Genomic DNA, 121,896 nt, shown 5'->3' with positions numbered 1-121,896 from the left:
TGGCACACATCTGTTCTGTAATATTGAATACATTCCTTCAGATTAAGTTTATATATTGGAAGGTGTTTTTTTAGTACTATGCCATGTCTTTGAAAGGCATACCCATTAAAATATATTTCTTAAAGCAAAAACATTCACAGCTGAAAAATGCACTGAACATAATAGAAAATCAATGTAAGTACATTTCATTAACCCTTCACTTTCAACCATAACCTTAAGGAAACAGTTACACTTTATGGAGAACTAGTGTGCAGTCTTCATTCTCCTTGAACAGATTTGACATCATTGGATCATCTTTGGCCTGTACATTCTTCAAATAATAGTTTACTATCTTGCCATCAAGTTTGTACTGATGTGGAATGCTTTCATATGGCTTAAGATCTAGGTCCAGGACAGAAACTGAAAAGGTGAATCTGGATTTGGATGCCAGAACGACAGGCCTTTGAGCAGAGCTGAAAAAGACGACCAATGGAATGTTGCAAGACAATTTGTTTAAAGTAAACAGACCACTTATGCTCTTAGTGGAAATTCAAAGCCCAGTGCCTATCTAAGGCTTTATCACAAATAACTCTGCTTTACATGTAAAGATCACATGCAGTATATTGCCAGTGTCTCCGTATTTATTAGGCATTGTAGACCAGAAAACTGGGACTTCAGCTGATGTAGCTTTTAAAAGCAGCCATGGTTCATTCTTAACTCAGGTATAGTTTTTCCAGTCCAAAATGATGTGGGAACAGGAATGAATAAACCATTTATTTACACATGCCAATCCTTTTCCTGTTAGTTTCCACACCAATCTAAACCAAACCTCCCTAAATTGCTCTACCACTAGCACTGCTAAATGAAATAATCTCAACTGGCGGTTTTGGCAATAAGAGCTATTTGTATAAATGAAAAGTTTGTCAGAAGTACTGCACTGAACTTCTACAGCTAGAAACAACCATCACCTGCACAGACATAACGGTAGGTAGGTAGTGTTAATGCCATTTCACAAATATCCTTTTTATATACTAAACTGAAGTAACAGCCTCTTCTTCCTCTGTATGAAACTTACTTTGTTCAACTTATTGTCCTGGCCTGAGTGATTAAAATTGCCTTCTGCCTATCAGAACTAGCATTCAGGTGTTATGAATACATCTTAAAACAATGATATTAGAAAATAACTCCCTGAAGTGACCGACGAAATCTAAGTAAAAGGTTTGGATGGGAGAATTTTCTATCTTATTTTCTCAAGTATTATAGGTTAGAGAAGAGAGATTACCTTCTTCAGAGTTTATCCTCCAAACAGCACTAATCCACATGGAAAATTAGCTTCTAACTGAGGAGATGACTAGGGTTGTGTTGACAAAAAAGTCAACATGCATACTAAGTTACTAAAGCTGTGTGGTTGCAACAAAAATTGCACCTCTTGATGTTTTGACAGAATGAGAGCAAGATACTTGACACTTCAGGTCAGTCACTTTAAAAGGTTAAGTTGGCTCTGTCTATTTTCAAGAGCAGCTTTCCTGCATACCTCAAATCAGAGGACAAACACAGGATGAACACAGCCACTACCAAATATGTCTTCCATCCAATACTCTATCACCCTAATGATAAGAAATTGAATAAATCCTAATATCCAGAAAGGAATCAAAAGATATGCAGTGATAAAGAATGAGAACATAACTCTTTTGCCATGGTGACTGAGGTAATTCATTTTTGTTTATCCTTAAAGGCATATCAACATTAGGACTTTGAAACAGATTTCAGCCTCCAAATTAAGAGTGTGTCATAGTAGTTAGCTCAAATTATAACTTGAGAGTTGCCCATATTAAAATCTCTATCTGGAGCTAGGTAGCCTGTCAGAAAAGGTAGGTTGAAGCTCAAGTGATGCTGATACTTGAGCTAGTAATGCAGTGGGAATGCAACAGTTCAAGTTACAACAAACTCATCAGCAGTTAATCTAATCACAATCCAACTCCAGTATTGTTTTGCTGTGTGGTTGCTCTCACTTGACTGCTAGAGTGCGGTAACTCAAGCTAACAATTGCAGTGAATACAAGCCCTAAATCAGGGATTCTCAAACTGGGGGTCGGGATCCCTCAGGGGGTAACAAGGTTATTACATGGGGGGGGGAGGGGTCGTGAGCTGTCACCCTCCACCCCAAACCCTGCTTCACCTCCAGCATTTATAATAGTGTTAAATATAAAAAAAGTGTTTTTAATTTATAAGGGGGGGTCGTACTCAGAGACTTGCTGTGTGAAAGGGGTCACCAGTACAAAAGTTTGAGAGCCACTGCCCTATGTAGCTTCAGTGTTTAAAAAATAAATAATAAAAAAAAAAAGGTTGAGCCTCCTATTCTAAATATTTTAATCAGAACTTCATGATTAGTATTCCCACTGTCAACATGGGCAACCCAACTGTGAAACACCCTGAAGATTATTTGACTCAAATCAACTATAGACATTTTTTTTTTTTAATCTTGGCTGTCTGAGTGAACTGTCTTTCAGAATCCCTTACCATTCATCCTGTAGACAAGGTGAAAGGGAAATCATGATGGAGCAGTCCTTAGCTGTCATTGCTACTCTGTACTGCTGAACCTATACATAAGGTAAAAACAGAATGACTTATCTCCATAATAAGAGCATTTGTACAAATATTTCTCGACTCAGTCACAGATTCAAAGCCAAAGTACATTATCTAAGCATGCACAATGAAAATGTAAAGTAATAATCACTTCAGGTGTTGAGGCGATTATACCGAGGTCATTACTCCTCAGACTTTATGTATTCACTAACATTTTTTCTGTGTCACATGTTACAAATGGTTAACGTCACACAGACCACTTTGCATGAGTACATATTTATTCTATGATACTAGGTCAACTAATGTGAAATAGCTATTCATTTAAATGTACCCTGTGATTTAGAAATGAGTAAGGAATTTGTGAATAGTTAGCTCCTTTGTTTAGTTAAAAAGTGGTAGTATGAGCTGATTTTCAAAGGGGATGAGCACTTCAATGGGAATTTTAACTGTTCAGCAGCTCACCGGATTTTCTCTCTCATTGATCGTTACAGTATACACATGCTTGGCAGGATTAGATTATTGGTAGTCATTTTCACTGTAAACACACATACTGATGAAAAATATTTCCATTGACAGTAATTGAAATTTACAGATAAGTAAAGGAAGAAAAATGCTGATTGATTTACTTTCATTATGTTGACAATTTCTTTTAATGGTTATAAATCTAAACTTTTTGAAGGGTGTTTTCTGTTATTAAGTGTCTGACCTCCCCAAAATTTCCCACAACTCTGAAAGCTTAAATAGATTAAAAATGCTTTAAATCAATTATCCATCAAAATTATAAAAAATAGAAATCAAATTCTGCCAAGCTTAATTATATATTAGATACTTTATGGAAGCTGACAGAATAAAGTAAGCTTTAGCACCCACGCTGAAGAAAGGTACCTTTGTAAATGCAAATGCTTCTGTTCCATCATCTTCAGTTGAAAGATCTAGAAGTTTCTCATAAAATGCTTCATTGTAAGGTCCATCTATCTGTGATGTACTTCTAATAAGTACAAAAAACAGGAAGAAGTTTTACTGATCCAGTTCCAATCTTTCCTGGCCCAAACCTTTCAAAAAGATGTTTTCATCAGGTGAGGGTAAACCTTTACTAAAAGTAAAACAGCATTATGATGGGGAAGAATTGCAATGTTGTAAAAATGGAGAAACAGCAGATCTTTCTCCACAGTTTGCAGAGGCTCCCAGCAACAGCATTTTTACTAGAAGACTTGTTGCATGAAATATAAGTGCACGAGTTGGCTAATATGCAATATCAAGCTGGGAACAAGATTTTAGTTTAGTGCTAATGCACAGCAGCTAGAAAGGATATATACAGATAAAGAATACAAATGGAATGCTTAATCTACGCACATCAGAAAATATGTAAGATTTAATTTATGTTGCCTGCCTTTTTCAGAAAGCCAAAGTATAGTGTTATATTGCCAACTATTTATTAGCAGGACTCAATATTAAGGTTGCTCACCATACATGTAATATTTCAGTTATATATCAAAATGTTGATTTCCATATATCAGAAGCTGCTCAGAGAGTAAACAGTACCTTTTGCAAATGAAGCTCTATTACCCTCTTGTGGATAGTGTCTAAATTACACAAGGAAGTTACATTTTAAGGAATACAAAGGACAATACAAAATGAAAGAGGGCCTCGCCTTAGAGTGATGATCTATTACAAAAACAAACTGGACTTGGTTTTCCATCGGAAGTAAGTCCAGTTTAACTCTCAGTGCTTAGTATTTCCTCAACAACAGATACCAGAAGGCATTTACTGCACTTGTTCAATACAAGTTGCTATATAGGTCACCATTTTATGATGGCAATCTGGTAAACTCACACAACTACTGATCTTGGATTTCTACAGCCTAAACTAACATAGTATTTCATCACTCTCTATTTCAGAGAGGGTCTTACTAGAATAATTTCACATCAGAGCTACACTCCATAAACTTCCTCATCTATTTCACTGCAAGCAGCAGCGATGCAAACACAGAAGGTTCTCACTTATAAAAGCACTACACTGAGCAACTGAACAGTTAGTTAGATATTAGAATTTCACATTGTTATGAGCACGTCTTTATGTACCTCCTGCAAACTGGATGGGAACAGGGGAATTAAGAATTTACTTGGTTATTTTATTTCTTCACTGGTTTCCAATATGTAATGGACCATTTCTCTTCCATTAGACTGATGGACAGCAGAACCTATCACTACCTATAAGGACTTAAATATGTTCTGTCTGGGTCCTTGTTTTCTTCTTTTTCCACTAACACATTACCCATATTTGCAGGAAAACATAAAACTGAGCCTTAAATTAACTGAAGTAATTAACTTGTAAATATCTGTCCTCTTGGACCGTTGCTATTACTACTGGAATACAGAAATGCATAAGTCACACATTACCAGTTATTTCTATTCCATCAGAAATCAATTTGTAACCAACATATCAATGTCTCACTCCCAGAAGACTAAACACTGAGAAACTGCCCATCAAGTGAGGGAGAAAACACGATAATAGGGTATCCACAACCTTAAAATATGCCTTGGCTCTTTCAAAGGAGGAGGAGTGACACTTGTTTCAGTATAGTCGAGGCAGAATTTGAGGAAACATTTTTCTATATCAGATTATGAACTGGGGACAAGTTTCAATAGTGACATAAAAAGTGCGTTAGACATGAGATTGTCTAATATTTCCTATCATGTCAACTTTCTTGGCTGAACAATACCGAGGGACTCATTACTGTAAGGCTGCAAGCTTGCTCATCTTGACAACCACTAGAAAGAATTTAACATAGGAATTGCCACATTATATAAGATTCCACCTTGTCTAGCATTCTGTATCTGACAGTGGCCAGCGCCAGATGCATCAGAGGAAGGTTTAAGAAAACCCAATAGTAGGCAGACGTGGAATAAACTAACTCCCATACACACATCCTAGTGATCTCATCTTAAATACTAATAGTTAGAATTTGGCTTAAAATCTTAATGCATTATGTTTCAAATCCCTGCCAAAACTTTAAAAATAACTACTTTGGATACTCTTATTCATTCAAGTGTCAAATCCCTCTTTGACATGCACTAAATTCCTGTGATGAATTCCACAGCCTAATTTCACATCCTGTGAAGAAATAAATTCCTTTTATCACATGATTTACTACCAAAAAGAGAGCTCAGGTAAACAAAGGGGAAGTGGGAGAGGTAATCAATTTTAATCATGTTTTGCATTTGTATTTTTTAGTTCTTTTCCTAAAAAGGGGGAGGAAAAAAAATAAATAAAAAGGTGATTCTCATGGGATGGTAAGCATTAAAACATGTTGATTTCCAACTAAATATAGCCTTTCCATTAAATGTGCATTTCTTGTTTACTATTCGTGATTTTGTATCAATCTCGATGAAAATTCAAATTCAATTAAAAAATGAACAAAAGCATTTTAAATTTTTGTATTAAATAAAACTACCTTAAAGTGCTAGACATAAAAGAAAAAAATCAAAACATATTTTGCATTTAAAATGAGCTGATTTTTTAAACAAAAATAAGTAGCATCTGTAGTTAGTGAACTGAACTGTTTCCGGTCACCATGTCCTTCAAGATTTTAGAACTAGTACATCTCATCTGTTCACAGCTACTTTTTATTCATAGATTCAAAGAGGGAAAACAAGCTTTCCTGCTTTTTCAATTCCCAGGGCCTTGGTTATCTCTCCTAGAAGAAATCTAGATGGGAATATATTCACATCAACCAGAAAATTGCCCCCAAATTAGATTGTGCACAAATTTATCTGCTGTGTTACAAGAAAGGTGAAGTTAGAAGTTCCATATCTAGACACTAAAATGAAAAGCATGAAGATCAAGGCAACATAATGGGTCTCTAGATACCAAAGATGATTCAGGAACAGCAGGATTCAAAATAGATTTTGTACAGTGCTGTATTGTGTCTACACACCTGGCCAGCCTGCAAAAATTAGGCTGCATCTCTTTGTTTCAACAGCAGAGTGAGGCACAATAAAGTAATCTGTCCCATGGTATCAAGGAACCCACAAATCTGAATGATGGCAACAAGGTTAGAACAACAGACAAGGAATCAGGAGACCTGGGTTCTATTTGAGCAAGTTACTTTAACATCTGTCCTTCAGTTTCACCTTCTGGGGATACTACTTCCATACCTCCATTTGACAAGTTAAATACATTAAGGTTTGAGACACTTCACGTATTACTTTGTTACAGCCATGGTATAGCGAAAGATTATGAAAATAGGAGTGAGGAGGGTGAAGTTTAAGAGGAAATCCATCTACATTGGTAAATCTGCACTGTGATTTGCAGTTACTTGAGAGAGAAGCAAAAGAGCAATTTTGCTTCAATCCCAAGCCAAGGAGATGTGATTTCCAGCTTTTGAGGAAACAAAGCAAGTTTAATAGGCCCCCAAACAAGCTGCCCTTGGGAAGGTTCCTCTTCAGAGCTATGTAACTAGTAGTACTGCACTACTCAGGAAGCAGAAGTTAGAAGCATAGGCCAGTGGGGAGAGACCATGGGCAAGAAGTGGAACAAAGACCTTCATATGCAAGGAACTGCTGAGCCTACACACTACACAGGAAAAAAAACAGTGCAAGAAGGCAGAGAGTGCAGACCCAAGCTCCTAAATATTGACAGTGGCTGATGACGCCATCACCATCTGAAGTGCGGTGTCCAATTTTTTTGCCTTTTAGAGAGACAGCTGAGACCAAAAAGGTCCATGAAAATGGTATGGTGGGGCTTGCATAGAGGTGCATAAAGATCACAGTGAAAACTTTCAGTACCGCCTTAATACCCGGTCCCATATCAGAATAAGGGGATGAGTGGTGAAATTAAAGGGCAGTGTGATTAGAAAAAAAGGAAGTACTGTTATGTCAGATGTAAATACTAAGGCTGAAGCTTTTTACAAATAGAGCTGAACATTTTAATGGTCATTAACATTTGCAACTTTACAAGGCCAGACATAAAGCTAATAATACATTTCACTGGTATTTTTCAGCCTTCCCCTATAGCTTTATGTATGGGTCACCTCCAGAGGCATAATGCTATACTATGAACCAATGGTCTCATCCATTCCGCCAAGTTTTATGATACCCTGAATTTGTATCGAAACCAGAAGACAAATACAGATAGAAACTTTCCAGAGTCTGCAGTGCAAATTATCACGTTATACCTTCCTGAGCTCAATACAGAAGACAGCCTGGAAATCTTACCTCTCCTCAGGAAACTCTTCTAAGTATTGTTCAACTCTATTGTACAAAGGATAAAGTCCCTCAATATCCAGCATGTCCAGCATCTGAGCCTGAAGGGTTTTATAAAGGAGACAGCCCCTTGGTAAGCCAGAGCTCTCCATTTTATTTTTACCTAGAAAAAAAGTATTTTCAAATTACGTAATTTGAAAAAAAAAATAACTGTTTCTACATAATAGACCCAACTATTCCCCAGCTTGATCAGCTGAAGGAAAAGCTACAGACTAATTCTTAGGTTTAAAATAGTAAAATCGTAAGAGATGGGCATTCAACATTTCACATTTTGAACTACTATATTATGTATAACACTAGAGTTTGACTGTGCAGTGAATCTTATGGGATGGAATCAGATTTTCTTCCTTTCATGACAAAACACTCGGGGGGGGGGGGGAGGGCAAAACAGAAAAAAAATTTCCCTCACACATTTCCATGCTCTGTCTTACATTACTGGAAATATTCAAAGACACAAGGGGCAGTTCAGCGCCTCATCTCCCCTTTGTGCTTTTGAAAATATCCCCCAGATGAGTCAGACTGATTTACAAGGAAATCTAGATCACATCAAGTCATGTAGCATTTCAGATCTTGAGTAACTATTATACATTGTAGAAAACTACTGACTTTAAAAACAAAACAAAACCAAAAACCTGTTTTTTCAAGAAATTCAACTCAGGAGATCAACTTAAAGAAAAATCTCAAAACAGTAATATGGGTATGTAATGCAGCATCTGAAATGTTAGGATCAAGCACACCCACTAAATACCAATTACTGCTTAGAAATGGTTCCATGATCACATAGCAGTACACTATAGGAGCTGTGTCCCAACCAGCAGCAATGTCTTGAAGACCAATTGCACTTTTGCAAGACTAGAGTAGTGAGGAAGTAATATGCTCTGCCCCACCCTCCAACTCCCAATCCTCAATTCCATTTCTCACACATATACACCCTTTTTCCTTTTAAATACCCACCTCATGCGGAAAAAAACAAACAAAAATTAATCCAAACTAAACTAAGTTAAAATAGCAGCTAGCCTGCATCTCAAACTAAGGCAAGAAACTCTACAGTGTTTTTAGACACAGTATTGTAATCAGCTGGAGCACATTTTTTCTTTCATTTTTCTCCATTACTGCTTTTACATGCTTGCACTGATGAGTGGAGTTTCTTCATCAGTAGATGCAATACTAAAAAGTATTAATTCAAATTTAAATTCAGTGAAAATCAATTATCTAGAGTGAATGTAAAAGAATTTTAGAGGAGTGGGTTTCAGCCCATTAACTTTCTTGTGTTTAAACAGGCAAAGCTCCCACTCTTGTTGCTTCAACTCTCACCCTACGTAGCACACAGTAAATAAAATGCAGTGATCTGAATCAGTGTATTATGTACCCTGAATTGTATTACAATATATTTAATTACTGTGAAATAATTCTTACCATTTCTTACCAGCTCCTTACTGAAAGCACTTGCTTCACAGTAGCTCCTTCCTCGTGAAATGGGAACCGTCTTCATGTTACCTGCCCTGCAGGCATCAGTACTACTAAGTAGAGTCATTGTTATTACATGGATTAATTCTTTAATAATCGTCCTTGTACAATGTGGTCCATTGACCATCCCATTTGCAGGAAAGAAGAATGGTTTTAAGTGACGAGCAAGTTCATTCCAGTCAGAGAGAGAGTCCTGATCATCCTTACAGCCATAAATTAGTTCACCATTCTGTAATTGAGCAAAGAAATACTTATGCATTTCAGAAAGTCCAAATATGAATATTTAATTATAAAGAACGCTGAACAAACTCATTAAGTGTAAGATTTAACAGTTGAAGAGGCATGTTTCAGTGGATACAAGCAGAGAGTCTGATCATGTAACAAAGATGGTTACAATGTATGTTTCTCAGAAGAAATAATTAAAATTATTGAGCAACTGCATCAATTAGACACTTGTTTATCTGTCACAAATGCAATACTGCATGCTGGGGTAAGTTGTCTAGTAGGTTCTTAGCTGCTAGCCAAGGCACAGGTGCTGAACAGACTAGAAGGAAAAGTGACTTGGTGCATAAAGTTTAAGAATAGGAAAGTTTAAAATTGTTCAAAATTGAAATATAAAATTGGTTTATAAGTTGCACAGAACACTCCTCCCATCCCCGTAAGTTTAACCATAAGCCACAAGACTTTTTTCATAGACACTGACAAAAAAAACCCCACTATATTGACTTAAATAGACTTTGGACAGGCCCAGAACAATTTAGGTACAGTGGCACTGAAGGGTTTGGTTTCCCCTCGTTACCACCACTTTTAAAAATCAAATTACCAATGCTTCAACACAGCTGAAATAATACAACTGCAGTTGTATCTTATATTGGAGGGCTACTTTGTTTTATGTTGGAAATAGCTCAGAGAGCTTGTTTTCTAGAATTAACACATATGCATGTGATATCTCCATAGTCTACAGAGTAGTGTTCATGTACTGCTATATGTTTTTGCTGCATCAGTTGTGGGCAATGAAGTAACATTTTACTTCCTCTACGGAGAAGAAATGTCTCTATACTCTTAAGTAAACGATGTACAACATATTCCATACAAGTTATGAAACTATGTGCAAAAATATACCCTTCAAGGAGCACTCAAAATTGCAACATTTTGAAAAATACCTTATATTAAAAGAAAAACCCAATAATTTATGCAGTAGTTATGGTATTACTTGTGGATGCTGTAATACAGTCCCATCAGCCTCATTATGTCTTAAAGACTTTTCCAACAAAAATTAAGTGAGGTATTGATTTACCTTCCATAAAATCAAATCTACATACATCTTTCCATATTGCAATTAGAAAGTTTGAACAGAGAAAATCCTCAACTAGATATCTAGTGGGGTTTTGAATATTCAGATGTTAAGTTAAATGGACCCAATAATTTACAAGGCAGTATAAAAAACATGCAAGCAATTTCAGTCAGTCTTACCTTAAATATTTTTAAATTGTTCTGTGCCTCCTGTAATAAGCTTTTCAAGGCAAAGTGCATTCTCTGTTTATTTCTAGAGAAAAATACATATGTAATATTTTAACAAACACACTGTTCTCATTATATTACCGTTACAGTAGCACTAGGACCCCAAAAAGCCAACCATATCCGTTCATCACCCAAGCTGAATATATTCCCTACGCATATCGTTACTCAAGATGAAGCCAATACAAAGAAAGAGATACCATAAAAGAGCAAACAAATCTCAGTAGTATCCAAGTTCTTGCGAGGTCTGATGTTTTGCCATCTGGACCACATACAATAATTAACGGCTACTGAATTAAATTCTAGAGGTTTAAAAACAAAGATGCAGGAAAAGCACAAATACTGTTGCTATAAATCACAAAACATTTGTCAGCACTTGCTCTCCTTAACCTAAGACAAAATTCAGCCTAATTTAAGACAATTAGCTATACAGACACACACAGTCAGCAAATCACTGGAATTAAAGTAAATATTTTCTTACCCTGAGAAGAGATCTAGGGGACAGTATTTGCTCAATCGCTTCCATTTTCCATTTGCTACCTGTTGACACAAATCACTATGAATATTCACTGTGAATGCTCTCAGTTAATACAATAGTAGGTTTATGAAATACACATTAGTTTTGTCTTAAGGAGCTTCCGAATATTTAAACCCTTTGGGCATACTATTTCTGGCCAGTAGAGGGCTACCTTCTCTTCATATTTAAACTCCACAGCAATTCAGTTAAATTCCATAACAGCATTAAAAGGGGGAATCTCACATATTAGGAGTAAGGCCCATTCTAGGCGCAAACTCTAATATTTAAATAAGGTATTAGTACATGATGTACAGATTAATGGCCAAGTGAATGATTTCAGTGTTTGTTGTTACACACTGTGGCTGATGTAATCTTTTATTGGAACAATTTCAGTTGGTCAGAGAGAGAAGCTTTAAAGCTAACAGAGCTCTTTGGACACCCATGGACATTAAATGACTTCCTGGACCATGTTTAATGAAAAGTACTTGAAACTTAATTTGACATGGCAGTTTACCACACTGACAACTAAAACTGTCAAAGCTGAGCAAAGATTACTATTACCCTTGTTTGTTTCCAAATTCCCACAAAGTTTCTATATCTCCAGCTATATACTCATATTCCCTCTCATGCTCACATCCAGCAACTCAGTGACACTTAAATACGTACCTCTTTAAACATCAAGGAAATAAGCAACACATGTACATGTTTCAACAGGAAAGCAGGATTTTAATAGCATGTTTATAATAAAAGTAAGCACACTGCCAGTAAGAGGAAAAGCAGGCTGAATATTTAAAGATTTACCTTTAGGTGCTGATGCATGCAATAACGACACACCTTGTGCTTTATCTCCTGCGAAACATGGCTAGAGAAAGGAATGAACCCACATTTCGGCTGCAAAAAAAAAAAAAAAAAAAAAAAAACATTTAAAATGCATTTTAATAGATTTATTTACGTCTTTTTTAAAAAAATCTGTTCCTTTCCTCCTCTCATATATCTCATAACGAATCAAAGGACTTTAAAGAGATAGAGAGCAAGCAATATCTATTAACAAGGTTAATAGGTCATGCTCATATTTCCCTTGCATAGGTGCCGACTCCGGAGCTGGAGCTACAGGCGCTAACTTTTCAATGTGCCAGGGGTGCTCACTGCTCAACCCCACTCCACCCTTTCCCCCAAGTCTGCCTTGCCCTCGCCCCTTCCCCCCCAGAGCCTGCTGCACGTGGTGAAACAGCTGACTGTGGTGGGCGTGAGGCACGGGGATGGAGAGGGAGGCGCTGATCGGTGGGGCTGCCGGTGGGCGGGAGGCGCTGGGAGCGGGAGCTGATGGCAGGGCTGCTGACATATTACTGTGGCTCTTTGGCAATGTAAACTGGTAAATTCTGGCTCCTTCTCAGGCTCAAGTTGGCCACCCCTGAGCTAGCATTTGCAAAAGGCAAAGATTATTGCTCTACCTAGTATCTGCACAATTTTTCAAATTAAATAAATAGTTACCATATACTTTTATTTTTATTTTTAAAAGAACGCAGAAGGAACAACTGTTTTTTCCCCATATTTAACAAATTCACCTTGATCTCCACACAAAGGATTGGCCGGTGTTCCACAAAATGATAGGTCTGCAGCCTGGTGAGGTTAGGAAGGCACATAGCATAGCCACTAAGAGTGTCCAAGTCTTTATCACAGCGAGACTCTGGAAAAAGAAAAATAGGGAAAAGTAACGGTTTGTGTACATGTTTATTTTACACTGCAGAAAAGGGGGACCATCAAGAAAGGTAAATGTAGGACACAGCCATTGTTTACCACTGATTTTAAAGTAAAGTCAAAGACACAGCACTAGCTGTCCTCCCAGTCTAACTCAAGGCATCATGGTATAAATCACCCTGAATAAAGCCTCAGTTGGAAGTGGGCTAGGAAGAGACAGGGACTATTTTCTTATGAGATTCATGAGGACATGTAAGCGGATAGGCCTTATTTCAGCGTGGGATGGTAACTCAGATGCAATCCTACTCTTGCTCCTAGCATATGACCAAGTGAACATATCACCAGCTTCAGTGCAGTGTCTCTTATGGTTTGTATATACAAGAAAAGGTGCACCAGTTTAACTGGATTGATTTGGACCAGATTTAGTTAAACTGGTGCAAAATCCTCATGTAGATGCACTTAAACCGGTTTAACTCTTGCTTAAATCACTTGAGCTTGCACTGAATTAAACTAAACCAATAAAAGCAAGGATTAAACCAGTTTAAGTATGTCTACATAGCAGGTTTGCACCAGTTTATCTAGGATGATTTCAAATCAATTTAGTTAAAGTGGGCAACTTTACGAATGTAGTCCAAGCCTCATGCTGGTAGGGCTCAGAGAAAGAGTGATGGGGGAAGAAAGGAAGAGGAGACGGACAACTGGGAGGAAGAAATACAGAAGACAAAGAAAACTTATCCTCTCCTAGAATCACATCTGTCATTGACAAGTAGTACTGTGTCCAGAAAACCCAGCTTGGGCATTAGAAATGGCAGCAGTGATCACGTAAGGCCAAATGAAATGACCAAAACCAAGAAAGAAATAGAGCACACCCTTTACTTGTAAATATCAAGTCTGGTGGCACCTTAAAGACTAACAGATTTATTTGGGCATAAGCTTTCGTGGGTAAAAACCTCACTTCTTCAGATGCATGGAGTGAAAGTTACAGATGCAGGCATTATATACTGACACATGGAGAGCAGGGAGTTACTTCGCAAGTGGAGAACCAGTGTTGACAGGGCCAATTCAATCAGGGTGGATGTAATCCACTCCCAATAATAGATGAGGAGGTGTCAATTCCAGGAGAGGAAAAGCTGCTTCTGTAATGAGCCAGCCACTCCCAGTCCCTGTTCAAGCCCAAATTAATGGTGTTAAATTTGCAAATGAATTTTAGTTCTGCTGTTTCTCTTTGAAGTCTGTTTCTGAAGTTTTTTTGTTCAATGATAGTGACTTTTAAATCTGTAATGGAATGACCAGGGAGATTGAAGTGTTCACTTACTGGCTTTTGTATGTTACCATTCCTGATGTCCGATTTGTGGAGTAAGTACATAAGCCAGTAAGTGAACACTTCAATCTCCCTGGTCATTCTATTACAGATTTAAAAGTCACTATCATTGAACAAAAAAACTTCAGAAACAGACTTCAAAGAGAAACAGCAGAACTAAAATTCATTTGCAAATTTAACACCATTAATCTGGGCTTGAACAGGGACTGGGAGTGGCTGGCTCATTACAGAAGCAGCTTTTCCTCTCCTGGAATTGACACCTCCTCATCTATTATTGGGAGTGGACTACATCCACCCTGATTGAATTGGCCCTGTCAACACTGGTTCTCCACTTGCGAAGTAACTCCCTGCTCTCCATGTGTCAGTATATAATGCCTGCATCTGTAACTTTCACTCCATGCATCTGAAGAAGTGAGGTTTTTACCCACGAAAGCTTATGCCCAAATAAATCTGTTAGTCTTTAAGGTGCCACCAGACTCCTTGATGTTTTTGTAGATACAGACTAACACGGCTACCCCCTGATACTTGTAAATGATGTTCTCTCCTGCTCACATCTGTCATTTCACACTCCCCCCACCTTTTTTTTTTTTTAAATCAGTGGCAGAAGAGGGTTGGTCCCGTTTTGATACAATCTACACTTCTACAGACACTGTCTCAGAAAGAACATTCCTCTCCAGAAGGACACAGATTTTTTTCTTCTTCCAGATTTCAACAGTTTACTATCAGATAGTGCAAAGGTTCTCAAACTGGAGAACGGACCCCTCTGGGTGGGCAAGGAACGTATTCTAGGAGGGCAAAAGAAGCTTTAGGATTACAAAAAAACCCCCAAAACAACAACAACAAAACTTACAGTGCACATTTTATCAACAGCAATGAATAATTAGCAAAGCTGATTCCTCCAGACATATCAGGTCCTTAGATGGCACTGTGCATTTGACTCCAGATGTCACTGTACATTTTGACAGATTAATCCATTTGCTATGACGCGGTGCACATTTAATTGTAAGCATGGACCATAATCACAATTTTGGTTTTGCTCTGATTGCAATGGATCATCGGCTCATTAGTGCCACAGGAAAAAACCTTAAAGTTACAACGAAGAAGCTGAAACGGATTCAAGTGAAGCACTGCTACTGCATATAGAATCACAGTACTTGAAGGGACCTTGAGAGGTCATCTAATCCAGTCCCCTGCACTCATGGCAGGACTAAGTATTATCTAGACCATCCCTGACAGGTGTTTATCTAACCGGCTCTTAAAAATCTCCAATGATGGAGATTCCAAAACCTCCCTAGGCAATTTATGCCAGTGCTTAATCACCCTGACAGTTAGGAAGTTTTTCCTAATGTCCAACCTAAACCTCCTTTGCTGCAATTTAAGCCTATTGCTTCTCGTCGTATCCTCAGAGGTTAAGAACAATTCTTCTCCCTCCTCCTTGTAACAACCTTTTATGTACTTGAAAACTGTTATGTCCCCTCTCAGTCCTCTCTTTCCATACTAAACAAACCCAATTTTTTAAATCTTCCCTCATAGGTCATGTTTTCTAGATCTTTAATCATTTTTGTTGCTCTTTTCTGGACTTGCTCCAATTTGTCTACATCTTTCCAGAAATGTGTCACCCAGAACTGGGCACAATACTCCAGTTGAGGCCTAATCAGCGCGGAGTAGAGCAGAAGAATTACTTCTCATGTCTTGCTTACAACACTCCTGTTAATACATCCCAGAACAATGTTTGCTTTTTTTGCAACAGTGTTACACGGTTGACTCATATTTAGTTTGTGGTCCACTATGATCCCCAGATCCCTTTCTGCAGTACTCCTTCCTAGGCAGTCATTTCCCCTTTTGTATGTGTGCAACTGATTGTTCCTTACTAAATGGAGTACTTTTCATTTGTCCTTATTGAATTTCATCTTATTTACTTCAGACCATTTCTCCAGTTTGTCCAGATCATAATAAGTGTACTCTCTCTACCATTACCTAAATCACTGATGATGATATTGAACAGAACCAGATGCAGAACTGATCGGACCCCACTCGTTATGCCCTTCCAGCATGACTGTGAACCACTGATAACTACTCTCTGGGAACAGTTTTCTAACCAGTTTTTCACCAGCCTTATAGTAGCTCCATCTAGGTTGCATTTCCCTAGTTTGTTTGTGAGAGTCATGCGAGACAGTTATCAAAAACTTTACTAAAGTCAAGATATACCATGTCTACCGCTTCCCCCCATCCACAAGTCTTGTTACCCTGTCAAAGAAAGCTATCAGGTTGGTTTGACAATTTGTTTTTGACACATCCATGCTGTTACTTATCACCTTATAATCTTCTAGATGTTTGCAAATTGATTGCTTAATTATTTGCTCCATTATCTTTCCAGGTACAGAAGTTAAGCTGACTGAAATTCCCTGGGTTGTCCTTATTTCCCTTTTTATAGATAGGCACTATATTTGCCATTTTCTTGTCTTCTGGAATCTCTCCCATCTTCCATGACTTTTCAAAGATAATCGCTAATGGCTCAGATATCTCCTCAGTCAGCTCCTTGAGTATTGTAGGATGCATTTCATCAGGCCCTGGTGACTTGAAGACATCTAACTTGTCTAAGTAATTTTTAACTTATTCTTTTCCTATTTTAGCCTCTGATCCTACCTCATTTTCACTGACATTCACTATGTTAGACGGCCAATCACCACCAACCTGCTTGGTGAAAACCGAAACAAAGAAGTCATTAAGCACCTCTGCCATTTCCACCTTTTCTGTTATTATTCCCCCCCCCCCCCCGCTGAGTAATGGGCCTACCCTGTCCTTGGTCTTCCTCTTGCTTCTAATGAATCTGTAGAATGTTTTCTTGTTACCCTTTATGTCTCTAACTAGTTTGATCTTGTTTTGTGCCTTGGCCTTTCTAATTTTGTCCCCACATACTTGTGTTATTTGTTTATATTCATCCTTTGTAATTTGACCTAGTTTCCACTTTTTGTAGGACTCTCTTTTGATTTTTAGATCATTGAAGATCTCCTGGTTAAGCAAGGGTGGTCTCTTGCCATACTTCCTAACTTTCCTACGCAGTGTTGGATAGTTTGGTATATGTACTTGGGGGGGGGAGGGGGGTAGCATAAACTACTACAGACACAAGGAAGGGGGGGCTGCGATCAAGTAAGTTTGTGCTGGTCTGTAGTATGGTTTCTCAATGTCATTGGTAACCACAATGTGTTGACACAAACTATATGACAAATGTGATAGGCTATAACCATATTTATAATATAAATTTGTTAGTCTCTAAGGTGCCACAAGTACTCCTGTTATTTTTGCGGATACAGACTAACACGGCTGCTACTCTGAAACCTGTCATATTTATAATAGACAGTTTCAAATACAATTACAAGGAATAGCATAGACAGGGCATATTCTTCCAGTGTTTAATAATTATCTCTTTGGTGCTCACCAAATGCAGCATCCCTACTAGTGTATAGTGATCAATATAAAGACAGGGCTTGAACAGCTGAATTTTCTTGAGCGCTAGGCATAATTTCTAAATTTTCTTGAGAAGCATATTCTGCCACACTTCTCCTAATTACTGAAGAATCTAACAGCATGACATATTGTAACAGAACAGTTACAGAAATTAACAAGAAAGGACACTTTCGGAGGGAGCACTACTGAAGAAAGAGGGGACTAGACACTTATCCCAACATTCATAACAGAATACAACTGCACTCTTGGGAGCATCCAACTTACTCAGTTTTATTTCTAAAAGTCATCACAAATTACATGGAAACAAAAACCTAATCCTTCATAAATTGCCTAATATTATTTCCATGCAGTCAGTATATTCATTCCTCATCACCAGCCTTTTCAAACACAGGAGGCGTTTCTGAAGTGAAGCCACACACAACTGTTTTCCAAAATGAAAATGGTCACATCTTAATAAACCACGACATAGTTCCTGTTTCAGAAACAGTGTCCACTTCCTGTTTGAAGACTGTTCTTGGAGTCATGACACCAGGCCCAGAGCGTCGCTTACTTACACAAAGTGTAATGGAATTTTAACTAATCATCTCTTCCCATCCCACCCCAGACACACACTCGTCAGTCCCTAGGACTCTGACCCATTACATCTTTCAGAGCTGGATTCTTAGTGGAGAAGGGAAAACACTGCAGTTATGGGACAATTATACTGACAGCAGGCGTTCCAGAAAAAGAAAAATGGAGAAAGAGGGAAATTAGACAGAATTTTACCACACCAGAAGAGCTTCCTAAATTCAGAAAACGAGGTTCAGTGTATAAGCAGTAGCTAGGACCCAAGAGACAATGATGATTTCTTTGTTACATGTTTACATGAAATCCAGCTTCTTCCTAACTTGTCTCTGAGGATATAGATAAGAAAATTGCTTTAGAGGGCTGGATCAATAAATATTCATCAAGTCAGGGATACAAAAAACAAAAACAGAAACAAAAAAACAGGGCTGTTCCAAAACCACTAAAATTACAGGGGCTGATGAAATGCTGATTCTTCCACCAAACCTAACTCCATGTCGAGTACTAAGTATAAAATTGCCATGTAGTTCCTTAGGCTTTTTTATACTGGAAGGATAAATCAAAATTGGTCAGTTCAAAATTAAGTCACTATCAATGGGATATCCCCCATCATTTTACTACCAACTTTTGCAGTTTCACAGGATGTAGACCAGGGGTCTCAAACTCGCGGCCCAGGGGCCGCATGCGGCCCGCGGGGTTATTTTCTGCGGCCCGCGGGCTCCTCGCGGCCCCCCCGCCTTCCCCCAGCGTTTACCTAGAGCGGCTCCGGCCCGACGCGCCCTGGGGGCAGGGCAGGCTCCCTGCCTGCCCTGCCTCCGCGCCGCTCCGGGAAGCCGAAGGAACCTGGGGAAGGAGGGGCGCGGGGGGGTGTGTGGCTGTTGCTTCAGGCACCGCCCCCAGCAGCTCCCATTGGCCGCGAATGGGGAACCGCGGCCAATGGGAGCTGCTGGGGGCGGTGCCTGAAGCAACAGCCACACAGACCCCTGCGCCCCTCCTTCCCCATGTTCTGTCGGCTTCCCGGGGTGGGGCAGGCAACCTGCCCTGCCCCCAGTGCGCGTCGGGCCGGATCCCACCCCCCAAACCCTTCCTGCAGCCAAAACCCCTGCCCTGAGCCCCCTGCTGCACCCCGACCCCCTGCCGCACCCCGTACCCCTCCTGCACCACAACCCAGTGCCCTGAGCCCCCTACTGCACCTCTCCTGCACCCTGACCCCCTGCTGCACCCCGCACCCCCTGCACCCCAACCCACTGCCCTGAGCCCCCAGCTGCACCCCCCTGCACCCTGACCCCCTGCCCTGAGCCCCCTGCTGCACCCCGACCCCCGCCCTGAGCCCCCTGCTGCACCCTGCACCCCTTCTGCACCCCAACCCAATGCCCTGAGCCCCCTGCAGCCTGACCCCCTGCCCTGAACCCTGCACCCCTCCTACACCCCACAGCCCAACTCCCTGGCCTGAGAACCCTGCCACACCCCTGGGGGCAGAGTTGGGGTGGGGATTTCAGGGAAGGGGTTGGAATGGGGGCAGGGAAGGGGTGGGAAGAGGCGGGGCCTCATGGAAGGGGTGGAGTGGGGGTGGAGCCAAGGGCGGCGGGGGGGGAGGTGTCAGTAAATGCGGCCCTCGGGCCAATGTACTAGTCCTCATGTGGCCCTCGTGGTCATTTGAGTTTGAGACCACTGATGTAGACCTAGTGGCAGCACTTAGACAGGGCAAAGGTATTTTACCACTTGTCTACTGAATTTTACTCCTGGGGGAATTCTGCACCACTGCATATGTGCAGAATTTATGTCCTCTGCAGATTTCTTTGCTTCCCCACAGAAAAATGACTTTCTGACAGGGAAGGAAAGGGAAGCCACAAGAGCGGTCATGCGACTCTCCCCAGCAGTATGTTCCGGGTGCCTAGGGCAGCCGGCAGAAAGATTAATCATTATGGGGCATGGGGCAAGGTTGGGGAAGACCCGTTCCCAACCCTGTGCCGGGATCAGCTGCTAGCCCTGGCTGGGCAGGGGAGGACAGGACTTCTTCCCCTGCACAGCATCAGGGCTGGTTCAGACCCACCCCCAGATTTCTCCCAGAGCAGCAAACTGCCAACTCCCACCCCCCCGGACCCATCACTCCCCAGCTGGGGGGGAGGGGGCAATCCCTGTACAAGGAGCTGCTCCTCCATCCACCCAACCCTCGTGCATCCAGACCTCTTCATACGTCGACCCTCCCGCCGATCCTCACCCCCCACACTCAGAACACCCCCCTCCCCAATGAGCCCCACTCCCCCTGCACCTGGATCACCCCGACAAGATACTCGCACCCAGATCCCACCCCATCAAGCCCCAATCAGCCGCATCTGGATCCCAATACCAGAGCCCACTCCCCCAGCATCTGGACACCCTCCCGCCAAGCTCTATATTTCCCCTCACCCAGTCCCCCACTGCACACCAACCCCTTCTGCAGAGTCCCACTACCATTGCACCCAGAACCCCCAATAAGCCCTTGTGCATCCAGATTCCCCCCAGCACCCAGATCCCCCACTGACCTGCCCCCACCCAGATTGCCCCCCACAGAACCCTCTCAACCCACACCTGGATCGCCCCACACTAAGCCCCTCCACACTTGGATCCTGCCTTGCTGAGCCTGCCTGCCCACACCTGATGCACCTGGCATGGAGCGGGGGTGTTTCTGGGGCAGGTCCAGTCCTTGCACTGTGTCACGGTTGGGTGCAGCCTCACCACTGAGTCCGTGTCCAGGGTGGGGGGAGCTGCACAGTGATCTCCCACCTCTGTGCAGCCAGTGGCCTGTGCTCCCCAATGCCATGCTGGAGCCTCCACGTTTAATTTTTTTGGCACAGAATTTTTAATTTTTTGGTGCAGAATGCCCTCAGGAGTAACTGATTAGATGTTATAGTAGTTAAAACTAGGGCTGTCAAGTGATTAAAAAAAATAATTGTGATTAATTGTACTGTTAAACAATAATAGAGTACAATTTATTTAAATATTTTTGGATGTTTTCTACATTTTCAAATATATTGATTTCAATTGCAACACAGAATACAAAGTGTACAGTGCTCACTTTATATTTATTTTTTATTACAATATTTGAACCAGATGGATAAAAATGAATGATTTAAAAAAAAAATTAAAAAATAAAAAAAAAAGATTTTTTTCATGAAATGCTTTTTGAGGAAAAAACCTATCTAAAGATAGTTTTAATTAAGATACATTATAGCTCAAAGATATCTCGTCATGGAATAGGGATTATAAATTCTAATTCTATATTATGAGACAATATATTCATGTAATATTTAAGAAAAGTTTTGTAAATGAGTTTCAATAGTTCATGGATTAGGGACCCAATCTTATGGAGTTCCAGGGGCTTCTCTATAGGTTAATCTTTCTATCTACCCAATGGGACTCAGTGCTCGGTCTAGAAGATACCATCAGAGACTCTTAGTTTTGCAGTTCTCAAACTGTGGATTAGTGTCTCCAGAGATAACATGCATGTTAACAGCAAAAATGTTTTAAAATAAATAAATAATGTATAGAGGTGAGAAATAACAGATCTCAACCCTATTGTCCCTCTGCAAATTTGTGTACACACAGTCAGTCCCTTACCTCTCTTTAAAAGTGCAAAGTTTCAAAAAGTTCAATGAATAGAAGATTGTTGGGGGCGGAATAGATCTGGACAAGGAGAAGAAGTCTGGAGATAAATGTGAGAACGGAGGGACAGGCAGTAGATATAAAAGTGAAACTGTTTGAGCAGCATATTCCAGAAGTCTTGAGGTCTTTCTGAGTGTAGCCTTCATTGATTTGAGACCTATCATACTATTCTCTCACTAGAAGGAAAAACCTGTAATGGCAGCAGACCGTAAAAGAGACCCAGTTTGGGTCTCATCTATCTCTGAGTTGTGAAGAATATGTATTAAGATTATAACAACAAACAAGAATGCACTTTTATGTATAAATCCAGGATTAAATAGAGTCTTCCTGACTAGTGATTTAAATCATGATTTAAATCAAATCCACCCTGATTTGCACTGTAAAAAACAAAAGAAATAGTATTTCAATTCACCTAATACAAGTACTGTAGTGCAAGCTCTTTATAACGAAAGTTGAACTTACAAATGTAGAATTATGTACAAAAAATAACTGCATTCAAAAATAAAACAATGTAAAACTTTAGAACCAACAAGTCCACTCAGTCCTAATTCAGCCAATCGCTCAGACAAACAATATTGGTTACAATTTGCAGGAGACAATGCTGCCCATGTCTTGTTTACGTCACCTGAAAGTGAGAACAGGCGTTCACATGGCACTGTTGTAGCCGGAATCGCAATATATTTACGTGCCAGATGTGCTAAAGATTCATATGTCCCTTCATGCTTCAACCACCATTCCAGAAGACATGCGTCCATGCTGATAATGGGTTCTGCTCGATAACGATCCAAAGCAGAGTAGAACGACGCATGTTCATTTTCATCATCAGGAGTCAGATGCCATCAGCAGAAGACTGATTTTCTTTTTTGGTGGTTTGGGTCCTGTAGTTTCCACGTCGGAGTGTTGCTCTTTTAAGACTTCTGAAAGCATGCTCCACCCCTCATCCCTCTCCGATTTTTGGAAGGCACTTCAGATTCTTAAACCTTGGGTCGAGTGCTGTATCTATCCTTAGAAATCTCACATTGGTACCTTCTTTGCGTTTTGTCAAATCTGCTGTGAAAGTGTTCTTAAAACGAATATGTGCTGGGTCATCATCCAAGACTGCTATAACATGAAATATATGGCAGAATGTGGGTAAAACAGAGCAGGAGACATACAATTCTCCCCCAAGGAGTTCAGACACAAATTTAAACAAACACATTTTTTTAAACAAGCATCATCAGTATGGAAGCATGGCCTCTAGAATGGTGGCCAAAGCATGAAGGGGCATATGAATGTTTAGCATATCTGGCATGTAAATACCTCACAACACCAGCTACAAAAGTGCCATGTGAATACTTGTTCTCACTTTCAGGTGACATTGTAAATAAGAAGTAGTCAGCAGTATCTCCCGTAAATGTAAACAAACTTGTTTGTCTTAGCAATTGACGGAACAAGAAGTAGGACTGAGTGGACGTATAAGCTCTAAAGTTTTACATTGTTTTGAGTGCAGTTCTGTAACAAACAAACAAAAATCTACATTTGTAAGTTACACTTTCATGATAAAGAGATTGCACTACAGTACTTGTATGAGATGAATTGAAAAATACTATTTCTTTTGTTTATCATTTTTACAGTAAAAATAAAAAATAAAATAAAAATAAATTAATGGAGATATCCTATCTCCTAGAACTGGAAGGGACCTTGAAAGGTCATCGAGTCCAGCCCCCTGCCTTCACTAGCAGGACCAAGTACTGATTTTGCCCCAGATCCCTAAGTGGCCCCCTCAAGGATTGAACTCACAACCCTGGGTTTAGCAGGCCAATGCTCAAACCACTGAGCTATCCTTCCCCCCAGTATAAATAGTTGTAATAAAAAATAATATAAAGTGAGCACTGTACACTTTGTATTCTGTGTTGTAATAGAAATCAATATATTTGAAAATTTGAAACATCCAAAAATCTTTAATAAATTTCAGTTGGTATTCTCTTGTTTAACAGTGCGATTAATCGTGATAAAAAAATTTAATCGCAGTTAATTTTTTTAAGTTAATCATGTGAGTTAACTGCGATTAATCGACAGCCCTAGTTAAAACATCTCTTCACAAGTGCTGCCAGCATTACTAAGATTAGTGGAGAAGGATTTGTAGTAAACTTGGAAAGAAAGCAAACAGAAAAATCTAGACCAGTTATACCAAAGGATATTCCTAGCAAGAAACTTTTACTGCTTGGAATTTAACATGCCTGCCAATAGATTAATACCATTACTAACAAATTTATCTTACTACTCAGTGATTATACAGATCTCTGTTTCAGAAGTACTGTCTTCATACTCCAGTCAAGTACATATTGTTTGTGCCGGAATAATATAATAGAATCATAGGACTGGAAGGGACCTCGAGAGGTCATCTAGTCCAGTCCCCTGAACTCATGGCAGGACTAAATATTATCTAGATCAGGGGTGGGCAAACTTTTTGGCCCGAGGGCCACATCTGGGTGGGGAGATTGTATGCAGGACCATGAATGTAGGGTTGGGGCAGGAGGATGGGATGTGGGAGGGGGTGTGGTGTGCAGGAAGGGGCTCAGGGCAAGAGGTTGGGATGCAGGAGGGCTGCGGGGTGCAGGAGGGGGCTCACAGCAGGGGGCTGGGGTGTGGAATGCGGGAGGGGGCTCAGGGCAGGGGTGCAGGCTCTGGCCCAGCGCTGCTTGCCTCGAGCGGCTCCGGGGTGGCAGCAGTGCGCAGCGGGGCTAAGGCAGGCTCCCTGCCTGCCCTGCCCCCACTCCCGGAAGTGGCCAGCATGTTTGGCAGTGGCCCCTGGGGGTGGAGTGGGGTGGGGCAGGCAGCTCTGCTACACGCTGCCCTTGCCTGTGGAAAATCACCCCCAAAGCTCCCATTGGCTGCAGTTCCCTATTCCTACTACGGGGGGCAGCGCCTGCAGGCGAGGGCAGCGCATGGAGCTCTCTGCCCTCCCCCAAGCCCTCAGCAGGGGCCACAGGGACGTGGTGCCGGTCGCTTCCAGGAGCGGAGCGGGGCCAGGGCAGGCAATCCCGCGGGCCAGATTGAAAGCCCTGACAGGCCGTATCCAGCCCGTGGGCTGTAGTTTGCCTTTCCCTGATCTAGACCATCCCTGACAGGTGTTTGCCTAACCTGCTCTTAAAAATCTCCAATATTAGAGATTCCACAATCTCCCTAAGCAATTTATTCCAGTGCTTAACCACCCTGACAGTTAGGAAGCTTTTCCTAATTGCCCAACCATGCTAATGCTTTATCCGTGTAAAAGACTGAACTATTACTTACTCTGCAGAGTAAATGTGATGGAGATGTTGTAAACAGCATGGATCCCACTGTGTGTACAAGAGTCTCCTGTGTGCAAGATCTAAATCTTTTCATTGGGACAGAATCTCCTTGTGTTCCTATGCGAGGACACAAAGGAGGCAGCCACTGACACCCTCTGTCATTCCCTTGCAATCCGCAATTGGGAGGACTCTGAAAAATGCGGAGAGAGGGCAAGTTGTGGAATCCACACTAACTACAGTCAAACCACCACAGTCCCTGTAGGGCAGTGGGTCTCAAAACTTTTGTACTGGTGACCCCTTTCACATAGCAAGCCTCTATGTGAAATATATATTTAACACCATTATAAATGCTGGAGGCAAAGCAGGGTTTGGGGTAGAGGCTGACAGCTCGCGACACCCCATGTAATAACCTCGTGACCCCCTGAGGGGTCCCAACCCCCAGTTTGAAAACCCCTGCTGTAGGGTAACTATTCGTTCTTTCAGTATGGATCCCACTGTAGGTGACGGGAAAGCAGTCTTCTCACTGGATGGTGGGAATGAGGAGTTTCAGCTTCATTAGTCAAATAATGAATGAAGCACTGATCTCCCAAATGTGGCGTCTGATCTAGTTGCTAAGTCAAGAGCATGATATTAGATTAAGGTCACTGGGTGGCTCCACTTTGCTGCCTTGCGGATCTCAGGTACTGTACACTCCTGAAGCAGGCTGAAGATGCTGTCTGTGCTCTGTCGGAGACAGTCACAACATTCAGAGGGAGATATTCCCTAGCTATCTGATAAAATGGAAATACGTGTGATCCGTTTAGAGAATCTGTGACTAGATGGCCTTGGTCAGATTATGGCTACAAAGAGGTGAGGAGACAAACTAAAAGGCTTGATCTTGTCAGTGTAATAGAGTAAGGCTCTGGAGGCATGCAGTGTATGTCGTTTCTTTTCCCCCCGTGGAGATTTGGGAAGAAGGCAGAGGAAGATTGACTGGGTCAGGTGGAATTCTGCAACCACCTTATAGTGGAACTTGAAATGTGATCACAGCATAACGGTCTCTCTATGAAAGAATTTATAGGGAGCTCCAACCATGAGGGCGTGGAGTTCACTGACCTACCTTGCTAAGGTGACAGTAACCAGAAAGAACATTGCACAGGTACGATGGGTACTGTCAAGTAAGAGAACTGAGAAGAATGAGCACAACTCGCCAATATTGCTGTGAGGTGGATCTTGGAAGCTGACCACTAGATCCACATGCTTCAAGGGCAGCAAGTAGTCAAGGATCCTCAGTATCAGTGCCTCTTCTGGACATTGATTGTGTTGCACTGGCCGTACGAAAAACCTTTTCTATTTTGAGGAACAGGTCTTCCTTGTGGATGGCTTTTTGCTCTGGGAGACTGCTCCTAACAAATTAATGAAATTCTTAGCAGTAGTGCTCAACCAACCACGATCCAATCTTTCAGTTGCAATGACTGCAGGTCTAGGTGCAGTATCTGACCACAATCCTGGAATATGATGTTCAGACAGGCTGGGAAATAGTTGAGAGGCCAAATCTGCAATAGGTCTGACAGACGTAACTATCCTCAACCAGTAAAAAGGATTACTGTGGCCTTGGATGTCACCTTGGGGTCCGGGGGGAAATCTATGGAATGACATATAAAAAGAGGCCTGAGTACACTGTAGCAGGAATGCCTCTGGCAACAAACCCAGGCTCATGCCTCCTCTGAAGCAAATCCTGGGTATTTGGTGGAGAAAAGGTCTATTGTGGGAATCCCCCGTTGACAGAATATTGGCCATATGATGGACTTCTGCAGTGACCACCAGTGGTTGGGTTACTAAATGCCTGCTGAAGTAGTATGCCAGGCTGTTGCTGACTCCCAGAAGGCGCAGAGCCTATAGGGTTATTCTATGTTGATGACACCACATCAATAGCTTGATTGCTTCCTGGCAGAGGGGTGATGAACCAACTCCTCCCTGCTTATCTATGTAGCTCATTGCAGATGTATTGTCTGTCAATATCTTCACCATGGAGTTCCATAGGATGGGTAGGAGTGCTACACAAGCCAGTATCACGGGCCTGAGCTCCAGGAAGTTTATGTGGAGATTCAAGATGTCCTGGGATCAGGTGCCTTGCATCTGCAAGTGGTTCAGATGGGGTCCCCACCCAGTTCCTAATGCATCCATGAAGAATGTCACTGTCAGAGAGATTACAGAGAATCAAATTTCCTTTCAGGCATTCCTGAAGTATAACCACCAACTAGGTTCTTGCTTGAGCTGAGACTGTGACCCTCTTCTTCAGCTGAGGTCCTGACACCACATGAAGTTATAGGAGCCACAGGTGAAGCTGGACAAATGGCATCACGTATATACACCAACATGTAGCCTAGTAGTCCTGGGATAAGTAAGTACCATCTTAACTGGACTTGCCTTTGGGTAATCTATTATCAACTGGACTGGAACACGTCCTCGGGGAGACAGACTTTTGCCAGTTGAGAGCTGATCATAGCCCCTGTGAACTATATCATCTGTAATGGGTTGAGATATTTTCTCTTAGTTCACAAGGAAGCTTAGCTGGGTGAACAATGAGAGCACACACTCTAGGGCTGTTGCAGTCTCCTTCTGGGACTTGCCTCTGATCAGCCAATCATCTAAATACGGACAGACATGGATGCCCTGTCTCTGAATGTGCTGCTACCACCGTTAGACATTTCATGAAGACTCTTGGTGCTGTAAGGAGTCTGAATGGCAGTGTACTGGTATTGGTTAGACCCAATGTGAATCTGCTGTACTTCCTGTGATCAGGAAGCATGGGTACATGGAAGCATGGATCTGCAAGTTGAGAACCATGAACCAGTCTTTAGCCTGAAGAGATGGAAAGATTGAGGCAAACGTTACCATCCACAACTTGAGATGGCACATATACTTGTTGAGTCCCCTCAGCTCTAGGAGAGGATGAAGCTCTCCCCGCTCCCTTTCTTTTTGGGATAAACAAAGTATGGGGAATAGAGGTAGGTATGTCCTGGTGATGATGAGAAGGAACAGATTTCTTGTGAGGGCAGCACTGAGATTATGGCACTCTCAGTACCAGGGTTTGAAGCTCGAATACTCAGTCTGCCAGGGGCAGCTGAGGTTGTGCCACCCCATACAGGAGCATCCGACCATCAGAAATCAATTCAGATGGGTTGAGTTCCTTTTGTTGTAGTTTCGTACAGCTAGTAGAGAATGCTGAATCATTTCACTGTAACTAAAGAATAGCAGGTCAGATACTTATTAGGTTCTGTCTTGCTGCCATAGGCAGAAGGAGTGATCAAATGGAGGGTCAAGGGAGAATGCTTTTGAATGCGAATGAGGAGGCAGAAGGGACATGCGCTGTCCTGATGGATATAACCATCCAAAATACTATGATCTCACATGCATGTTGCACACGTGCACCTATAGTAGGATTCACACGGACATCACGCTTCCAAAACAAGCAGTAAATTCCTACAGAAGCCCTCTCCAAAGCAGCAGAAACTTCCTGAAGTCCAGGCTGAGAGTCCACAGAAAACAACCGCAGCAAAAAGGTGGCCTTAACCTCTGAGGATAGGACAAGAAGCAATGGGCTTTAATTGCAGCAAGGGAGGTTTAGGTTGGACATTAGGAAAAACTTCTTAACTGTCAGGGTGGTTAAGCACTGGAATAAATTGCCTAGGCAGGTTGTCGAATCTCCATCATTAGAGATTTTTAAGAGCAGGTTAGACAAACACCTGTCAGGAATGGTCTAGATGAGTGGTCACCAACCGGTCGATCATGATCGACTGGGCAATCCTAGAGGATTGCCCAGTCGATTGTGATCTCTAGCGGTGTAGTGTGGCTGCCGCTGAGGCAGACTCCCTGCCAACCCCGGCCCCACGCCCGCTCACGGAAGCGGCCAGGGATCTTCCTCTGCGTGCTGCTCCTGCTTGCAAGCACCGCCCCCACAGCTCCCATTGGCCGGGAGAGCTGTAGGGGCAATGCTTGCAGAGAGGGGCAGCGCGCAGAGCCATGGGCCCACCACCACCTCCCCCAGGGGCTGCAGGGGCGCATTGGACCCTTCCAGGAGCGGTGTGGGGCCAGGGTAGGCAGGGACCCTGCCTTAGCCTCACTGCGCCCACCGCCGACCGGGAGCCGCCAGAAGTAAGTGCTGCGCAGTGGGAGGCCGCACCCTAACCCTTATCCCTGTGCCCCCTCCTGGAGCCAGTACTCCATATCCCCTCCTGCACCCCAAACCCCACCCTGAGCCCCCTCCCAGACTAGCACCCCAAACCCCCTCCTGCACCCCAACACTCTGCTCCAGCCCTGACCCCCCCAGAGCCCGAACCCCAACCCTGTGCCCCAGGCTCAGCCCAGAGCCCCCTCCCACACTGCAAATCCCTCGGCCCCAGCCCAGAGCCCGCACCCCCTCCCAAACCCCTGCCCCAGCCCAGTGAAAGTGAGTGAGGGTAGGGGAGAGCGAGCAATGGAGAGAGGGGGGAATGGAGTGAGCCGGGCAGGGCTTTGGGGAAGGGGAAGGGCCTCGGGGAAGGGGCGGGGTAGATCCTGGGTTGCCCTTAGATTCAAAAAGTGATCTTGGGCGTAAAAAGGTTGGAGACCCGGGGGGGGGCCAAGTGGGGCAATTTGCCCCAGGCCCCGGGCCCCACAGGGGCCCCACGAGAGTTTTTCGAGGGCCCTGGAGCGGGGTTCTTCACTCGCTCCGGGGGCCCCAGAAAACTCTCGCGGGGCACGAGCCCCCCGAGCTTCTTCTGCTCCGGGTCTTCGGCGGCAGTTCGGCGGCGGGGGGGTCCTTCTGGCTCGGGACCCGCCACCGAACTGCCCTGAAGACCCGCGGCGGGGGGTCCTTCCGGCACGGGACCCGCCGCCGAACTGCCCTGAAGACCCGCGGCGGGGGGTCCTTCCGGCCCGGGACCCACCGCCGAAGTGCCAGGTCTTCGGCGGCAATTCAACGGCGGGGGCCCCCTGCCGCCGAAGACCCCAGGCCCCCTGAATCCTCTGGGCGGCCCTGTGGAGACCACTGGTCTAGATAATACTTAGTCCTGCCATAAGTGCAGGGGACTGGACTAGACGACCTCTTGAGGTCCCTTCCAGTCCTATGATTCTTCCAACTGAAAGCACAGCCACTGAAATACAGCTTTCAACAAAAACTACAAAAATCCTTTGCTTTAAGGAGGGGGAAGGATGACAAAGGAGTAAATTCTACAAACATTAGCTTAATTACTTTAATCTAATGAACAAACACTAAATTGTTTGAAGGTTTGTTGCAAGCAGATCAAAAAGAAAATACTGGTGGAATAACAAGGAAAAATACACAATCAGAAGAAAACTGAAGAAGACTTGAGTACATTAAAATACATCAGAACACTGAAAAGGCAATATCGCTAGCTTCAAGTCAAGTAGATGTTGCATACTCAGCTGGGATGGGCGAGAGTCAAAAGCAAGCCTTGTATATCTAGGGAAACCTACTGCCTTTCTGACTGGCTTTAATATGAAGGACGTGTGAGTAGAAACCTCATGCCAGATGGGGGACACTGACCCATAAATCTCAAGCATCAGTGATTCCCACCTAAATTAGGTGGTCTTTTTAGAAAGATATACTGTATGAAAAACTTCTAAAGCCATTGAGGTTTGATTGGAAATATTTCCCTGTTAAAAACAAAACTGCTTTCCCAACTTGAACTTAATCTCATCAAGCTGTCATACAACCATAGCATGTGGTAGTGTCTTATAACTAAGACTCAGGACTTGTCTTCACTACCAGAGAGATCGACACTGCTGCAATCGATGCAGATGGTGTCAATACAACGGGTCTAGTGAAAACCCGCTAAATCGACAGCGGATCGCTCTCTGGTCGACTCTGGTACTCCAGCTCCCCAAGAAGAGTAAGGTAAGTCAACCGGAGAGCATCTCCTGTCAACGCAGCACAGTGAAAACACTGGGATAAGTCAACCTAAACTACGTCAACTCCAGCTACGTTATTCATGTAGCTGGAGTAGCGTAATTTAGGTCAACTTACCCCAGTAGTCCACAAGCCCACAGTATCAGTCAGTGCAAGGATAGGAACTCTGAAGAAAATTCTGAGAGCTCTGAGTGTGTGGGCACCCCCCTTAGTAATGAGAGGATTAGATCCCATCATCCTGGCTAAATTCCAGTTCTAGTAACTAATGCAGCCTACCATCATTTCTCCTGTAATTTCAGTTAAATTATTCATTTCCCAGGCTAATTAATACTAGTGCCAGTAATACTACACAATGTTAAACTGTGCTCTGTATTCCACCCCCAGTGATGGATCTATTTCAGCAACACAGTAGAGAGAGTCCTGTACTTAATCTGTAAAGCAATTCCAGTTCTTCTGGATTGAAGGCACCATAAAGTATAATGTCTTATCTTACATAGACTTTAGTATCATATCATTCCCCAGGGGACTGCACTAGTCAAAACCCAAGAGCCTAAGAGGAATCAGTAAGAAGTGGGATATTTTTTGAATTTTCCCCTGTAGGGATTAGAATATGACATGAGAAGTAGATTTTCCTAGAAAACTCATCATAAGTGTCATACTATTTCATTGTGGAAACAAGGAAGCTGAACAACACTTATGATTCAGTTTTCATGCAGACTACAGATAAAGGGTTCAAAACTCAAGCTTCTTAGTAAATGAATGCCAAGTTATGGGTGACAATAGATACAAGTCAACTTCCACATTCTGGTTCATTTTACATAAAATACTTTTTCACTACTAAAGCAGAAACAAAACTACATATGATATTATCAATGTCTAGCCTCAAACGAAAGTATTGAAAACAAACATCTACTTGCAATTTTTGAAACTAACCAACTCCAAGGCACAGTTACCTTTAAATGTCCACATTTTTTTAAATTCCATTACAAAAATGGAAAACGGGTTTTCTGTTCCCATTACTATTTGTAAAGGTCTTTTCAGCAAAGAAAAAAACCTGTCTACACAAAGTGCTTACAAATGCACATGTTAAACAAACAAACAATTTCTCCCTTGTGTTTTTTTCATGGATAGTAATTTAGTTACAATAGATACAACATTTCCAAACAGTCTGATTTTCAAGTTGACTGTGTCCCTTTAAGTACTAGGCAACAGCAATGATTAAATGATATTTAACTTATCAAAAAACTTTTCCTTCTCAGATTTTAGAAATAAAATTTTTCTCATGCAATTTAACTGAACATTTTATAGTTGAATGCAAGAATCTTAATTATAGCAATGGGATCCTTACCTGGCCTCTCAGACTGGATCTTTAAACAAAGCTGTTTTACAAAGTCCAAAGGTAGCTGAACAACTTCCTAAAACACAAAATTTTAATATTTTAACAGACAGGTTCCTTTAAAAGGAAATATCTTAAAATAAAATTTTACATGGAAATACACAAAAATACATAAAATTTTGGATGGGTGTCAACGAAGTGGGTCAAAACGTTACATAAGTTCACTGCAGTTCAGTTGATAACAAGCCATTTGTTTGGTTGAGAGTTTTGTTTGTACTGTTTTATAGGATTGAATAACAAGTTTCATCTTACCCTGAGTGTCTGAGGAGACCAGATAAGCAATACCATATCCTGGCATGAGATATAGAAAAAGCCCTTCGCCAGTTTGTCAGTTTTGTGCCACTACAGGAACATTATGCATTTTCTGAAAGTAACAAATCAGTTTGTCTTTGTACTTATAAACTTATACTTATAAACTGGCAAAGTTCTTGTATTTAAGGATTTAGCACAGCAACCAAATAGAGACCAGGAACTTCTAGATTGTAGTGTAACTAGATCTGATCTCCTCACTCATGGAAGCAACTCAGTTATCAAAGAACTGAAATAAGGAGGCAGTGGATTACAAGTCTAAAAATATTAGGCTCTCCCAGGCTAAATTCATCAGCCAGAAAAAGAGCAAAAAGAAGCCAGACATTTTGAAGATTAACCATCCTTCTGTAGAAAAAGAGGGCAGGGCTGGGTGAAGAAGAGACCCCCTTCCTCCAACATGCCACACTGGGAAACAGGCTGGGCAGCCCATGCTTAAAAAACAAGTTTGAAGTAAAAAACGATAGATTACGATAGATTAGACGATAGATTAAGTAATGATGTATCACGGGTCGGGCAGAGTTCCATTCACAATTGCATTATCTCAATTATAATAAAAGAAAATTGCATCTCTGACCTTGTGCTAATAAGTATTAGAGGGGTACTCTAATTCTCTTGCATGAATGGCTACAATCTGGAGTTTGTGCATCATCTCATAATATAATAGTATTCTCTTATTTTACTGAAATGGTTGTGTTAAAACCATTTGCACAGTCCACTTGAATTGTAATTCCACATAAAGTTTCAAATACAACATTTTCCCTAATTTGGCAGTTTAGATTTAGGGTTTACTACATTTTTGTCTCCTCTTCCACAACCAGAGAGACTGGGCTATATTAAAGGTAGACTTGAGGAGTGGGCAGAGTTTAATACTGTATTTTGGAATGTATTTATGTTACTAGTGTTCAGAAGTCAGCCCCCATTGTGGAGTTGATTTAGCTATATGTGGTATGAGAGACGCCAACAGTTTTTAGTCCCTGTTGTGTCCTAGCTGTGTTAAATGTTTTAGCTTTTTGTTTTGTTGTTCAATAGATATATTCCAAATCTGTCTTTTTTAATTAAAGGCAAGATTTTACTACAGTATAAAAAGTAAAACTAGTGCCCTATTTATACTGCAAGATCACAGCTTTTATTTTACAAAAATGAGCAGCTTACTCACAAGACAGAGCCAAGAAAACAGGTAGTTCTAGTTCCTTCTATATTTATCTAAGGCATAAAGCTGCCAGTGGAACAATAATGATGTTTAAAGCCAATTTTTTCTAAATTTATATCCATATAAACATAGATAAAGTTGACAATGCCAATCTTTAGAGGCAATAACCCTTCTCTCCCACCCGCGCCGCTCCCCATGTCCTCCTTACATAGAAATGATACCCAAGTGACTTAACTGAAGAATCAGGTCTTAAGTAATTTTATCATATCCTTTTCCATCTTGGTATTTTTATGGTTCCAGTCACTGTAGTATCTAAACACCTTGCAAAAGGTAATACATTTATCCTCATTATATCCTAGTAAAGTAGAAAGTATCATCCGCATTTTACAGACCGTGAACTGAGGTGCAGCAAGATTAAGTGAATTGCTCAAGAACACTTAGTCTATAGCCAATTTACGAATTATCCCATATCTCCTGAATCTCAGTCAAGTATCTTAACCACAAAACTATCCTACCTCGCCTAAACTTTCCCCCCTACCATTAATACTCTTACACTGGAATTTATTCTAAGCAATTTCAGGGTTTTGTTTTGTTTTTTTAAATCAACTTACCAGAAAATGTTTTTACCTTCCTCTGCCCTCAAATATAGAATTTCCTGACAACAAAAGTTGTGTCAAGGTCCAGAAAGGATATTATTTACCTATGTAACAGTAACAGAACTCATAACCCTAGCAGGATAGAAATGGAAGCTTTCTCCCTTCAGAATTGAACATACAGCTTTCACTTATAGCTCCAGAAGGTCATGAGAGACATTAAAATTGTGTCATTGTGTCTAGAAAGGCTATTTAATATTTTTTAGAGATTTTAAATTGGTCCTTCTAAGCTTTGCATTTTCAGGCTCATGGTAACTAAGACTTTATATGCAGAACAAAAAAAGTGGTCCCAATAAAATAGTTAAGATGCAACCATTAAAATGTTTGTGAAATAGTTTCCCTGTAATCTATATGACATTACATACAACAAAGCTACATTAAAATAATGTTATTTAGGTTGCAACGTGAAACACTCCAAAGTTAGGAAATGCCAGAATTAATGTTGCCTTAAGTTGTCTCCTTTTTACATATGCACTATGATAGTCTTTAATTACATGATGTTATGGTTCAGGGCGAGCTGTGCCTTTGACCCTATGAGATTCCGAGATCCAATCCAGACTAGTGAGGGGTTGTGTCACCACCTGCCCTGCAACCCTGGGTGCCTCACAATGCTTTGCTGCTGTAGCTCCCACCTGTGCCGCTCACAAACAGCCTTCCAGCCTGCAGGTAACACCCTGAGTGTCTGTGTATAGCTGCCGCCTGCCAGCCACACATTAGCTTCCACCAACCTTGGTTACTACTTTCAGGGTGACCCCCAACATGCTCCCAGTCCCGGATTTTCCCCAAAAAGTGTGTTCTGCACTGTCCAGCCCTCTCCTGGGCAGTTCAGTTATTAGAGGTCCATAGCCCCTGTAAGGGGTCAATGTACAACAGTTTGCTACTTCAGCTAAAACAGTTCAGTTTAAACACAACACTGGATTAGTTTTGATTAAAGAATAAAATAAGTTTAACTACAAAGACAGATTTTAAGTGAGTACAAATATAAATAATTGACGTCAGAAATGGTTACAAGAGAAAAGAAGATAAAACTAGTAACTAAAGAAACTAGACTTGGTTCAAGGTAAAATTCTTGCCACAGGTTCCCAGCAACACTGCTGACCAAATTTTTTAAGTCAGGATCAGCCCCCAAAGGACTATTTCCTTTGTCTTCTCAGGTGAAAGAGTGAGAGAGCATTCCTGGGGTGTTTTTACCCCTCTTGTTTATAGTCCAGTCACCCTCTGAAATGCATTTTCCTGAGAGTCACCCCTAGCTAAAGTTCCTTCCAGCAGTGAGGATAGAGACATGGGCTCTTTAGGTGAAAGAGGTTCCAAGCTGCTGTTTGTTAAAATGCAAAGCCATCTGTTTCTGGCCTCCTTTGCTGACAAAGAATGGCCACTTGAAAGTGATTGCCAATCAACTTTCCTGACACCTGGCTAGAGGTGTTGCCTTGTCCTTTGTCTTTGAGACACTGGTCTGCCTCCTCCCCAGATTTGTCTGATAAACACATTTCAGTCATAACTTCAGCTTATGTTCATAACTTTACATGTAATGTTGCTATGTTAATTTCACCATGATATTATTGACCAGTGAGTTACTAGTTTTCAAATGATATATAACACAGCATATTTTGTACAAGATTATTACAATCGTGTTTAGGATGTGAACACGGGTGTACTCAGTCACCAATCCCTCACTCAATCACCCTACGGGTACCCTTTCCAAGGGACAGGCCTGTACTTCTCTTACAGTGGAATCCCTCTAATTCACCCCACTTTTAGACTACGTTGCAAGCTCACAGCACCCCTCCTCACCAGCCATGTCCTCAGCAGGCCCAGTTGGGTCATGGCCACCGTGGTAGACTTCCCTTCAGCATTTGTGATCAGGACGAAAATGCAGTAACCAGTTTGGTTAAATAAATGGTAGTTTGTTTTGAGCAAAGAGGGAAACAATTAAATAAAAATGCCTATACATGTTATCTTACCAAAACCTATATCTTTCCTTGCAAGTTTAAGTAGGCCCCTCATGCCTCAGGCATTTGGACTGCCAGTGAGGCAGACTGCATCCCTGCCTCTCAGTTTGGCCCAAAGGCAGTGCCCCCCACTTCACAAACAGATGTTTTATGAGCATCAACAATTGAATTCGAGTCACAGTTTGGCTTCCTAGTAATGTGTAAAACCTCCCAGGACTGAGTTAACTCTTTGCCTCCAGTGTAGCAGAGAGTATCATAGTAATCATACAGAAAGAGATACAGACTATTAGTTCAAGATACAGCTGTGTCCCACATTTTTCACATATGATCATATACTATTTTTTCAACAGGACCCCTGTCTCATTTCAGTGAGCTGGATGTGCCACAGTCCCAGTAATTCATGACACAGTATAAAAAACAGTGAAAACAGGTAGCACCAGGTTGAGTCTGGTACCATAAAAACTCATGGATGTAACTTCTATGCCATAAAAACCTATTGAAACAGAATGGGACTTCACTTTTAATGTAATTATGGACATGAAGCTGTAGAGTATTCTAAACTCAAGCTCATGTGCTTGAGGATGGTCAATTAATGCTATCCTTTCACAACTGAAATGGAAGATTTACATAGGTAAAAATATTTAATTCAACAACCAACATTCCAGAATGAGAGGTTTAATTTTCTTCACAAATCTCTCCTGTGTGTCTTACTCATGTCTGAGGTCTTAAGAAGCCACCTTGATGTGGCCCACCAGGAAACAAGAGCCCTCATTGCCCTGCAATCCAGGGCAACCGCTGTAACCAGATCTCTTCTCTCTCCCACTAAATCTGTGGCAAAACGGTACATAGCCACCTCAGATGGCTGAGGCTTCCACATATGAACCAAGTTAGAGGCATGAAAGCTTCACTCCCACCCCCACCAATACTCCAAACTGATCATCTTCAATGGCTCAATCCATGGGGCAAAATCTAATGATCTGATCACAATGTAGTGCAGAACATGAGCTCTGGTCAAAGCTGTGCATCTCATATGGACAACACGCACAAAAAGGTCTGCATACCTTGCTTCAAGCAAAATCACTTTACCTATAGAATGTTTCTAAAAAGACTAACGGATAAGCACTTAAACTATGTAAGTTAAAGGATAAAGTGATTACCCCATAATGAACATATTTCTCCCCAAAAAACTGTTTCATGACGTGTTTTCCGAAGTCTACTATGTTTTGCAGGTGGCGTAAGATTTCCTCTGGTGCCTGAAAAAGAAAGAATAGTACATGGTCATAAGTACTTTGTGAATGTATGCAGTAATAATAGTAATATACAGCACTTGAAATATCCACTTGTCTTGGAAAATTTCCAAAAATTGGGGGCAAGTGCCATCAACTTCTGGAGATCCCAAAGCTGTCACTGAAATTAAAGTAAGTTTCTAGCCCTTACGGTTGCAAATAGAAGTTTCCGAACATGGAGCAAGTGTAAATCCATGCAGTAATGCCTTAAGTCTGCAGACAAACTGCACAAATGCCTGTGCCGCTGCTCATAGCTTTGGTAAAAACTGCATATTGACATACACAGTACTATGATCAATTTCACTGCTCCTATCTGAAACCTTATGGGTAGCAGTAAAACTTTCAAGAATCAGATCAATTTCCCTCTACTTATGTTTAGGAAATTTCTGAGCAAAAGCAGTAAAGGCAGATAATGAGAGGATTGAAAAAAAGGAGACAGGGAAAGAGTAGATTAGCCAAGACCCCTCTCTACTGTCACTGCCACCCTTGCAGCAGCCAGGAGGATCTATGTGGGTTAAACAGGGAGATTATATTCCTTCCTACCCGCAGACAGAGAGGTTGAGAGTGAGAGCAGCCTTTAATTTTACCTGACTTTTACCTAGTTGTTGCCCTAGACAATGTACCCCCTTATTGTCGTTTAGTCTTCTGTGGGTTTTAAACCCTATGTATAAGAGGGTGGGCATAAACTGATGAGGAACTATCTGAGTGGCTGTGAGTAAGGACGGGGGAGAAAAGGGGATTTTTACACTGACGTGGAAGAGAGAGGAGTGAAAAATCTGAGGGACAACAGCAAATAGAAGGTAGAGAACACATGGTAAGGAACATAAGAGAAAAGGATAAAAGGGACTATACCACCAGACAGAGAAGAAAACAGATACAGAAATGTATTACATCTGAAACATATTAACTATGTTACGATTACATTTATTACATAAACAGTGCACAGCTGTGTATTTTTTTTTTTTTTAAACTGAAGTGTGCATGACTGTTAGGGCTGTAGTGATACAGGTATTTTTCAGTTAGGTCTGGTAAACTTAGTTATCAGGCCAATAAGTGGGGTAAGTTATTTAACTGATTAATCAGATACTGTAGCTGGTGCATTTCTTTAATGCAATGTGAAGTGTGAATTAACATTTCATCTATAATATGTTTAATTTTATAATCTCAAAACTGTCTGAGGATCCTAATTTTGGGAGAGCTTTCAGCACTTCTGAAGCAAAAACTAAAAGGCTTTTACCTATGTACAGTTCTACAGATGACACAAACTTTACGATTTAATGCTGCTTACCTAGTTAGTTTAGTTTTTCCACAATGAAACTTCTTAACCAATAAATAACTTATATGGACTACACAAATACGAGGCCTCATCTACACTACCTGTTGCCAACAACACAAATACACTACAAAGCTGCTTTTGGCAGCAAAATAAAACCACCTCGACAAGAGGCATAGAGCTTTTCACAGCAAAGTTAAAGCATCAGTGTAGACACTGTCATTCGTTATGTCGCCATAACTGGCCGCCCCCAGTGTCCCACAATCCCCACTGCAACCACTCTGCTCACTGTTTTGAACTCAGCTGCCCTGCACCTAGCTATGCAGTCATGTACCCCTCCCCTTTCAAAACTCCTGGAAGCTTTGACATTCCTCAGCATGGAGAGCTCACAGAGCTGCTGAGGATGCTGCTCCTGGTATCCGTGGAGGCTGTGGGAGAACTCTAAGGGAATCACAGAACCATTAATGTGGAAACCTGCTCTCCCCAGCACTAGGAACACAGCAGCAGGCAGAGTGGGCTGCTGCTGCGGGGGCGGAGGGGGGGGGAACTGCTGTGCTGTAGCAGAGTTGGGGGCTGATGTGGACAGGGGGAGTACAGTGTTCCCTCTAATTTTTCCCACCCATGTGCATGCGGAATGAATTTTGCACATAACAAAATTAATGTGGTGGAGGTAGGGCTGAAGATTTGGAGTGCGGGAGGGAGCTCAGGGCTGGGGGTGCGGGCTCTGGGGTGGAGCCAGGGATGAGGGGCTCAGGGTTGGGGCAGAGGGTTGGGGTGCAGGGGGTGAGTGCTCCAGCTGGGGGTGCAGGCTCTGGGGTGGGGCTGGGGATGAGGGATTTGGGGTGCAGGAGGGTGCTCTGGGGCTACAGCGGGGAGAGAGAACTCTCCCCAGCGCTCTCTCCCAGCAGCAGCACCTGGGCTGGCGGGGAAAGGTGCTTCTCCCTGCCGCAGGAGCTCTGGGGCTGCAGAATAGGCGCCCCTCCCCCGGCCCCAGCAGGATAGGCGTCTCTCTGGGGCTGGGCCCGATCCGGCCGCAGCAGGTCTGGGCTGCAGGCTTAGTTGGGGGCCGGGGAAGGGGCACCCCTCCTCTGGCCGTGGCAGATCCCCGCCCAGACGGGTTCCCTGTGCATCTGTGCAGCGCTAAATAGGCTGCTGCACAGCTTACAGGGAACTTTGGGGGGGGGGGGGGAGATGACCCCTTCCCCTGCCTCAGAATTGGTTGCTCAGGCTGCTGTCTCAACTTTGAGAGACAGCATACTGACACACACTCCCCCAACACACACTGTTTCTGTCTCCCCCACACACACAGTGCCTGTCACACACACTCCCCCCTCCCACACACACACACACACACACACACACACTTCCCCACCCACTTCAGTTGAAAAGCGGCTGGCGATCTAGTAGGATGCCCATAGAACGATAGGCTTGAGAAACCTGCATTGTGTGACACTGTACCTGCCCCAAGAGGCATTGCAAACCCTTCCCAAAACACCCTGTGGCCAGTGGCACAGTGGGGTAGCTACCCACAGTGTACTGCTCTGTGTCAATTCTAGAGCTGCTAATGTGGATGTGCTCTGCCGACACAAGGAGCATAATGTGAACATCAGAGGTTTAATTAAAGTGCTTTAATTAAAGCGGCATAACTTTCGTCGACAAAACTCTGTAGTGTAGACACTGCCTGAGTTTACTTATCTGTATTAGCACAGTCTGATTTCCAGTAACCAAAAAGGATTACCAATATGAAAAAAGATTATATAATAGACTATTACATAACCAGTAGGAAGAGAAAGAAGCAAAAGTGTTCAGGTGGCATTTTTGTCATTCTAGAAAAATTAAGATTTGTCTTATTTAATTAACTCAAGTATCATTACCCCTTTGCATTTTCTTTTTTCCAACTGTGAGGTTGGCTCTCCCTTAGGTTCTTTTGTGGAGGCTCAAGTGAGCTTGGGGAAAGTTTAAGGAAAGGAATATTCTCGGTTTTGCTTGAAAATGTACCAAAACTAGAAGCCAATATTGAATATTCAGTACTAAACAATGACCTCTCAATAGATAATTGAGTTGTTGTTTGTTCATGAGTCAAGAAACAAGAACAACAAAAGTTGGTCAGAAGGCAACAAATCTCAGCAGGATACCTCCCCACCTGTGTAAGAATACCCTTTGTTACAGCACCCTCTTTTTAAAATATTTTGCATTAGGAGAGGCCACATTTCTGTGCTTAGAGGTTTATGACAGATGATACCTACAAAGCAATCCTCCATTGCAGACAAATGACCTAGAAAGGCCTTTTCTGTCTCTTAACTTCCATGGCTGTCAAATTACTGGGCTTCTAAAATCATGGTTTCTCAGCTGGGTACACAGCTTTGGTCTTCAAGTTGATAAACAACTCCTCCAGGGTCAAACATTAAGTCTTCAGTTCTGTTCCAAGAAAAACTAGTCATTTCTAAATATGAATAGGATGTCATAACATGAAAATTATATAATATCTTATTTAAAATACAAAAAGGATTTTCAAACCACAGTCTGACAATCACAGTGCCTGCCAGCCAAAATATGGAATGCTGAAACCAGCTAAAATCAGCTCCACTTCAGAACTCAAATTCCATAACATGCTACAGCAGTGTTTGCACAGATGATGCACACGATCACTCCTGCTGCCATATTATTCACTGAAATACCAAAGCACATTTCAGATAACTGGTACATACTCTGTTCATCAGTATGCAATTTACTAGTAACAATTATAAAAGGGGGGGGGGGGAAGAGAACAAGTCTATAAACTGATGGGACAACTCTGAATTGAAGTTTTGCAGATGCCCTTGTTACCTGTCAGCTCTGTGTATCCAGCCTGTCTGACTCACGAAAGATTCCCCCCCCCCCCCGCCCCCACCTCTGCTTGAACCAAAACCAATCAGAAGAAAGACTTACAGAAAGCAATGAAAAGGCTGTGGGAGACGCACCTCAACCCCTCCGGACAAGGGTGACAGGATTAAGGCAACTCCCCTAGCCTCATCTGCATCAAAGATGGGACAGGGAGGCATCTCCTTTAGCATACAGAATGGAGAACAGAGATTCCAAGGCAAGAACCGCACTGAAATCTGGGACCAGAAAAGCAGGGAAGCACTGCAGGATGGGGGATCTCTGCTCCAGATGTTTAACTACTGAGCTGGGTGTGTGCAGGCATGATCAGACCAATTCTAGTAATAAATCCTTTATTGGTGTCCAAAATACTGAAGCTGCCTAACTGCATTGTGAGCTCCCTGGAAAGAACACCGCCTACAGCCAGGAATGAGCAGTTCCTATTGTCTAGCCCAGTGGTCCCCAATGTGGTGCCTGCGGGCGCCATGGGGCCCGCCGGGGCATTTATGTGCACCCGCCTAGTGCCCAGCACTAGGGAGAGAAGCTGCGGCCCCGTGCCCACCGGGGACAGAGAACTCCGGGACTGCAGGCGCTGGTGTTCTCGGTCCCAGGCAGGCGCGGCGCCGCGGCTTAAGCCGGAGAGAACTTGGGGGGGGGGGGGGGAGAAAGAGAGCCCAGGGCTGGGGTAGGGGGCAGCCAAAACTTTTTTTGCTTGGGGCGGCAAAAAACCTAGAGCCGGCCCTGCCCTGGCAGGCGCGGGGCCTGCCTAGTGCCCAGCAGGGGACAGAGTACTCCAGGACTGCGGGCATCGGCGTTCTCTGTCCTCGCGGCTTTTCTCCGGCTTCTCTCTGGACTCATATAGTATTTAAAGGGTGACTTTTGAAAACCGGTCACCAGACCTCCACGAGGCCCGAGCACGGAAGACGTCGAAGTACACCCCACTGGCCGAGACCCTGAGAGCCCAGGGCTACGAGGTCCAGATACACGCCCTGATCGTGGGAGCCCTGGGCTCCTGGGACCCCCACAACGAGCCGGTTCTGAGAGCGTGCGGAGTTGGTCGATCCTACGCCCGGCTCATGAGACAGCTCATGGTGTCCGACACCATCAGGTGGTCCAGAGACATTTATACGGAACACATCACAGGACACATTCATTCCATGGGTGGCGTACCCGAGCCACTTATCCACTGACAATTTAAAAACTCTTGCACCCCAATCTGGGTCTATGCAGGTTATGCGATATGTATGTATCTTTACATCCTTGCAAACGATACCTGTAACCCCCCCATAACCCAAGCCTGACCCCAGATGTACAGTACCTTGCCTCTTAACTCGTGTATATTTCATTTTAAACATTCACTTTAATAAAATTTTTAAATCTGTTCTTATCATTAAATATGATGTTTTTCGTATTATTTAATGTACAAATACAAAATAAGCCTTGAAAAATTGTTGGCGCCCGCCACACTCTTCTGAAAACATGAATGTGTTACTGGTCACAAAAAGGTTGGGGACCACTGGTCTAGCCTGAACAAAAAAACTTTGGTATACTCCCTTGAGCCATGATTTTACCCATAAACAAATCTAGTATTCTCCCTTGAACCATTGTTGTTTCCCTACAAAAACCCCTACCAGGCTCAAGTAAGGGTTCTGATCCCTGGATCCAAAATCTGCATCAGTTCCATTGGGACTTCATCTTCTCCTGACTGATCGTGCTGGGGGCTCTGCCCGTCTCCAGCACTCCGGACCCTCAGCTACCACCACCAGCTGGGAACTCCGACCGGTTCAAGCTTCACGGAGTGGTGAGAAACCCAACTCTCTCTCTCTCTATTTTTTTTTTTCTACTCTAAGTATAGCTTTCTAACCCTAACTTGTGTGATCAGATATAGTTTTCTAAACCTGACTTTTATAATCAAATTTAAGCTAGATTTTATATTTTAATTGTTTTGTTTGGCTCTCCTTGTATGGTTATTACCAGGCAATAAATAACTTTTATGGTTAAGATGATTGCTTCCTTCCCTCTCTCTCTTTTGTGTTTTTGGTTTCCTCATTTGCTATGCAGCAACGCTCCCCTTACCTAAGCTAAAGATCCCTGTAGCAACCAAAAATCTTGTGGGGTTTGCTCATCAAGTGGGTTACTACCAGTACAATGGTAACGTGAAAGTGCGGCTCGACCCAGCCTGTTGAGTCCAGGGTCATATAAGGGGTCAGCTTGGGAGTGCTGACTGACCCGGTTCACTCAGACAGGTGTGTGAGTGTGAGAGAGAGTTAGTTTCTGGGGTGGGAGGAACGCAGCCCTGGGGGACCTAGGTCCTGCAAGATAGCTCCGCTGGGAGAGAACCTGCAGAAGGAAGTAGTAGAGCTCAGTATGAAAATGCAAGTGACACAAGCAGCACATTGATAGAATTACAGAACCCTTTGGGGTTTGTTCATCAAGTGGGTTACTACCCAGTACAATTGTAACATGAAACTGTGGCTCGACCCAGCCTGCTGAGTCCAGGGGCATAGGAGGGTGTCAGCGTGAAAGTGCGGCTCAAAGAGTAACCTTAGTAAATGAGTGTACCCCAAAGTAATGGGCAAAACTGGTAACACCCTTCAAAAAACTGAAGCCTGTGATGATTACTCAGACTAGGCCCTCAGGAGTAACTGCTACAATAGAATGACATCCAGGTCATGATTATGAACTGGGACATTAAAACTTGACAATATACATGGATATTACTGTGATGGAAGCTATACAAGAGTCTGGATAATAAAGACAGAATACTAGAACTCCATTCCCCTTTGCTTTCGCTATATAGAAAAACAGTATTTGTAGAAGTGTTATCCACTGTATGAAATGTAAATATATACATCTAGGAACAAAGGATGTAGGCCATATTTAGAGGATGAGGTACTCTATCCTGGAAAGCAGTGACTGAAAAAACCACAGGGGTCATAGTGGATAATCCGCTAAACATGGGTTCCCAGTGTGATGCTGTGACCAAAAGGTCTAATCACTATATGATCCTTGGATGTTGTGGAATATGTTAAGTAATGTGTTCAGTTAGTATTATTTTATGTACAGGATTTGTAGGGGAAATAAAATCTGTGGGTGGACATGATAATAATGTAACATCTGAAGACTTTGTTAAAGGCCTTGTGGCTTGTAAGTCGTCCAAATTCCAGTAGTTGGGGGAGGACCATTGGAAGGCAGAGTTGAGATTTGCTGGCTAGTGGTGGGCTATGCTGGGACCTGGCTGCAGTTGCCAGGAACGGACTGTCAAGGCACCAGATATTAATTCACTGGGGACTATAAATGCCACCTTCCCAGGGCCTAGACCAGTGTTTTCAACCACTGTTCCGCGGCACACTAGTGTGCCGCGAGATGTTGCCTGGTGTGCCGTGGGAAAAAAATATTAAACCATGCTTGAATGTCGGAACTGGTTACTAAAATTTTTGAATCCCACCACTGATGTTAAGGACTATAAATAGCTCCGGTGTCACTGTTACACTAACAGGAGGAGGACAGGAGGAGACATCGCAGTAGATCGCCGATGAGCAGAAGAGCGCCAATGGATCTGGATTTGGAGGAAACATGAGCAGAAGAGCGCTGACTGATGGATCTGGATGGAGACATGCGCAGAAGAGTGCTGAGTGTGACGGACAGCGGCTATCTGGAGGAGACAAGCGCAGTAAGTACTGAGTGACAGTGAGATACTGCAGTGATGGACAAGTTTTTGAAAAGGAAAGAACTGGACTGTGAACAAAATTTGGAGCCAGATGAGAGCCCAAGTATGAGTGGGGATCAAAAGAAAGCAAAGATGGTTAGCTCAAGCAAATTCTCTGGCACAAGGCAATATAGCGAAAGCTATATTTCATTTGGATTTACTTTCACCGGAGATGCAAACAAACCAACTCCACTGTGCGTGGTGTGTGGTGAAAAGCTAGCTAACAGTGCTATGGTCCCAAGCAAACTTAAACGCCATCTCCAAACGAAACACCCTTCGCTTCAAAACAAGAATGCGGACTATTTTGTTCGCCTGCGTGAAAACACGGAGAAACAGGCAACTTTCATGAGAAAAACCACAAAGGTAAATGAAAGAGCTCTTAAAGCTAGCTATCAAGTTGCTGAACTTATAGCCAAGTCAAAAAAGTCGCACACTGTGGCAGAGACATTAATACTTCCCGCCTGCAAAGCTATTGTAGAGGAGATGCTCGGACCTGAAGCAGCTAAGGAAATAGCCAAAGTCCCTCTCTCAGACAACACAATTTCCAGACGTATTAATGACATGTCTGCAGACATCGAAAGTGTGGTTTTGGAAAAGATCCGTATCAGTGAGAAATTTGCATTGCAACTTGACGAGTCTACTGATATCAGTGGACATGCTCAACTCTTGGCCAATGTGCGTTTTGTTGATGGTGATGCAATTAGAGAAAACTTCTTTTTTTGCAAGGCATTGCCAGAAAAAACAACAGGAGAAGAAATTTTTCGGGTCACATCAGAATACCTTGAACAAGGAGGACTTAAGTGGGAAAACTGCACAAGTGTCTGCACCGATGGAGCTGCAGCCATGGTCGGGCGCACCAAAGGCTTTGTAAGCAGAGTGAAGGAAAGAAATCCAGATGTGATTGTTACGCATTGTTTTTTACACCGTGAGGCCCTCGTAGCCAAGACTTTACCAGCAGACCTAGTTCATGTGTTGGATGATGTTGTGCGCATGGTAAACTTTGTAAAGTCACGACCCGTGAAAAGTCGCATATTTGCAGCTTTGTGTGAGGAGATGGGAGCGAAGCATAAAACCTTGCTGTTTCATACGGAGGTCCGGTGGTTGTCGCGTGGCAAGGTCTTGGTTCGTGTGTATGAGCTGCGGGAGGAACTTAAAGTATTTCTGACAAATGAGAGGTCAGATTACGCAAAGCTGCTTGCAAGTGATGAGTGGTGTGCAAGGCTGGCATACCTGGCAGATATATTTCATCATCTGAATGAACTGAACACACGAATGCAAGGCCGAAATGAAAACCTGCTTACAAGTACAGATAAAATAAATGGATTCCGTTCAAAGGTGCAACTCTGGCATCAACACGTGGAAAGTGGCAATCTTGAAATGTTCACACTCACCAAGCAATGGCAAGGTGTTCACACTGCTGCACTGTGTGAGATAATAGTTAAACATTTAAAAACTCTCGAGGAGAAGTTGTCATTTTATTTCTCTTCAGTCTCCACTGAATGCCTTGACTGGGTTAGGGACCCTTATAGCTCAGCATCAGTTGGTGGAAAGGACATGACTTTACAGGAGCAGGAGGAACTAACTGAACTGAGACAAAATCGTGGTTTCAAGCTAAGATTTGCTGATCTACCTTTGGACAGTTTTTGGTTGGATACTGCCAAGGAGTTCCCCCTTCTGGCAAACAAAGCTATTTTGACATTGCTCCCATTTTCCACTACATATCTGTGTGAGATGAGCTTTTCAAGCATGATTGCTATAAAAACTAAATACAGAGAGAGACTGAGAGCTGTTGACGAAAAGCTACGTGTGTGTCTTTCTTCGATTCCAGCCAGAATATCAGCTTTGTGTTCAGCCAAACAGGCCCAGGTTGCGCACTGAATAAAGTATTTTATAATTTTTCATATTTCTGTTTACTTACTATTTCATAATAAAGTAATTATAAAATACTTTCTTTGTGTTTATTTGATTCCTATTCAAGAGAATTACTTTATATATAGTCAATATAGGCACAGAGTTAAATTTTTTAACATTTTCTAATGGTGGTGTGCCTCGTGATTTTTTTCATGAAACAAGTGTGCCTTTGCCCAAAAAAAGGTTGAAAAACACTGGCCTAGACTATAGATGAACAGTAACTTAGTTAATTTGTGGGTTTACTTGTAATTAATGGAATTTGCTAATCAAGTCTGGAGTGAAGCTTTGATGACTGGGTATTCCTGCAGTGGCCTTAGAAGAGCACCTACCATCGTTTTAGTGAGTACTCTGATCCTGAGGGCAGGGAATAAAGGAGCAGTGAGGGATGACACACAGGTAAAATTTCCAAGTGCAAAGCATGGTGATGACAACAGTTACCGAGCCTGGAGAGTGTAAGAAGCCCAAGGTTATAACAGATGAATATAGAGGGGAATCTTGAGTGAGGTGGTTATATTACCTCTGGATTTGGCACTAGTGCAGGGGTGGGCAAACTTTTTGGCCTGAGAGCCACATTAGGTTTCAGAAATTGTATGAAGGGCCAGTTAGGGGAGGGGTGTGTGCCCCCCGCCATTTCCCCCCCTGCTTCTCGCCCCAACGGCCCCCCTGGGACTCCTGTTCCATCCAACCCACCCTGTTCCCTGACAGCCCCCCAGGGACCCCTGCCCCATCCACCACCCCACTCCCTGTCCCCTGACCGCCCCCGGAACCTCTGCCCCTGACTGCCCCCCCATGCCCCATCCAACCCCCCCCTTCCTGACTGGCCCCCTGGAACCCCTGTCCCCATTCAACCCCGCTGTTCCCCACCCTCTGAGTGACCTGCCCCCATCCACACCCCCCCCGAACTCCCCTGCCCTCTATCCAAACACACACACACACACACACGCCCGCTCCCTGCCCCCTTACCGCGCAGCATGGAGCACCGGTGGCTGGCGGCGCTACAGCCAAGCTGCACAGCACAGAGCACCGGGTCAGGCCGGGCTCTGCAGCTGCGCTGCCCCAGGAGCTCGCAGCCCGCTGCCCAGAGCATTGCGCCGGTGGCAGGGCACGCTGAGGCTGCAGGGGAGGGAGAACACCAGGGAAGGGGCCGGGGGCTAACCTCCCGGGGCAGGAGCTCAGGGGCCGGGCAGGAGGGGCCCGCGGACCGTAGTTTGCCCACCTCTGCACTAGTGTGATCAGAACTGGACACAGTATTCCAGTAGTTATGTCCACAATACATGAGGAATGTTGATAAATTGAGAAGGGTTTAGATAAGAACCACAAGAATGACTGATGAACTGGAAAACATGCCTTATAGTGATGGAGCTCCTTGAGTCTGTTTAGTTTAACAAAGAGAAAGTTAAGGAGTGACTTGATCACAGTCTGTAAGTACCTACATTGGAATCCAAAGTTTGATAGTAGGCTCTTCAACCTACCAGAGTTAGAACAAGACCCAATGCCTGGAAGACAAACTCAGATGATAAATAAAGCACAAATTTTCAACAGGGAGAGTAATTAACCATTGAAACAACTTGCCAAGAATTATGGTGGATTCTCCATTACTGGCCTTTTTAAATTAAGATTTGGATTTTTTTTCTGAAAGATATTCTCTAGTTTATCCACAGCTATTGGACAAGCAGGAATTAATTCAGGGAAGTCCTATGGTCTGTGTTATACAAGAAATTAGACTACATGAACACAATCGTTCCCACCCCTACTCACAGGCCTTGTAATCTATGAATCGATGAACTTGCACAGTAATTTAAAAGTAATGGTGACCAAGTTGTTTCCTAGTCTTTTGTGATTTTCCACGCTGTCATCTTGGCTCATAGTAACCTGAAGTCATAGAATACTAAGGGAGTGGTTTTACTATTTCAAAAAACTCCAAGCTAATATGCAAGTTTTTCAACAAGGGGCAGTGGAGTAAATTTTACTTTTAACTGATGGTTGTTAGGATTGCTGAACTGGACATCATAGAACTGGAAATTGAAGTTACAAACATGCCAAACTATAAACAACTCCAACAGATTCTATGTGAGGGGTTTACTTTCTCAAACTACAGAGAGTAGGTTTCAACTTACATTTTACTAAGCTTGACAAAATCTCAAGCACATTCAGATGCCTGAAGAATTTTTGCAATGGGTTTGAGTCAATGAACTACCCATGACAAAGTTATTTCCGATGTCCACTAGTTTAAGAATTAATCATTCTACTAACTTTATGAAAAAAACCTTCCCTTACAAGAACAGATATGGAGAAGGATATAATGCAATTCATTTAGTATAAGCAGTAGTCTTAAATAAGAGTGAGATGAGTTAAGAAGTAGGACTATTCGGGGTGTGCAGAGGAGAAGGGGTGAGGTAAAAGCAGTGTATGGTCTCCATGTGAATTTTAAAGCAGCAAATAAACTTTCTGCCAACACTGCAGGTTTGAATATAAAGAACCAATGAAAGGAAGCTGCTGACAAGAGTATTGTCTGACTAACCAAAAACAAACAATGGAAAAAGGATAGAAAATGAAAGACAAAGTTAGTTTTCCATTTAAGTAATTAGTAGGACAACATCAGCAATTTTAAGAGGAGACCTTTTTATGTTTTTTCTTTAAATGTAATATTTGTAAGGTTGAGTGCTGAATGCCTCCAACAGGAGGGTCACTCAATATAAAGATTAAAAACATGAGCTTCTTCTTGGCTATTTGGCCAGTCTTCACATAATCCAATAGGTTTTTTTTGTTGGTTTGTTTTAATATCTGCATATTACCATCAGCTGCAAGGCTATTTGTATTATGCAAATTATCCCCTTACAGATTAGAAACAAAGCAGTGTACTGAGTGTTGTGTGATAAATTGGGACAGCATCCTTCTTCTACGCTTAGCCAAACAGTCGGTCATAGCGATCATTTGCCATTTGGTACGTTCCTGTTCAACCGCGAAAGCTTGACAGCCTGAAAGTCCAACATCGGAACAGACTTGATGAACCAGTGTAATAGGGAATCTGCCTCTGGGCCGCCGCCATCCCTCGGTTGGTAGGATTTTATCCCGAACATTACAAGCCACCCGGAGAATGGCGTTCGCTGGAACGTCTTGTAGCATCCTTGCAACATGTCCAAAAAGCTTAAGGTGCCGCCTGCGGACAATGGCCCCAGTAGTCTGTAAACCCAAACAACCATAAACATCCACATTACATATGAAGTCATTCCACTTTATGCCCAATATACAACGTTGACATTTTGTGTGGAAAACCTCCAGTTTTGTCCAGTATGCGTGGCGTAGTGTCCATGTTTCGCACCTGTACAACAGTATGGGAAGGGTACAGCTCGAATAAATCCTGAACTTGGTTGTCATACTGAGATGATGTTGATTCCATATCCATTGTAAATGGCCCATGGCAGATGTTGCAATGCCAATCCGATGGAGAACCTCCATGTGAGAATTGGAGAAGCTGGTAAGTATAGAACCCAGATAGCAAAAGCTGGAAACTGATTCGACGGTTTTGTTGTTCAAAGTGATTGGAGTGACAGGTGGACCTGGGTCCTAGATTTTGCAGTTTTGTCTTTGACCATGAAACATGGAGACCATTCTTCGCTAACTCCCCCTCCATATGCTGGAGTGCCTCATGAAACGTGTCGGGGCTCTGTACTAAAAGAACAATGTCATCAGCGTAGTCAAGGGCTGTGAGTGAGAGATCACTAATCTCAATGCCTATGGACCTGACGGAATGCTGCATTATGAAATCCATTGCCCGACAAAAAAGCGTGCAGGGACCAAAACGCAACCCTGCTTAACACCAGATCCTGATTTAAAAGGCACTGACATCCGGTTCCCCTGACAAACACGGGCAGTGGTTCCATTATGCAGCTCTCTAATCAAGTCCAGCAGAGGGGTAGGGACACCTACGCCCTTTAAGACCTTCCATAACGTGTCACGGTCTATTGTATCAAATGCAGCCTTAAGATCAACATACACTACATGGAGGGGCTTCCTGAACTCGCGATGTATCTCCGACAACAAGCAAAGGGCCAAAATGGCGTCTAATGTGGACCTGTTCCTCGTAGAGCCTGACTGTTGGGGACGACACTTTCCATGTAGCAAAGGCTCCAGGTGTGCCAGCAAAACATGCACAAACACCTTCCCTGGAACGGAAAGCAAGGTGATCTGCCTGTAGCTCATACATTCACTGCACAGTCCCTTGCCCTTGTAGAATGAGATCACAATACCGTCCTTCCAGGCAGTAGGCAGGGTTCCAGTTCTGGCCATCTTTCGTCTGGGGTGGTGAAGTGATTCTGCTACAGGATCAATAGCACATTTTAGCAGCTCTGAGGGGATGCCATCAGCAGTGGCTGCGCGTCCGTTTTACAGTTTAGAGATGGCATACTTCACTTCATTCAATGTTGGTGCACCAGTACAAATGTCTGGATCCAGAACCATCTCATCCCCCATCCCCACCCCCAAGAGATTGAGACGCCATCCTAGAAGTGCTTAAGACAAACACCATGGTAAACCAAAAAGAAGAGGACTGTCACTAGGTAGCTCCGTTGAGACTGCAAGACCTGATGTTTTTCTCTGAATAATGCAGACAGCATACAACCACAACATAATGGCTGAAAAGTATACCAAGGTCAACTAAACTATCCCATTATACTTCTCCAAGGAGTGGGGAAGGAACAAACTAGCCTCTTTGAATCAGGGAAGTGAAATAAATTTTACCTTTTAAAGTATTCTGTACCTAAAATCAGATGAAACAACTGCAAACATATTGATAATCAAGTGGAATTTAGTGAAGGGTACTTGTATGAAAAACAGAGCAGGAAAATCAGTTTAACTTTGGATGGCTTAGCTAGAAGACAGTAATATACAAAATTGATCCTACAACAAAAGATGTAGGCTCCTTTATAAGACCAATGGGGACAAAGACTTAGCTCTGTCCAGTAATTAGAAACAGAACATTTATTCACAGGGGCCACAAGTGAACATGATGCACAGCTTCATGCTCACTTCAGTCATTAGAAAATTCTGAAAGTCAAATTTTTGCACAACTTTCCACTACATTCTATAGAAAAAATAGCTTTTGGAGTTTCCAGTATTAAGCAGGCCAGGTCCCAATCACTGTAGCAGATAATTTTGCTCTGTTTCTTTTAACATAAGAGTATATTGTTTTCAGAGCTAGCCAAATATCAGAGGTTATCGAGCTACTAGACACATATAATAGTGACCTATGTCAGTGTCAGTTGTTGCCTATTATTTATTATATCATTAGCATGGCACATCTTAAGTAGGGCCTCTGATACTTAGGAAGCAATATAGTTAAGGAATGTGGAAAACTGGTAAACTTCTGATGTATTTTTATGAAAGAATATGCATGACTCAGTTTCCCCTCTCACCTTGTATTGTTACTTGCCAAGGATTCATGGGGTTGGACTTCTTTATCTTCCAGCAGGGGAGATGTGACAGATGAGAGACCTCAGAAGCATGGAAACTTTCAAAGACTATTATACTGAGATGTGCCAGTCGCTATGGGTACATAAGATAATCATAGATTTTTTGTATCAAGGCATGTTTTTGTTCCTGGCTCGCTATGTGTTTCCCCTGTGGAATCTGGAATCACTTGGAGGTAACTAATGCAAATCCCTACATAGGTGAACAATTCTGTAGACATACTACCCCCTGGGGGAAACTGCATATACTGATTTTAACTGGGCTCAGGAGGACCAGTAAACAAATAAGTAGGAACTGTATAAAGGGTCAGCCTGAGCTGACTCAGAGTGACTAACTCTGGAACAAGGAACAGAGACCTACACCTCTACCACGATATAACGCTGTCCTCGGGAGCCAAAAAAATCTTACCGCGTTATAGGTGAAACCGCGTTATATCGAACTTGCTTTGATCCACCGGAGTGCGCAGCCCTGCCCCCCCGGAGCGCAGCTTTACCACGTTATATCCGAATTCGTGTTATATCGGGTCGCGTTATATCGGTGTAGAGGTGTACCAGTATCCCATGCAGATGCTGGGTAATACCTGGTACGCTTAGCATGCATGTCACAGTTCAGGGCAACTGCACATGTAATTCCCCCTCTACAGTCCACCAAAAGGCACACATTTTAGGTTCCTCAGGACTCATCTCTCTTGGGCAGAGATCTGCATCTGTCTCTCTCCTGACCAGGGATTTTTCCAGAATGCACAGTTCCCTGTCTGCATTGTGATAGTCTCCTCAAGCCACACTGCCTAAACAGGCCAAGCAGCTGTGCTTTGCTTTCTTTGCAAAAAGCCATGAACAGCTGTAACTGCCAGCAGCTACAAGTTATATCACAGCGCTTTGTAAGCAAGGACATTTATTCTTAAGCCACTCCCCAGCTCCAACAAGGGGTTTTTCTGTGGTTACAAGTTCGTAACAGCTTTAACCCAGAACACCCCCAATAATGGGTTAGTCTTTCCTTTATACAGCCTGGGCCTTTGATCATGCGACCCTAAGAGCAAGTAACCACCAGACAATGGCTCTCTCCTCAGGGCATTCCTTCAAAAGGCTGGGTTTTTGCATAACCAGAGGTGGGGAATTTGCACCTAGAGATTCCCAGAGCAAACCACTTGACACTGTCTGTCCCAAAAGTCCATTCTTGTCTGGTACATTGTTCAGTACAGTCCTCTGAAGTTCATAACACTTCCCGGGATTCACATCCCATCTCCCCCGTAGAGAGATTACATACAATCCCAGCCCACAATAATGCATAACCTTTACATTTAATACAATGGATTTCAAAGACACTTAAACTTAATTCAATAAGGTTTCCCCCCCCCCGCCCCAAGGATATTGCAGGATACTGCCATGTGTCACAGCATGTACACCATTTATTATTTTATGTTTTCTCTGTAATGCTTTTGTACTAAATAAATATATTTTGCTTTGTGAAGGCTGACTGACTACTGGTAAACACAGCCATAGCCCCTGAGAGAGCGCAGAACTGCAGGCACTAGACTAAAGTCACCCCTGCTGTGATAATCACAATGAATTGCAAGAAAATTGCAACCTAAATCCCCAGCCTGGAGGGAGAGGGACATGAGTTCCTGCCTTGAAGAGGTGAGAGCTAGAGGCCTGAGACCTGAATAAGGGTGCCCTCAAGGAGGCCAAGAAGGGGTCAGAGGTACAGTTATCCCAGAATTGTGACAAAGAGATCCATCCACTGTCTGCAGTACATAAAGTGTACATTTAGGATTTGGTTTGTTTTTTAAAGCAATTCATTAAAAAAATTATTTGTTGCTTACATGTTTATCTATTGCTAAAGCTTATTCTTTAGCTCAACTCTTTTGTTGCTGTGTAGACAGAGCTCAACTGCATTTGCTGGAACCAGGCCAGATGAATAACAAAATTATTGTACTTGTAATGCAATCAGGGCTTAGTGTGATGTATAAAACTGAAGGTAGTTATGATTTCAAGTGAGGAGTGAACAGCAAGAGTGGCTGAACTAAATAATAAAGATTCTGATTTTATGAATTAGAAGGAAGGTGAAGAAAACTGACATGAACAGCACTGTCTACAAAGGAAGTTTTTTGACAATTTTTTCATAAGATGTCAGCAGGTCTTTAGTGATGATAGGGGAAAAAACCCAAGGCCTAACATAATATCTAGTGTAATCTTGCAAGGGGCATTCTCTTTGCAGAATCAAAGTATTTCTAACCTTGAGAACAAAGTATCTGAGATATCTGAGCAATAGCCTCCAATGACTCAAGAAGCATTAATGAGAGAAGAATTCTAAAATAAAGAATAGGAACAGAACTGCTGATCAAGAAAGGCAATTACAATTATTTTATGCTGTGGTAGCATCCAGAGGCCCTAGTCATGTTTGGTACCCCAATGTGAAAGAGGCTGTATATAAACACATAAAAGGACTCAGGGCTTGTCTTCACTACCCGCCTGAATCGGCGGGTAGAAATCGATCTCTCGGGGATCGAATTATCGCGTCTCGTCGGGACGCGACAATCGATCTCCGAATCGACGCGCGTACTCCACCAGCGCAGGTAGGAGTAAGCGCCGTCGACGGGGGAGCCGCGGCGGTCGATTTGCCGCCGTCCTCACAGCGGGGTAAGTCGGCTCGGATGCATAGCTGAATTTGCATATCTTAAATCAATCCCCCCACCCAGTGTAGACCTAGCCTCAGTCCTTGCCTTGAAAAGCTTATAATCCATCTTCTCATTAGTTTCCTTAAGTGAGAGCAGACTTAGTGCTTGTTTACAAGAACACTTAGGTCATGACTAGCCGGGAAGTAAATGTACCCCACTAGCCCACTGCACAGTAAGTATCTGTGTGGACCTTGCTGCCACACACTAAAAATCCTATACTGAGCATTTATCTACCCAGTTTCAAAGCATGGTAGATCAAAGCCCATTAAAAAGTATTAATGTGCAGCAGTAGGGTCCACATGTATACAGTGCGTGGCAGGATAGTGCCAGATAACTAAGTGTTCCTGTAGAAAAGCCCTAAAAGAATGAGCTCTTGCAGATACTGTAAGGCATGTCAGATTATTATTTGGTTTTATAGCTGATGTAGTGGGTTACCACTAAATTGTTCAACTTTAGGCCAGGGTAGAAGCTATTTATAATTGACTGATAGCACCACCCCACTTTCTTAGGGCTTTTTAAAGTATCTTATACTGAAAAAACCCTTAACAGTTCCTTGTCAGAATGTCTACTACTGAATCTGTACTGCCAAGAGCAGCACCAAATTAACAAATCAGCACAATGCTTTTCCCAGTGGGCTCCAAAACTTTATTGCATAGGCCCTAGAACGGACTCCATTATAAAAGTGGGCATTAATATGGATAGAAGTGGAGAGTTTCTTAACACAATGGGTGAACAGTATCAAGTCAGAAGAGTGTGTTGTGTCTTACCTTATTGCGGTTTGGGGAAAACTTCAGAAAACGCAGCACCACACAACGCTAAAGGGAGAGAGTGGGGTGGGGGGAAATTGTTACATTAGCACTAAAAACAGTATGCTAGTTTATGCAGTTTAATTTCTAAAAACAAAATTATTAAAAAATTCATTTAAACATGAAAGAAAGGCAAGGTAGGAGATCTTGTGGTTAAAGCACTGAATCGAGATTCAGGCTGAGTACTACTCCCAGCTTTGACAGATTTCCTCTTGTTCTGTGTTCTTGGACACGGCACTCACTCTGTGCTTCCACTCACCATCTGTAAATTAAGGATAATACTTCCATACCTCACAGGACTGTTCTGATAAATTGCTCAGATATTATGGCACTGACCACCATAGAAAAAAACAAAATGAAATTCAAAGTATTTTCTCCATGAATTTTGGCTCCACATGACTTAGCATGGTTCTGCTAGAGACCTAGTTGCCTGAAAAATCAATACATGATTTCAAGATATTCAGAAGATGTCTATTCACAACACTCACCAAATAGCTGCAATGTTGAAATTCCACCTGGTAATAACACTAAATTTATGAAAGTGAGCAGGTATAAAGGAAAAAAGAGCCACAGCTTGACAACTAAAAAGTCATATGTGACATATTGGGCAAAATACTGTAGATTTCCAATAGGGCCCCTCCTCCGAAACCACATATGTTTCCTACAAGTCAAGATTTTTAAGACACAGAGTAAAGTTACTTCAGCATAATATTTTTTTCAATTCTATACAGGAAACCAACACTGAAGTTCACAAGTTAATCACAGGTAAACTGTATGAAAGTAATAAACACACTTATCCCGGATGACCACTTTCATTTTTAAGAGTCCAAGATGAAACAAACAACTGTTGGCCTAATTTAGATTTAGTAAGAAACTGAGTTGTAAATAGCTGATTAAAGGTCTAGTAAAACACCACTTTCCATGGAGAAGGGAATTCACCTGAGGAATCCTTGCACTCTCAAAAGTCAGTCCTGCCCCAAAGAGCTTACAGTCTAAGTAGCCAATCTGCAAATACTTACTTAGCTGCATTTACTTTTCTTATGTGTTAAGTCCAAGAATGACAGACTTCAAGGGAACTAGGGCATCCTAAAAGACAGCTTTTATTACACAAAACTGGGGGGGCCACAGTAGGGGAAAAAATGAAGCGTTTGTTTTCTGTGTTAAACACTTAGCTGCCTAACTTTTAGAAAAGTTCCAAACATATTATAGGAGACAAAAAAGGAACTACATGTGTCATTTGCTCCTATTGATTAAAGTGTGTTGAAAGCAGAAAAGATGCCCTTAACGCAAATTGGGGAAGACTCTGATTTTGCATCTTTCTGTTATGTTAACTGCAAGTATGTGGAGAAAGTCTCTGGCTATGTTGCAAATAATTTTGTTTATTGTGCTTGTATGTGCCCAATTCAAAGGTGACACCATGGCAAGACAGAACTGAATCCGGGCATTGAAAGCTTTAACCGCATATTGCTGAATGGGAAAGAGCAATAACTATTTTTAATGAATAGTGTGAAAAGGAAGAGCACCAGGAGGGAGGCAAGATAGATGGGGATGGCAATGTCAAAACATTAACAAGTGAGGTCTGGGTACCAACATTATAATTAAACCGAAAACACCCCTTCTGAATTCTAATTTAACTGACCCTGAAAGGGTTCCGATGCTTTGGACTGAAAATTACATTATAAAAAAAATGTTGTAGATAAATCTAGTATTAAAACAAATTAACTTCCGTTTGACTACTGTACTGACAAAAATTGCTGGATGGCATTTATTCATTTCTATAGTTCTATTACTTTTCTTGATAGCGTAAATGTTGGGTTTGAGTTCAACATTCATGAACTTGCATACTGCTTATTTTGAAGTATTACAAGAGTGCTTTCCATGTACACTTTTCAACTGAAATAAGTATTTTCCTCCATGTTTTTAAACATTCAGATAAGTGACATGCTGACCGTTTCCCCATAGCAACTTTAATTCAAATCTTACATACTTCTAAGGCATCCATCTCAGGTAAGCAGATACGATAAAAAGGGTTGAACACTAAATAACAAATTTGGAAAGATATCCTGATTTAAAAAAAAAAAAAAATCCTCTTAGCAAGTTTGAAGTAAGACGGTGCCACATCCCTTTAATGTAACTGAGCTTTGAGAGATGACAATCTGAGGTCACTGTACTTACATTGCAACATCTACTCAACTGTTTAAAACTCAGGTTTTGCAACTTCCATTCTTACAAATAACAGAAATGCAGTTCTGGTAAAGTGGCAAACTTTAAAACAAATAACCCCTTAAAATTAATTTCCAATTTAGTTTTGATAACTCATTATCTCATGATAAATAGCTACAAGTTTTCTTACGTTCCTTCTATGCAGTCTCAGCAATGAGACACATTACCAAAGAAAACGGTGAACATGAAACAATGGGTGTTACCATACACACTGTAACGAGAGTGATCAGTTAAGGTGAGCTATTACCAGCAAGAGAGGGGGGGGGGGGGGACTTTTTGTAGTGTTAATCAAAATGGCCCATTTCCAGCAGTTGACAAGAAGGTGTAAGGAACTGTAGGGGGAAAAATAAACATGGGGAAACTATTTATATATATCTTCCTGCTGTATTTTCCACTGCATGCATCCGATGAAGTGGGTTTTAGCCCACAAAAGCTTATGCTCAAATAAATTTGTTAGTCTCTAAGGTGCCACAAGTACTCACGTTCTTTTTGCGGATACAGACTAACACGCCTGCTACTCTGAAACCTGTCATTACCAAAGAAGTAAAGGTTTAGACTTTGGTAAGTATTCATTAACTCACATGAATTCCCCTCTACTATTAAGTTACTTTCATCCTAATGCCATCTTAACATGGCATTAACATTCTAATTATTTGATCAAATTTGTTCCCTCCTGTTATTTACTTAATATATTTCATTAAAGAAGGCAACTTCCAAGACTCATGGACTTTAAGGTCAGAATGGACCATTATGATCTTCTAGTCTGACCTCCTGCACAACGCAGGCCACAGAATCTCACCCACCCACTCCTGTAACAAACCCCTGACTTATGTCTGAGCTATTCAAGTCCTCAGCTTGTGGTTTAAAGACTTCAAGGTGCAGAGAATCCTCCAGCAAGTGACCCATGCCCCACGCTGCAGAGGAAGGCCAAAAAAAAAAAAACCTCCAGGCCTCTTCCATTCTGCCCTGGAGGAAAATTCCTTCCCGACCCCAAATATGGCAATCAGCTAAACCCTGAGCATGTGGGCAAGAATCACCAGCCAGATACCCAGGAAAGAATTCTCTGTAGTAACTCAGATCCCACCCCATTGAACATCCCATCACAGGCCATTGGACATATTTACCGTTAATAGTCAAAGATCAATTAATTGCCAAAATTAGGCTATCCCATCATAGCATCCCCTCCATAAACTTATCAAGCTTAGTCTTGAAGCCAGATATGTCTTTTGCCTCCACTGCTCCCCTTGGAAGGCTATTCCAGAACTTCACTCCTCTGATGGTTAGAAACCTTCATCTAATTTCAAGTCTAAACTTCCTGATGACCAGTTTATATCCATTTGTTCTTGTGTACACATTGGTACTGAGCTTAAATAATTCCTCTCCCTCCCTGGTATTTATCCCTCTGATATATTTATAGAGAGCAATCATATCTCCCCTCAGCCTTCTTTTGATTAGGCTAAACAAGCCAAGCTCTTTGAGTCTCCTTTCATAAGACCAGGACTGCACACAATATTCCAGATGAGGTTTCACCAGTGCCTTGTATAACGGTACTAACACCTCCTTATCTCTACTGGAAATACCTTGCCTGATGCATCCCAAGACCGCATTAGCTTTTTTCACGGCCATATCACGTTGGCAGCTCATAGTCATCCTGTGATCAACCAATACTCCGAGGTCCTTCTCCTCCTCTGTTAACTTTCAAGTGATGTGTCCCCAGTTTATAACAGATTCTTGTTATTAATCCCTAAATGCATGACCTTGCACTTTTCACTATTAAATTTCATCCTATTACTCCAGTTTACAAGGTCATCCAGATATTCCTGTAGAATCTCCCGGTCCCTCTCTCTATTGGCAATACCTCCCAGCTTTGTGTCATCCGCAAACTTTATTAGCACACTCCCACTTTTTGTGCCAAGGTCAGTAATAAAAAGATTAAATAAGATTGGCCCCAAAACCAAACCCTGAGGAACTCCACTAGTAACCTCCTTCCAGCCTGACAGTTCACCTTTCAGTATGACCCGTTGTAGTCTCCCCTTTAACCAGTTCCTTATCCATCTTTCAGTTTTCATATTGATCTCCATCTTTTCCAATTTAAATAATAATTCCCCATGTGGAACCATATCAAATGCCTTACTGAAATTGAGGTAAATTAGATCCACTGCATTTCCTTTGTCTAAAAAAATCTGTTACCTTCTCAAAGGAGGAGATCAGGTTGGTTTGGTACGATCTACCTTTTGTAAAACCAGATAGTACACAGATGCAAAAATGTTTACAGCAAAGGAAAAATGTGCTGGTTTTTGAAGGATTAGATGTAGAGCACAAAGGAAAACTTGTGCTGATTAGGTGTACAAACAATGTCATCTATTTGATGAAATCTCTTATGTGATGATGACACCACACTGGTACGTGGCACCCATTCTTGTAACTGATTTGAATGTTCAACCAGGAGGATATTGAAAATGAAATCTCTGAGACAGTGTACTTACCTGGATACAACAGAACTAGTCTTAAACTAAGTAGCAAACAGATTTTGAAAGTGGGAGTGATTATTCTTCAGGACTTCATAGCACAAAGCCAACAAGACTAATCTTTTCTAAAACCTCTTCTCTGCATTCATCTTACAAAGGAAATGGTACTTAAAAGGTAACACCCTTCTATGCATGCACATAAGAGAAAGTGACCTTTCATGAAAGGACCAAGGACTCAGTTTACTAAAATGTCCAGGTCAGACAGAGAAAAATGTGGGCCAGGAAATAAAGTGGACCAGAATAAGATAAATGCAGTGAGAAAGGTAAATGCAGTGTGCTATACATTAACATGTCTCAGGTCTCCCCTTCAAGCATCAGGAGGAAGCAAAACAATTTGGGGCTTCTCCACACAGAGAAGTTGTACCATATTAATTAAAACTACACAAGTATTTTTGCCTTATGTGTATGTGCAGTATGTAGCACAATAGGGCCTCAAACCTAATTAGGTCTTCTATGCTGTAATATAATACAAATAAAAAATACCTACTCTTTCAGCCAGTCTGAAATTATTTGTCTCTGGATACTGTGTGCTCTTACATTCAGAGATTACTCACTCTCATTAGGTGAAGTAGGTGGATTGAAGAATAGCTTTGCCTTTCGCTTGCACTATCCAGAGCGGATGTTGAAAGGAAAGACTAATAGTGTACCAAGTAAGATGTTACAAAAGAATCTATGCAGTGAAAGTGAGCTATGGACTGACACAGAGGAGAAACATAAGACAAGACAGACTAAAGCGGCTTTAAAGGGTTGTTTTGTTTGTTTAGGCCAGGTCTAGACTACAGAATTAGGTCGACCTAACTCTGTAAGTGTCTACACTACAGGCTTGCTCTACCGATGTAAGTCCCCCACTACACCGACCTAATAACTCCACCTCCATGAGAGGCATAGCACTTAGGTAGATGTAGTTATAGCTACACAGTGTCTGTGCAGACACTGCATTACTTACATCGCCTGTCAGCAGGGCTCCATGTGGAGCCCACAGCCTGGGCTGTCAGCACCTGGCAGCGGGGCTCATAGCTACGGGGGAGGGATAGCTCAGTGGTTTGAACATTGGCCTGCTAAGCCCAGGGTTGTGAGTTCAATCCTTGCAGGGGCCACTTAGGGATCTGGAGCAAAAAAATCAGTACTTGGTCCTGTTAGTGAAGGCAGGGGGCTGGACTCAATGACTTTTCGGTCCCTTCCAGTTCTAAGAGATAGGACAGCTCAGGCTGTCAGCCCCTACACTGCCCCACTTAAGTTGGCGCAAGCACTCCTGGTGAGTATGCACACCACCAGCAGAAGGAGAGTACTGTGTACATGAAAAAACACAGTAATTACTGCAGTGGCTATACATTGACCTAACATAGGTCGACTTAATTGTGCAGTGTAGACAAGGCCTTACTCTCTGATGTGCAGAGAGAGATTACACAGGCAGAGAACACCATATAACTAAAACAATCCCATAATAAAATTAGCCCAATTAAAGATAAAAACCCCAACTATCCTGGTATTTCTACACAAATGCACACACTCCCAAACTTTACGTAAGCAGATGCCAACCCTCCCTGTGCTGGAGCTGACAAGTTTTAAGAGAGATTCTATACAGCTAGACTAAAGTAATCAACAAGAGCAGAAACAAGTGATCCTTGTTGATCTCCACACAATGCTTACATAATTCTGATAAAGCATCCAATCATTTTAATGGGAAGGTTTCCAACTGCCAAACATTCTAGACTCTGAATACTTTGGCAGCACACAAGAAGCGTGATCAAATATAAGGGTTTGTCACTGAACACATAGGCCTGGTCTACACTATGAGGCTAGGTCAAATTTAGCCGCGTTAGGTCAATTTTACAATGAATGCGTCTACACAACCAACCCGTTCCGCCGACCTAAAGAGCTCTTAAAATCGACGGCACTACTCCCCTCGTCGGGGAGGAGTACAGTAAAAATCGATCTTCCTGGGTCAAATTTGGGGTAGTGTATATGCAGCACTGTGCAATTCAATGGTATTGGCCTCCAGGAGCTATCCCAGAGTGCTCCAATGTGACTGCTCTGGACAGCACTTTCAACTCCGATGCACTAGCCAGGTACACAGGAAAAGCACCAGGAACTTTTGAATTTCATTTCCTGTTGGGGGGGGGGGGGGGGAGAAGGAACACACGACCCTACCAATACCCCACCACTTTCTGTAGACACCTGCAAGGTGGCAGCCTCACGCAACACAGATGAGGATTTTGTGGATGAAGAAGAAGAGGAGAAGAATGTGCAGCAGGCAACTGGAGAATCTGTTCTCCCCGGCAGCCAGGACCTTTTCCTTACCCTGGAGCCAATACCCTTCCAGGGCGTATTGTTCCCGGACCCGGAAGGCGGAGAAGGCACCTCTGGTGAGTGCACATTTGTAACGACACAACAGGGGTTAAAAGAAATTGTTTTTAATGTTTGATTTGCCCTGAACAACTGGGAGGCATTCGCAGCCAGCACAGCTACTGGAAAAGTCTGTTAAAGTGTCTGGGGATGGAGCGGGAATCCTCCAGGGACATCGCCATGAAGCTCTCCTGGAGGTACTCTGAAAGCCTTTGCAGAAGGTTTCTGGGAAGGGGTTCCTTATTTCGTCCTCCACGGTAGGACACCTTACCACATCAAGCCAGTAGCAAGTGGTCTGGAATCATTGCAGCACAAAGCATGGCTGGGTTTTGGTCACACTCATGCAACATTCGGTCTTTATCTTTCTGTGTCAGCCTCAGGAGAGTGATATCATTCATGGTTTCCTGGTTGAAATAGGGGAATTTTTGTAAGGGACCAGTAATCCCCGACACATTGGACCCCGGTCATGCTGGGCTGTTTGCGCTTGGCTAAAAGGGATCATCCCGGAGAATAGCCACGTGGGGGTGGAGGGTGTGTTGCACATCCACCCCAAAACCGTAGCCTCTCCTTTTAAACGGCCAACCCAGCCGGCATTGGTTGCTATGGGAAAGGAGGGCGCTGCAGTTTGAAAACATTCCCACATGTTATGAATGCGGAAGAAGCCAACCCCACGTACCCTTTGGCTTACCATGGCTGTCTGGAAACTGAATTCTGTTGCCCAGCCATGTGTGATGTGTCACCATACCGGCAGGTGCTCAATATAAAAGGCAAAATGCGACCTTGTACCTAAAACACACGTGCGGTCTGCTGTGAATTGCTTGATTCACTGGGAAAGAGTCTCCCTTTTGTTCTCAGAAATGAATCTTCTTAAAATCTATTCTCCCTTCCCTACCCCCCAGCTGCAAGTATTTCTATGCTCCCCACATCAACTCCATCCCTGAGGTTATTGCAAATTAGAACACGAAAAAAACCACTCGAGATTGCATGAGCTCTGAAAACATGTCATCCTCCCGCACTGATAGGGCACAGCTGAATGCATGGAGGCATTTGGTGACAGAGGCCAGGAAAGCATACAGTGAGCATGATTGGAACACGCAGGAGGAGATGCTTAGGCTAATGGAGGAGCAAACGGACATGATGAGGTGTCTGGTAGAGCTGCAGGAAAGGCAACTAGACTACAGACCACCGCTGCATCCATTGTGTAACCACCTGCCCTTCTCGCCAAGTTCCATATCCTCCTCACCCAGACGCCCAAGAATGTGGGGGGGGAGGGCTCCTGGCACCCTGCCACTCAACTCCAGGGGATGGCCCAAGCAACAGATGGCTGTCATTCAAACAGCTTTGATTTGTACTGTGGCTACAATAAGCAATGTGGCTTGTCCTTCCCTCCTCCCCCACCCCACCCTGTTATCAAACCCTTTGTACACCCGGGCTACCTTTTACTAGTCAGCGTTGTCAGGGATCTCAAGTTTTTTTAAATAAATAAAGAATGAATGGATTCAGAATAGGGACTTTATTTCCTGTGCTAGCTGTGGTCAAAGGGGAGAAGGGGATTGGCTTACAGGGAAGTACATTCACCAAAGGGGGCGGGTTTGCATCAAGGACAAACACAACTGTCACACCGTAGCCTGGTCAGTCATTAAACTGTTTTTCAAAGCCTCTCTGATGTGCAGCGCACCTTGCTGTGCTCTTCGATTTGCCCTGGTGTCTGGCTGTTCAAAATTGGCCACCAGGCAATTTGCCTCAACCTCCCACCCTGCCATAAATGTCTCCCCCTTACTCTCACAGATATCACGGAGCACAAAGCAAGCAGCAATAACAATGGGAATATTGTCAAGTATCAGAAGGATAGCCGTATTAGTCTGGATCTGTAAAAAGCAACCTAAGGTGCCACAGGACTCTTTGTTGCTTTTTAATGGAAATATTGCTTTCGCTGAGGTCTAACCTACTCACCAAACTGCGCCAGCACCCCTTTAAACGTCCAAAGGCACATTCTACCACCATTCTGCACTTGCTCAGCCTATAGTTGAACTGCTCCTTACTGCTGTCCAGGCTGCCTGTGTACAGCTTCATGAGCCATGGGAGCAAGGGGTAGGCTGGGTCCCCAAGGATAACTATTGGCATTTCAACATCCCCAACGGTAATTTTCTGGTCTGGGAAGAAAGTCCCTTCTTGCAGCTTTCCAAACAGCCCAGAGTTCTGAAAGATGCAAGCGTCATGCACCTTTCCCAACCATCCCATGTCGACGTCGGTGAAAGTGCCCTTGTGATCCACCAGTGCTTCCAACACCATCGAGAAGTAGCCCTTGTGGTTTATGTACTGTTTGGCAAGGTGGTCCAGTGCCAAAATAGGGATATGCATTCCATCTATCGCCCCACCACAGTTAGGGAACCCCACTGCAGCAAAGCCATCCACTATGACCTGCACATTTCCCAGAGTCACTACCCTTCTTAGCAGAAGGGTATTGATTGCCCTGGCTACTTGGACCACAGCAGCCCCCACGGTAGATTTGCCCCCTCCAAATTGATTCCCAACTGACCGGTAGCAGTCGGGCGTTGCAAGCTTCCACAGGACTATTGCCACTCGCTTCTCAACTGTCAGGGCAGGTCTCATCTTGGTATTCCGGCACTTCAGGGCGGGGGAAAGCAACTCACGAAGTTCCATGAAAGTGGCCTTACGTATGCGAAAGTTTCGCAGCCACTGGGAATCATCCCATATCTGCAACACTATGCGGTCCACCAGTCTGTGCTTGTTTGCCGGGCCCAGAATCAGCATTCCACTGTATCAACATGCCCCAGTGCCGCCATGATATCCCAACTGCCACATCCATTGCTTTCAGGAACGTCTGTGTCCATGTCCTCCTCACAATCTTCCTCGGGCTGGCGGCTCCTAGCCAGGCTCTGCACATACTGCAGGATAATGCGTGAGGTGTTTACAATGCTCACAAAAGCAGCGCGCAACTAAGCGGGCTCCATGCTTGCCATGCTATGGCGTCTGCACAGATAACCCAGGAAAAAAGGCATGAAATGATTGTTTGCTGTTGCTTTCAAGGAGGGAGGGGAGACGGACTACATGTACCCAAAACCAGCCACGACAATGTTTTTGCCCCATCAGGCATTGGGAGCTTAACCCAGAATTCCAATGGGCAGCAGGGACTGTGGGATAGCTACCCACAGTGCATCACTCCGTGAGTCGATCCTCGCCACGGTATTGAGGACGCACTCCGCCGACCTAATGCGCTTAGTGGGGACACGCACGATCGACTGTGAAAAATCGCTTACTAAAGATTGACTTCTATAAAAATTGACGTAATTTCGTAGTGTAGACATGCCCATAGACTTGTATGCAAGGGATGTAAGAATAAACAGAATAAATATTTCAAGCATGGCAGAATAAAACTTGTTTATTCAGGATATCAAGAGTGGTTGTTCCTATTCTAGGACTTGTAAATGTAAATATCACATTTGTATGAATAAATACGAAATGGAACCCACATCTGTGATAGAGCTAAAACTGAACAAGAACTGAAAAAGCGAAGGTACCAACCAGAATTCAGAAATTGTGGATTTCTTGCTATGCACACTATCATAGTGTTAAAGGACTGAAGCAACTGACCTATTTTCCTAATATTAAGGAAAAAGCACTGAATTAGTTTCTGTAACAAAAGCACTGGAAATAATGCAGAACTCTGAAGTTCTTGTCAGAAAGTCGCTGGTTCCTAGCTGCACTGGGAAATTGAACTAGCAGCCACATTTTGAATAAAATACACCTGAGTTACTAGCATAGTCTTAAGTGTTATAGTGTTATTGTATGCTTTAAAACAAAATATAGTAGCAAAGAATTAAATAAAATTTGAGTACTTGGGTACTGTAGTATAAACTGAAAATAAAACAAGTTGCTAGCGTTTCTTTTCTGCTTATTTACCTTTGAGATACCATTAATGTTAAATCTGGTCTCACCTATTTCTGCTGGAGGACCTGTTGGGATTTTCAAAGGATGTATACTTTTCAGGGTGAATAAAAATCAATGATTTTAAAAACATAAAAATAAAAAAAAAATTGATTTTTTTATTTAAATCTGATTTTTTGATAAAATGCTTTTTGAGGAAAAAACCTATCTAAAGATAGTTTTAATTAAGATACATTATAGCTCAAAGATATCTCATCATGGAATAGAGATTATAAATTCTAATTCTATATTATGAGACAATATATTCGTGTATTGTTTAAGCAAAGTTTTGTAAATGAGTTCCAATAGTTCAGGGATTAGGGACCCAATTTTATGAGATTCCAGGGGCACTTGTGTAGATTATTTAGGTTAATCTTTCTATCTACCCAATGGGACTCAGTGCTCGGTCTAGAAGATACCATCAGAGATGCTTAGTTTTGCAGTTCTCAAACTGTGGATTTGTGCCTCCAGAGATAACATGCTTGCTAACAGCAGAAATGTTTTTAAATAAATAAATATATAGACATGAGAAATAACAGACCTCAGTCCTATTGTCCCTCTGCAAATTTGTGTACACACAGTCAATCCCTTGCCTCTCTCTAAAAGTGCAAAGTTTCAAAAAGTTCAATGAATAGAAGATTGTTGGGGGCGGAATAGATCTGGACAAGGAGAAGAAGTCTGGAGATAAATGTGAGAAGGGAGGGACAGGCACTAGAAACAAAAATGAAACTGTTTGAGCAGCATATTCCAGAAGTCTTGAGGTCTTTCTGAGTGTAGCCTTCATTGATTTGAGATCTACCATACCATTCTCTCACTAGAAAGGAAAACTTATAATGGCAGCAGGCCGTAAAAGAGACCCAGTTTGGGTCTCATCTATCTCGGAGTTCTGAAGAATATGTATTAAGGTTATAACAACCAACAAGTATGCACTTTTATGTAGAAATCCATAATTAAATTGAGTCTTCCTGACTAGTGATTTAAATCAATTTGATTTAAATCAAATCCACCCTGATACTGTTAGCTCTTAAAACTTAAGTGAAGGGGCTAAGTTGTTAAATCTTTAACAAAGTCTTCTTTTCCCAAAAGTGTTAATAACTTTGTTGTCGTTAGCTATTTAACTGCCAACGAAAACTGAAGTTTAAGCACTCTTAACTGTAATTTCCTTCTCCCAGTGATCAGTCTCTTCTGATGTCATTCTTCTAGTTCACCAGTCACAGTGTCTTCAAGACTTGATAGACCAGCCATAAAGTGGAAATTTTCATAGGCACAAATGGGAGTTGGGCATCTTAAGGGCTTGTCTTGGACTTAACTCATGTGGTATGAAAACTCTTTGTAAAACAAGCCCCAGTAGTCATTTGCTCCTTTGAAAATTGCCACTTAAATTACTAATGTAAACATCAAGCTGGAAAAAAAGCTCCGATTCCTGAAGATGTCTTTTAGCACTTTTTTTTAAAAAACAACAAGCAGCAAAAATGTGTATGGATGATCCCATTTTTCTTTTTTAAGGTTATGGTTAATAGGAGATAAACATGAGGACTGCAGCATACAACATAAGTACATAAGAACGGCCATACTGGGTCAGACCAAAGGTCCACCTAGCCCAGTATCCTGTCTTCCGACAGTGGCCAATGCCAGGTGCCCCAGAGGGAATGAACAGAACAGGTAATCATCAAGTGATCCATCCCGTCACCCATTTCCAGCTTCTGGCAAACAGAGGCTAGGGACACCATCCCTGACCATCCTGCTAATAGCTATTGATGGACCTATCCTCCATGAATTTATCTAGTTCTCTTTTGAACCCCGTTATAGTCTTGGCCTTCACAACATTCTCTAGCAAGGAGTTCCACAGGTTGACTGTGCATTCTGTGAAGAAATACTTCCTTTTATGTGTTTTAAACCTGCTGCTTATTAATTTCATTTGGTGGCCCCTAGTCCTTGTATTATTTACTGTTTCTCATAACACTTCTTTATTTACTTTCTCCACACCAGTCATGATTATATAGACCTCAATCATATCTCCCCTTAGTCGTGTTTTTTCCAAGCTGAAAAGTCCTAGTCTTATTAATCTCTCCTCATACGGAAGCCATTCCATACCCTTAATCATTTTTGTTGCTCTTTTCTGAACCTTTTCCAATTCCAATACATCTTTTTTGAGATGGGATGACCACATATGCATGCAGTATTCAAGATGTGGGTGTACCATGGATTTATATAGAGGTAATATGATATTTTCTATTTTATTATCTATCCCTTTCTTAATGATTCCCAACATTCAGTTTGCTTTTTTGACTGCCGCCGCACATTGAGTGGATGTTTTCAGAGAACTATCCACAATGACTGCAAGATCTCTTTCTTGAGTGGTAACAGCTAATTTAGACCCCATCATTTTATATGTATAGTTGGGATTATGTTTTCCAATGTGCATTACGTTGCATTTATCAACATTGAATTTCATCTGCCATTTTGTTGCCCAGTCACCCAGTTTTGAGAGATCCTTTTGTAGCTCTCACAGTCTGCCTGGGTCTTAACTATGTTTAGTAATTTTGTATCTTCTGCAAATTTTGCCATCTGACTGTTTACCCCTTTTCCAGATCATTTATGAATATGTTGAATAGGACTGGGCCCCTGGGGGACACCACTATTTACCTCTCTCCATTCTGAAAACTGACCATTTATTCCTACCCTTTGTTTCCTATCTTTTATCTAGTTACCAATCCAGGAGTATCATAACTGTAGCACATTTTTAATAAAACCAATATGCATATCTTTGGAGTATGAAGAGAGTTTAAGATGTCAGATACTTGCAACATGTGTCACAAGAGACATTCTTACATAGAATGTGTACTAAGCAGTAGGGAGCAGAAAACTGTTTTAGTGAGGACCTGTGTACACAGAGAAGTTACTCCAGGATAAGGTAGGGCGTGAATTTAATACGTAATAATTATCCCAGAATAATTCCCTTTAAAACTGCTTGTTTCTGGTTTAGCTTAATCCACTTCCAGAGTGTCCCCTGAAGAACTACTGTGGTCAATTTCCCCATGGCAGACAACACTTCAGACTCTAATCTTATACTCTGCATTTCCAAACTCTCCAGCAATTTTTCTTTTGCTTTAAATTTTCTGTCAGTTTAGAACTTCCTGAATTATCAGTATTTCCTTTTAACACAGCATTCTTAAAGCCCCTATTACTGTTATGACTAATAAGAAGCATTAATGGAGTGCTTTACAAATTCAAAGCACTGTGCAGATATTTATTTATCCTACTATCTCAATTACTATTTAATGGAAGTTTTTTGTCTAAAAATATACAACTGTGCAAGTGCTAGATTCACAGGACAACTCCAGAAGGCATCCCAGTAGTATTGCATTACCTGGAAATATATGCAATTTGAAGAAAGAAAGCCAGTATTAATCTGGAGGGGATCTTGAGACAGTACAGGAAGAGAAGAAAACTGTATGAAAAGACCAGACTCCTGAAATTGCCTATATAGTTTTCAGTTGTGGGTAACAGTGAAATGCTTTCAATTACTCATTTCTCTTGCTTTCAATTAGTTATTTTATCTAATTTAGCTGTCTCCTTGGATTGTACACACAAGTACTTCAATTTCAAATGTGTCTTACTAAACTAGAGGCAACAAACACCAAAATAAGCTAAATTAAAAGCTCTGTACATGATCATATACTCACAAAAGAAATTTTTCTTATTTAAAACTTCAAATGTTGCATTGTCACTGCCCTATATATTTGATATACTTGCTAAGAAACAACAATTTCCTTAGTTACATGCTCTGAGACCATTAATACGTCTTCTATTTGGTGCTACCAAAATGAAGTTTTCTTGGATACAAGACCACTTGGTACAATTATCTGTAGAAAAGATTAATTTAAGTCTACAGTAAAAATTCTGATCCTATTGCCACTACCAACCTGTAAATTCTATAAATCTTCAACAGGACCAAGGGGTCCTTATCTCCCTTCTGCCCCTTACCTGTTTCCCTCCCATCCCCCCGAACAATATGGTTCTAACACTGAACTTAAGAGTTGTAACCAGTTAATATTTATAATCCTCTGATACCCACAGATCAATAAAGTTGTTGGGAACATTTCTCTTTCAGGCACTGTATTCTTCTCTCCCTCTACTATTTTAGGTTTCAGTCCAATACCTGCAAAACTCAAGTGATATTACACCTCTCCAGACAACTGCTTTGTTCGGCTATGTCTACACTACAGATCTTACAGCGGCAGAGCTCTACCACTGCAACTGCACTGCTGTAAGGTCTCCCATATAGCCATACCCATGCCACCACAGCCCCACTGCTATTTTTAGTGCACTAGCTCAACCAAAGCTAGTTCAAGTTAGTCTACCTGAGCTGGGAACTACACCACCCAGCTGCATACCCTAAGTAGTTAAGCACTGCACAGTCAAAGCGAACCTGTCAGGTATGATCTACAGATCTAAACATGCTTTTACTGTTCTCTTCATCCACAATCATATCAACTGAACAAGAAGAAAAAAGTCAGAATTCTTAAATTATTAAAGCGGAACTAAAAACACTGACAATCTTGCACTTCATCTAGAAGCCACACATAGCAGTATTGTTTAGGTATCCGAATGTTGTTTTCCAACCTGGTTAATTCTGTACCATGCGAAGTGGGTAAGATTGTACCTCAAACAAGGTGAGGAAAGCTATGTTTTCTTGACAATGTCAAGGAAGTTTGACATTTGCACAAGCAGAAAGCATGAACTACTCCGGTTTGCCATGATCCACTCTTGACATCTGGCACTGAAACCCTGCGAGAACTGGCTAACTGCTAGATCTAAGGCAGTAGTTCCCAAACTGGGGTTCGTGTAATAAGCATGTCATAAAAACAAATTTTATATTTCCAGGATCACTGCTTTTATAATTTATATTCAGGTAAAGGAAAAAATTCCTGGAAATATTCATTTTTACTAGGGGGTTCGCAAGCCTTGACCCTTTAGTGAAAGGGGTTCACAGGTTGTTAAAAAGTTTGGGAACCACTGATCTAAGGAAACTTGTGTCAACGGAGAAATAATCATCAAATGTCCATTTCAAGTGGTGTACAACAGGGATCAGTACTAGTCCTGGCACTATTCAATATTTTTAAACCAAGATCTAGAGAGTGCACACACAGTGGGTTACTTAGGCCAAGTTCAGTGCGCACACCAGAAGCTCCTTGCATCCCTCCATCTCCCCCCAGAAACTCCTTGTGTTCAACCCTCCAATCCCCCTTGATTTCAGGGAATCCCTGTAATCCTGCTTACTCCCTCCCTCATGTAAAAGCTTTTGTGTGCCCCCGACCCGTTCCTCCTTCCCACCATGGCAGGGGCTCTCTCTCCCTTGTCCTCCTGCCCCATTCCATTGTCCCCCATTCTCCCACATCCCAAGGGAACCATATAACCCCCATTCACTTCTGCCCTCCACCACGTGTCCCACATTTCCTTCCCTCCAGACCACTGACACCCATTCTCTCCCCATTTTAGAATGAGGCTGTACTGGTTAAAAAAAGCAACCTGGTTTAGAAGGGAAGTGAAGGCAGCTATAAAATATATATATATTAAGAAATGAAAGAAAGGGGAAGTTGATAGTAATGAATATAAATTAGAAAGTAGGAATTGTAGAACATTGATAAGGGAAACAAAGGGACAAATAGAAATCTCCGGCCGGCAGAGTTGTGGTTTTTTTTTTTTTTTTTAAACCACCTCCTTCTTGTCCTTAGTATATGAGGACCAAAAAGAAATCTAAACAATGGTATTGGTCCATTGCAAGATGGAAATGGTAGAATTATCAATAATAATGCAAAAAAGTCAGAATTGTTCAATAAATATTTCTATTCTGGTTTTGGAAAAAAAACAGATGATGTAGTCATATTGTATGATAATACTCTTTCCATTCCACTAGTATTTAAAGAATATGTTAAACAGCAGCTACTAATGTTAGACATTTTTAAATCAGCAGGTCCGGATACCTTGCATCCAAGAGTTTTAAAAGAGGTGGCAGAACAGTTCACTGGACCGCTAACCTTGGTTTTCAGTAAGTCTCAGAACACCAAGGAAGTTCTACAACATGGAAAAAAGCTAATGTGCCAATATTTGAAAAAAGATAAATTGATCTGGGTAACTAAAGGCCTGATTCTGGGCAATATACTGGAGTGGCTGATTCAGGACTCAAGTATTAAAGAAGGGTAATGTAACTAATCCCAATCAACATGGGTTTATGGAAAATAGTTCCTGTCAAATTAACTTGACTTTTTTTTATATATAATTTTTAATATAATTAGGAAGGCCAAAAAAGAATATGAAGAACAGCTAGCCAAAGACTCAAAAAGTAATAGCAAAAAAATGTTTAAATACATCAGAAGCAGGTAGCCTGCTAAACAACCAGTGGGGGCCACTGGACAATCGAAATGCTAAAGGAGCACTCAAGGATAATAAGGCCATTGCAGAGAAACTAAATGAATTCTTTGCATCAGTCTTCACGGTTGAGGATGTGAGGGATATTCCCACACCTGAGCCATTCTTTTTACATGACAAATCCAAGGACCTGTCCCACATTGAGGTGTCATTAGAGGAGGTTTTGGAACAAATTGATAAATTAAACAGCAATAAGTCACCAGGACCAGATGGTATTCACCCAAGAGTTCAGAAGGAACTCAAATGTGAAATTGCAGGACTACTAACTGTAGTCTGTAACCTATCATTTAAATCAGCTTCTGTACGAAATTACTGGAAGATAGCTAACATGACGCCAATTTTTTAAAAGGGCTCCAGAGGTGACGCCGGCAATTACAGGCCGGTACACCTGACTTCAGTACCCGGCAAACTGGTTGAAACTATAATAAAGAACAATATTCTTAGACATATATATGAACATAATTTGTTGAAGAATAGTCAAACCTCAGTGGTTTGAGCATTGGCCAAACCCAGGGTTGTGAGTTCAATCCTTGAGAGGGCCACTTAGGGATTTGGGGCAAAATCAGTACTTGGTCCTGCTAGTGAAGGCAGGGGGCTGGACTTGATGACCTTTCAGGGTCCCTACCAGTTCTATGAGATAGGTATATCTCCATGTATTATTATAATTATTATTTTATTATATTATAACATGGCTTTTGTAAAGGGAAATCATGGCTCAACAATCTACTAGAATTCTTTGAGGGGGTCAACAAGCATGTGGACAAGGAGGATCCAGTGGATATAGTGTATTTAGATTTTCAGAAAGCCTTTGATAAAGTCCCTCACCAAAGGCTCTTAAGCAAACTAAGCAGTCATGGGATAAGAGGGAAGGTTCTCTCATGGATTGGTAACTGGTTAAAAGATAGGAAACAAAGGATAGGAATAAATGGTCAGTTTTCAGAATGGAGAGAGGTAAATAGTTGTGTCCCCCAGGGGTCTGTACTTGGCCCAGTCCTATTTAACATATTCATAGATGATCTGGAAAAAAAGGTAAACAGTGAGGTGGCAAAATTTTCAGATGATACAAAACTACTCAAGGTAGTTAGGTCCCAGGCAGACTGTGAGAGCTACAAAAGGATCTCACAAAACTGGGTGACTGGGCAACAAAATGGCAGATGAAATTCAATATTGATAAATGCAAAGTAATGCACATTGGAAAACATAATCCCAATTATACATATAAAATGATGGGGTTTAAATTAGCTGTTACCACTCAAGAAAGTTCTTGGAGTTGTTGTGGATAGTTTTCTGAAAACATCCACTCAATGTGCAGCAGTGGTCAAAAAAGCAAACAGAATGTTGGGAATCATTAAGAAAGGGATAGATAATAAGCCAGAAAAATATCATATTACCTCTATATAAATCCATGGTATGCCCACATCTTGAATACTGTGTGCAGATGTGGTCACCCCATCTCAAAAAAGATATATTGGAATTGGAAAAGGTTCAGAAAAGGGCAAAAATGATTAGGGGTATGGAACGGCTGCTATATAAGGAGGGATTAATAAGACTGGGACTTTTCAGCTTGGAAAAGAGACTGCTAAGGGGAGATATGATTGAGGTCTATAAAATCATGACAGGTATGGAGAAAGTAATTAAGGAAGTATTATTTACTCCTTCTCATAACACAAGAATTAGGGGCCACCAAATGAAATTAATAGGCAGTAGGTTTAAAACGAACAAAAGGAAGTATTTCTTCACACAAGGCACAGTTAACGCCTGGAACTCCTTGCCAGAGGATGTTGTGAAGGCCAAGACTATAACAGGGTTCAAAAGAGAACTAGATAAATTCATGGAGGATAGGTCCATCAATGGCTATTAGCAGGATGGTGTCCCTGGCTTCCGTTTCCCAGAAGCTGAGAATGGGCGACAGGGGATGGATCACTTGATTACCTGTTCTGTTCATTCCCCCTGGGACACCTGTCTTTGGCCAATGTTGGAAGACAGGATGTTGGGCTAGATGGACCTTTGGTCTCACCCAGTATGGCCATTCTTATGTTTTTAAAATATTCAGACTTCCATAAAGCATTTGACTTGGTACCACACATTTTTTTTTTTTTAATTAAAATGTAAACTAGAAAAAGATATAAAGTTAACATGGCACACATTTAAAGGATTAAAAACTCACTAATAGGTCTCAATGTAATTGGGGAATCATCATTGATAGGGTGTACTTCTAGTGGGGTCATGTAGGGATTGGTCCTTGGCCTTACGCTATTTGACATTTTTGTTAATGACCTAGAAGAATACAATATCATCACTGGTAAAGTTTCCAGAAGACAGACACAAAAATTGAGGGAGTGGTAAATGAGGAGGAGGACAGGTCACTGATTCAGAGCAACCTAGATCTCTTGTATCAGAGGGGTAGCCCCATGAAAGCTTATGCTCCAATACATCTGTTAGTCTTTAAGGTGCCACAGGACTCTAGATCTCTTGGTAAGGTTGGCTCAAACATACATTTTAATATGGCTAAATGTAAATGTACACATCTAGGAACAAAGAATGTAGGCCATACTAACAGGATGGGGAACTCTATCCTAGAAAGCAGTGACACTGAAAAAAAAAAAAGATTTGAGGGTCATGGTGGATAATCAGCTGAAGATGAGCGCTCGGCATGATACTGCGGGCAAAAGAGCTAATGCAATCCGTGGATGCACAAACAAGGGAATCTCAAGCAAGAGTAGAGAGGCTAGTTTACCTCTGAATGTGGCATCAGCATGATTGCTACTGGAATACTGTGTCCAGCTTTGGTGTCCAAAAGTCTAGAAGGATGCGATAAATTGGAGAGGACTCAGAAGAGCCTTGAGGGTGATTAAAAGATTAGAAAATATGCCTTATAGTGATGACTCAAGGGGCTCAGTTTAGCTTATCAAAGAGGAGGTTATAGGGTAACTTGATTAATCTACAAGCAGGGGTGGCGAGTTATATGGGCCCTTGATACCTGGGCTCCAGGAATATTCAGCGCCGAGGGCTCTGCTCCACCAATGTTTGGAGCTGGGTCTCTCCCCTGGCCCTGCCTGGAGAGGCCCCCAGCGCCCACCTGCCCCCCCAGCGTCCCTGCCTGAATGAAAGCGGCGCCTCTCCCTCACCTGCCTGCGCTGCCGGCTACAGCACAGCACAAGAGCAGCGCCTGCGACAGGTTGAGGCAGCTGGCGGCTGCTGCTGCACCTCAGGAGGGGGAGGAGGCACACACGTTCTTGGCAGCCCTCTCCTCCCCTGGCACCCACCGGGAGGAGACGCCAAGGGGGCTTCCAGCGGGAGACATCTGGAGTGGTGTCTATCCTATTCAATAGGTGACCTATCCTATTCAATTTATTCATAAATGATCTGGAGAAAGGGGTAAACAGTGAGGTGGCAAAGTTTGCAGATGATACTAAACTACTCAAGATAGTTAAGACCAAAGCAGATTGTGAAGAACTTCAAAAAGATCTCACAAAACTAAGTGATTGGGCAACAAAATGGCAAATGAAATTTAATGTGGATAAATGTAAAGTAATGCACATTGGAAAAAATAACCCCAACTATACATACAACATGATGGGGGCTAATTTAGCTACAACGAGTCAGGAAAAAGATCTTGGCGTCATCGTGGATAGTTCTCTAAAGATGTCCACGCAGTGTGCAGAGGCGGTCAAAAAAGCAAACAGGATGTTAGGAATCATTAAAAAGGGGATAGAGAATAAGACTGAGAATATATTATTGCCCTTATATAAATCCATGGTTCGCCCACATCTCGAATACTGTGTACAGATGTGGTCTCCTCACCTCAAAAAAGATATTCTAGCACTAGAAAAGGTTCAGAAAAGAGCAACTAAAATGATTAAGGGTTTAGAGAGGGTCCCATATGAGGAAAGATTAAAGAGGCTAGGACTCTTCAGTTTGGAAAAGAGAAGACTAAGGGGGGACATGATAGAGGTATATAAAATCATGAGTGATGTTGAGAAAGTGGATAAGGAAAAGTTATTTACTTATTCCCATAATACAAGAACTAGGGGTCACCAAAAGAAATTAATAGGCAGCAGGTTTAAAACAAATAAAAGGAAGTTCTTCTTCACGCAGCGCACAGTCAACTTGTGGAACTCCTTACCTGAGGAGGTTGTGAAGGCTAGGACTATAACAATGTTTAAAAGGGGACTGGATAAATTCATGGTGGCTAAGTCCATAAATGGCTATTAGCCAGGATGGGTAAGAATGGTGTCCCTAGCCTCTGTTCGTCAGAGGATGGAGATGGATGGCAGGAGAGAGATCACTTGATCATTGCCTGTTAGGTTCACTCCCTCTGGGGCACCTGGCATTGGCCACTGTCGGTAGACAGATACTGGGCTAGATGGACCTTTGGTCTGACCCAGTACGGCCTTTCTTATGTTCTTATGTCCTCACTCACCTCAGCTGCTGGGGTTTCGGTGAGTGTTTGACCCTGTGGTCCACCCCACCCCCCCACCCCCCGCCCAGGAGTCACCACTCCTGCCCCATGCTGGGCAAGGGGCAGCCCCAACCCCTACCCCCAGTGAGGCTAGGGTGAGGGGCAGCAGGCTGCAGCAGGGGAGGAAGGAAGCCACATATGATGGCAGTCCCCTCCCCCCCCAGCACCCACCACCCCCTCCCACACCTCCCCTCTGGTCCCCAAACTCCCTCTCAGAGCCTGCACCCCCAGCCTAGAGCCTGCACTCCCTCCTGCCCCCAAACTCCCTCCCAGAGCCTGCAACTCCATCCCAGAACCTGTACCCCCACCCCTTCCCATACCCCCTCCTGCACCCAAACTCCCTCCTACACCCCCACCCCTTGCCCCATCCCAGAGCCTACACCCAAACTGTTCCAGAGCCTGCACCCCCTCCCATCCCCAAACTCCCTCCCAGAGTCTGCACCCCCACCCCCTTCCCACACACCCTCTCCTGCCCCCAAACTCCCTCCCAGAGCCTGCACCCCAGCCCTCCGCATTCCATCCCAGAGCCTGCACCCCTCACCCCCTCCTGCATCCCCACTCCTTGCCCTAGCCCAGAGCCTACACCCAAACTGCATCCCAGAGCCTGCAATCCTCACCCCCTCCTGCACCCCCACCCCCTGCCCCAGCCCGGAGCCTGCACCCAAACTCCATCCCAGAGCCTGCACCCCAGACTCCATTGCAGAGCCCAACCTCTCAACCATCCTACACCCCAATCCTCTGCCCCAGCTCAGGGCCTGCACCCCAGACCTCCTCCCCACACACAAACTTCCTCACAGAGCCTTAGACAGATGGGGGGCAGAGATCGGGGGGCGGGCTCTGGGCGTTCTGGGCACCACCAAAATTTCTACAAACCCGATGCCTGTCTATAAATACCTATATGGGGAACAAATATTCAATATTGGGCTCTTCATCTAGCAGAGAAAGAGCTAACACAATCCAATGGCTCAAAGTTGAAGATAGACCAATTGAGACTGAATATAAAGGATACATTTTTAACTAGAGTAATTAACCAATAAAACAATTTATCAAGGGTTGTAGTGGATTCTCCATCATTGACAATTTTCAGATCATGAATGATGTTTTTCTAAAAGAATGCTGTAAGGAATTATCTGGGGGAAGTTCTATGATCTGTGTTCTACAGGACTAGATCACAATGGTCTCTTCTGGCCTTGGAATCTTCAAACCTATAAACAAAATGCTTTATAATACAGCAAAGTGCAAGATCCTACATCTAGGAACAAAGTACACAGGCAAGAGCTACAGAACAAGGGACTGTATCCTGGAAAGCAGTGTGTGACGTTGCACTCTATATGAGTTTATGAAAATATGCTAATGAGTGTGAATATAATGCAACTGGAATATGTTTCATGCAAAAGGTCTCTTGTAAGGTATTGTTACTAAACTTATAATCTACTAAGTGTGGTCATCCTATTTGTATAAACGTATCACTCTTGTATCTGAAACTAGAAATATAAACTATAACTCTGAGGGCCTATTGCAATTATGCAAAGTGTGGGCCATTAATGGTGGTTTGGAATCTTGTTGGTTCCCATCAACCAGGACAATTGACTGTGGATGGCTCTGTTTGCAGGCAGGCCTTCCTGTGAGTCAGGCTGGGAGGAATGAAGACTTTGGGTCTTACAGTGACATGTGATCATGTCACCTGAACTGGAATCCATCTTTAACCTGGTGCTTTTCCATTGAGAAGGAGGGGTGGGAACCCAGAGGGACAAAAAAATATATAAGTGGGTGGAACAGAACAAAGTGGGCGGCCATCATGAGAAATCCCCTAGCTACCACCTGAGCTGGAACAAGGGCTGTACCAAGGGAAAGGATTGTGCCCAGACTAGGAAGGCAACTAGTCTGTGAAAGAAACTTACTGAAACATCTCTGAGGGTGAGATTTTATCTGTATTCAGTTTTATTACTGTACTAGGCTTAGACTTGCGTGTTTTATTTTATTTTGCTTGGTAATTCACTTTGTTCTGTTTGTTATTTCTTGGAACCACTTAAATCCTACTTCCTGTATTTAATAAAATCACTTTTTACTCATTAACTAACCCAGAGTATGCATTAATAACTGGGGGGGGGCAAACAGCTGTGCATACCTCTCTATCGGTGTTATAGAGGGTGAACAATTTATGAGTTTACCCTGTATACGTTTTATACAGGGTAAAACGGATTTATTTGGGGTTTGGACCCCATTGGGAGTTGGGCATCTGAGTGCTAAAGACAGGAACACTTCTTACGCTGCTTTCAGTTTAAGCCTACATCTGTTAGGGGATGTGGTTCAGACCTGGGTGTGGGTTTGCAGCAGGCTAGCGGGTCTGGCTCAAACCAGGCAGGGCACTGAAGTCCTAAGCTCGGCGGGCAAGGAAAGCAGGGGCAGAAGTAGTCTTGGCACATCAGTTGGCAGCCCCAAGGGGGTTTCTTTCTGTGATCCAACCCGTCACACAGTGACTCTGAAAAGGATTTAAGGGTCATAGTGGGCAAGCAGCTCAACATGATCTCCTAGCATGATGCCATCAAAAAAAAAAAAAAAAAAAAGCTGATGTGATCCTTGGAGATATAAATAGCGGCGAAGGGAATAGGAGTAGTGAGGTGATTTTACCTCTTTATACAGTACTGGCAAGACTGATACTACAATACTGCATAGTTCTTTTGCCCACATTTATGAAAGAAAATTGAAAAGTTGGAGAGGGAGCAGAAAACAGCCAAAAAGATTTGAGAACTGCCTTACAGTGAGAGACTTACAGAGCTCAATCTGTTTAGCTTATCAAAAAAGACAGGTGACAATTATGGTGTCTAAATAACTTCATGGGGAGAAAATACTTGATAGAGGGCTCTTTATTCTAGTGGGGAAAGGCATAATGAGAACCAATGGCTGGAAGGTAACTAGAAATAAGGCACAATTTTTTTTAAGCAAGGGTGATTAACCGTGGAACCAACTCCCAAGGGAAGCAGTAGATTCTCCATCACTTTAGGTCTTGAAATCAAGACAGGATGCCTTTCTGGACAATACTGTTGCCCCAGGCTTTTAAACAATATTTGGAACCTTTTTGAGTTGTTTCTATTAAGAGGCGAAAAGTAATACGAGTCAGGTATTTCTGTGGTGCAAATCGCACAATCCTTTTTATTTGCAAAAATGTATGTGAAGTCCTGTTTCCCTGAACACAGTAGAAACAAAAACAGACCATTCTTATTCAGACACCCACATCTGCTTTTCCAACAAGTACAGTGCCCAGAAGCAACCCTGTCTCTTGGCATCCTCCCAGGGTGACACATCTGTTTCTCTCATGGCTTTCTGCCTCTCTCTCTCACACACACAGCTGCTACAAATCAATCTCTAGCCCCTTCAGCCCACATAGCTTAGCTCCACCATATGGCCCACTGCCATTGGTGGTAGCCTCCTATTGTTTCAGTTATCACTACATAAAGGGGCATTTAAATGCTCCTTCCATTTGGCCTGAAAGAAGAATGCTTGGCACATCCATCAGCTTTAACAAGGTCAGCATTTGTCTACTGATCAAAGACTCGCTTGATGACAGTCATTAACACTTTCAAGAATAACAGGTTTTCATTAGACAAGTTATTGGGCTCAGCACAAGAGTAACTGGATGAAATTTAATGGCCTATGATATACAGATCATCACACTAATGATATTTCTACACTGCAATTAAACACCCCAGCTGGCCCGTGTCACCTGACTCAGGCTCAGGGCTGTAAAACTGCAGTACAGACCTTTGGGCTCAGGCTGGAACCCATGCTCTGGGACCCTGTGAGTGGGGAGGGTCTCAGAGCCCAGACTCCAGCCCGAGCCCAAAAATCTACACCACAGTTTTACAGTCCTGCAGCCCAAAGGCCTGAATCAGCTGACATGGGCCAACCGCAGCTATTTAACTGCAATATAGACATACCCAGATGGTCCCTTCTGGCCTTAAACTATGAATCTATGAAAAGAAGAGTTACAAACTGGGTCTTCCACTGTTCCCAATTCTAGAGACTGAACAATACTATCCAGGTGAGAAGAGTTAAGCATCTGTAGTGATGAATAATTTAATTGAAGAAAACTTTCACAAAAATTTAGTCCCAATGTCAATATCTTACCTAATAAAGCATACCTGACCAATACAATACCACTCCGTAAACAATGCATCAGATATTGCTTACATTGTGAGGAGGAAAAAATGTCAATACACTAGGGAAAGGAAGGTTCAGTTGTAAGTTCTTGGGTTTTTTTAAATAGATACGCCTTACTTCTCAGAAATCAAGTAGCATTGGGTTCTCTGCTATACATACTACTGAACCTCACCCAGAAGTTGGTTCATAAAAGATATTACTTCACTCACCTTGTCCCACATGGCTTATGGCAGATACATCCTGCTGGGTACTAAAAAGCAGTTGTCATATTCTTCACTTGTTTTGGTTTCAAGCTGTCCCTGATTGCAATTAATTTTAGCTCAATAATAAGTTACTCACCTACAAACAAATAAAAAACCTAGTATCTCTTCTCCCCCAAAATACAGGCTCAAAGCTTTTCAGTGAGAATTTCAGCCAAAAGATTGGAATCCTTTTCTTCAACTAATGATTAAGTGCCCAATCCTGGTCCCACTAAAGTCAATAAAAAGAAACGGATTTCAAATGGGTGCAGGATCTGGCCATAACCCAAAAAGGCTACATCTTCCTCCAAAGCTCCCTCAGATCTTTAAAAGTTAGGTTTTTTTATTAAAAAGAATATTTTAAGATACCATTGTATTAAGGTAAAATAATATGGAATTTTAATCAGCACTACAGTGTAGAAATATGGTGCATACTCATGTCCAAAAGCCACATGTTCATACAAACAATTACTATGTAAAGAAAAACAATTCAGGCAGTGGAAAGCAGAGGAAAACAGAATTGGATTTTGTCCTATACATTTCTAACTTAATCAGTGCACACCCTAAAGTGTTCTAAAGATTTGACTTTAACACCACCCTCCACTGCATCAATTTCCACTATACCTTTGGAATCCTGTATTATTTTAGCTACATAGGCCACCCAAATCTTTGGTTTGAGGAGTACAGTATAACATGTTATGGATATTGCAAAATGCCACATTGAGAACAGTAATTTTTACCTATTATAAAAAGGTATTCAACATACTGTAATTTGAAATAAGTGAGTTCTGAATAGCGTTAGAAATCTGTATTTATGCTTTTGTCCTCCTGAGACCCCTAAAACTGAGGTAAATTATTATGAAAAAAATGACATACTGCATTGGAAAATTAACTGGATTCATCAGAAGCATAAAAAGAGCTGTGTTTCATTCTCAACAGGAACCTATACTTTTCTAAACAGTTTTTCAGAGAACACCTAAGGAGGGGCTTAAATTGTATTCAGTCCTGTTTACAGTGCTACTCCAGTAGACTAAAGGAAGGCAAGTGTGGAGAGAAGGAAGGCAGAGTTTAAGTTTATAAATTACTCCTTCATGGCAGTTATCACTCTTACGCAGAAAAAAAGACGAGAAAAAGGAGTACTTCAGAGCAGAGAGATGATTCCATTACTTACAGAAAGTGATTAATTCTTTCATAAGTTCAAAGCAGGAATGAAAAGGAACAAGACAACATCCAGAGGTGTTTACACACTTCTGAAGCCATTTCCTAGAATCCCTGGGGTTTTCAATAGGACCCTTAAAAAAAAAAATCTAGACAAAAAAATTGAAACTCTCATTCTACAGGGAACTTAAAAGCTATTTCAAGGACAGCAGGTTGGGCCCTTCCTCCATCCATCATGCCAAACACTGGCAGATCAAAGGTCAGCCTCTGGAGGAAAGGCATATTTGGGATTTTTTTAAAATCTCTTCTCTTTCATGGTGCTAATATTTCAGATTATTAAAATGGAGAATTTCAAGCATCTAATGTACTTCTCAGTGATTCTCTCTTCCATTTCTCTCTACGAAATGGAGGGGGGGAAATATTTTGTTTTCAGTTTCAATGCTTTTAGTACACACTGCAATGTTTGGGTGCTAACACTGTAAGAAAAGATTTAAAGGACAACTTGAAATATGGGCTAACTTTAAAGGACAACTTGGTTCTTTTGTTTTATTTTATTTTCACATTAAGTGAGCTCTCCTGATGTGAAATTTAGTGGAGCAGGCACAAGTAGTTTTTATCTTGTTGTAGCTAAATCAAGGTAAACTCCACCTGGAGGTACAGGATTCATCTCAACTACATAAAAATTCTCTCTCTCTTGTCTCTACTAGGATTTTAGATCAAGAGAGCTCTCGATTTGAAAACTTTTTTTTGAGTGAAGAGATAGTCTGTCAGATTTAAAAAAAATAATAATAAAGGGAAAAAGAAGATGATAGCTAAACTAGTTCTGGATTCTACTAATATAGCTGTACTGGTTTACTGGTGTGATTTTAAATCAATGCAAAACTCTGTGGCCTTGTCACCGGAGGGGGGGGGGGGGAGGGGAAGGTATGCTCGTAACTCAAGTTAGTTAACACACATGGCAAGTAATACAGGACACTTTGTAGTTTTGACACAGACTAGCAGATTAAGGTAAACCCTAGACTCCCCATAGTCTTTTAACTCAAACTACTAACTGCTTTGCCTTCATTAGGATTTTACTTCCTTAGTTACCACTAGCTAACTCAAGTTAAGTGCACACCTTTTTTCCTAGTGAAGATACACCCTGTTTGTATAGTTTTGATTTGATTCCAATATTACTTATATAGGAGGAGACTGGTTCAGTTAAATCTATAGGTGTAAATTATTCTAGGTTGGTTCTTATACTGCACTCATCACTATAGTAGGGTAAGCAATGTAATTAACATCCGGTACATTTGTGCTCATCCTATCCTCAAGGGGAAAACATATGCAGTGTGGAGCGTTTGGGAACTTACACACACAAACATACATATGTTGCTACATTTTTAGGTTAGAGAAACAAGGTGGATGAGGCAATATCTTTTTTCGACCAACCTCTGGTGGAAAAGCCAAGCTTTCAAGCTACACAGAGCTTTTCAGGTTTGGGAAAGGTACTCTGTCACAGCTAAACAAACTGGAACAGATTGTTTAGCATAAATAGTTAACACATCATAAAAGAGAGACAAGGTGGGTAAGATCATATCTTTTATTGGACTAACTTCTCTGCTGGTGAGAGACAAGATTTCAAGCTTACACAGAGTTCTTCTTCAGGACCTGTCTCTCTAATATCCTGGGACCAACCCAGCTACAGCACTGCATACATATTGTAAGAGACCATTCAAGATGAAATGGCCAGTTAACAACTCTGCAATCATAGGACAAAAAAGGGAGGGTTAGTAAGTTACAGATTGTTGATATAAGCCATAATTTCACAATTTCCTTTCTTATTCCCGTAAACCAGACATGGGCAAACTATGGCCGGCTGCACCATCCTGCCTGGCCCCTGAGCTCTGGGCCGGGGAGCCTAGTCCCCGGCCCCTCCCCCGTTGTCCCACACACACAGCCACACCGCCGCGCGGGCTGCGCTCTGGCCCACCGCTCCCGCTGGGCAGCGTGCAGAGCGCAACTGGCTCTAGCCGGGTGTCGTGGCTGCGAGCTCCTGCTGTTGGTAAGGGGGTGGGGTGCGGGGGGGTTGGGTAAGGGAGCATGGGTTCTGGGGGGCAGTCAGGGAGGAGGGGGCAGTTGGATGGGGCGGAGGTTCTGGGGGGAGGTCAGGGGATGGGGAACAGGGAGGGTTGGGAGTGGGAATCCCGGGGGCTTGTCAGGGGGCGGGGATGTGGAAAGGGGTCGGGAGGGCAGTCAGGGGACAGGGAGCAGGGGGGGTTGGATAAGGGGGTGGGATCCCGGGGGGCAGTTAGGGGCAGGGGGGTCCCAGAGGGGGTGGTCAGGGGACGAGGAGCAGAGGGCGGTTGGAGAGGGGACTGGGGATAGGGGTCGGGGCAGTCAGGGGACAGGGAGCAGGAGGGTTGGATAGGGGGTGGGGGTCCCGGAAGAGGGCGGTCAGGGGATAAGGAACAGGGGAGGTTGGATGGGTTGGGGGTTCTGAGGGGGGCAGTCAGGGGGCGGGAAGTGGGAGGGGGTGGATAGGGGGTGGGGGCCTGGCTGTTTGGGGAGGCACAGCCTTCCCTACCCGGCCCTCCATACAGTTGTGCAACCCCGATGTGGCCCTCGGGCCAAAAAGTTTGCCCACCCCTGCCGTAAACACTTTTAATAAGAAATGCTTACTGACACTTCAGCTTTGGAGCACCTAATCTCAGCACTACTCTGCTGTCCCTGCCACAGTATGACCATGACCTGCCAGAGTAAGAATTTTCTTTTGCATGAACCTATACAATTTCAGTTCCTATTCCATGGGTACAAGTATAGGGCAATGGCACGGCATATTGGCACTATTTTCCATAGACAATAGTGATTTTATCTGATCACACTCCTGAGGGTCACTAAAGCACAGAAAACACAGCTGCTACTGGCATCCCGAGTTGCTTGGACCAGTATGCCACTAGCCTATTTATTGCAATGGTGCCAGCCGAATTCACTGCACAGTGACATGGGAAATTGTCTGACCATGGCAGAAATAAAGCAGGCATCCCTAGAAACCTTCAGGAAAGGATTGCAAAATATCTTCATTAACGTTTCATCGAGATCTCTCAGAAGGATACAAGGGACATCCTATGTACCAAAAAAAGTGCCCTGAAAACCCTCTCCTACCACATAACCCAATAGGGGTCTGACAAGCGGATGCCAACCCTACCTATGTTTGTTGCACCTGTTCCTCTTCTTGTATGAGGGAAAAACAGAAAGTCAGTATCTTTGTGTTGTTAGCTTGGGGATGGGCCAGGTGCCATCTTTATAATTAACCACTATAAGAAAAAATGCATGCACACATTTACCTGAGTTTCCTTTGCTTTCATCAGTGTCATTCGCGCTTACCTGGAGGAACTGGCTAGACTGTGGCAAAGTCTCAAACAGGTCCAGGCTTGTGGTGTGGTTGAAGATCCCCGACTACATCTCTCCCCTCCTCCTTTTCCCTCCTTGCTGTTCACAGCAAGGGTCTCTGTCTTGGACTCCTTCAAGGTATCTACAGTGTTCTGTGGGGTGTTGGTGGTGTCTCCACATAAGAACATAAGAATGGCCCTACTGGGTAAGACCCATCTAGCCCAGTATCCTGTCTTCTGACAGTGGCCAGTGCCAGGTGCCCCAAAGGGAATGAACAGAACAGGTAATCAAGTGATCCATGCCCTGTCGCTCATTCCCAGCTTCTGGCAAACAGAGGCTAGGGACAGCATTCCTGCCCATCCTGCTAATAGCAATTGATGGACCTACCCTCCATGAATTTATCTAGTTCTTTTTTTTTTTAAACCCTGTTATGGTCTTGGCCTTCACATCTTCTGGCAAGAAGTTCCACAGGTTGACTGTGCCTTGTGTGAAGAAATACTTCCTTTTGTTCATTTTAAACCTGCTGCCTATTAATTTCATTTGGTGACCTCTAGTTCTTGTGTTATGAGAAGTAGTAAACAACACTTCCTTATATACTTTCTCTACACCAGTCATGATTTTCTAGACCTCAATCATATCTCCCCTGAGCCGTCTCTCTTCCAAGCTGAAAAGTCCCAGTCTTATTAATCTCTCCTTATATAGCAGCCGTTCCATACCCCTAATCATTTTTGTTGCCCTTTTCTGAACCTTTTCCAATTCCAATACATCTTTTTTGAGATGGGATGACCACATCTGCACGCAGTATTCAAGATGTGGGCATACCATGGATTTATATAGAGGTAATATGATATTTTCTATTTTATTATCTATCCCTTTCTTAATGATTCCCAACATTCAGTTTGCTTTTTTGACTGTCGCTGCACATTGAGTGGATGTTTTCAGAGAACTATCCACAATGACTGCAAGATCTCTTTCTTGAGTGGTAACAGCTAATTTAGACCCCATCATTTTATATATATAGTTGGGATTATGTTTTCCAATGTGCATTACTTTGCATTTATCAACATTGAATTTCATCTGCCATTTTGTTGCCCAGTCACCCAGTTTTGAGAGATCCTTTTGTAGCTCTTCGCAGTCTGCCTGGGTCTTAACTATGTTTAGTAATTTTGTATCTTCTGCAATTTTTGCCATCTCACAGTTTACCCTTTATTCGTAAATGATCTGGAAAATGTTGAATAGGAATGGTCCCAGAACAGACCCCTGGGGGACAACTATTTACCTCTCTCCATTCTGAAAACTGACCATTTATACCTACCCTTTGTTTCATATCTTTTAACCAGTTACCAATCATGAGAGCACCTTCCCTCTTATCCCGTGGCAGCTTACTTTGCGTAAGAGCCTTTGATGAAAAACCTTGTCAAAGGCTTTCTGAAAATCCACTGGATCCCCTTGGTCCACATGCTTATTGACCCTCTCAAAGAATTCTAGTAGATTGGTGAGGCATGATTTCCCTTTACAAAAGCCATGTTGACTCTTCCTCAACAAATTATGTTCATCTATATATCTAACAATATTGTTCTTTATTATATTTTCAACCAGTTTGCCCGGTACTGAAGTCAGGCTTACAGGCCTGTAATTGCTGGGATCACCTCTGGAGACCTTTTTAAAAATTGGTGTCACATTAGCTATCCTCCATTCATCTGGTACAGAAGCTGATTTAAATGATAGGTTACAGACTACAGTTAGTAGTTCTGCAGTTTCACATTTGAGTTTCTTTAGAACTCTAGGGTGAATACCATCTGGTCCTAGTGACTTATTGCTGTTTAATTTATCAATTTGTTCCAAAACCTCCTTTAATGATACCTCAATGTGGGACAGTTCCTCAGATCTGTCACCTAAAAAGAATGGCTCAGGTTTGGGAATCTCCTCACATCCTCAGTGTGAAGACCGATGCAAAGAATTCATTTAGTTTGTCCGCAATGGTCTTATCGTCCTTGAGTGCTCCTTTAGCACCTCCATCATCCAGTGGCCCCACTGCCTGTTTAGCAGGATTCCTGCTTCTTATGTACTTTAAAAAAAAAAAAAAATTACTATTACTTTTTGAGTCTTTGGCTAACTGTTCCTCAAATTCTTTTTTTGCCTTCCTAATTGTATTTTTACACTTCATTTACCAGTGTTTATGCTCCTTTCTATTTTCCCTCACTAGGATTTAACTTCTACTTTTTAAAGGATACCTTTTTGCCTCTCACTGCTTCTTTTACTTTGTTATTTAAATATGGTGGCTCTTTTTTGGTTCTCTTACTATGTTTTTAATTTGGGGGTTACATTTAAGTTGAGCCTCTATTATGGTGTCTTTAAAAAGCTTTCACGCAGCTTGCAGAGATTTCACTTTGGGCACTGTACCCTTTAATTTCTGTTTAACTAACCTCATTTTTGTGTAGTTCCCCTTTCTGAAGTTAAATGCTACAGTGTTGGGCCGCTGTGGTGTTTTTCCTGCCACAGGGATATTAAATTTAATTATAATATGGTCACTATTACCAAGCGGTCCAGCTATCTTCACCTCTTGGACCAGATCCTGTGCTCCACTTAGGACTAAATCAAGAATTGCCTCTCCTCTGGTGGGTTCCAGGACCAGATGCTCCAAGAAGCAGTCATTTAAGGTGTCAAGAAACTTTATCTCTGCATCCTATCCTGAGGTGACACGTACCCCAGTCAATATGGTGGTAATTGAAATCCCCCATTATTATTATTGGGGTTTTTTTTATTTTAATAGCCTCTCTAATCTCCCTGTGCATTTCACAGTCACTATCACCATCCTGGTCAGGTGGTTGGTAATATATGCCTACCACTATTTTCTTATTATTAGAGCATGGAATTTCTTTCCATAGGGATGCTATACAGTTTGATTCATTTATGATTTTTACTTCATTTAATTCTACGCTTTCTTTCACATATAATGCCACTCTCCCACCAGCATGACCTGTTTTGTCCCTCCGATATATTTTGTACCCTGGTATTACTGTAGCCCATTGATTATCCTCATTCCACCAAGTTTCTGTGATGCCTACTATATCAATAGGCATTTAATACGAGGCACTCTAATTCACCCATTTTATTATTTAGACTTCTAACATTGGTATATAAGCACTTTAAAAACTTGTCTCCTTTTAGCTGTTTCCATTACATGATGTAACTGAATGGGACTCTTTATTTGAGTGTTTATGATCAGACCCTGCCTGTATTTTATCATTTTCCATCCTCTCGTCCTCACTAGGACATGGAGATTCTCTATTTATAGATCCTCCCCTAAGGGATGTCCGAACCATGTGCTCCTCCGCACCTGTCGGCTTTCCCCCAGCCCTTAGTTTAAAAACTCCACCAACTATGGCATGCAGTTCCTTGTAGAAGTGGCAGTCTGCAGCTCAGCACCAGATCTACTGTTGTACTCCCTGGCCTTGTGGTATCCCAGGTGAAGTTCCTTCGCTTTCACATGCCACTGCTGCTAATCCCTGCCATACCCCTTTAGCTGCATCCCCCATCCAATCTCCTCATAAAAGTCCACTTTTCTACAGCTGGTTTGTGACTGTGCTCTCATAGCCTCTTCTCCCCACAGGCCCAGGAGATCCAAGACTTCCTAGGCAACTGTCCAACTGACCAGGCAGGAGTGTGTCTAATGCAGGAGTCGGCAACCTGCGGCTCTTTGGCTGCCCCCATGCAGCTTCTGGTCTCTGTGACTCCTGACCAATGCAGTTTAAAATTGTGACCAGAGTGGTCATTGTTGCATAGAATGGGGCATTGTGGGACAACTGCTGGAAGACTGTTAGGGTCAGCATATGCCATGTAGTATCTACCCTCACACTGTGGGCCTCAGTACGTTGACCGTGACTTTATGCTACTCAGCGAGGGTAGTTTTACTGCATCACTGTAACAGGGCACTTCATCACAGTGAAATTTGAGTGTAGACACATGCACACAGTTGAAGCAAGGCAACTCACATCAGCCTAACTATGTAGTACAGACTAGGCCTTAGTACATATGTAGTCACAGGAACCTGAGATTACTTCGCACAGCTCCTTCAGCAAGGAAAAGGATGCTCAACTTGCAGTCTGACATGAATTATACTATCTGTGCATTTTTGGTGCTATTTTTTTGAAGTATTGATACTAAAGTAATATTCATAAGATTTGGAATTCATTTCACTTATGAAATGAGCTGTATACTATATCAAAGATTTGGAGTTCACTTTATGTTTTTCCTTTCATAAGAAATCTCAGTCTTTCACTCATCTTTGAAAACTCCAAACTTCCATGAAGCAAGAGCTTTATTTTGTTGTTCTTTCAAAAATAAATAAATAAATAAATAATAATCTATAAAAACAGCTAGACCTCCTCTCCCCGAAAAGAAAAAGGAGATATTGACAGCATTCACTGCACATTTGATTAAATAGCCAACCGGCAATGCAAAAACAATAGCCTTGTAGCACGGCACCCCTAAGATCTAGTTCCTTTCTCAAATACACTCAATGCAAAGGACTGTAATGCACTGAAAAACAAAACAGCAACCAGAAGAAATATGAGACCATAAGCTGATAAGGAAACAACAAAATTCAAGATATTAATAAATAGGACAATTCTGCGCAAGGATGAACAGGATAGGGTTGGAAAATTTTCCTGGGTTATGTCTTATAACATGGTAAATTAAAGATCTTAAAAGGCACACAGAGGAAACAAATCTATTCTTCTGAAGGTAGAATCTACATCACACTCCATTCAAAAGAATAAACATAGCTGTAACTGACAAGTCAGTTATTTCATAGTTGTCTCTCAAAAAAGAGATGTTAATATGTATTTAGTTATTAAATCTGCTGTTAACCTGTAGGCAACAATACTATACATTTATAACTTCACCTTAACTGTTTAGCAAACAAGTTTCAGCAAGCTACAAAGCACACCAACTTCATATTATTTCATTATCAATACCTCTGAAAAATCTTAACTGTCCTGGTACCATTAGCTGTTGAAATGCTAAGTCTATAAATGTTTTTAACAGTTTACATATGAAGACTTATTTTGGTTTGAAATCATGGCAGCTTCTTCATTGAGCATCAGAGTAATCAGTTATTTAGACTTTAGTCATAATGTTTTGGGTTTTTTTGTTTTGTTTTGTTTTTCCCAATAAGAATTTTATTGTAACACAGAGCAAACAGAATGTTCTTGCATTTAGAAGAATGTATTTGGTCTCTTGGTGATGAAACGTGGTTTGTGCTGACGACGCAGAACTCTGTGTGGCAGAGGGAACTTGATTTTCGAATCATGGAATTGCTTAACTGCAGGTCTATGGTACTTGCTAGCAGCAATCTCCTCAACCTTCATGATCTGAATAGAGTGAGCACGGGCACGATAGCGGGCACCCGTATCACGGTAGCACTGTGTAACAGCACCAGCAGTTGTCAAGTCCCTCTACATGTTGTGGGTTCCACTACGAGAATCATAGCGTAGCCAGATACCAAAGTTTTTCACCCGCAAAGGGGACTTTTCAAATACCTGTCCACAGTACACAATTTCTCCAGAAGACATAATGTTACTAGTTTTTGTGCAAGTCTTGTAACAAACTAACAGGTTCAGAACAGAAGTCTTTAGGAAATGGTTATCATACCCACCAGTGGTATTTTCTCCTCTAAAGCAGTGGTTCTCAGGAATACACGTACTCTAGGAGTACGCAGAGGTCTTCCAGGAGGTACATCAACTCATCTAGATATTTGCCTAGTTTTACAACACGCTACATAAAAAGCACTAGTGAAGTCAGTCAAACTAAAATGCCATATAGACAATGACTTGTTTATACCGTTCTATATACTATACACTGAAATGTTACGACAATATTTATATTCCAGTTGATTTTATAATTATATGGTAAAATGAGAAAGTAAGCAATTTTTCCAGTAATAATGTGCTGTGATGTATCTGTATTTTTATGTCTGATTTTGAAAGTAAGTAGTTTTTAAATGAGGTGAAACTTAGGGTACACAAGACAAATATCAGACTCCTGAAAGGGGTACAGTATTCTGGAAAGATTGAGAGCCACTGGTCTAAAGCGCTTTTGGAATAGCATGTATGCAACCCAAGCTAATTCTCCCATTCTTCCCTTACTGCTAGCACCAAATGTTAGCATGCCATTTTTCAAACAATTAGTACTAATGATATACTGTATTACAACCCCTCCCAAACAAACAAAATCCTGTAACTTCAATTAACAGTATTACCATGAATGTTAATATTAGTAAAGCATCAATATTGGCTGAAGGAAAAACTAACAAGAGCATCAATCTGCCATAGGCATCGCATTACATTTGTTATCATTTCTCTTAAATCTTAGAATTCCACCTCTACTGCTGACATTACATTCAAAGCCCCCAGGATTTTCAAGCCAACAGAAAAATGCCTAATAGCATCTGCTATTTTATTATTTTGTAAGCCTTTGCATTTGTGACAAGTGTTCTAACTCAGACATAACCAGACTTTGTCCATCTGAGGGCTTCATTAATGACTTGACATGAACCAGAGGGCTGCTCCAAATTCTCATGAAAATGGAATCACAGATGCCACATAAAGACAAGTTCCAGCATACAATGCTCCACGTTGAAAATTTGCTCTGAACATGATGGAGTATTGTATGCTGAGACCTGTAGTCTTAAAGGCATTAAACCCCACTGTTAAATTCATTATACAGTGAAACAATGGTGTTGGCATGGAGAGTCAAAACGTAGACATTTAGGTTCTTCCTAGCCACTCACAATTTAACGCCCCAAATGCCACAAAAATCTGCAAAATTGAGTTTCTCAGTGAGATGGCAATTAATAAATAGTATTATTCCCTGTGCTCCAAAAATGGGAAACTGAACTGCAAAGGCTGTATCTAATTCATAAATCAAACTAAGCTGTCTAGCTAACTTAGGGTTTGTCTACACTGGCAATTTACAGCGCTGCAACTTTCTGGCTTAGGGGTGTGAAAAAACACTCCCCTGAGCGCAGCAAGTTTCAGCGCTGTAAAGTGCCAGTGTAGACAGAGCACCAGCGCTACACCGTGACCACACAAGGCATGTTAAAGCGCTGCCGCGGCAGCGCTTTAGTGTTGCCAGCGTAGACTAGTCCAAAGATACAGCAAAAAGCCCACTACTCTAAATATATGATCCTGAGCGTAGCACAACCTCCAGTAGCAACGACAGTCCCAGTGAGTATACATTTATTATGAAAGTGACAAACAGTCCAGTTCTCTCACCGAAGACATTTTAATTCCTAAAATAATAAAAGATATTGATGACCGTATTATATATTTCACATAGAAAAAGTAGTTGCATGACAATCTTTACATGTAACTCAAACAAGACCCCCAGAAAGCATAAGCATATTTTCCTCTGAAGTGAAAGAGATTTCAAGATAAGCATAGAACAAAAACAAAACAAAAAAAAGATTTCCCCACACTGAAGGCAAAGTATTTTTTCTGCATACTATACATCTATCATTGTGGTATCAAAGACACACTGATCAAAGCATGTCAGGACTTAAAAATCCTGTTTCTCCCCGATTCCCAAAATAATTACTCCTTTGGTCTATTAAGCCCCAAAAACATGCTAGTAAGAGAAATCCCTCTTTTTCTGGACCACTCTAAATCATCATGTGCCTTGAAACACAAACCAATTGTTTACAATTATATTTTAAATGAAACATTAGGTTACCAGAGTATACCTATGCACACAAAAAACATGAACAGAAGTTATCAGTTCCAATAAACCAAAGGAAAAGCATACATACTAGATTATATACTGAGGGAAAGAAAGGGAATTCATAAGCTCTCTTTTTATAGCAGAAATATAAAACACTCATTATTTCAAGCCCTGTTTGAAATACAGAATTTCTAAAGAAGAGAGCAATTTTCTAAGTTAGGCAATCTCAAGTTTTAGTGTAGGAATCTCTGCTGGTAAACACTGGTTAAAAATGCAAATCTATACAAAAGATGTGCAGCTCCCTTCTGACAAGTGAGACGCCACCCCCCTTAATAGAAATCCATGGCTCACAAAAAGGAGACCATTCTCCAATGTAGAAAACCTTTATTACAGCAATTGCTTGCAAGTCTCATTCTCCTGGCTCAGTCGGGGGAGTGAGGTAGAAAAACAAGTTTGCTAAGGCCCTCTAAAGCACCGAACCACAGGACAAGTGAACTGATAGGATAGCACCAGTGTGGATATCAATGGTGCAAGGTACCCACATTAACCCTGCTCTTTCTCGTGAAACGTTTCTCGACATCCACATTCGTGTTGCAGCTGCATTGCCTTCTAGGTACGTATTCCACAGTTCACAGCACAGTGCTTGGAACTTATGGGAGATTTCAAAAGACCACCTGGGAAAAATACTAGACGGACTACCTAAAGAGTGATTGGTGAAATGTGAGATAGTAATAAAGGGACTAGTCACACTGAAGGGCCTTCTATACCTGCAATTCCTACCCACACTGGTACTGCACAGGAGAAGACCATAGTGTGATTAGGCTTGCCTTAAGCAAGTCTAATCCAAACATAGGTGCAATTGTGCACACACCAGTGGAAGCAATCTTGCTTACGAATGAGTGATGTGTCAAGTATTCTAGGGCAACCAAACAATGATTCCAAGACAGATGTCTCATATGCTAACATTCAGGTTTAAAAAATTTAAGAGACAAGGACTTTTTAGCAGCATTTCAGCCTCAAGTTAGGTTAATTCACGTATCACCCACTGCGAAGCAAGAACTGCATTTAAGCATAGATACAACTGTTGCACAATTGAGATACAAGAAAGAGTGACATGCTTGGGCTGAACAAAACTTTAGTCATTACTTTGCGTATGCAACTGTTCCATTAGCACACACCTAGGCTGGCTGACTGACAGACCATTAGAATGACAACTAACGATTATCAACAACAAAACTAAACTAGTATTTAAACAGTACTTTATATGTTCTAACTTTTTAAAATTAAAATAGTTCATAAGTGACACACAAACCTATAAGAAGCAAGATTCATTGGCTTGATGCTGTTTGTACTAGAGCAACAACATGCATCCTCCCATTTGTACTGCAAACATCTCAAACTTTTTTTGTGGTGTTGAAGAGAGATTTGACAGTTATATGGAATCTAAGGTAGGATTCTACACTTTCTACATGTTTAAAATGTATCATGGCCCTGGAATAAGTAATCCCTTAAGTACAATGGAGCACTGTTTCTGAAATTCCCACCATCCAACTAACGAATGCTGTATTGGTATTTTTAAAATTGCACCTTGAAGAAATGCACACACACAAAAACCCTTAACATTGTAAGTAAGGAGCAAATCTATATTCAACCCTCTCAGTAACTTATTTATGAAAATTTTCAACATAAGGGGCAGAAGAAAGTAGAAAAGTCTCCAAGCTAAAATAAAAATAGGTGCCACAATAGCCTTAGCACATTTTTATGTATGGTTTTGAATTCTCATTAGCTAAGCTGATTAGTACATTACAAGGAAAAAAGCAATTGCACCGGTCTGAAGTTTATAACCTGATATATTCAGTCCTGGACCAGCAAAAATACGGGTTGGAGCAAGTTTTAAGGACTATCAACTCAAACCATAAATGCTTACACAAATGCCTCCTGTCTTTGGTCATCTCTGCCTTACCAATAGTAAAAAGGGTTGTTTTAAATCTATGAACAGTATCAGAAGATAAGAGATATCTTGGAAAATAACAGCCACTTATATCCATGCTGAAATTAGCATACAAGGCTACAAATGAAATAGTATACAAGCTACATAAACCTTGCCAGAACCACTAATATACTTGTCTTAAAAGCATGTATAAAGTTCTGATGCCTAATAATTGTAATAAATGAAAATGCACAGCAAAAGAGAACTGAAGAAGAGTAATAATATCCTGGCAGCAGTAAAATGACTGCACACCTTTTTTATCCAGTACAGAATACACAAACGTATTTATAAGCTTTTCTATGGTGTTCATCGCCAGCGTCTGAGCATATAAGATTAATGAATTTATTCTCAATTCCACGAGGTATGGATTTATTCCCTTTTTACAGATGGAAAACGGAGGCACAGAGATTAAATGACATGCTTGTATTCACAGAGGAAGTCTATGACAGAGCCAAAGCAGAACCCAAATCTCCTTAATCCCAGTCCATTGCCTTAGCCACAAACTCAATTCTCTCTAGTTGGGAGGGGGAACAGGAGGGGGAGGGAGATATTACTAGTGCTCCTTTGTCACCACTTAAAATGTTTTTCCACATCTTTATTCCTTCTCCCTCCCTCCCCCACAGTGTAAAGGTAACAGACTTTCCCTGGTGCTTTCCCCCACATCTCCCCTCCAAAAACATAGTAAATGACTACTCATCAGGTCCTTTTCCTTTTCCCCCTTAAAAGGAGGTGCAGACTTTAAGGAAGGCAGCAGGTTTAAATGCCAGGTAAACAATCTGTGCTAGCTCCTTCCACAGTTGTGGCAGAGTTCCACTCCATACCATACCACACCCCACCCGGGGGAAGAAAACCAGGAGATGGGATCCTAGATACATGATTAGAATGGAAAACTACCTGTACAGGAAATGAGAAAAAGCACCAGGCAAAGTCTCCCTCCCTCCACCTTGGGGGGGTGTTGTGTGTGGAAAAATTTAGAATATTTTAAAGGCAGGAATGAGAACAAAGGAATAAATCACTTTTCAAAAGTAATCCTAGTTATCTACATCTGTGGGAGAAAGAGAGGCAGCAGGGGAGACTTGTCCTAGGATTTCATCCCACAGCTCCCCTTCTCAGATGAGTGTATTGGGAGGGGATGCAATTTCCCTGTAGCGTCACCCCTTCCACACAAACCTCCGCCTGCCACTACAAAAAGGGGTAAAATTCCCTGAAGCCCCCACCTCTTGCTGCCCCTCTACAGGTGAAGGTGCGGAGAGTAATTTATCTAGGACTCTACATCCCCACCACCACCACACACACATACACACACACACACGTAAGCTTTGCTGCTCCCGCTCCCCACGGGGCGACAAGCCGTGGGACTTCCCTGGGGCCCACCCCCGGCTTCCCTGCCCGCTGAGCAGTAATCCCTTTAAGCAGTGGGGGCCATGGCCTCTGACCTGCGCCCTCCGACCCCTGGCGTGTCGGAGGGGCTCGGAGCAGCTCGTGCGCAACAGCGACAGGGAAGCGGCCCAAGCCGCCACCCCCGGCAGCCGTTACCAGCCCCGCGCGGAACCCGAGCCGGGGCCAGGCCCCCCGAGCGGGGGAGGGGTTCCGGCTCCCCGTACCTGGCTGTGGGAGACGACGAGGCTCTTGTTCCCTTCCCCGTGGTATTTCCATTCATTCTCATCCATCTTCTCTGCGTCCATCCCCCGCCCGGGCTGCCCCCCGCTCGGTCCCCGTCGGGCGACGGGCAGGTCTCCGTCCCCCTCCCACCGGCCCCGTGGTTCTTCTGAGCGAACGCTCACGAATCAACCATCTGGTGTTCACGCTCTCCCACACCCCCCGCAGGCAGCCCGGTTCCCACAGGAAGTCCCGCCCTCCGCCGGCGAGGTTAAGGCGAGGCCGGAGCTCACACAACCCTAGCCTGAGCCGGCAGCCCAGAGGCTCGTGATTGGTTGGCAGTCGGCAGCCATCTTGGGTTTGGTCAGCGCCTCGAGACGCCATCTTTGATTAGGGCAGAGGCTGGGCTAGTGGGACGAAGTCTTTCCACTTTCACGGAGAGGATTCGATATAGGGCTGATCTATTTTGTCCGCCATCTTTAGTGGGGGCAGAGGCGGGCTTGTATTGTCATCCCTCGTGAGTCTGGGGGTCGGGTTCAGAACATGAGCATGGGCAAGTGAGCGGCGGCGGGCGGGGGGGTAAAATGAAATGGGAGCGTTGGGCTCTGGGGAACGCCTTAGCACAGTCACCCCCCAGCTCGTACTGTCCGAGCAGAATGGGCACTTCCTGGGTGACGTGGGAAGGAGGGGGTCAGCCCATGGGAGGGCATATTCTCAAGGGTATGGAGCACCCTCTAGCATGCGGCCACTGGCAGCTCGTCACACAGATCTAGGAGGGGCACATCGTGCGGGCTACCCCGCACCACCCAGTGTGACCTCCTCTGAATCACAGTGTAAAGGGATGGACACATTTCGCAAGGTGCTCCACATAAGCTTCGAAGTGGGCCCCTCTGCACTTCCGTTCTTTAATGAGTCACAAAGAACACCCCCTTGACTGTGCTTAATTGGAGCAAGGACTACGGCTGTGTAATAGCAAACGATACCTGTAACCCCCCATAACCCAAGTCTGACCCCAGATGTACAGTACCTTGCCTCTTAACTCGTGTATATTTCATTTTAAACATTAACTTTAATAAAAAATTTAAATCTGTTAAATCTACAACCCTGAAGCACAATGTAGAAAAGGCTACTCATAGCGTGTGAGCTGTCCTCATTCCTACTGTGGTGAAACAGGAGCAGCAGCTCTGTCAGGGGGAAGCTTTTTAGTATTACCACTCACAAATCTTTTTAAAAAAAAGTAATCACAAGTCAGGATCTTAAAAAACTATGGTTGGTTTTAAAATCATATTTTAAAAAATATTTGGGGGGTTCTTTTTATTTGCCTTCTGCTTTTTGAGCCTTCAGAGTGCACTGTAGCCATATTTTCAAGTTTTTCTCCACAACCATAAGGGCCAAAAAATATATGTTTTTTGAAAAAGAGAGCTGATTTTCTCACAAATCACTTTTCAAGAGGAACTGAATGTCCTATACAGGAAGCTCACTTTATTACTGGTCCAGCAGATTTCTTGCGTTACACACAACACTATGAGAAACTCAAATATTTTAGGAGTAGCATGGTATCTCTTTGTGTTTGATTTTTTTCCATATATTAGAGCTATAACCACAAGATCAAAAAAGAACAAAGCTGCTCTTTTAATGGTAGTTGCACCCTCCACAAACAGTGAGTGATTAGTGCAAATTTGTTATTGCTGCTGGGAATACAAATACTAGAAGCCACACACCCTTATACTGCTGAGACGAGGGGAACAGATAAATTCCCAGTATCTGAATTTTAATTTATACAAAATTTGTTTATATTCTCTGAATACAAAATGTTTACAGAGGTCAAACTATATGTATCACATACTCTGATTATCTACATGTCCTCTAAAACAGACATTGGAGATAACTGGAGTTGTTCTTTGCATAAATTATTTCCTCATGGTTACAGCAGATGTCAGGGAGCCACAACCTCTTGTTTCTCCTTCTTCACTGTGTGAAAGACATGTAACCTCTATGCTTCAGGATACTCATCTTCAAATGAGTAATCACCTACCTTACAGAGGTGTTGTGAGGCTTTTGAAGTGCTTTACAATACAAACACCTTAAAATACATTTTTTCTTGTTTTCCCTTTGGTTTAATACAATTTCTCAAAGGACAAACTGTCTAACAAATCCTGATGTCTGATATTATGCCAACACATTTCATGTATATACACTCAAGTATATACTATGCCAGGGGTGGCCAAACTTGCTGACTCTCCTAGCTGCATGCAATAATCTTCAGAAATTCAAGAGCCAGGCGTGCCTGCCAGGTCTCAGGGCTTCAGCCCCACTCCTGATGAAGCCCTGAGCCCAAGGCAAGCACGCCTCGCAGGGCTGGATCCCTAAGAGACTCTTCCCCGCAGGGCAGAAGCACCTAGTCCCACCAGTCTGCCTCAGGGCAGAAGCCCTGAGCTCCCTTCATCCCAGTCTGGTAGGTGGAGAACCGAGTGGAGGCATAGGGAGCTCCACGAGCCACACTTTAACTGAAAAAGAGACGCGGTTTGGCCACCCCTGTAATATGTAGTAAAGTCAAAACAAATTACTGTTCTTTGAAAATACAGGGTAAAATCCTGAACTCCTTACTCAATCAAAACTTCCACTGAAGTAGACAAAAAAACAATAGCCATTTTGGCCCTTTGAATTTGGCCCTTTAAAGAATCCAATACTTTTCTTTATGCTTTTTTCATTCTTATTAAGTAGTCTATGAAGTTTTGCCTTTCTGTTGTCGAGAATTCTTCCCTCTACTCAAGGTATTAAGGCAGTTAAGATGACACATAAGCAGACATAAGCCTACAAATTCTTATTTGCATAAATGAACATTTGTATGATTTGTATAATTTCTAAGTTTGGCTTTTAAACAGTCTCATAAAAAAGCAAAACTTTCTATGTGAATGAAAAGAGAAGCTGCACCTGGAAGGCTGAAAATAAAACACGTATAATTCTGCCACAAGAGACACCGATCCCTTGTTATACATCTTGGGTTAGATATGTATGTGTGACTGGTTCATTTTTTTATAACACCATTTTACTTTAACTGTGCAAATGAATTGTGGTTAAAATGGCTTATGCTTCTCTCCTTATTTAGTCAAAATATATGCACTGACAAAAAGATAGGATTTTGTTATTAAGCAAAACCACCTATGCTGAAACATTGAAAAGAAGAAGTGTTCTTTTTTTTATAAAACAATAATGCTGTGCTATATCTTTCTTATGAATAGGAAGTTTAAATTATATTTCTGCCTCATTTATGCTTTCCTTTTATCCAAATTTTCTTTATTTTTTCTATATTGATTAATTGTTTATGAATATGTAAAATTATAAATAGTGGCATCTGGCACTACCATAATTTTATCAGGAAAACTTTGTATACAGACGTTTCACTTTCAGTACAAAATCATATTAACTGTAATGCTTCATTTACTAAATAAACTAAACTTGGGGGAAATTACACATGTCCATTGATACGTTTTCATGAAAAAAGTACAGAACCAAATAGTATTACTAATATTCTACTTGTAGAGACTGTTCTTGTGCAAACTAATAGCTCCCCATTACTTTTACACCATAATTTTCTTTACAAATTTTCACCATGAAAACTACTTTTAGTTTTGTACACTTTTAAGCTTACACTGAACTCACATAGAGAGATGTAAGGACTGGTTTACACTAGAAAGTTAGGTCAACCCTGCTAGGTCACTCAGAGGTGTGAAAAATTCACACCACCTGAGAGACAGTTAAACTGACCTATGCCCCAGTGTAGACAGTGCTAAGTCAATGGTAGAATTCTTCCATCAATCGACCTAGCTACCAACTTTGGTTCCCAGTTAAAACATTGGGTACCCTTGCAGAGTTGACAGTGTGTCCCAGCCATGCTGAAGAAGTCTGAGTCACATGCTTCCAGGGGGTGCCACCACAGGTTTCATTTTGATATGACATGAAGGATTAAGGAGAGAACCATAGACATAAGCTGAATCTCCTCCTCCTTGAGTCCTGTGACTACAGTAGGTGGCTATCCAGGTTTGTGCTATTCTTTCTGCTTCTTACTAACTCAATGCCTCATTCCACCCTCCTGAAAGAGTGGGACAAAGATCCCATTGATCCTGCCTTAATCCTCGCCTGGAGCCTAGTCTAAATCCCACTGAAATCCATGGGAGTTTCTCCACTGACTTCAATGGGCTTTGAATCAGACTCTTGGTCATATAATTTTCCTATTCATACCCTAGCAATGTCAAAATTAGATGGTATGATGCACAATGAGCTACACAACTAACCCCTGTTTATCAGGAACCTTGCTGAACTGTAAATACATTTTCGTGAAGTAAGTTCAAAAGTATTTTATTTACTGAGGTAAAATTTCAGCCACAGACCTCTTGCTAAACTCACATATTGATATTGGGTGTGAATCATTTCCTGGAGTGAGAAAGAAGTCAGTATTCTAACAGCTGAAAACCAATGTCATGATATCATGCTCTGAGTGTAACAAAAGACATTTCTGTTTTGTACTGGATCTACCAACATTGCATGTGTTTGTGAGGAGGGCAAGGGGATGTAGGCATATCTTAACATCTTCACCCTCTCTAAAGATAAAAAGGATGATGTAAAATAGAGACTAATATTTAATTATTTATTAAAACTAGTAAGTATCTCCCAATAGATCTTTTGCCATCAACTAGAAAATTTTGTTCTACAGACACTGATTTCTTTAAAAAGCTCAGGGTAAAAAATTTGTGATTAAAATCAATGGGTCTGAGAATTTATAGAGAATACTAAATTGAAATTAGGACAACATGTATTATTCTGCTAATTATTTTTAATTCAATGTATTGTGTTTCCAAATTTAGAGAGATGGAATTATCATATTTATTGAAAATTATCTGGTAGTTTTATCAATTATTTTATGGCAACAAAACACAAAACAATAAATTATCCTTTTGTAACCTCTATGTCACCAAAAACTTAAAAGCCCTGACTTCCTTATCCCTATAGAGATGACACCACTGCCTCACTTATTTACTTTTATTGATTCAACAATTTTTTTTTACAATTTCATATACTTGATTAAAGTCCAAACAACCTAACCACCTCAAATTGTGATTTTGTCAGATCATACAAAATAAGCAGTATTGGGCCCAGTTAATACTTTAATTGAAACCTTAAAGAAAAACCAACATGTGGGGAGAAATGGTTACTAACCTTTCTGTAACTGTTGTTCTTCAAGATGTATTGCACTCCAATGTAGGTGTGTGCACATTCCAAACACAGTTGCTGGAATTTTTTTCCTCAGTGGTATCCGGTGGGTCAGCTCCAGCACCCTCTAGTTCCATGCACTCATAGCACTGGTATAAACGGTTCTGCCGACCCCGCGCACCTTCAGTTTCTTCTTACCCATAGGCACCGTCTGCATGGGTGTTCCAGGGCAGCCCCCTATCAGCTCCTGCCCACCCCCACCCCTGGCACCACCATCCTGCCGGTGGCCCCGCGGATCAGCGCCTCCCCCCTCTGTCCCCACGCCTCCTGCCCGCCGCAAACAGCTGTTTCGCCGTGTTCAGGGAGGTTGGGAGGGAGGGGGAGGAGTGGGGATGCAGCATGCTCGGGGGAGGGGGCAGAACTGAGCGGGAAGGGGCAGGGCGGGGGCAGGAAGAGGCGGGGTGGGTTGGGGCCTTGGGAGAAGGGGTGAGGGGGGCCTGGGCCTGGGGCAGAGTCGGGGTCGAGCACCCCCCGGCAGTTTGAAAAGTCGGTGCCTGTGTTCTTATCAACTGCCTCTGATAAGAGGGGATGGAGACAGAGGGCGGGTCTTGGAATGGACATGTGCAACTCATCTCAAAGAACAACAGTTACAGAAAGGTTAGTAACTATTGGGGTTTTTTCTTCGAGTGCTTGCACATGTCCATTCCAATGTAGGTGACTCACAAGCAGGTTGTACAGGAGGTGGGCTCAGAGTTCAAGTAAAAGCTGACGGCAAGACTGTGCAGCCGAAATTGACATCATCCCTGCCCTGTTGGGTAATGGCAAAGTGCACCGAGAATGTGTGCACTGAGGACCAGGTTGCTGCCCTGCAGATGTCTTGAATAGGAACTTGTGCTAGGAAGAGGCCTGAGATCTTGTGGAATGAACAGTCAGGTTAGCCGGAGGAGGGATTCCCGCAAGTTTGTATCATGAACATGTACATGAGGTAATCCAAGACTAAATCATCTGGGCAGAGATGGGGAGTCCCTTCATTCTCTCTGCTATCGCTATGAGTTGAGTTGGCCTGCGGAACGGTTTGGTCCTTTGAATATAAAATGCCAGGGCCCGTCTAACTTCCAAAGCGTGTAGGCACTGTTCCTCCTTATTCGCATGCAGTGTAGGATAGAAAAATTGCTTGGATGCAGTGCAATTTTGAGACCACTTTTGAAAGGAACTTCGGATGTGGGCACAGCTGTACTTTATCTTTGAAGAAGATTGTATATGGGGGTTCTGATGTGAGGGCTCAGATCTCCGAAATCCTCCTGGCCAAAGTGATGGCCATTAAGAAGGCCACTTTCCAGGAGAGGTGCAACAATGAGCAGGTTGCTAGCGGTTCAAAGGGTGGGTCTGTAAGCTTTAACAGGACGAGATTCAGGTCCCAAGGAGTGATCGGCTCCTTTACCTGAGAGAGTACACCCTCTCCAGGCCTTTGAGAAAGCAAATTACCATTTTTTGCAAAAAGACCAACCTTATAGTCGACCTTAGGATAGAAGGCTGAAACGGCTGCCAGGTGGACCTTGATTGAAGAAAAGGCCAGACCTTGCTGCTTCAAGAACAGAAGGTAGTCCAAAATAAGTTGCAATGAGGACTGTGCAGGTGGAATACTATGCTGGGAAGACCAGGTGGAGAATCACTTCCCCTTTACCAGGTAAGTTGCCCTGATGGAGGATTTATAACTGTCTAATAGAATTTTATTGACCTGCTCTGTGCTCTTCAGGATTCAGCCATGGCATTCCCTGGCTGTCAGATGATGAAGAGAGCAGAGGTTCGGGTGGAGCAGCTGACCACGTGGTCTCAGGAAACCAGGTCCAAGTGTAGCAGAAGCTGGATTGGGTCTCTACCAAAAGGCTTAATCGGGTGTTGAACCATTGCTGTCTGGGCCACACCGGGGCTATGAAGATGACCTGTGCTTGGTCCTGCTTGATCTTTGTCAGAACCTTCTGTATCAATTGAATGTGGGGAAAGGCATCATACAGGTGAGTTGTCCATGCTAACAGGAAGGCTTCCGTAAGAGACCCGAGGCTGTGGCCTCACAGGGAGCATAACTGCATTTTCTGTTGTCACAAACAGGTCTATCGGGGAGTCCCCACACTCACACACTGGAAGATGTCCCTTGCAAAGTTTGGTCAAAGAGACCACTTGTGATGAGTGGAGAAAGATCTGCACATTGTACCCGGCAGGTAAGATGCTTCTAGATAAACTGAGTGTGTGATGCAGAACTCCCACAGCCAAATTGCCTCCTGAAATATGGGGGGGAAGAAGGTGCTGTGCTGTGACTGTTGATGTAGTACATGGCAGTTGTATTGTCCATGAGAACCAAAACCACTGGGTCTGTAATGTGGAGCAGGAATGCTTAGCAGGCTTGGCGGACCGCCCTGAGTTCCCTGATACCGATATGAAAAGAGAGCTCTTCTTGAGACCATTGGGTCTATGCCCAAACCCTTTATTTTGCCTCCTCTGCTGGTCCTGCCTGGCAGGCTGCGTGAAATAGCATCCAGTCTGTTCAGGCCTGTAGTGTTTTCTGGACACTGCTGGTATATACAGACCCAGAGATTTTAGGGTTGCCTTAGAGTCCTTAAGTCCATGGACTCTGGCATCTATTTGCTCTGAAAAGAGCGATGGCCCTTCAAATGGGAAATCCTGGAGGGTTTGCTGCACCTCCTGGGGAAACCCTGAAGACTGTAACCACAAGCTTCTGTGCATGGTAACAGCCGTAGCCATCGCTCTGACCACAGAATCAGTGGCATCAGTGGCATCCAAGGCTGCCTGCAGGGAGGCCTGGGCTACTGTCTTCCCTTCTTCAACTAGCAAAGAGAACTCCTGTCTGGCCTCTTGAGGGAGCATGTCCTTTAATTTTTGCACCACTTCCCGAATATTAAAACATAGCAGCCTAGCAAAGCTTGCTAGTTCGCTATTCAGAATTGTAACCCACCCGTCAAATAGGCTTTTCGGCCAAAAAAAATCCAGCCTTTGGGGTCCTTTACCTATGGCATGGGGCCCACTTGACCTTGATGTTCCCTCTCACTGGGCGGCCGCCGCCACTAGAGATCCTGGAGGAGGGTGTGAAAATAGAAATTCATGCCCTTTGGCTAGTTTGAAGTATTTGCACTCCATTCTTTCGGCTGGAGGAGGGAAGGAAGCGGGGGTGTGCCAGAGTGCTCAAACCGGTCCATGATTGCCTCGTTAAGGGGTAGAGGCACTCTTGAGGGACCCATTGATGACCAAATGTCCAGTAACCTGTGTGTTGGCTCTGACCAATTCAGCCACCCACTTTAATAAGTCCTGGTAGGCAGTACCAGGTTTACCATGGCGCTAGTGGCTCCATGGCGCCGGGCTCACACTCAGAAGGGGCCCCGGTGTCTGGACTGTGGCCCCACCTCTCCAACCCACTCTGCCTGGGTTCTGCCCAGTGGAGGCCCCACCCACCGCTCACTCCTCTTCACCCCCCTCTCTCCCGCCTAACCCCTGGGGTGTGAGTGGTGGGCTGGGTCCCTCCAGGCATATGGGTCCTGAGGGAGCCTGGCTGGGGTAGGCCGGGCTCCCGCTCTGTCCTGGCTGGTTGTGCCGCTTCCGAGGGGCCAGAGGGATCCCTGACTGGACCCAGCTGCAGGCTCAGCCCATGCATGGACATAGTCACTTCCAGCAGGCCAGTGAGTGTGGCTGGGGGACAGGAAGGGTGTGATGGAGTGGATCTCTGGAGGGTCTGTGGGGGGGCACTGGCCAGTGGGGGTTCTGTGTGGAGTACTCCTGAGGGAATGAAAACAGATCCCCTGCAGATTTCTTTGCTTCCCTTTCAAAAGTGACTAAAGCAAAGGGAAGGGCGTGGCAGCTGAGAACGCCCATGGGCTTAGTTTGGGGGGCAGTACCCCCAAACAGAGACGAGGCGTGGGGACACACAGAGTCACATGCCACTGCCTCCCCCCCTTTCTGCAAGCGCAGAGCTGCCCGGCTGAAAAAAGAGGGTGCTGCTCAGAAGTTGCCACTTTCTGGGTCCTAGTGCTGGTTGAGCTCCCCTTCTGTGTGCTGGGAGCCATCCTGTTTTCTGTACAACAGTGAGTGCCTATGGTGGGGAAGGGCAGGGGCAGGCTGGGGTTAGGGGGAAAGAGGCAGTGGGGAAGGAACGGGGTGGGGTGTGGAGGAGATGGAGCCATGGGGAAGGGGCAAGGGATGGGAAAGAGGGGGTAGGGGGGATGTGGGGGCAAGGGGAAAGAGGCAGTGGGGATGAAGGGGGTGGGGTGGGGAGGAGATGGGGCAGTGGGAAAGGGGCATGGGATGGGGAAGAGAAGGGGATGGGGGAAGCAGGGGCAGGGGGGAAGAGGCAGGGGGAAGGAAGGGGGTGGGATGGGGAGGAGATGGAGTGGTGGGGAAGGGGCATGGGATGGGGAAGAGAAGGGGGCAGGGGAAGCGGGGGCAGGGAGAAGCGGGGGCAGGTGGAAAGAGGCAGTGGGGAAGAAGGGGGGTTAGAAGAGGAGGAGATGGAACGGTGGGGAACGGGCTGGGGGAAGCAGGGGCAGGGGGGAAGCTGGAGCCCAGAATGCGGCATCCCCTTGGCAGAAGCTGGGGCTCCCCTGTTAAGCAGGCCCATCGAACCCTCACCCTGACAAGCCCCACCTCCCCTGCATCTGTACCACCCCGATGAGCCCCCCCAGACACCCTCCCCACTGAGCCCCAACCACCTGCACCTGGAACCCCGCAATGAGCTTCTGTGCATCCAGATCTCCCACTGAGCCGCCCGCACCCAGACTGCCCCACAGAGAACTCTCTTACCCCCACCTGGATCCCCCCACACTAAGGGTATGTCTACACTACGAAATTAGGTCGAATTTATAGAAGCCGGTTTTATAGAAATCGGTTGTATACAGCCGATTGTGTGTGTCCCCACATAAAATGCTCTAAGTGCTCTAGTCGGCGGACCGCGTCCACAGTACCGAGGCTAACGTCGACTTCCGGAGCATTGCACTATGGGTAGCTATCCCACAGTTCCCGCAGTCTCCGCCACCCATTGGAATTCTGGGTTGAGATCCCAATGCCCGAATGATGCAAAACAGTGTCGCGGGGGGTTCTGGGTACATGTCGTCAGGCCCCTCCCCCTCCGTGAGAGCAACGGCAGACAATAGATTCGCGCCTTTTTACCTGGGTTACCTGTGCAGACAACATACCATGGCAAGCATGGAGCCCGCTCAGCTCAGCTCACCGTCACCATATGTCATCTGGGTGCCGGCAGACGTGGGACTGCATTGCTACACAGCAGCAGCAGCTAACTGCCTTTTGGCGGTAGACGGTGCAGCATGACTGGTAGCCGTGGGGCTGGCAGCCGTAGGGCTGCATTGCACCAGCCCCTTGCCTTTTGGTAGAAGATGGTATATTACGATTGGTATCCGTCGTCATCGTACTGCAGTGGCTGTCGATCATGGGCACCTGGGCAGACATGCTCAGTCCTATTGAACTGTCTTGACAATGATGGCTATCAGTCGTAGTATGCTATTTTCTGCCAAGCGCCCAGTATTTTCTGCTAAGCACCCAGAAGAGGCCGAGGGCGATCTGGGTGCTGGCAGACGTGGGGCTGGCAGACGTGGGGCTGCATTGCTACACAGCAGCAGCCCCTTGCCTTTTGGTAGAAGATGGTATATTACGACTGGTATCCATCGTCATCATACTGCAGTGGCTATCAGTCATGCTGCACCATTGGCTGCCAGCTTAAGATGTAAAAAATAGATTTGTTCTGTATTCATTAGCTTCCCCCTCCCTCCGTGAAATCAACGGCCTGCTAAACCCAGGGTTTTGAGTTCAATCTTTGGGGGGGGCCATTCTGTATGACAGTTGTTTGTGTTTCTCCCTGATGCACAGCCACCTTTGTTGATTTTAATTCCCTGTACCTGTACGCCATGTCGTCACTCGCCCCTCCCTCCCTCCTTCCCCTGGTCCGTCATATACTAGTTTCGCGCCTTTTTTCAGACCAGGCGCCATAGCGAGCACTGGGATCATGGAGCCCGCTCAGATCACTGCGGCAATTATGAGCACTATGAACACCACGCACATTGTCCTCGAGTATATGCAGAGCCAGGACATGCCAAAGCAAAACCAGGACCAGCCGAGGAGGCGATTGCAGCGCGGCGACGAGAGTGATGAGGAAATGGACATGGACATAGACCTCTCACAAGGCACAGGCCCCAGCAATGTGCAAATCATGGTGTTCCTGGGGCAGGTTCATGCCGTGGAACGCCGACTCTGGGCCCGGGAAACAAGCACAGACTGGTGGGACCGCATCGTGATGCAGGTGTGGGACGATTCCCAGTGTCTGCGAAACTTTCGCATGCGTAAGGGCACTTTCATGGAACTTTGTGACTTGCTTTCCCCTGCCCTGAAGCGCCAGAATACCAGGATGAGAGCAGCCCTCACAGTTGAGAAGCGAGTGGCGATAGCCCTGTGGAAGCTTGCAACGCCAGACAACTACCGGTCAGTCGGGAATCAATTTGGAGTGGGCAAATCTACTGTGGGGGCTGCTGTGATCCAAGTTGCCAGGGCAATGAAAGACCTGGTGATATCAAGGGTAGTGACTCTGGGAAACGTGCAGGCCATAGTGGATGGCTTTGCTGCAATGGGATTCCCAAACTGTGGTGGGGCCATAGACGGAACCCATATCCCTATCTTGTCACCGGAGCACCAAGCCACCGAGTACATAAACCGCAAGGGGTACTTTTCAATGCTGCTGCAAGCCCTGGTGGATCACAAGGGACGTTTCACCAACATCAACGTGGGATGGCCAGGAAAGGTACATGATGCTCGCGTCTTCAGGCACTCTGCTCTGTTTCGAAAGCTGGAGGAAGGGACTTTCTTCCCGGACCAGAAAATAACCATTGGGGATGTTGAAATGCCTATCGTGATCCTTGGGGACCCAGCCTACCCCTTAATGCCATGGCTCATGAAGCCGTACACAGGCAGCCTGGACAGGAGTCAGGACCTGTTCAACTACAGGCTGAGCAAGTGCCGAATGGTGGTGGAATGTGCATTTGGACGTTTAAAAGCGCGCTGACGCAGCTTACTGACTCGCTCAGACCTTAGCGAAAAGAATATCCCCATTGTTATTGCTGCTTGCTGTGCGCTCCACAATATCTGTGAGAGTAAGGGGGAGACATTTATGGCGGGGTGGGAGGTTGAGGCAAATCGCCTGGCCGCTGATTACGCGCAGCCAGACACCAGGGCGGTTAGAGGAGCACAGCAGGGCGCGGTGCGCATCAGAGAAGCTTTGAAAACGAGTTTTGTGACTGGCCAGGCTACGGTGTGAAACTTCTGTTTGTTTCTCCTTGATGAACCCTCCGCCCCCCCCCCACCCGGTTCACTCTACTTCCCTGTAAGCCAACCACCCCACCCTCCCCTCCCCCCTTCGAGCACCGCTTGCAGAGGCAATAAAGTCATTGTTACTTCACATTCATGCATTCTTTATTAATTCATCACACAACTAGGGGGATAATTGCAAAGGTAGCCCGGGATGGGTGGGGGAGGAGGGAAGGAAAAGGACACACTGCAGTTTAAAACTTTAACTCTTATTGAAGGCCAGCCTTCTGATGCTAGGGCAATCATCTGGGGTGGAGTGACTGGGTGGCCGGAGGCCCCCCCACCGTGTTCTTGGGCGTCTGGGTGAGGAGGCTATGGAACTTGGGGAGGAGGGCTGTTGGTTACACAGGGGCTGTAGCGGCGGTCTCTGCTCCTGCTGCCTTTCCTGCAGCTCAACCATACGCTGGAGCATATCAGTTTGATGCTCCAGCAGTCGGAGCATCGACTCTTGCCTTCTGTCTGCAAGCTGACGCCACCTATCATCTTCAGCCTGCAACTTGCTCTGTTCATCCCGCGATTCAGCACGCCACCTCTCCTCTCGTTCATATTGTGCTTTTCTGTAATCAGTCATTGACTGCCTCCACGCATTCTGCTGTGCTCTGTCAGCGTGGGAGGACATCTGGAGCTCTGTGAACATGTCATCCCGCGTCCTCCGTTTTCTCTTTCTAATCTTCACTAGCCTCTGTGAAGGAGAAACATTTGCAGCTGGTGGAGGAGAAGGGAGAGGTGGTTAAAAAAGACACATTTTAGAGAACAATGGGTACACTCGTTCACGTTAAATTACACAGCACATGTGCTTTCGTTACAAGGTCGCATTTTTCCTCTTATATTGAGGGCCTGCTGGTTTGGTGTGAGAGATCACTCATGCAGTGCCAGGCCACAGATTTCGGCTTGCAGGCAGCCATGGTAAGACACAGTCTTTTGGCTTTTTTAACCTTCTTAACATGTGGGAATGGTTTCAAACAGTAGCGCTCTCATTTCCCATACCTAGCACCCGTTGGGTTGGCCATTTAAAATGGGTTTGCAATGTAAAAGGAGGGGCTGCGGTTTCAGGGTTAACATGCAGCACAAACCCAACTAACTCCCCTCCCCCCCCACCCAATTCTCTGGGATGATCACTTCACCCCTCCCCCCCACCGCGTGGCTAACAGCGGGGAATATTTCTGTTCAGCAGAGCAGGAACGGGCACCTCTGAATATCCCCTTAATAAAATCACCCCATTTCAACCAGGTGACCGTGAATGATATCACTCTCCTGAGGATAACAAAGAGCGATAAGGAATGGATGTTATCTGCATGCCAGCAAACACCGGGACCATACGCTGCCATGCTTTGTTATGCAATGATTCCAGACTACGTGCTACTGGCCTGGCGTGGTAAAGTGTCCTACCATGGTGGATGGGATAAGGCAGCCCTCCCCAGAAACCTTTTGCAAAGGCTTTGGGAGTACATCCAGGAGAGTTTTCTGGAGATGTCCCTGGAGGATTTCCGCTCCATCCCCATACACGTTAACAGACTTTTCCAGTAGCTGTACTGGCCGCAATTGCCAGGGCAAATTAATCATTAATCATTAAACACGCTTGCTTTCAAACCATGTGTAATATTTACAAAGGTACACTCACCAGAGGTCCCCTGTGTGCCCTCAGGGGATGGGAGCACGCCTTGGGTGAGTTCGGGGGTTACTGGTTCCAGGTCCAGGGTGATAAACATATCCTGGCTGTTGGGGAAACCGGTTTCTCCGCTTCCTTGCTGCTGTGAGCTATCTACATTATCTCCATCCTCATCTTCCTCGTACCCCGAACCCGCTTCCCTGTGTGTTTCTCCAGTGAGGGAGTCATAGCTCACGGTTGGGGTAGTGGTGGCTGCACCCCCTAGAATGGCATGCAGCTCCGCGTAGAAGCGGCATGTTTACGGCTCTGCCCTGGACCTTCCGTTTGCTTCTCTGGCTTTGTGGTAGGCTTGCCTTAGCTCCTTAATTTTCACGCGGCACTGCTGTGCGTCCCTGGTATGGCCTCTGTCCTTCATGGCCTTGGAGACCTTTTCTAATATTTTGCCATTTCGTTTACTGCTTCGGAGTTCAGCTAGCACTGATTCATCTCCCCATATGGCGAGCAGATCCCGTACCTCCCGTTCTGTCCATGCTGGAGCTCTTTTGCGATCCTGGGACTCCATCACGGTTACCTGTGCTGATGAGCTCTGCGTGGTCACCTGTGCTCTCCACACTGAGCAAACAGGAAATGAAATTCAAACGTTCGCGGGGCTTTTCCTGTCTACCTGGCCAGTGCATCTGAGTTGAGAGTGCTGTCCAGAGCGGTCACAATGAAGCACTGTGGCGTAGCTCCCGGAGGCCAATAACGTCGAATTCCGTCCACACTACCCCAATTCCAACCCGCTAAGGCCGATTTTATCGCTAATCCCCTCGTCGGAGGTGGAGTAAAGAAACCGGTTTAAAGGGCCCTTTAAGTCGAAAGAAAGGGCTTCGTCGTGTGAACGTGTCTAGGCTTAATTCGATTTAACGCTGCTAAAGTCGACCTAAACACGTAGTGTAGACCAGGCCTAAGTCCCACATCTGGTGCACCTGGCACAGGGGGGCAAGGTCCCAGGGTGTTTCTAGGGCAGGTCTGGACTTTGAACTGTGTCAGGGTTGGGTGCAGGCTCACTGCCGAGTCCCTGTCCCAGGGGTGGGGTTGGGAGAGGCTGCAAGGTAATCTCCCACCTCCATGCAACCAGTGGCCTGTGCTCCTCACTGCCATGTTGGAGCCTCCACATTTATTTATTGACAAATAAAATTTGCAGAATTTTAAAATATTGTGTGCAGAATTTTTAATTTTTTGGTGCAGAATCCCCTCAGGAATATGGGGTGCTGTGCAGCTGTGATGTTGGGACTGTGAGGAAGATGGTGGGCAGTGGGGAGGTCTATGGGCGGGGGGGGGCGCTGGGTGAGTGGTGTGGTGTGCAGGGTGCTATGCAGTTATGGTGGCAGGCCAGCGGGGGAGGTCTCTGGGAGGGGTGGGGGCTGGGCATAGAGATCTATGGTGGAGGTCTCTGGGCGAGAGGGCGCTGGGCATAAGGATGGGGCACTGGGCAGGGGGCAGTGTGGTGTGGGCCCACCCTCAAGGGGAAGGGGCATGCTGGCAGCACAGGGCTGGGCAGGCCAGTGTGCGTCTGGCAGCTGCAGGTTTGTAAACAGTGCCCTCCCGCTGGGCTGTGCAGAGCTGGGCTGCTCCCACTGAGCTGTGCCTCATTGCCCCCAGCCCGCCCTTCACTCTGAAGACTGACCATCCGCCCCCCTGCATCTTGCCCCATGGGGGCCCACAAATATGTTTGGCGCTGGGCCCACAAAAAGTTAATCCAGCCCTGCTGGTAAGCCCTGTGGTCATCTTGAGGTGGGGACACACCAGTAGTCACCACTGCCTCGTTTGGGGAAGAGGCTCAGGCTGGTCGAGAGCATCTGTTCCTTCCTCTGTCTCAACTGAGACCTGTGGGTCCTCCTCTGGAGGTTCGGCACTGGGCTCGACCCCCGAGTCTGGGTCAGGGATCTCGTGGCATGGTACCGGAGGTGCCCTACTTTCCAAGGCCACAGAATATGAATGCCTCGAAACAGTGCCCTGTCCCGGGGGAAACCCGCACAGATTCCAAAAAGGCCATTGCATGGGTGCCAATCCCCACGGTCCTAGAGGCCAAGCATTTGGGAGCACCATAGCGCATGAGGCCACAGCAGGATAGGAATAGTGTGGGGAGTAGTACAGGTGGTCCTGACAGTGGAGAGAGTAGGACCTCGGTTTGGACTCCAATGAGAAAGATCAGCTGGGGCCTGGAGTCCAAGGTAGTGCCAACTCTCTCAGTGCCAGCAAATGGCGTCACAGAGAAGTCCAAGCCGAGGCTACCATAGGGGGTTTTCCCTTGGAGGGTGCCCGTGGTGCTGTGTGAAAGCAGGGGGATGGCTCTCTGCCCTCATCAATACTGGTGGTGCCAAGTCCTGAATCTCATGGGACCCTGGGAGAGTGAGCAGGTCTCTAGCAGCCGCAAATGCCTCTGGGGTTGATGGTACTGCAAACACACTGGTACGCTGTCTGCTGCAAGATGGCACTTAACGGAGCTTGTGGGGGTACCAAAGCTAGTGGAGGTGGCTCCTGGAGCACCAGAGAGGGAGAGTGACCTGACATGGGTCTCACTCTATTCAGATCTCCTTGCCTGCTTCCTTTCGGCACCAGGGAAAAAATGGCTACTCACCTTCTCATAACTGTTGTTCTTCGAGATGTGTTGCTGATATCCATTCCAAGTAGGTGTGTGCGCGCTGCGTGCACAGTTAGCTGGAAGGATTTTCCCCTAGCAGCACCCGTTGGGTCGGCTCGGGAGCCCCCTGGAGTCATGCCTTCATGGCGCCGCATATAGGACCCTGCTGACCCGCCGCCTCTCCAGTTCCTTCATGGCAGATACTCCGACAGAGGGGAAGGTGGGTGAGTTTGGAATGGATATGAGCAACACATCTCGAAGAACAACAGTTACAAGAAAGTGAGTAACCGTTTTTTCTTCGAGTGCTTGCTCAGATTGATTCCAATTAGATGACTCCCAAGCCTTACCTAGGAGGTGGGGTCGGAATTTATGGAATCACTGATTGAAGCATAGCCCTGCCAAACACTGCATCATCCATGGAGTGCTGGGTGATGGCGTAACGTGAAGTGAAGGGTGTGGACAGAAGACCATGTAGCCACTCTGCATATCTCCTAGATCAATATCTGGGCCAGGAAGGCTCTGGTGGAATGTGCAGTCAGAGCGGGGGCAGGGACCTTGGCGAGGTCGTAACAAACCCGGATACAGGATGTGATCCACGATGATATCCTTTGCGTGAACACTGAGAGGCCTTTCATCCTGTCCGCCACAGCAACAAACAGCTGGTTCGACTTACGGAATGGCTTAGTTCGTTCAATTTAAAAAGCCAATGCATGCCACACATCCAGGGAATGGAGCCTCTGCTCGCGGCTATTGGCATGGGGTTTTGGGAAAAAGACCGGAAGGAATATGTCTTGATTGGCATGGAAACTCGAGACCACCTTTGGGAGGAATGCTGGGTGGGGTCACAGTTTCATCTTATCTTTGTAGAAAATGGTATATAGAGGGTCGGGTGTGAGAGCCTTGAACTTGGACACCCTTCTGGCTGATGTTATTGCAACCAAAAAGGCCACCTTGTAGGAAAGGTAGAGGAGTGAGCACGTAGCTAGGGGCTCGAACGGGGACCCCCCATCAGCCTCAAGAATACCAAGTTAAGATCCCAAGTGGGAGTGGGCTGGCAAAGATGAGGATATAATCTGTCTAATCCTTTGAGAAACCGCCACACCATTTCATGGGGGGAGGGATAGCTCAGTGGTTTGAGCATTGGCCTGCTAAACTCAGGGTTGTGAGTTCAATCCTTGAGGGGGCTGCTTAGGGATCTGGAGCAAAAACAGTATTTGGTTCTGCTAGTGAAGGCAGGGGGCTGGAACCTTCCAGTTCTAGGAGATAGGATATCTCCATTAATTTTTTTTATTTATTTATTAGTGAAAATGGAGCTTCCATGCTCTCCTGGGTGAAAAGCTGAGATAGCAGCCAGGTGAACCGTGTCAAGGAGTGAGACAAGCCCTGCTGTTTCAACTTTAGGAGGTAGTCCAAGATAAAGGGGACCGACGATTGTGTTGGAGGGATACAACTCTGCAAGCACCAAATCGCAACTCTCTTTCACTTGGCTAGGTAAGTCGCTCTGGTTGAAGGCTTTCTGCTACCCAGAAGAACCTCCCTAATGGGGTCTGAGCATATAAGTTCTAGTGGGTTCAACCACGCAGCTTCCAAGCCGTGAGGTGGAGAGACTCAAAATTGGGGTGTCAAAGCCTTCCGTGATGTTGAGGTCCGGAACTAGCGGTAGAGTGATTATAGTGTCCACTGATAGCTCCAGTAGTGTGGTGTACCAATGCTGATGTGGCCAGACCAGTGCCACCAGGATCACTGAGGTTCCATTGCTCCAGATCTTGAGGAGGACCTTTTGAACCAGGAGTATAGGAGGGAACATGTAAAAGATGTAGTCCTTCCATGGGCGAAGAAATGCTTCTGCCAATGAACCCAGGCTGTGTTTTTTTAATATATGGAGATATACCTATCTCAGAGAACTGGAAGGGACCCCAAAAGATCATCAAGTCCAGCTCCCTGCCTTCACTAGCAGGACCAAGTACTAATTTTGCCCTAGATCTCTAAGTGGCTCCCTCAAGGATTGAACTCACAACCCTAGGTTTAGCAAGCCAATGCTAAAATCACTGAGCTATCCCTCCCCATGCTTCAGGAAGGAGCAGAATTGTAGGCACTTCCTGTTGCCCCTTGTGGCGAACAGATTGATTTGGGGAACTCCCCACCGCTGGAAGATATTGTTTATCACATCGGGGGCCCTGGTAGTGGCAAGTTCCCCTTGCCACCGGCTCGGCTGGGATCCGCCCAAAACACGCCGAGCCCCTGCGTGGCTCTAACACCGTTTTCCTCTAAAGTTCCCCTGGGTTACTTCCTACCAGAACCTCCGGGCCCTCCATCTCGAGGGGTCCTCTGGTCTGTTCCCCTGCGGTGACATGCTCCGTCTGGGCGTTGGGGCACGTCCCGGCTTGGGCTAGCTTCCAGATCCTGGAGTGCAGGCTTTCCCTCCTCAGGAGCTGTCCGCGTGCCTTCTTCCCCTCCAGTGGTCAGCACTGACTGAGCAGCTCCACAGGCTTTTATACCTGTTCTACAGTTGGCGTATGCCCAGCAGAGCCTCAGGAGCGGGGCTTCCTTTGCTAGGAAGGAAGGATTAACCCCTGCGGTACCAGTGTGGGGCCGCTCCACCCCGTCCCAGAGTCCTTCAAGTCGAGGTCAGCATACCAATCTCCTGGATCCAGGGATGGGATGATAGTAGCCAAAGAGACCATTTGAAACTTTAGTTTCTTCATGAACCTGTTGAGATTGCAGGTCCAAGATGGGTCTGAGGCCCCCTTTTACTTTTGGTATTAGGAAATACCGGGAGCAGGGCCGCCGAGAGCGGGTTCGGGCCCCGGTGAAAAAATTTTTTCGGGCCCCCCAGCAAGGGCGGACTGACTAAACACGGCCAACGAGGGGGGGGGGAACCTGGGGAAGCCGGGCCCTGGGCCCCCTTCTGGACCGCCGGGCCCTGGTAATTTGTACCGGCTTCCCCCCTCTCTCGTCGGCCCTGACTGGGAGTAAAACCCCTTTCCCCTGAGCTCCGGCAGAACCTCCTCCACAACCCCCGCTGATAGGAGGGTTTGTACCTTCTGGACAAGTTGGTCATGAGAGGGGTCCCTGAAGAGGGACAGGGAAGGGGGCGGATGTGGGGGGGCAATGAAAATTAGAGACAATATACCATCTCTACTGTGCGGTGGACCCAGTGGTCTGAGGTGATTTGGGACCACGTTCAGTAGAAATGGGATAGACATTCCGAAAACGGGAAAGAAGGATCCAGTTGAGAGGTTGGTATAACGCCCTCGGGCACACCCATGTCTGGGTGGCAGGGGTGTGCAGACCCAGCAATCTTAGAGTGGCTCGGGAGTCTTTCAGAGTGTGGAGTCTCAAGTCTGTTTTCTCTGAAAATAATGTGGCCCTCTTGAACGGTAGATCCTGAATTGTCTGTTGGACCTCCACAGGGAGGCCCAAGGCCTGCAGCCATGAGCAACGGCGCATTGCGATGTCCAAAGTCATCATCTGCATTGCAGAGTCCAGTGAATCTAATGCTGCTTGCAGCGACATCCTGGCAACCGTCTTGCCCTCGTCCATGAGAACCGAGAATTCCGGCTTAAAATCCGGTGGGACAAGGGCCGAGAATTTGGACATTGTGTCCCAAGACTTGAAGTTATATTGGCTAAGGATTGCCTGCTGGTTTGCAATCCGAAGCTGGAGCCCTCCGGTGTAGTATATCTTCCTCCCAAAGAGGTCCAGCTACTTTGCATTCTTAGCTCGAGGGGTAGGTCCTTGTTGCACTTGCCTTTCCCTTGCGTTAACAGCCGCCACTACCAATGAGTCTGGTGGGGGGTGGGTACACAAGTATTCATAGCCCTTGGAGGGCACAAAGTACTTTCTCTCAACTCCCTTAGCTGTAGGAGCCTGAGAGGATGGTGTTTGCCAGAGGATTTTTGTATTCTCCTGAATGATCTTTATGAGGACAAGGGCCACCGTGGTGGGTCCTGCCGAGGATAAAATGCCTACCATTGGGTCTGACACCTCAGTGACCTCCTCCATCTGTACCCCGAGGTTCTGAGCGACGCACCTCAGAAGTTCAAGGTGGGCTCTGCTGTCGGGAAGGGGGGGGCCCGAGGATGTCCCTGCCACCGCCTCATCTGGAGACAATGAGGAGGAGCCTGGAATATGGGAGGGGCCCTCCTGCCCATCCGGCTCCTCAAAACGCTGCGGCTCTGCCCCCAAGTCAGAGTCCACTTCAGAGCCAGCCCCAGCACCGGTCGTGGCGGTGGCCGTGGTACTGTCTGTGGTACTAAGTGTAGCCACAGTGCCAGATATGGTGCCAGGTATGGTGCCAGATCTGTTGTCGGTGCCAGGCATGGTACCAATCCTGGTGCTGGTGGTGGTAGCGGTGGCTGATGCCCAGGAGAAATCCCTGGCCCTAGACACAGTCCTTCTCTCGGATATGACGGAAAAGGAGCATACCAAGGCAGACCCCTGGGGCTGGTGGTAAGCGCATGGGGTCCAGAAGGGCCACTAGGTCGGCATCTGAGCCAGTACCTGCCATTGTGGTGGCCACGGTACCGGGGGAAAGGTTTGCGTCATCCCCACTGACTGGGAGTGCCAGCGGCTACGATGTTGGCTTCTCCAGGACACATAGGGTCAGTGTCCGCTGCGGACTCCAATGAGTCCGTGCGCAGGGACCATAGTGGCGCTGTGCCCGTCGGTGCCGGGGATCGGTGCCAGGGCGATGTAGATTGTTGCCGAGTCATAGCGGGCTTGCCCCTGGTCTTCACTGGTGGCCTCTGATTTGTTTGGGGACTGAGGACCGGTGCCATGACACTGTGGTCGGGGAAGTGCGGGCCTGTCAATATTATCAGGTCCCGTACTGCCTCATAAGTCTTGGGTGTGGACGGGAGATTCAATTCCTCCATCCGGGTCTCCTCCGGTGGTACCGGACTCAACAGTCCTTCCTGTGGGCCCAGAGTTGAAGGTGCCGGCTGTTGAGCTAGAGGGGAGGTACTGTCTTGCCCTGGTCTTCCTCCCCTTGGTTCACATTCCCTTGTGTGGGAAGGATGTGCCCTCTATCAGTCTTCCTGTGCGTCTTCTTCGGAACAGGAGACTGTGAGCAGTGCTGAGATTGATCCTGCGCTGCGCTTGGTGCCAGGGAATGCCAGTGCCAAGGATCTCTGAACTCAGAGTCCTTCCTCGGCACCTCCCGGACCAAAGCCAGCGCACTGCGCATCCACACTGAGGAGCCTATTGCCGCATCCATGGGGCTCAACTCAGACTGAGGGCAGAGAGCTGCTTCCATTAGCAGCAACTTTAGTCTGTGATCCCTCTCCTTCTTCGTGCGGGGGAAAAAGCTCCTACAGATCCTACACCTGTCTGCTTGATGGGACTCCCCCAAGCACTTTAGACAAGCCGAGTGCTGGTCGCCCTTTGGCATGGGCTTCTGGCAAACCCCGCATGGCTTAAACCCCTGGGTCCGAGGCGTGCCCCGGGCCCAGGAGAGGGACAGGGAAGCGGGGGAGGGAACCTCCCCCCAGTACCCCAAGTCCAGATGTCTAACTAACTACAACAATTTTTAAACTATCTTTAACAATTTACAGAAAATACGCTAGAGGATCGCTCATTGAAGATGAGAGACAAAACGTTCCAAAGCCCACCACTAATGGTAAGAAGGAACTGGAGAGGCGGTGGGTCGGCAGGGCCTTATATACGGTGCCATGAAGGCGCGACTCCAGGGGGCTCCAGAGCCGACCCGACAGATGCTGCTAGGGGAAAAACATTCCGGCGAACTGTACACGCAGCGCACACACACCTAATTGGAATCGATATGAGCAAGCACTCAAAGAAGAATAAAGAACAGGAGTACTTGTGGCACCTTAGAGACTAACAAATTTGTTTGAGCATAAGCTTTTGTGGGCTACAGCCCACTTCTTCGGATGCTGTAGCCCACGAAAGCTTATGCTCAAATAAATTTGTTAGTCTCTAAGGTGCCACAAGTACTCCTGTTCTTTTTGCGGATACAGACTAACACGGCTGCTACTCTGAAACCTGTCAAAGAAGAATGACTCTTCTCCTGGTGCTTACAGTGCTTCTTAGGCACTGGGGAGGAGGATCGGTGCTAGGACTCTTGACTGGCGGGAGGAGCACTCCGCACCGAAGTTGAGGTGCTTGGTGCTGAGTCTGAGCACGGCTCTGATGCTGGTCTTAGGGCTGTCTCCATGAGGAGGACCTTCAACCTCGCCTCCTGGTTTTTCTTGGTGCGGGGTCTGAAGTCCCTGCAGAGCTGGCAATTGTCTTTCCAAT

The 121,896-nt window shown here is 44.0% G+C and overlaps 1 protein-coding gene across 1 annotated transcript; it reads right to left on the bottom strand.

Annotated features, from left to right (window-relative positions):
* Window positions 1–226: 226 nt before the first annotated feature.
* IPPK (inositol-pentakisphosphate 2-kinase) lies at window positions 227–98,904 on the bottom strand. Its single transcript, XM_065407482.1, has 13 exons — window positions 98,824–98,904; window positions 56,600–56,647; window positions 37,806–37,901; window positions 32,540–32,606; window positions 12,896–13,017; window positions 12,132–12,221; window positions 11,295–11,353; window positions 10,769–10,841; window positions 9,245–9,524; window positions 7,781–7,931; window positions 3,450–3,552; window positions 2,499–2,578; window positions 227–452 (listed from the first exon to the last, which is right to left on the bottom strand). Exons 1-13 carry the CDS (start codon window positions 98,902–98,904, stop codon window positions 227–229), a joined length of 1,476 nt encoding a protein of 491 aa, XP_065263554.1.
* Between the last annotated feature and the right edge of the window lie 22,992 nt (window positions 98,905–121,896).

The sequence above is a fragment of the Emys orbicularis genome, chromosome 7, assembly GCF_028017835.1.
Source record: "Emys orbicularis isolate rEmyOrb1 chromosome 7, rEmyOrb1.hap1, whole genome shotgun sequence".
Classification (NCBI taxonomy): domain Eukaryota; kingdom Metazoa; phylum Chordata; order Testudines; family Emydidae; genus Emys; species Emys orbicularis.
The sequence above is the reverse complement of the archived record's forward strand: the minus strand, read 5'-3'. Positions and strand labels throughout refer to the sequence as shown.

What these genes read in the sequence shown, in the direction of transcription:
- IPPK (XM_065407482.1), bottom strand. Translation starts at nt 98,904, where the DNA reads ATGGACGCAGAGAAGATGGATGAGAATGAATGGAAATACCACGGGGAA. An exon ending in CCCCTAGATCTCTTCTCAGG is followed by an intron (nt 10,842 to 11,294) that starts GTAAGAAAATAT and finishes ATTTTTCTCTAG; the next exon opens with AAATAAACAGAGAATGCACT. An exon ending in AAGCATTTGCATTTACAAAG is followed by an intron (nt 2,579 to 3,449) that starts GTACCTTTCTTC and finishes CCTTATGTATAG; the next exon opens with GTTCAGCAGTACAGAGTAGC.